Consider the following 144,179-nt stretch of genomic DNA (forward strand, 5'->3'; position numbering starts at 1 on the left):
CATGTACGTTGTTTATTTTGTTGTTACAATACCAAAAAATACCTCAATAAAATGTTTATTTTTAAAAAACAACGGGAAGGAGCTGTTTTTGAGTCTCTCCGTGCGTGTTCTCAGCCTTCTGTATCTCCTGCCCGATGGAAGAAGTTGGAAGAGTGAGTAAGCCGGGTGGGAGGGGTCTCTGATTATACTGCCCGCTTTCCTCAGGCCATGAGAGGTGTAGATGGAGTCAATGGATGGGAGGCAGGTTTGTGTGATGGACTGAGCTATGTTCACGACTCTCTGAAGTTTCTTGCGGTCCTGGGCCGAGCAGTTGCCATACCAGGCTGTGATGCAGCCCGATAGGATGCTTTCTATGGTGCAACTGCAAAGGTTGTCAAGAGTTAATGTGGACATGCTGAATTTCCTTAGTTTCCTGAGGAAGTTTAGGCGCTGTTGTGCTTTCTTGATGGTAGCGTCAACATGGGTGGACCAGGACAGATTTTTTGAGATGTGCACCCATAGGAATTTGAAACTGCTAACCATCTCCACCTCGGCCCCGTTGATGCTGACAGGGGTGTGTGTACAGTACTTTGCTTCCTGCAGCCAATGACCAGCTCTTTAGTTTTGCTGGCATTGAGGGATAGACTGTTGGTTTTGGAGCTTTGATATGAGCTTGGCTGGGATTATGGTGTTGAAGGCGGAAATGTAGTCAATAAATAGGAGTCTGATGTCGGAGTCCTTGCTGTCGAGATACTCCAGGGATGAGTGTAGGGCCAGAGAAATGGCATCTGCTGTGGACCGGTTGTGGCGGTATGCGAATTGCAGTGGATCAAGGCGTTCTGGGAGTATGGAGGTGATGCGCTTCATGATCAACCTATCAAAGTACTTCATTATGACTGAAGTCAGGGCCACCGGACGGTAGTCATTGAGGCACGCTGCCTGGTTCTTCTTTGGCACCGGTGTATGATGGTGGTCTTCTTGAAGCCACTCTGGACAGTCACAAGGACACTGGCACCATGGAGAAACCATGGAAACGTAGGGATTGTGGGAAGAGATTCAGATCCCTGTCTGTGCTGGAAATTCATCAATGGAGTCACACCGGGGGAGGCCATTCATCTGCTCAGAATGTGGTCAAGGATTTACTCAGCTATCCAACTTACATAAACACCAGAGAACTCACACCGGCGAGAAACTGTTCATCTGCTCTATTTGTGAGAAGGGATTGTCAACTAACTTACCTCACTTCAAACCGACTTCTTCACTCTGACTTGAGGCCGTTTAAATGCTCCAGCTGGGAAAAGAGCTTTAAAAGTAACAAGCTTTTGCTGACTCACCAGCGAATTCAAAGTGGGGAGAGGCTATTCACCTGCTCCGTGTGCGGGAAATGACTCACTCATTCAGCCTACTGAAACACCACCAAATTCACACCGGGGAGAGACCATTCACCTGCTCCGTGTCTGGGAAGGGATTCACTCAATCATTCAGCCTGCTGAAACACCAGATTACACCGGGAAGAGACCATTCACTGCTCTGTGTGTGGGGAGAGATTCACTCAGTCATCCACCCTGCTGAATCACCAGTGGGTTCACACTGGGGAGAGACCATTCATTTGCTTCATGTGTGAGAAGCGATTCACTCAGTTATCCCAGTTTCAGAGGCAGTGTATAGGGGAGATGGTGGCGTAGTTGGCTTGTCGCTGGACTAATGATCCAGATACCCAGGATAATGACCTGTGGACCTGGGTTTGAAGATGATTGGGCCTAGGACACTACCCTGAGGAACTCCTGCAGTGATGTCCTGGAGCTGAGATGATTGACCTCCAAACACCACGACCATTTTCCCCTGATTCCCATTGACTCCAGTTTACCTAGGGCTCCTTGATGCCATACTCTATCAAATGCTGCTTTGATGTCAAGGGCAGTCATTCTCACCTCTCACATTCAGCTCTTGTGTCCATGTTTGAACCAAGGTTGTAATGAGGTTAGGAGCAGATTGACCCTGGCGGAACCCAAACCGAGCATCCAAGAGAAGGGTATTGCTGAGTAAGTGCCACTTGATCGCACTACTGATGACTCCTTCCATCACTTTGCTGATCATGGAGAGTAGATTGACAGTGTGATAATTGGCTGGATTGCATTTGTCATGTTGTGTACAGGACACGCCTGGGCAATTTGCGACAGTGTAGATGCCAGTGTTCTAGCTGTGCTGGGACAGCTTGGCTAGGGGTGCGGCAAGTTCAGGAGCACAAGTTATCAGTACTATTGTCCCTACATTGTCAGAACCCAAAGACTTTGAAGTATCCAGTGCCTTCAGCCGTTTCTTCATATCACGTGGAGTGAATTTCTCGACTGAAGACTGACATCTGTAATGCTGGGGACCTCCGAAAGAGACTGAGATGGATCATCCACTCGATACTTCTGGCTGATGATTGTTGCAAATACCTCAGCCTTGCCTTTTGCACATATGTGCTTCACTCCTCCATCATTGAGGATGGGGATATTTGTGGAGCCTCCTCCTCCAGTAAATTGTTTAATTGTCCACAACCATACGTGACTGGATGTGGCAGAACTGCAGAGCTTGGATCTGATGTGTTATATATGGAACCGTTTAGCTCTGTCTGTTACTTGCTGCTTATGCTGTTTGGCACACAAGAAGTCCTGTGTTGTAGCTTCACCAGATTGACACCTCATTTTTTGGTATGTCTAATGTTCCTGGCGTGCTCTCCTGCACTCTTCATAGAACCAGTGTTGATCCCCTGGCTTGGTGGTAATGGTAGAGTGGTGGCCATGAGGGTGGCAGGTTGTGGTTGAATACAATTCTGCTGCTGCTGATGGCCCACATAGCCTCATAGATGCCCAGTTTTGAGTTTCAAGATCTGTTTGAAGTCTATACCATTTAGCACAGTGGTAATGCCACACAACACGATGGAGATAATATCCTCAATGTGAAGACGGGACTTTGTCACCACAAGGACTGTGCGGTGGTCACTTCTACTGATACTGTCATGGACAGATGCATCTTCAGCAGGCGGATTGGTGAGGATGAGGTCAAATATGTTCTTCCCTCTGGTTGGTCCCCTCACCGCCTGCTGCAGTCCCAGTCTAGCGGCTATGTCCTTTAGGGCCCGGCCAGCTCGGTCTGTGGTGGTACTACCAAGACACTCTTAGTGATGGACATTGAAGTACCCCTCCCAGAGCATAATCTGCTCCCTTGCCACCCTCAGTGCTTCCTCAAAGTGGTGTTCAACATGGAGGCGTACATCATTCATCAGCGGATGGTGGCCGGTACATTGTAATCAGCGGATGGTGGCCGGTACATTGCCCATATTTAACCTGAAGCTGTGGGACCTCATGTTGTCTTCATGTTCTCAACAGAGTCCATGTTGAGGACCCCCAGGGCATCTCCTTCCTGAATGTATACCACTGTGCCGCTGCCTCTGCTGGATCTGTCCTACTGGTGAGACAGGACATACCCAGGAATGGTAACAGTGCTGTCTGGAACATTGTCTGTAAGGTATGATTCTGTGAGTATGACTATGTCAGGTTGTTGCTTAACTAGTCTGTGAGGCAGCTCTGCCAAGTTAAATATAGTCTTAAACTCAAAGTCAAAACGTATCTTGGCAAATATATTCCCAGAGGTGTGGGAACGTTTTCAGAAAAAAAACAGTAGATGAGCAAAAACAGGGAGGACATATACCATGAGGATAAACTAGGAAGTAATATAGAAATGGACAGCAAGAGTTTCCTTAAATTCTTAAAAATGAAGAGAGGCACTGAAGTGGACGTCGGTTCCTGAGAGAACGAGACTGCGGAAATAATGATGGGGAGTCAGGAAATGGCTGAGGAGTTAAATAAATACTGCGAGTCAGTCTTCATGGTAGGAGACAGTAATAGCATTCCACAAATACTAAATAATCAAAGGCAAAAGGGGAAGGGAATAATCACAATAACTACACCAGAGAAAAAGTATTCGGAAACGAATGGAGCAAAAGTCTGCTATGTTCCTGGCCTGATGGGTTGCATCCCAGGATAGTAAAGGAAGTAGCTGCAGAGATAGTGGATGCCCTGGTCAAATTCTTGAACAGTCCCGAAGGATTGGAAAACTGCTCATGCAACATCTTTATTTAATAAAGGAGGGAGAAAAGAAACCAGTAACGATAGGCCAATAAACTTAACATCTGTCATTGGGAAAATGTTAAGAGTCCATTTTAAAGGATGTAATAGCAGAACATTTTGAAAAGCATAATATAATCAAACAGAGTCAGCATCGCTTCATGAAGGGAAAATCATGTTTGAAACATTTGGTAGAGATTTTTGAGGTGGTAACAAGCAGGATAGATGATGGGGAGCCAGTAGATCTAATATACTTGGATTTCCAAAAAGTGTTTGATAAGGTACCACACAACCGGCTACATAATAAGATAAGAGCTCATGGTGTTGGGGAACTGACCATGATAATGCACGTTCTCTCCGTGTCTCCGTGGGTTTCCTCCAGGTGCTCCGGTTTCCTCCCACAAGTCCCGAAGACATGGTTGTTAGTTGAATTGGACATTCTGAATTCTCCCTCAGTGTACCCGAACACGCGTTGGTGTGTGGCGACTAGGGGTTTTCACAGTAACTTCATTGTAATGTTAATGGAATCCTACTTGTGACAATAATTATTACTATTATAAAAGACAGAAAATTGGGATAAGGGGGCATTTTCAGAATGGCAACATAACTAGCGGAGTGCCGCTGGGATCCATATTGGGGCCACAGTTATTTACCATATATATTAATGACTTGGACAAGGGAAGCGAATGCACTTTTGCAAACTTTGTGGATGACACAAAAATAGGTGGGAAGTCTACACACGGCTATAAACAGGTTAGTTGAGTGGGCAAAAACTTGAGAAATGGAATATAATGTAGGAAAACGAAAATGTATGCACTTTGATGGGAAGAATAAAGGAGCTGAATACTATTCAAAGTGAGAAAGACTACAGAAAACTGCAGCACAGAGGGACCTGGGGGTCCTCGGGCATTAATCACAAAAGCTAGCGTGCAGGTTCAGCAGGTCATTGGGAAGGTAAATGGAAGGTTGGCCTTTATTTCAAAGGGAATGCAGCATAAAAATAGAGAAGTCCAGCTGAAATTGTACAAGGCAATAGTTAGACCACACTTGGAATACTGTGAACAACATTGGTCCCCTTTCCTGAGGAAAGATATGCGGGCATTGGAGACAGTCCAGAGAAGGTTCACTAGGTTAGAACATAGAACATAGAAAAATACAGCACAGAACAGGCCCTTCGGCCCACGATATTGTGCCGAACCTTTGTCCTAGATTAATCATAGATTATCATAGAATTTACAGTGCAGATGGAGGCCATTCGGGCCATCGAGTCTGCACCGGCTCTTGGAAAGAGCACCCTACCCAAGGTCAACACCTCCACCCTATCGCCATAGCCCAGTAACCCCACCCAACACTAAGGGCAATTTTGGTCACTAAGGGCAATTTATCATGGCCAATCCACCTAACCTGCACATCTTTGGACTGTAGGAGGAAACCGGAGCACCCGGAGGAAACCCACACACACACGGGGAGGATGTGCAGACTCCGCACAGACAGTGACCCAAGCCGTAATCGAACCTGCGACCCTGGAGCTGTGAAGCAATTGTGCTATCCACAATGCTACCGTGCTGCCCTTAAGAACAAATTAATCTACACTATATCATTCTACCGTGATCCATGTACCTATCCAATAGCCGCTTGAAGGTTCCTAATGTTTCTGACTCAACTATTTCCACAGGCAGTGCATTCCATGCCCCCACTACTCTCTGGGTAAAGAATCTACCTCTGACATCCCCCCTATTTTTCCACCATTCACCTTAAATTTATGTCCCCTTGTAATGGTTTGTTCCACCCGGGGAAAACGTCTCTGACTAACTACTCCATCTATTCCCCTGATCATCTTATAAACCTCTATCAAGTCGCCCCTCATCCTTCTCCATTCTAATGAGAAAAGGCCTAGCACCCTCAACCTTTCCTCATAAGACATACTTTCCATTCCAGGCAACATCCTGGTAAATCTCCTTTGCACCTTATCCAAAGCTTCCACATCCTTCCTAAAATGAGGTGACCAGAACTGTACTCTGTACTCCAAATGTGGCCTTACCAAGTTTTTGTCCAGCTGCATCATCACCTCACGGTTCTTAAATTCAATCCCTCTGTTAATGAATGCTAGCACACCATAGGCCTTCTTCACAGCTCTATCCACTTGAGTGGCAACTTTCAAAGATGTATGAACATAGACCCCAAGATCTCTCTGCTCCTCCACATTGCCAAGAACTCTACCGTTAACCCTGGATTCCGCATTCATATTTGTCCTTCCAAAATGGACAACCTCACACTTTTCAGGGTTAAACTACATCTGCCATTTCTCAGCCCAGCTCTGCACCCTATCTATGTCTCTTTGCAGCCGACAACAACCCTCCTCACTATCCACAACTCCACCAATCTTCGTATCGTCTGCAAATTTACTGACCCACCCTTCAACTCCCTCATCCAAGTCATTAATGAAAATCATAAACAGCAGAGGACCCGGAACTGATCCCTGCGGTACGCCACAGGTAACTGGGATCCAGGCTGAATATTTGCCATCCACCACCACTCTCAGACTTCTATCTGTTAGCCAGTTCGTTATCCAACTGGCCAAATTTCCCGCTATCCCATGCCTCCTTACTTTCTGCATAAGCCTACCATGGGGAACCTTATCAAATGCCTTACTAAAATCCATGTCCACCACATCCACTGCTTTACCTTCATCCACATGCTTGGTCACCTCCTCAAAGAATTCAATAAGACTTGTAAGGCAAGACCTACCCCTCACAAATCCGTGCTGACTATCCCTAATCAAGCAGTGTCTTTCCAGATGCTCAGAAATCCTATCCCTCAGTACCCTTTCCATTACTTTTCCTCCCACCGAAGTAAGACTAACTGGCCTGTAATTCCCAGGGTTATCCCTATTCCCTTTTTTGAACAGGGGCACGACATTCGCCACTCTCCAATCCCCTGGTACCACCCCTGTTGACAGTGAGGACGAAAAGATCATTGCCAACAGCTATGCAATCCTTGGATATATCCCGTCAGGCCCGGGGGACTTGTCTATCCTCAAGTTTTTCAAAATGCCCAACACATCTTCCTTCCTAACAAGTATTTCCTCGAGCTTACCAGTCTGTTTCATACTGTCCTCTCCAACAATATAGCCCCTCTCATTTGTAAATACTGAAGAAAAGTACTCGTTCAAGACCTCTCCTATCTCTTCAGACTCAATACACAATCTCCCGCTACTATCCTTGTTCGGACCTACCCTCACTCTAGTCATTCTCATATTTCTCACATATGTGTAAAAGGCCTTGGGCTTTTCCTTGATCCTACCCGCCAAAGATTGTTCATGCCCTCTCTTAGCTCTCCTAATCCCTTTCTTCAGTTCCCTCCTGGCTATCTTGTATCCCTCCAGCGCCCTGTCTGGACCTTGTTTCCACAGCCTTACATAAGTCTCATTCTTCCTCTTAACAAGACATTCAACCTCTCGTCAACCATGGTTCCCTCACTCGACCATCTCTTCCCTGCCTGACAGGCACATACATATCAAGGACACGTAGTACCTGTTCCTTGAACAAGTTCCACATTTCACTTGTGTCCTTCCCTGACAGCCTATGTTCCAAACTTATGCACTTCAATTCTTGTCTGACAACATCGTATTTACCCTTCCCCCAATTGTAAACCTTGCCCTGTTGCACGCACCTATCCCTCTCCATTACTACAGTGAAAGTCGCAGAATTGTGGTCACTATCTCCAAAATGCTCCCCCACTAACAAATCTATCACTTGCCCTGGTTCATTACCAAGTACCAAATCCAATATGCCCTCCCCTCTGGTCGGACAATCTACATACTGTGTTAGAAAAGCTTCCTGGACACACTGCACAAACACCACCCCATCCAAACTATTTGATCTAAAGAGTTTCCACTCAATGTTTGGGAAGTTGAAAGCCTACCCTGTGACTTCTGCACCTTTCCAAAATCTATTTCCCAATCTGTTCCTCCACATCTCTGCTACTATTGGGGGGCCTATAGAAAACTCCCAACAAGGTGACTGCTCCTTTCCTATTTCTGACTTCAACCCATACTGCCTCAGTAGGCAGATACTCCTCGAACTGCCTTTCTGCAGCTGTTATACTATCTCTAATTAACAATGCCACCCCCCCCCCCCCTCACCTCTTTTACCACCCTCCCGAATCTTATTGAAACATCTATAACCAGGGACCTCCAACAACCATTTCTGCCCCTCTTCTATCCAAGTTTCCGTGATGGCCACCAAATTGTAGTCTCAAGTACCGATCCATGCCTGAAGTTCACCCACCTCATTCCTGATGCTTCTTGCGTTGAAGTATACACACTTCAATCCATCTCCATGCCTGCAAGTACTCTCCTTTGTCAGTGTTCCCTTCCCCACTGCCTCACTACATGCTTTGGCATCCTGAATATCGGCTAATTTAGTTGCTGGACTACAAATCCGGTTCCCACTCCCCTGCCAAATTAGTTTAAACCCTCCCGAAGAGTACTAGAAAACCTCCCTCCCAGGATATTGGTGCCCCTCTGGTTCAGATGCAACCAGTCCTGCTTGTACAGGTCCCACCTTCCCCAGAATGCGCTCCAATTATCCAAATACCCGAAGCCCTCCCTCTTACACCATTCCTGCAGCCACGTGTTCAACTGCACTCTCTCCCTATTCCTAGCCTTGCTTTCACGTGGCACCGGCAACAAACCAGAGATGACAACTCTGTCTGTCCTGGCTTTTAACTTCCAGCCTCACTCCCTAAACTTGTTTATTACCTCCACACCCCTTTTCCTACCTACGTTGTTGGTACCAATGTGCACCATGACTTCTGGCTGCTCCCCCTCCCCCTTAAGGATCCTGAAGACACGATCCGAGACATCCCTGGCCCTGGCACCCGGGAGGCAACATACCTTCCGGGAGTCTCGTTCGCGACCACAGAATCTCCTATCTATTCCCTTAACCATTGAATCTCCTGTTACTATTGCTTTTCCATTCTCCCCCCTTCCCTTCTGAGCCCCAGAGTCAGACTCAGTGCCAGAGACCTGGCCGCTAGGGCCTTCCCCCGGTAGGTCATCCCCCCCAACAGCATCCAAAACGGTATACTTGTTTTGAAGGGGAACGGCCACGAGGGATCCCTGCACTGTCTGCCTGTTTGTTTTCTTTCCCCTGACTGTAACCCAGCTACTCTTGTCCTATACCTTGGGCGTGGTTACCTCTCTGTAACTCTTCTCTATAACCCCCACTGCCTCCCGGATGATCCGAAGTTCATCCAGCTCTAGTTCCCTAACACGGTCTCTAAGGAGCTGGAGTTGGGTGCACTTCCCACAGGTATAGTCAGCGGGGACACTGGTGGTATCCCTCACCACCCACATCCTACAGGAGGAGCATGCAACTGGCCTAGCCTCCATCCCCTCTTACCTTACAGAATATAGCTGCCCTGTGGACCAACTGGACCTCCGCCCTCCGACTCTGCTCCCAGTCAGTTGCACTCTCTGTAAACGCCTGGCTCTTTTCTCGCTCTTTGCGGAAATGTAGGAAACAAAATGAAAGGAGCACCTTACTCCCTCCTCACCCAGCTCCCTCAGTCACCAAACTCTCACTATAGCACTCAAATGCACCAAATTCAGCACTCAGTGAAAACAAAGTCTGCACTGTCGGTGGATCACTTTTATACTGTGAATCTAGCCTCTGAAAACTGGCCTAATCCAATTAACTAAAGGTTAGTCCCGGATATGGAGAGAGTTTCTTATTAGAAGAGGTTGAGTTGTTTGGGCCTGTACTCATTGGAGTTGAGACGAATGAGAGGTGACCTTTTTGAGACATAAGCATTCTCAGGGGGGTTGACAGGGTAGATGCTGAGAGGATGTTTCCTCTTGTGGGAGAGTCCAGGACCAGAGGGCATAATCTCAAAGTAAGGGGTCTCAAATTTAAGACAGACATGAGGCGACATTTCTTCTCTCAGAGCGCAGTGAATCTGTGGAATTCTTTAGCTGTGCAATCATTCTGTCTCTGGAGTTTAACCATAAAAAGGCAAAGGTGAAGGTGTGTTTACCCGGATGGGCCGCTTGGTGGCGCAGTGGCTCTTTCACTGAGGGGCCTTGAGTTCAGACACATCCCAGACAGGACTGGTGAGAAATATCTGTCTGGGAAAAGGGAGAAAACTGTGTAATCGGGGAAATGGAGCGGTGCCGATGGGCCTGAGAGAAAGGAGTTCAGACAAGTCTTATTTTCTTCATTTTTCATTCAATATTTATTAAAATTTCAGAGAAAATATTCCACAAAAGTTTATTTTGAAGTTGACGAAAGGAAACACAACGATTGAGGGTCACGGTGAGAACAGAACACATGCCCTCTGAGCTGCCAAATGTATGTACAACTGTAACAGGCACCAGAAAGAGAGAACAGGAGCTCAATATAAAGGGAAGGCCAAAGTTATGAGTAAGGAACGAGATAAATTACTTTACTTAGATATTGAGGGAAATTATTAGCTACAATTACATTACAGCCAAAATTATCTCGGACATTTCAAACTGGGAAACAGAAAAACTGTCCAAGATTGTCTCAGTTACAGATGCAGAATAATAAACTGAGAAGATTTTACTGTTCGAGTCACCAAGAGGAGATATTGCATTTGTGTCACACACAGATCATAATAAACAGCTGAGGAAAATCTACAGCGTCCGAACGTCAACCGATCACTTGATCTGTAAAAGAGAGAGAAAATGATGAAGCAGATGTTTATAATCTGGGACATTGATGTTAGAGTTTTCAGTCAATCAAACATTTAGAGATTTTTGAAACGGCTTCTGTCAGTTTGAAGTGTGAGTGGATTGAATCTTCTCACCTTCACCAGAGTGACTGCAGCGCTGTAGGAAATGCTCAGGAAGAACAGGGTGATGAATGTGGAAGCGGTTGTCCAGATGTTCCCGTTATCATCCTCATCGTCTTCAGTCCAGGTGTGGTCTGTGGTATCTATGAGGATAGAGCCAAATAAATATAATTAGATTGTTTATTAATCCACGATTTATTTTTATATTCTCGTTTCATTTTCTCCCGCTGCTAATTTATTCTTTAATATATTTGTCATTGCATATCTACTGTTGCGTTCATGACTCTCAGAAATTGATGTCTTTAACTTTTTTTTCTAATTAAGGGGCAATTTAGCATGGCCAATCCACCTACCCTGCACATCTTTGGGTTGTCGGGGTGAGACCCACAGGTCATGGGGAGAATGTGAAAACTCCACCGGGACAGAGACCCAGGATCGGGATGAACCCCAGGTCCATGGTGGCGTGAGGCAGCAGCGCTAACCACTATGCCACCGTGCCGCCATTGCCTGACGTTTGTGTTTGTTCCTTAGCTTTTGTGTCTGTGTCGATGCGAAGTTCCGTGTTTTGATTTACTCCTCTGTTGTGTGTCCAGATGTCTGTGTAGGTTCACTGTGTGTTCATCGTGTCATTGAGTATTGGTCTGTGTATTTGTGTGTCAGCGCTTGTGTGTGATTTTTTTTTTCATAGAATTTACAGTGCAGAAGGAGGCCATTCGGCCCATCGAGTCTGCACTGGCTCATGGAAAGAGCACCCTACCCAAGGTCAACACCTCCACCCTATCCCCATAACCCAGTAACCCCACCCAACACTAAGGGCAATTTTGGACACTAAGGGCAATTTATCATGGCCAATCCACCTAACCTGCACATCTTTGGACTGTGGGAGGAAACTGGAGCACCCGGAGGAAACCCACGCACACACGGGGAGGATGTGCAGACTCCGCACAGACAGTGGCCCAAACCGGAACTTTGTTTGTCTTCTGTCAATGTGTATATATGAGTGATATATTGTATGTATATGTGTTGAAATCTATGTTTATATATTATTGCCTGTGTTAATATGTGTTTATACTTTCCTGTCTAGCAATATATGTGTTAATGTGTCTTTTTGCGTTCAACATGCATGCCAGTGTCTTAATGTTTGTGCCTGGATAAATGCGTGTGTGTGTCTGTGTGTGTCAATGCGTGTATTTCATCACAGAATCATCATCATATAATCCCTACAGTGGAGAACGAGGCCATTCGGCCTATTGAGTCTGCACCGACCCTTCGAAAGAACACCCTACCGAGGTGCACGGTGCACGCCCTGCCCTATCCCCAGAACCTCGTAACACCACCTAACGTTTTGGGCGCGAAGGGGTGATAGAGCATGGCTAATCCCCCTAACCTGCACATCTTTGGACTGTGGGAGGAAACTGGAGCACGCGGAGGAAACACGGACACGGGAGAGTGTGGAAACTCAACACGGACAATAACCCGAGGCTGGGATTGAACCCGGGTTTGTGGCGCTGTGAGGCAGCAGTGCTATTTGTGCGTTGATGTTTGTTTATAACTATCTATTGCTGTGTATTGACACCTCCATGTGTATTCATGTGTGTTTGTATGAGCGTGTGTACGAATCTGTTAATATGTGACTACGTGTGCCCATTAGTGTGTTAATGTGGATTATTGTCTCTGTTTTAATGGAAATATTTCTGTCATTGTGAAATTGTGCGATTGTGGGCGGCACGGTAGCACAGTGGTTAGCACTGTTGCTACACAGCGCCAGAGTCCCAGGTTCGATTCCTGGCTTGGGTTACTGTCTGTGCGGAGTCTGCATGTTCTCCCTGTGTCCGTGTGGGTTTCGTCCGGGTGCTCCGGTTTCTTCCCACAGGTCCCGAAAGATGTGCTTGTGAGGTAATTTGGACATTCTGAATTCTCCCTCTGTGTACCCGAACAGGCGCCAAGAGTGTGGCGACTAGGGTTTTTTCACAGTAACTTCTTGCAGTGTTAACATAAGCCTACTTGTGACAATAAACATTATTTTTACTATTATGTATATGTAGTTGCTTACAGTTGTGTTTCATATTCTTGTGTCAGTCTGCTTGTCTGGTTTTATATGTTTGTGTTTGCATATTTGTGTATCTGTGTGGACATGTGGATGTATGTGCATGTTTGTGCATGCCGGCTTGTGTGTGTGAATTTGTGTGTGTGTGTACACGAGTGTCTCTGTGTTTGTTTATGTGTATATGTATGCATGTGTTTCTATGTGTACATCTATGTATGTGTTTGTGTCTATGTGTGCTCATGTATATGGTTGTGGGTGTGTGTACGTGTGCCTGTATGTTTAGTGTTTGTGTCTTTATCTGTCTGTGTATTTGTATCAGCTGCCTGTAGCTTTGCCAGTTGTGGGTATTATTGGTACCGATGTAGAATATGTTGAACTTTCTGCTTATAAATGTGTTTTGTGTGAGTTGCAAGCTGACATCATTGACCGAATGCAAAAATACAAGGAGGTGCCTCAGGAGAGAACACTGAAAACCCAGGGAGAATTCAATCACCATCTGGATTTGGATTTTGGGAAATCAGTTGTTGCATATGGATAAGAGGAACAAGGGTGCTAAAAAAAATATGTTGCGTGAATAGATAGTTTAAGAACATCTTTAGCATGATGGGTTTTTAAAATCTTCAACCAGTAAGCTACAAGCCGTCTTGTAATGTCAGTAACTGAGTCCTTAGTGTAGAGACACATCCACTCCCAAATTCCCTGCTTGGGGAGTAGGTGGATAGTGATTTAATAGTCTCTCCCTCTCTGGCCAGCTGAACAAATTCTCTTTGGGTTCCCCCTGCTGAGGAGGTGGAGATACAGTGAGTTCACTCATCACCTTCCTCCTCTTTTGGTCGGGAAAGTGGAGGTAAAATGGGTTTATATTGCCCATCCCTCTCTGTTGGGGAAGTGGGCGGACAGTGCATTTATTTAGGCCCTCCCCCTTTCTTTGTTGGAAGCGGCTGTACAGTGAATCTACTAATGCCCCAGCTCCTTGGTGGGAAAGTGGGGGTACAGGGTTAATTAATGCTCCTCCCCCACTATTTGTTGGGGCGTGGTGATACACTGGATTAACTACTGCCCCCCATGCTTTGGTGTGGAAGTGAGGGGTATAGTGGGTTCACTAAGTCCCTTCCTCTTTGTTAGGGAGTTGGGGTGCAGGGCATTAGCTAACGTCCATTCCCCACTCTCTGTTGGAGAAGTGGGGATGCAGTGGATTAACTATAACCCCCCCCCCCCCCCCGTCTTTGTTTTGGGAAGTGTGGTTGCAGTGGATTAATTTATGCCCCTTCCTCTCTCTTTTGAGGAAGTGGCAGTAGAGTGCATTAACTAATGCCCCTCCTCCTGTCTCTGTGGGGGAGGTGGGGGGACAGTGGATTACCTAGGGGCTCCTACTGATTTTGTAGGAGAGGTGGAGATATAATGGATTAAACATTTCCATTTCCCCTCTCCTTGATGGGTGATTGTTGGTCCTTGTTTCTGTTTGATTCTCAATTTAGTTCCCAGTGGGTGTGATGCAGCTATTTTAAGCTGACATCACTTTTAAAGGGATGGGCAATGGGAGAAGCAGGAACACCGAGATCTAAATGTGATGTGTTTGTCTGTCTGAAATGGGAAAGTGTCCGATTTCTCCTCAGCGAGAAGAAAGTCAATGAATATATTTTGTGAATCCTGCAATGAATGAATTTTACTCTGTCTCCAACCCAGGGTGTATCTGAGCTGGGAGCTCTGGTTGTATCAGACCTGGGGCTGAGACCTGTAGAAATCCGGGTCTCATTGAACAGATCTAATATCAGCAAAGTGGAAGCTCCATTAATTAAGCGGCTGTACATTTAAATCACAATTGGAGGAAAAAAACCTTTTTAATTTTTTTATTTAGTTCGAAATGCAATTGATAGATTCTCATTGACATGAATTAACGGTGTCCATCAGAGCGAGGGAAATGTTCACAAAACTGGGTTTACCGCTGGATTTATCAACCGTTCTGTTGATGATCTTCAAGGGGATGGCTTCATGTCCCACCACACAGGAGTAAGAAGCGCCGCTGGCCCACTCCTCCGCTGCAATGGATAACAGGCTGTACATGAAGAAGGAGCTATTGCCGTTCTCCGCCATCACCTCGGTGTTCTTGTAGTTCCCGGGATTCACCGGCTTGTCATTGACGGTCCACTTGACGAAGATCTCTCGGGGGGAGAAACCTCTCACTAAGCAGCTGAGGGAGACGAATCTCTGAGCGGAGACGTCTTCAGCCGAGGGCAGGAGGACAGAGACGGACGGTTCCCGCGGGTTGGGATCTGCAGAAAATGTACAATAAATGTAAATAAAATGGGGAATTCTGGAGACAATGGAACCGCGGGTTAGATGTGAGAGAAATGTGTTTTGTGTTGGATTTTAAAGGTTTCCATTTTCCACTTTGGGATCTGTCCGGTTTCCGAGCTCGGAGCAGAGGTGGACACAAGCCTTTTCCCTGAGAATTTACATATTGGATTCGAAAGTTTCAGAATGTGGATAGCAGGGAAACAGGCCATTCGGCCCAGCTGTTCTGTGCTGGTGTATAAGCTCCACACCAGGCTCCTCCCACCTTACCCCAAGAGGATTGGGAAACTGCCAATGTAACACCCTTATTCAAAAGGGGAGGGAGACAAAAACAGGTAACTATCGGCCAGTGACCTTAACATCTGTCAGTGGGAAACGGTTCGAGTCCATTATAACGGATCCAATCGCTCAGCATTTAGAAATACTCAATATAATCAACAGAGTCAGCGCGGCCTCGTGAAGGGTAAATCATGCCTGACAAATTTATTGCCCTTATTTGAGGTGATAATGAGAAGGCGAGAGAGAGGGGGGGCAGTAGATGTAATATACATGAATTTCAAAACTGTGTTTAATAAATGAATGTTCTATTCCCACGTTTGCAGATGACAAAAAATAGGTAGAAAGGCAAGTGGTGAGGATTACAGAAAATACACAGAGGGACCGAGAATGTGAGGTTAGACACTTTGGTAGGAGGAAGTACATAACTGAATATTATTCAGATGGAGAAAGACTGGAGAAAGCTGAAGTAACGGGGGAATTGGGGGTCCTCGTGCAAAAACCACACAAAGCAAGTTCTGCCGGTAATATGGAGACAAATTGAATGTTGACATTCATTTCAAAGGGAATATTATATAAGCATGGGGAAGTCTGGCTAAAACTATACAAGGCATTGGTTAGACTGCACCTGGTATACTTTGAACAGTCTCGGCGCCCTTATCTAAGGAAGACAATTGGTTTTGAAGGCAGTCCAGAGAAGGTTCACGAGGTTGATCCCGAGTATGGAGGGATTTTCTTTTGAGCTGAGGTTAAGTAGGCTGGGCTGTACTTATTGGAGCTTAGAGGAATGAAGGCCACCTAATTGAGACATGAAAGATTCTCAGGGAGCTCCTTAGGATAGATGCTGAGGGGTTGTTTTCCCGTGTGGGAGCGTCTAGGACCAGCGTGCATGATCACAAAGTGAGGGTTCGCCCATTTCAGACAGAGATGAGGTGGAATTTCCTCTCTCAGAGAGTAGGGAAGCTGTGGAATTATTTAACCCGGGGGGCTGTAGATTCTGGGTTGTTCAGTATGTTCAAGGTTGAGGGAGACATACTTTAAATCTGTGAATGCGTCAAGAGATATGGGGATAAGTCGGGAAAGACGAGTTTAAGATTATCACATCAGATCAGTCATGACCTCACTGCAGGCTGGACCGGTGTTGATGGGCCCAATGGCCAACGTCTGTTCCTCAGTCTTGTGGTCTATGGTCTCGCTCCATCTAAACCCAATATCACTGTTGGGTTTCATTGTTCATTCATCTGCATATCAATTTCCCCCTTAAACTCTAAACGCCCAGAGTATTTAGTTAGTGGAATTACCAATCAGAATGGGCCAGAAATACACTGAATGCTAAATACTGACCGCTGCACTGACACTAGAAATAGACAAAATGACTCACTTATTGCTTCAGTCTCACCGCTCACCTATTTTTTTGTGGATTGAAATCCTTAAAGGAGTTGGCAGGTCCTGATGGCTCGCCACACAGTCAAACACAGCCCCACTCAGCCAGGCTTGTGTCGAGATGTTTAATTTGCTGACCACGCTCTCAGTATCTGCCCCAGGCTGCTCGGCAATCTCTGATTTCAGCGGCTTCTTCGCTTCACTCCAGGACACGTTGACTCCATAAGGAGCATTCGAAATGACGCAGGTTAAGGTTACAGTCGCCTCCAGTAAGACCTGTTCTATTGGTGGTGGCAGTATTGTTACTGAGGCATCAGTGCAAAGGGAAGGATCTGCGAATGAAAAAAGTGGAAATCAACCCAAGTTTGATCTTCAGAATCAGGACAACAGGATTCAGCCTGAACTCTAAATGGGAATAAATCAACTTCGAAACATCAACCTCTAAAGACCGCCTTTAATCTTCTATACGCAATGGAAAATCAGTTTGGTTTGTGAAAACTATTCTCATTGTGAAATACAGTCAGCCCCGATATCATTCTAACGAATCAGCATTTCAGCATTCCCAATACAAATATTCCATTCCTGATCTCAGGAACGAAGTACTGGCGGCTGATCCATAAATAGGTTGGATGAACTTTCCAACACTTTCCCCCGGAGCTGTTATCAGTTAAGTGTTTGAGACACCCACTGACTCAAATATAATCAGCTGTCTCAGGATAAAGCTGGCATCAAGTCCAACAGGGGCTGGTTTAGCACGGGGCTAAATCGCTGGCTTTTAAAGCAGACCAAGGCAGGCCACCAGCGCGGGTCCAATTCCCATACCAGCCTCCCCGAACAGGCGCCGGAATGTGGCAACCAAGGGCTTTTCACAGTAACTTCATTTGAAGCCTACTTGTGACAATAAGCGATTTTCAATTCATTCATCCACCTCACTTACTAAATTACTTCAAATTATAGGGATAAATTTATTTCTATATTCATAAAATCGTGAATGATAAGCAACCCTCATGCAGCTCTTACGTCAGAATGAAACACAAACTACATGGCAGTAAATTAGAAGTTGTTCTGTGCTTTACACTAACTTCAGTAAATTCCTGATTTGGATTAACTTCAGAGTGCAGGATGATTTATTGTTTCCTCTGTTTGAGTCTCTTACCAGACGCAGTGATATTTTGACTTTGTGTGACCTCTTGATGAGTGACCTGGCAGGTATAGACCGCTTTGCTGAACCATTCCCCAGCGGAGACTGTCAGCCGACTGCTCGCCGAGAAGTTCCCGTTCACTTCACAGGGGGGCGAGGTGACAAATCCTGAACCCATGGGTTGTCCATTCTTCAGCCACTTCACCGTCATTGACTTTGGATGGAAATCGTTGATTGAACAGACCATGGTTGCAAATTTCTGTCTTGAGATTTCTTCATTGGAACTCACGGTGAGGAGAACATTTGGAGTGTTGACTCCACCTTCAAGAAACACAAGTTAGACATTTCTTGAAGAAGATGTAATCAATAAAATTACTAATTGTATTTTAACAGTTTCTCTGTGGTCACTATTTCTCGCAGGAATCAGAACTATGCAGAGAACCATAAATGTGTTATGACCAAAGATGTAAATAAAGTAATCAAAGCGTCTGTTTCTCACAGATTCCACAACACTTACATTCCATTCCAATGCTCTTGTCTGAGCCGCTGTGTCGAACCTCACAGCTGATTTCGCTGCATCCCCCCTCTGACTCGGTGATGGTTAACTGACTGCTCAGGGTGTAGGTTCCCTTCTTGTTTCTCACTGACGGGTATTTCTTAACTCCAGTGGTGATCAGCTGCCCATCTTTCTTCCAGGTAAGGCTGGTGATTTCTGGGGAGTAGTCCATCGCCAAACAGCCGAAGGTCACGGAGCCGTCACTGTTGTGTTGCTGACAGGAGACCAGGCTGTAGAGAGTGGGCGGAGACGGTGTCGCTGGGGGAGAATGGTCCATTCAACAAGTTAGACTCTGTTATTTGTGATTTATAAGTTAACAAGCACTTCAAAATGTGACCATGCGTTGATCCGAATATTTTCTCATTAAACGTTACATCCACATTTCAGCGTCTATCATTTGGGGATCACCATCTCTATGGCCCCTCAATAGAAACTCACATCTCTCTCTCCATCTCTATCACATGACAAAAAATAGCATTTTGATGCCACCTGAATGATGTAACTTTCATTGAATTGAATGAGAGGAGCAGAGGGTTTTCCCCATTATTTCAGCCATCATGTAAAATAAAATGTAAATGGCGCCATAATCACAGAGACTGCTCTCCTTTTCAGAGCTGACTTGTGGTGATTTGACCTGAGGGTCAGCACATCTCAGATGAGGGGCAAGTTTGAGAATGGTGGTCTTCATGAGAACCTCAGCCGATACAGCAATTGAACTCGCGCTGTTGGGGTCGCTTTCCATCACGAACCAGCCGCCCAGCTTACTGAGCTGTGTACGTCACAATCCAGCTCACTGAGCTGTGTACGTCACAATCCAGCTAACTGAGCTGTGTACGTCACAATCCAGCTAACTGAGCTATGTACATCACAATCCAGCTCACTGAGCTGTGTACGTCACAATCCAGCTAACTGAGCTGTGTACGTCACAATCCAGCTAACTGAGCTGTGTACGTCACAATCCAGCTAACTGAGCTGTGTACGTCACAATCCAGCTAACTGAGCTGTGTACGTCACAATCCAGCTAACTGAGCTGTGTACGTCACAATCCAGCTCACTGAGCTGTGTACGTCACAATCCAGCTAACTGAGCTGTGTACCTCACAATTCAGCTAACTGAGCTGTGTACGTCACAATCCAGCTCACTGAGCTGTGTATGTCACAATCCAGCTAACTGAGCGCGTACGTCACAATCCAGCTAACTGAGCTGTGTACGTCACAATCCAGCTAACTGAGCTGTGTATGTCACAATCCAGCTAACTGAGCTGTGTACGTCACAATCCAGCTAACTGAGCTGTGTACGTCACAATCCAGCTAACAGATCTGTGTACGTCACAATCCAGCTAACTGAGCTGTGTACGTCACACTACAGCTAACTGAGCTGTGTACGTCACAATCCAGCTAACTGAGCTGTGTACGTCACAATCCAGCTAACTGAGCTGTGTACGTCACAATCCAGCGAACTGAGCTATGTACGTCACAATCCAGCTAACTGAGCTGTGTACGTCACAATCCAGCTAACTGAGCTGTGTACGTCACAATCCAGCGAACTGAGCTATGTACGTCACAATCCAGCTAACTGAGCTGTGTATGTCACAATCCAGCTAACTGAGCTGTGTACGTCACAATCCAGCTAACTGAGCTGTGTACGTCACAATTCAGCGAACTGAGCTGTGTACGTCACAATCCAGCTAACTGATCTGCGTACCTCACAATCCAGCTAACTGAGCTGCGTACGTCACAATCCAGCTATCTGAGCTGTGTACGTCACAATCCAGCTAACTGAGCTGTGTACGTCACAATCCAGCTAACTGATCTGCGTACCTCACAATCCAGCTAACTGAGCTGTGTACGTCACAATCCAGCTAACTGAGCTGTGTACGTCACAATTCAGCGAACTGAGCTGTGTACGTCACAATCCAGCTAACTGATCTGCGTACCTCACAATCCAGCTAACTGAGCTGCGTACGTCACAATCCAGCTAACTGAGCTGTGTACGTCACAATCCAGCGAACTGAGCTGTGTACGTCACAATCCAGCGAACTGAGCTGTGTACGTCAAAATCCAGCTCACTGAGCTGTGTACGTCACAATCCAGCTAACTGAGCTGTGTACGTCACAATCCAGCTAGCTGAGCTGTGTCCGTCACAATCTAGCTCACTGAGCTGTGTACGTCACAATGCAGCTATCTGAGCTGTGTACGTCACAATCCAGCTAACTGAGCTGGGTACGTCACAATCCAGCTAACTGAGGTGTACGTCACAATCCAGCTAACTGAGCTGTGTACCTCACAATCCAGCTAACTGAGCTGTGTACGTCACAATCCAGCTAGCTGAACTGTGTACGTCACAATCCAGCTAACTGAGCTGTGTACGCCACAGTCCAGCTAACTGAGCTGTGTATGTCACAATCCAGCTCACTGAGCTGTATACGTCACAATCCAGCTAACTGAGCTGTGTACGTCACAATCCAGCTAACTGAGCTGTGTACGTCACAATCCAGCTAACTGAGCTGTGTACGTCACAATCCAGCTAACTGAGCTGTGTACGTCACAATCCAGCTAACTGAGCTGTGTACGTCACAATCCAGCTAACTGAGCTGTGTACGTCACAATCCAGCGAACTGAGCTGTGTACATCACAATCCAGCGAACTGAGCTGTGTACATCACAATCCAGCGAACTGAGCTGTGTACGTCACAATCCAGCTAACTGAGCTGTGTACGTCACAATCCAGCTAGCTGAGCTGTGTACGTCACAATCCAGCTAACTGAGATGTGTACGTCACAATCCAGCTAACTGAGCTGTGTACATCACAATCCAGCTATCTGAGCTGGGTACGCCACAGTCCAGCTAACTGAGCTGTGTACGTCACAATCCAGCTCACTGAGCTGTGTACCTCACAATCCAGCTAACTGAGCTGTGTACGTCACAATCCAGCTAACTGAGCTGTGTACGTCACAATCCAGCTAACTGAGATGTGTACCTCACAATCCAGCTAACTGAGCGGTGTACGTCACAATCCAGCTAATTGAGCTGTGTACATCACAATCCAGCTAACTGATCTGTGGACGTCACAATCCAGCGAACTGTGCTGTGGACATCACAATCCAGCTAACTGATCTGTGTACGTCACAATCCAGCTAACTGAGCTGTGTACGTCACAATCCAGCTCACTGAGCTGTGTACGTCACAATCCAGCGAACTGAGCTGTGGACATCACAATCCAGCTAACTGATCTGTGGACGTCACAATCCAGCGAACTGAGCTGTGGACATCACAATCCAGCGAACTGAGCTGTGTACGTCACAATCCAGCTCACTGAGCTGTGTACGTCACAATCCAGCTAACTGAGCTGTGTACATCACAATCCAGCTAACTGAGCTGTGAACGTCACAATCCAGCTAACTGAGCTGTGTACGTCACAATCCAGCTAACTGAGCTGTGTACGTCACAATCCAGCTCACTGAGCTGTGTACGTCACAATCCAGCTAACTGAGCTGTGTACGTCACAATCCAGCTAACTGAGCTGTGTATGTCACAATCCAGCTAACTGAGCTGTGTACGTCACAATCCAGCTAACTGAGCTGTGTACATCACAATCCAGCTCACTGAGCTGTGTACATCACAATCCAGCTAACTGAGCTGTGTACGCCACAATCCAGCTAGCAGAGCTGTGTACGTCACAATCCAGCTAGCTGAGCTGTGTACGTCACTATCCAGCTCACTGAGCTGTGTACATCACAATCCAGCTAACTGAGCGGTGCACCTCACAATGCAGCTAACTGAGCTGTGTACGTCACAATCCAGCTAACTGAGCTGTGTACGTCACAATCCAGCTAACTGAGCTGTGTACGTCACAATCCAGCTCACTGAGTTGTGTACGTCACATTCCAGCTAACTGAGCTGTGTACGTCACAATCCAGCTAACTGAGCTGTGTACGTCACAATCCAGCTAACTGAGCTGTGTACATCACAATCCAGCTCACTGAGCTGTGTACATCACAATCCAGCGAACTGAGCTGTGTACGTCACAATCCAGCTAACTGAGCTGTGTACATCACAATCCAGCTCACTGAGCTGTGTACGTCACAATCCAGCTAACTGAGCTGTGTACATCACAATGCAGCTAACTGAGCTGTGTACATGACAATCCAGCTAACTGAGCTGTGTACGTCACAATCCAGCTAACTGCGCTGTGTACGTCACATTCCAGCTAACTGAGCTGTGTACGTCACAATCCAGCTCACTGAGCTGTGTACGTCACAATCCAGCTCACTGAGCTGTGTACATCACAATCCAGCTAACTGAGCTGTGTACGTCACAATCCAGCTCACTGAGCTGTGTACGTCACAATCCAGCTAACTGAGCTGTGTACGTCACAATCCAGCTAACTGAGCTGTGTCCGTCACAATCCAGATAACTGAGCTGTGTACGTCACAATCCAGCTCACTGAGCTGTGTACATCACAATCCAGCTAACTGAGCTGTGTACGTCACAATCCAGCTAACTGAGCTGTGTACGTCACAATCCAGCTCACTGAGCTGTGTACGTCACAATCCAGCTCACTGAGCTGTGTACATCACAATCCAGCTAACTGAGCTGTGTACGTCACAATCCAGCTAACTGAGCTGTGTACGTCACAATCAGCGAACTGAGCTGTGTACGTCACAGTCCAGCTAACTGAGCTGTGTACGTCACAATCCGGCTAACTGAGCTGTGTACGTCACAATCCAGCTAACTGAGCTGTGTACGTCACAATCCAGCTAACTGAGCAGTGTACCTCACAATTCAGCTAGCAGAGCTGTGTACGTCACAATCCAGCTAACTGAGCTGTGTACGTCACAATCCAGCTCACTGAGCTGTGTACGTCACAATCCAGCTCACTGAGCTGTGTACATCACAATCCAGCTAACTGAGCTGTGTACGTCACAATCCAGCTAACTGAGCTGTGTACGTCACAATCCAGCTCACTGAGCTGTGTACGTCACAATCCAGCTAACTGAGCTGTGTACATCACAATCCAGCTAACTGAGCTGTGTACATCACAATCCAGCTAACTGAGCTGTGTACGTCACAATCCAGCTAACTGAGCTGTGTACATCACAATCCAGCTCACTGAGCTGTGTACATCACAATCCAGCTAACTGAGCTGTGTACATCACAATCCAGCTAACTGAGCTGTGTACATCACAATCCAGCTAACTGAGCTGTGTACGTCACAATCCAGCTAACTGAGCCGTGTACGTCACAATCCAGCTAACTGAGCTGTGTACGTCACAATCCAGCTAACTGAGCTGTGTACGCCACAATCCAGCTAACTGAGCTGTGTACGTCAGAATCCAGCTCACTGAGCTGTGTACGTCCCAATCCAGCTAACTGAGCTGTGTACGTCACAATCCAGCTAACTGAGCTGTGTATGTCACAATCCAGCTAACTGAGCTGTGTACGTCACAATCCAGCTAACTGAGCTGTGTACATCACAATGCAGCTAACTGAGCTGTGTACGTCACAATCCAGCTAACTGAGCTGTGTATGTCACAATCCAGCTAACTGAGCTGTGTACGTCACAATCCAGCTAACTGAGCTGTGTACGTCACAATCCAGCTAACTGAGCTGTGTACGTCACAATCCAGCTAATTGAGCTGTGTACGTCACAATCCAGCTAACTGAGCTGTGTACGTCACAATCCAGCTCACTGAGCTGTGTACGTCACAATCCAGCTAACTGAGCTGTGTACGTCACAATCCAGCTAACTGTGCTGTGTACGTCACAATCCAGCTAACTGAGCAGTGTACGTCACAATCCAGCTAACTGAGCAGTGTACGTCACAATCCAGCTAACTGAGCTGTGTACGTCACAATCCAGCTAACTGAGCAGTGTACGTCACAATCCAGCTAACTGAGCTGTGTACGTCACAATTCAGCTAACTGAGCTGTGTACGTCACAATCCAGCTCACTGAGCTGTGTATGTCACAATCCAGCTAACTGAGCGCGTACGTCACAATCCAGCTAACTGAGCTGTGTACGTCACAATCCAGCTAACTGAGCTGTGTATGTCACAATCCAGCTAACTGAGCTGTGTACGTCACAATCCAGCTAACTGAGCTGTGTACGTCACAATCCAGCTAACAGATCTGTGTACGTCACAATCCAGCTAACTGAGCTGTGTACGTCACACTCCAGCTAACTGAGCTGTGTACGTCACAATCCAGCTAACTGAGCTGTGTACGTCACAATCCAGCTAACTGAGCTGTGTACGTCACAATCCAGCGAACTGAGCTATGTACGTCACAATCCAGCTAACTGAGCTGTGTACGTCACAATCCAGCTAACTGAGCTGTGTACGTCACAATCCAGCGAACTGAGCTATGTACGTCACAATCCAGCTAACTGAGCTGTGTATGTCACAATCCAGCTAACTGAGCTGTGTACGTCACAATCCAGCTAACTGAGCTGTGTACGTCACAATTCAGCGAACTGAGCTGTGTACGTCACAATCCAGCTAACTGATCTGCGTACCTCACAATCCAGCTAACTGAGCTGCGTACGTCACAATCCAGCTATCTGAGCTGTGTACGTCACAATCCAGCTAACTGAGCTGTGTACGTCACAATCCAGCTAACTGATCTGCGTACCTCACAATCCAGCTAACTGAGCTGTGTACATCACAATCCAGCTAACTGAGCTATGTACGTCACAATCCAGCTAACTGAGCTGTGTACGTCACAATTCAGCGAACTGAGCTGTGTACGTCACAATCCAGCTAACTGATCTGCGTACCTCACAATCCAGCTAACTGAGCTGCGTACGTCACAATCCAGCTAACTGAGCTGTGTACGTCACAATCCAGCGAACTGAGCTGTGTACGTCACAATCCAGCGAACTGAGCTGTGTACGTCAAAATCCAGCTCACTGAGCTGTGTACGTCACAATCCAGCTAACTGAGCTGTGTACGTCACAATCCAGCTAGCTGAGCTGTGTCCGTCACAATCTAGCTCACTGAGCTGTGTACGTCACAATGCAGCTATCTGAGCTGTGTACGTCACAATCCAGCTAACTGAGCTGGGTACGTCACAATCCAGCTAACTGAGGTGTACGTCACAATCCAGCTAACTGAGCTGTGTACCTCACAATCCAGCTAACTGAGCTGTGTACGTCACAATCCAGCTAGCTGAACTGTGTACGTCACAATCCAGCTAACTGAGCTGTGTACGCCACAGTCCAGCTAACTGAGCTGTGTATGTCACAATCCAGCTCACTGAGCTGTATACGTCACAATCCAGCTAACTGAGCTGTGTACGTCACAATCCAGCTAACTGAGCTGTGTACGTCACAATCCAGCTAACTGAGCTGTGTACGTCACAATCCAGCTAACTGAGCTGTGTACGTCACAATCCAGCTAACTGAGCTGTGTACGTCACAATCCAGCTAACTGAGCTGTGTACGTCACAATCCAGCGAACTGAGCTGTGTACATCACAATCCAGCGAACTGAGCTGTGTACATCACAATCCAGCGAACTGAGCTGTGTACGTCACAATCCAGCTAACTGAGCTGTGTACGTCACAATCCAGCTAGCTGAGCTGTGTACGTCACAATCCAGCTAACTGAGATGTGTACGTCACAATCCAGCTAACTGAGCTGTGTACATCACAATCCAGCTATCTGAGCTGGGTACGCCACAGTCCAGCTAACTGAGCTGTGTACGTCACAATCCAGCTCACTGAGCTGTGTACCTCACAATCCAGCTAACTGAGCTGTGTACGTCACAATCCAGCTAACTGAGCTGTGTACGTCACAATCCAGCTAACTGAGCTGTGTACCTCACAATCCAGCTAACTGAGCGGTGTACGTCACAATCCAGCTAATTGAGCTGTGTACATCACAATCCAGCTAACTGATCTGTGGACGTCACAATCCAGCGAACTGTGCTGTGGACATCACAATCCAGCTAACTGATCTGTGTACGTCACAATCCAGCTAACTGAGCTGTGTACGTCACAATCCAGCTCACTGAGCTGTGTACGTCACAATCCAGCGAACTGAGCTGTGGACATCACAATCCAGCTAACTGATCTGTGGACGTCACAATCCAGCGAACTGAGCTGTGGACATCACAATCCAGCGAACTGAGCTGTGTACGTCACAATCCAGCTCACTGAGCTGTGTACGTCACAATCCAGCTAACTGAGCTGTGTACATCACAATCCAGCTAACTGAGCTGTGAACGTCACAATCCAGCTAACTGAGCTGTGTACGTCACATTCCAGCTAACTGAGCTGTGTACGCCACAATCCAGCTCACTGAGCTGCGTACATCACAATCCAGCTAACTGAGCTGTGTACGTCACAATCCAGCTCACTGAGCTGTGTACGTCACAATCCAGCTAACTGAGCTGTGTACGTCACAATCCAGCTAACTGAGCTGTGTATGTCACAATCCAGCTAACTGAGCTGTGTACGTCACAATCCAGCTAACTGAGCTGTGTACATCACAATCCAGCTCACTGAGCTGTGTACATCACAATCCAGCTAACTGAGCTGTGTACGCCACAATCCAGCTAGCAGAGCTGTGTACGTCACAATCCAGCTAGCTGAGCTGTGTACGTCACTATCCAGCTCACTGAGCTGTGTACATCACAATCCAGCTAACTGAGCGGTGCACCTCACAATGCAGCTAACTGAGCTGTGTACGTCACAATCCAGCTAACTGAGCTGTGTACGTCACAATCCAGCTAACTGAGCTGGGTACGTCACAATCCAGCTAACTGAGCTGTGTACGTCACAATCCAGCTAACTGAGCTGTGTACGTCACAATCCAGCTCACTGAGTTGTGTACGTCACATTCCAGCTAACTGAGCTGTGTACGTCACAATCCAGCTAACTGAGCTGTGTACATCACAATCCAGCTCACTGAGCTGTGTACATCACAATCCAGCGAACTGAGCTGTGTACGTCACAATCCAGCTAACTGAGCTGTGTACATCACAATCCAGCTCACTGAGCTGTGTACGTCACAATCCAGCTCACTGAGCTGTGTACGTCACAATCCAGCTAACTGCGCTGTGTACGTCACATTCCAGCTAACTGAGCTGTGTACGTCACAATCCAGCTCACTGAGCTGTGTACGTCACAATCCAGCTCACTGAGCTGTGTACATCACAATCCAGCTAACTGAGCTGTGTACGTCACAATCCAGCTCACTGAGCTGTGTACGTCACAATCCAGCTAACTGAGCTGTGTACGTCACAATCCAGCTAACTGAGCTGTGTCCGTCACAATCCAGATAACTGAGCTGTGTACGTCACAATCCAGCTCACTGAGCTGTGTACATCACAATCCAGCTAACTGAGCTGTGTACGTCACAATCCAGCTAACTGAGCTGTGTACGTCACAATCCAGCTAACTGAGCTGTGTACGTCACAATCCAGCTCACTGAGCTGTGTACGTCACAATCCAGCTCACTGAGCTGTGTACATCACAATCCAGCTAACTGAGCTGTGTACATGACAATCCAGCTAACTGAGCTGTGTACGTCAGAATCCAGCTCACTGAGCTGTGTACGTCACAATCCAGCTAACTGAGCTGTGTACGTCACAATCAGCGAACTGAGCTGTGTACGTCACAGTCCAGCTAACTGAGCTGTGTACGTCACAATCCGGCTAACTGAGCTGTGTACGTCACAATCCAGCTAACTGAGCTGTGTACGTCACAATCCAGCTAACTGAGCAGTGTACCTCACAATTCAGCTAGCAGAGCTGTGTACGTCACAATCCAGCTAACTGAGCTGTGTACGTCACAATCCAGCTCACTGAGCTGTGTACGTCACAATCCAGCTCACTGAGCTGTGTACATCACAATCCAGCTAACTGAGCTGTGTACGTCACAATCCAGCTCACTGAGCTGTGTACGTCACAATCCAGCTAACTGAGCTGTGTACGCCACAATCCAGCTCACTGAGCTGTGTACGTCACAATCCAGCTAACTGAGCTGTGTACATCACAATCCAGCTAACTGAGCTGTGTACATCACAATCCAGCTAACTGAGCTGTGTACGTCACAATCCAGCTAACTGAGCTGTGTACATCACAATCCAGCTCACTGAGCTGTGTACATCACAATCCAGCTAACTGAGCTGTGTACATCACAATCCAGCTAACTGAGCTGTGTACATCACAATCCAGCTAACTGAGCTGTGTACGTCACAATCCAGCTAACTGAGCCGTGTACGTCACAATCCAGCTAACTGAGCTGTGTACGTCACAATCCAGCTAACTGAGCTGTGTACGCCACAATCCAGCTAACTGAGCTGTGTACGTCAGAATCCAGCTCACTGAGCTGTGTACGTCCCAATCCAGCTAACTGAGCTGTGTACGTCACAATCCAGCTAACTGAGCTGTGTATGTCACAATCCAGCTAACTGAGCTGTGTACGTCACAATCCAGCTAACTGAGCTGTGTACATCACAATGCAGCTAACTGAGCTGTGTACGTCACAATCCAGCTAACTGAGCTGTGTATGTCACAATCCAGCTAACTGAGCTGTGTACGTCACAATCCAGCTAACTGAGCTGTGTACGTCACAATCCAGCTAACTGAGCTGTGTACGTCACAATCCAGCTAGCTGAGCTGTGTACGTCACAATCCAGCTAACTGAGCTGTGTACGTCACAATCCAGCTAACTGAGCTGTGTACGTCACAATCCAGCTAACTGAGCTGTGTACGCCACAATCCAGCTAACTGAGCTGTGTACGTCAGAATCCAGCTCACTGAGCTGTGTACGTCCCAATCCAGCTAACTGAGCTGTGTACGTCACAATCCAGCTAACTGAGCTGTGTACGTCACAATCCAACTAACTGAGCTGTGTATGTCACAATCCAGCTAACTGAGCTGTGTACGTCACAATCCAGCTAACTGAGCTGTGTACATCACAATGCAGCTAACTGAGCTGTGTACGTCACAATCCAGCTAACTGAGCTGTGTACGTCACAATCCAGCTAGCTGAGCTGTGTACGTCACAATCCAGCTCACTGAGCTGTGTACGTCACAATCCAGCTAACTGAGCTGTGTACGTCACAATCCAGCTCACTGAGCTGTGTACGTCACAATCCAGCTAACTGAGCTGTGTACATCACAATCCAGCTAACTGAGCTGTGTACGTCACAATCCAGCTAACTGAGCTGTGTACGTCACAATCCAACTAACTGAGCTGTGTATGTCACAATCCAGCTAACTGAGCTGTGTACGTCACAATCCAGCTAACTGAGCTGTGTACATCACAATGCAGCTAACTGAGCTGTGTACGTCACAATCCAGCTAACTGAGCTGTGTACGTCACAATCCAGCTAGCTGAGCTGTGTACGTCACAATCCAGCTCACTGAGCTGTGTACGTCACAATCCAGCTAACTGAGCTGTGTACGTCACAATCCAGCTCACTGAGCTGTGTACGTCACAATCCAGCTAACTGAGCTGTGTACATCACAATCCAGCTAACTGAGCTGTGTACGTCACAATCCAGCTCACTGAGCTGTGTACGTCACAATCCAGCTCACTGAGCTGTGTACATCACAATCCAGCTAACTGAGCTGTGTACGTCACAATCCAGCTCACTGAGCTGTGTACGTCACAATCCAGCTAACTGAGCTGCGTACATCACAATCCAGCTAGCAGAGCTGTGTACGTCACAATCCAGCTAACTGAGCTGTGTACATCACAATCCAGCTAACTGAGCTGTGTACGTCACAATCCAGCTAACTGAGCTGTGTACGTCACAATCCAGCTAACTGAGCTGTGTACGTTACAGTCCAGTTAGGGTGTGTGAGTGAGGGTGTGTGAGTGAGGGTGTGTGAGTGAGGGTGTGTGTGAGGGTGTGTGTGAGGGTGTGTGAGTGAGGGTGTGTGAGTGAGGGTGTGTGAGTGAGGGTGTGTGAGTGAGGGTGTGTGAGTGAGGGTGTCTGTGTGGGTGTGTGAGTGAGGGTGTGTGAGTGAGGGTGTGTGAGTGTGGGTGTGTGAGTGAGGGTGGGTGAGTGAGGGTGAGTGAGTGAGGGTGAGTGAGGGTGAGTGAGTGAGGGTATGTGAGTGAGGGTGTGTGAGTGAGGGTATGTGAGTGAAGGTGTGTGAGTGAGGGTGTGTGTGTGAGGGTGTGTGAGTGAGGGTGTGTGAGTGAGGGTGTGTGAGTGAGGGTGAGTGAGTGAGGGTGAGTGAGGGTGAGTGAGTGAGGGTATGTGAGTGAGGGTGTGTGAGTGAGGGTATGTGAGTGAAGGTGTGTGAGTGAGGGTGTGTGTGTGAGGGTGTGAGAGTGAGGGTGTGTGAGTGAGGGTGTGTGTGTGTGAGGGTGTGTGAGTGAGAGTGTGTGAGTGAGGGTGTGTGAGTGTGAGTGTGTGAGTGAGGGTGTGAGAGTGAGGGTGTGTGAGTGAGGGTGTGTGAGTGTGTGAGTGAGGGTGTGTGAGTGAGGGTGTGTGAGTGAGGGTATGTGAGTGAGGGTGTGTGAATGAGGGTGGGTGAGTGAGAGTGGGTGAGTGAGGGTGTGTGAGTGAGGGTGTGTGAGTGAGGGTGTGTGAGTGAGGGTGAGTGAGTGAGGGTGAGTGAGGGTGAGTGAGTGAGGGTATGTGAGTGAGGGTGTGTGAGTGAGGGTATGTGAGTGAAGGTGTGTGAGTGAGGGTGTGTGTGTGAGGGTGTGAGAGTGAGGGTGTGTGAGTGAGGGTGTGTGTGTGTGAGGGTGTGTGAGTGAGAGTGTGTGAGTGAGGGTGTGTGAGTGTGAGTGTGTGAGTGAGGGTGTGAGAGTGAGGGTGTGTGAGTGAGGGTGTGTGAGTGTGTGAGTGAGGGTGTGTGAGTGAGGGTGTGTGAGTGAGGGTATGTGAGTGAGGGTGTGTGAGTGAGGATGTGTGAGTGAGGGTGTGTGAGTGAGGGTGTGTGAGTGAGGGTGTGTGAGTGAGGGTGTGTGTTTGAGGGTGTGTGAGTCAGGGTGTGTGAGGGTGTGTGAGTGAGGGTGTGTGTTTGAGGGTGTGTGAGTGAGGGTGGGTGAGTGAGGGTGTGTGAGTGAGGGTGTGTGAGTGAGGGTGTGTGAGTGAGGCTGTGTGTGTGAGGGAGTGTGAGTGAGGGTGTGGTTGTGAGGGTGTGTGAGTGAGGGTGTGTGAGTGAGAGTGTGTGAGTGAGGCTGTGTGTGTGAGGGTGTGTGAGTGAGGGTGTGTGAGTGAGGGTGTGTGAGTGAGGGTGTGTGAGTGAGGGTGTGTGAGTGAGGGTGTGTGAGTGAGGGTGTCTGTGTGGGTGTGTGAGTGAGGGTGTGTGAGTGAGGGTGTGTGAGTGAGGGTGTGTGAGTGAGGGTGTGTGAGTGAGGGTGGGTGAGTGAGGGTGGGTGAGTGAGGGTGTGTGAGTGAGGGTGTGTGAGTGAGGGTGAGTGTGTGAGGGTGTGTGAGTGAGGGTGTGTGAGTGAGGGTGTATGAGTGAGGGTGAGTGAGTGAGGGTGAGTGAGTGAGGGTGTGTGAGTGAGGGTGTGTGAGTGAGGGTGTGTGAGTGAGGGTGTGTGTGAGTGTCTGTGTGTGAGGGTGTGTGAGTGAGGGTGTGTGAGTGAGGGTGTGTGAGTGATGGTGTGTGAGTGAGGGTGTGTGAGTGAGGGGGTGTGAGTGTGAGTGTATGAGTGAGGGTGTGTGAGTGAAGGTGTGTGAGTGAGGTTGTGTGAGTGAGGGTGTGTGTGTGAGGGTGTGTGAGTGAGGGTGTGTGAGTGAGGGTGAGTGAGTGAGGGTGTGTGAGTCAGGGTGTGTGAGTGAGGGTGTGTTTGTGAGGGTGTGTGTGTGAGGGTGTGTGAGTGAGGGTGTGTGTGTGAGGGTGTGTGAGTGAGGGTGTGTGAGTGAGGGAGTGTGAGTGAGAGTGTGTGAGTGAGGGTGTGTGAGTGTGAGTGTGTGAGTGAGGGTTGGTGAGTGAGGGTATGTGAGTGAGGATGTGTGAGTGAGGGTGTGTGAGTGAGGGTGTGTGAGTGAGGATATGTGAGTGAGGGTGTGTGAGTGAGGGAGTGTGAGTGAGAGTGTGTGAGTGAGGGTGTGTGAGTGTGAGTGTGTGAGTGAGGGTGTGTGAGTGAGGGTGTGAGTGAGGATGTGTGAGTGAGGGTGTGTGAGTGAGGGTGTGTGAGTGAGGGTGTGTGAGTGAGGGTGTGTGAGTGAGAGTGTGTGAGTGAGGGTGTGTGAGTGTGTGAGTGAGGGTGTGTGAGTGAGGGTGTGTGAGTGAGAGTGTTTGAGTGATGGTGTGTGAGTGAGGGTGTGTGAGTGAGGGTGTGTGAGTGAGGGTGTGTGAGTGAGGGTGTGTGAGTGAGGGTATGTGAATGAGCTGTGTGAGTGAGGGTGTGTGAGTGAGGGTGTGTGAGTGAGGGTGTGTGACTGAGGGTGTGTGAGTGAGGGTGTGTGAGTGAGGGTGTGTGAGTCATGGTGTGTGAGTGAGTGTGTGTGAGTGAGGGTGTGTGAGTGAGGGAGTTTGAGTGAGGGTGTGTTTGTGAGGGTGTGTGAGTGAGGGTGTGTGAATGAGGGTGTGTGAGTGAGGCTGTGTGAGTGAGGGTGTGTGAGTGAGGGTGTGTCAGTGAGGGTGTGTGAGTGAGAGTGTGTGAGTGAGGGTGTGTGAGTGTGTGAGTGAGAGTGTGAGAGTGAGGGTGTGTGAGTGAGAGTGTGTGAGTGAGGGTGTGTGAGTGAGAGTGTGTGAGTGAGGGTGTGTGAGTGTGAGTGTGTGAGTGAGGGTGTGAGAGTGAGGGTGTGTGAGTGAGGGTGTGTGTGTGTGAGGGTGTGTGAGTGAGAGTGTGTGAGTGAGGGTGTGTGAGTGTGAGTGTGTGAGTGAGGGTGTGAGAGTGAGGGTGTGTGAGTGAGGGTGTGTGAGTGTGTGAGTGAGGGTATGTGAGTGAGGGTGTGTGAGTGAGGGTATGTGAGTGAGGGTGTGTGAGTGAGGGTGTGTGAGTGAGGGTGTGTGAGTGAGGGTGTGTGAGTGAGGGAATGAGTGAGGGTGTGTGAGTCAGGGTGTGTGAGGGTGTGTGAGTGAGGGTGTGTGTTTGAGGGTGTGTGAGTGAGGGTGTGTGAGTCAGGGTGTGTGTTTGAGGGTGTGTGAGTGAGGGTGGGTGAGTGAGGGTGTGTGAGTGAGGGTGTGTGAGTGAGGGTGTGTGAGTGAGGGTGTGTGAGTCAGGGTGTGTGAGTGAGGGTGTGTGATGACGGTGTGTGATGAGGGTGTGTGAGTCAGGGAGTGTGAGTGAGGGTGTGTTTGTGAGGGTGTGTGAGTGAGGGTGTGTGAGTGAGAGTGTGGGAGTGAGGCTGTGTGTGTGAGGGTGTGTGAGTGAGGGTGTGTGAGTGAGGGTGTGTGAGTGAGGGTGTGTGAGTGAGAGTGTGTGAGTGAGGGTGTGTGAGTGTGAGTGTGTGAGTGAGTGTGTGAGAGTGAGGGTGTGTGAGTGAGAGTGTGTGAGTGAGGGTGTGAGAGTGTGTGAGTGAGGGTGTGAGAGTGAGGGTGTGTGAGTGAGGGGGTGTGTGTGTGAGTTTGTGAGTGAGGGTGTGAGAGTGAGTGTGTGTGAGTGAGGGTGTGTGAGTGAGGGTGTGTGAGTGAGAGTGTGTGAGTGAGGGTGTGTGAGTGTGAGTGTGTGAGTGAGGGTGTGAGAGTGAGGGTGTGTGAGTGAGGGTGTGTGTGTGCGAGGGTGTGTGAGTGAGGGTGTGTGAGTGAGGGTGTGTGTGTGAGGGTGTGAGTGTGAGGGTGTGTGAGTGAGGGTGTGTGTGAGTGAGGTTGTGTGAGTGAGGGTCTGTGAGTGAGAGTGTGTGAGTGAGAGTGTGTGAGTGAGGGTGTGTGAGTGAGGGTGTGTGAGTGAGGGTGTGTGAGTGAGGGTGTGTGAGTTCGTGTGTGTGAGTGACGGTGTGTGTGAGTGAGGGTGTGTGAGTGAGGGTGTGTGAGTGAGGGTATGTGAGTGAGGGTGTGTGAGTGAGGGTGTGTGAGTGAGGGTGTGTGAGTGAGGGTGTGTGAGTGAGGGTGTGTGAGTCACGGTGTGTGAGTCAGGGTGTGTGAGTCACGGTGTGTGAGTCAGGGTGTGTGAGGGTGTGTGAGTGAGGGTGTGTGTTTGAGGGTGTGTGAGTAAGGGTGTGTGAGGGTGTGTGAGTGAGGGTGTGTGTTTGAGGGTGTGTGAGTGAGGGTGGGTGAGTGAGGGTGTGTGAGTGAGGGTGTGTGAGTGAGGGTGTGTGAGTGAGGGTGTGTGAGTGAGGGTGTGTGAGTCAGGGTGTGTGAGTCAGGGCGTGTGAGGGTGTGTGAGTGAGGGTGTGTGATGAGGGTGTGTGATGAGGGTGTGTGAGTGAAGGTGTGTGAGTGTGGGTGTGTGAGTGAGGGTGTGTGAGTGAGGGTGTGTGAGTGAGGGTGTGTGAGTGAGTGTGTGTGAGTGAGGGTGTGTGAGTGAGGGTGTGTGAGTGAGGGTGTGTGAGTGAGGGTGTGTGAGTGAGTGTGTATGAGTGAGGGTGTGTGAGGGTGTGTGAGTGAGGGTGTGTGTTTGAGGGTGTGTGAGTGAGGGTGGGTGAGAGAGTGTATGTGAGTGAGGGTGTGTGAATAAGGTTGTGTGTGAGTGAGGGTGTGTGACTGAGTGAGGGTGTGTGAGTGAGTGAGGGTGTGTGAGTGAGTGAGGGTGTGTGAGTGAGGGCATGTGAGTGTGGGTGTATGAGGGTGTGTGAGTGAGGGTGTGTGAGTGAGGGTGTGTGTGTGAGGGTGTGTGTGTGAGGGTGTGTGAGAGAGGGTGTGTGAGTGAGGGTGAGTGAGTGAAGGTGTGTGAGTGAGGGTGTGTGAGTGAGGGTGTGTGAGTGAGGGTGTGTGAATGAGGGTGTGTTTGAGGGTGTATGAGTGAGGTTGTGTGAGTGACGGTGAGTGAGTGACGGTGTGTGAGTGAGGGTGTGTGAGTGAGGGTGTATGAGTGAGGGCGAATGAATGTGGGTGAGTGAGTGAGGGCGAATGAATGTGGGTGCGTGAGTGAGAGCTCTGAGTGTATGTGTGTGAGAGGGTGTGTGAGTGAGGGTGTGTGAGTGAGGGTGTGTGAGTGAGGGTGTGTGAGTGAGGGTGTGTGAGTGAGGGTGTGTGAGTGAGGGTGTGTGAGTGAGTTTGTGTGTGTGAGTTTGTGTGTGTGAGTGAGGTGTGTGAGTGAGGGTGTGTGAGTGAGGGTGTGTGAGTGAGGGTGTGTGAGTGAGTTTGTGTGTGTGAGTTTGTGCGTGTGAGTGAGGGTGTGTGAGTGAGGGTGTGTGAGTGAGGGCGTGTGAGTGAGGGTATGTGTGTGAGTCAGGTTGTGTGAGTGAGGTTGTGTGAGTGAGGGTGTGTGAGTGAGGGTGTGTGAGTGAGGGTGTGTGAATGAGGGTGTGTGTGTGAGGGTGTGTGAGGGTGTGTGAGTGAGGGTGTGTGAGTGAGGGTGTGTGAGTGAGGGTGTGTGAGTGAGGGTGTGTGTGTGAGGGTGTGTGTGTGAGGGTGTGTGAGTGAGGGTGTGTGAGAGTGAGGGTGTGTGAGTGAGGGTGTGTGAGAGTGAGGTTGTGTGAGAGGGTGTGTGAGTGTAGTGTGAGACGGTGTGTGTGTGAATGTGTGGGTGAGAGGCTGGGTTAGTGAGGGTGTATGAGGGTGTGTGACTGAGGGTGTGTGTGACTGAGGGTGTATGAGTGAGGGTGTGTGTGTGAGGGTGTGTGAGTGAGGGTGTGTGAGTGAGGGTGTATGTGTGAGGGTGAGTGAGTGAGGGTGAGTGAGTGAGGGTGTGTGAGTGAGGGTGTGTGAGTGAGTGTGTGTGAGTGAGGGTGTGTGAGTGAGGGTGTGTGTGTGAGGGTGTGTGTGTGAGGGTGTGTGAGTGAGTGTGTGTGAGTGAGGGTGTGTGAGTGAGGGTGTGTGTGTGAGGGTGTGTGTGTGAGAGTGTGTGTGAGGGTGTGTGTGTGAGGGTGTGTGAGTGATGGTGTGTGAGTGAGGGTGTGTGAGTGAGGGTGTGCGAGTGAGGGTGTGTCAGTGAGAGTGTGTGAGTGAGAGTGTGTGAGTGAGGGTGTGTGAGTGAGGGTGTGTGTGAGGGTGTGTGAGTGAGGGTGTGTGAGTTAGGGTACGTGAGTGAGCTGTGTGAGTGAGGGTGTGTGAGTGAGGGTGTGCGAGTGAGGGTGTGTGAGTGAGGGTGTGTGATTCAGGGTGTGTGAGTGAGGGTGTGTGAGTGAGGGTGTGTGTGTGAGGGTGTGTGAGTGAGGGTGTGTGAGTGAGGGTGAGTGAGTGAGGGTGTGTGAATCAGGGTGTGTGAGTGAGGGTGTGTTTGTGAGGGTGTGTGTGTGAGGGTGTGTGAGTGAGGGTGTGAGAGTGAGGTTGTGTGAGTGTGAGTGTGTGAGTGAGGGTGTGTGAGTGAGGGTATGTGAGTGAGGATGTGTGAGTGAGGGTGTGTGAGTGAGGGTGTGTGAGTGAGGAGATGTGAGTGAGGGTGTGTGAGTGAGGGAGTGTGAGTGAGAGTGTGTGAGTGAGGGTGTGTGAGTATGTGAGTGAGGGTGTGTGAGTGAGGGTATGTGAGTGAGGATGTGTGAGTGAGGGTGTGTGAGTGAGCGTGTGTGAGTGAGGGTGTGTGAGTGAGGGTGTGTGAGTGAGAGTGAGTGAGTGAGAGTGTGTGAGTGAGGGTGTGTGAGTGAGTGTGTGTGAGTGATGGTGTGTGAGTGTGAGTGAGGGTGTGTGAGTGAGGGTGTGTGAGTGAGGGTGTGTGCGTGAGGGTATGTGAGTGAGAGTGTTTGAGTGATGGTGTGTGAGTGTGAGTGAGGGTGTGTGAGTGAGGGTGTGTGAGTGAGGGTGTGTGAGTGAGGGTATGTGAGTGAGCTGTGTGAGTGAGGGTGTGTGAGTGGGGGTGTGTGAGTGAGGGTGTGTGAGTGAGGGTGTGTGAGTGAGGGTGTGTGAGTCAGGGTGTGTGAGTGAGGGTGTGTGAGTGAGGGTGTGTGAGTGAGGGAGTGTGAGTGAGGGTGTGTTTGTGAGGGTGTGTTTGTGAGGGTGTGTGAGTGAGGGTGTGTGAGTGAGGGTGTGTGAGTGAGGCTGTGTGTGTGAGGGTGTGTGAGTGAGGGTGTGTGAGTGAGAGTGTGTGAGTGAGGGTGTGTGAGTGTGAGTGTGTGAGTGAGGGTGTGAGAGTGAGGGTGTGTGAGTGAGAGTGTGTGAGTGAGGGTGTGTGAGTGAGAGTGTGTGAGTGAGGGTGTGTGAGTGTGAGTGTGTGAGTGAGGGTGTGAGAGTGAGGGTGTGTGAGTGTGAGAGTGTGTGTGTGTGAGGGTGTGTGAGTGAGAGTGTGTGAGTGAGGGTGTGTGAGTGTGAGTGTGTGAGTGAGGGTGTGAGAGTGAGGGTGTGTGAGTGAGGGTGTGTGAGTGTGAGTGTGTGAGTGAGGGTGTGTGAGTGAGGGTGTGTGAGTGAGAGTATGTGAGTGAGGGTGTGTGAGTGAGGGTGTGTGAGTGAGGGTGTGTGAGTGAGGGTGTGTGAGTGAGGGTGTGTGAGTGAGGGTGTGTGAGGGTGTGTGAGTGAGGGTGTGTGTTTGAGGGTGTGTGAGTGAGGGTGTGAGTCAGGGTGTGTGAGGGTGTGTGTTTGAGGGTGTGTGAGTGAGGGTGGGTGAGTGAGGGTGTGTGAGTGAGGGTGTGTGAGTGAGGGTGTGTGAGTCAGGGTGTGTGAGGGTGTGTGAGTGAAGGTGTGTGATGAGGGTGTCTGATGAGGGTGTGTGAGTGAGGGAGTGCGAGTGAGGGTGTGTTTGTGAGGGTGTGTGAGTGAGGGTGTGTGAGTGAGAGTGTGTGAGTGAGGCTGTGTGTGTGAGGGTGTGTGAGTGAGGGTGTGTGAGTGAGGGTGTGTGAGTGAGGGTGTGTGAGTGAGGGTGTGTGAGTGAGAGTGTGTGAGTGAGGGTGTGTGAGTGTGAGTGTGTGAGTGAGGGTGTGAGAGTGAGGGTGTGTGAGTGAGAGTGTGTGAGTGAGGGTGTGTGAGTGAGAGTGTGTGAGTGAGGGTGTGTGAGTGTGAGTGTGTGAGTGAGGGTGTGAGAGTGAGGGTGTGTGAGTGAGGGTGTGTGTGTGTGTGAGGGTGTGTGAGTGAGAGTGTGTGAGTGAGGGTGTGTGAGTGTGAGTGTGTGAGTGAGGGTGTGAGAGTGAGGGTGTGAGAGTGAGGGTGTGTGTGTGTGAGGGTGTGAGTGAGGGTGTGAGAGTGAGGGTGTGTGAGTGACGGTGTGTGAGTGAGGTTGTGTGAGTGAGAGTGTGTGAGTGAGGGTGTGTGAGTGTGAGTGTGTGAGTGAGTGTGTGAGAGTGAGTGTGTGAGAGTGAGGGTGTGTGTGTGAGTGAGGGTGTGTGAGTGAGGGTGTGTGTGAGTGAGGGTGTGTGAGTGAGGGTGTGTGAGTGAGAGTGTGTGAGTGAGGGTGTGTGAGTGAGGGTGTGTGTTTGAGGGTGTGTGAGTGAGGGTGTGTGTTTGAGGGTGTGTGTTTGAGGGTGTGTGAGTGAGGGTGTGTGATTGAGGGTGTGTGAGTGAGGGTGTGTGAGTGAGGGTGTGTGAGTGAGGGTGTGTGAGTGAGGGTGTGTGAGGGTGTGTTAGTGAGGGTGTGTTAGTGAGGGTGTGTGAGTGAAGGTGTGTGAGTGTGGGTGTGTGAGTGAGGGTGTGTGAGTGAGGGTGTGTGAGTGAGGGTGTGTGAGTGAGGGTGTGTGAGTGAGGGTATGTGAGTGAGGGTGTGTGAGTGAGGGTGTGTGAGTGAGGGAGTGTGAGTGAGGGTGTGTGATTGAGGGTGTGTCAGTGAGGGTGTGTGAGTGAGGGTGTGTGAGGGTGTGTGAGTGAGGGTGTGTGTTTGAGGGTGTGTGAGTGAGGGTGGGTGAGTGAGTGTATGTGAGTGAGGGTGTGTGAATAAGGTTGTGTGTGAGTGAGGGTGTGTGAGTGAGTGAGGGTGTGTGAGTGAGTGAGGGTGTGTGAGTGAGTGAGTGTGTGTGAGTGAGTGAGGGTGTGTGAGTGAGGGTGTGTGAGTGAGGGTTTGTGTGTGAGGGTGTGTGAGTGAGGGCATGTGAGTGTGGGTGTATGAGGGTGTGTGAGTGAGGGTGTGTGAGTGTGGGTGTGTGTGTGAGGGTGTGTGTGTGAGGGTGTGTGAGTGAGGGTGTGTGAGTGAGGGTGAGTGAGTGAAGGTGTGTGAGTGAGGGTGTGTGAATGAGGGTGTGTGTGTGAGGGTGTGTGAGTGAGGTTGTGTGAGTGAGGGTGAGTGAGTGAAGGTGTGTGAGTGAGGGTGTGTGAGTGAGGGTGTATGAGTGAGGGCGAATGAATGTGGGTGAGTGAGTGAGGGCGAATGAATGTGGGTGCGTGAGTGAGAGCTGTGAGTGTGTGTGTGTGTGAGAGGGTGTGTGAGTGAGGGTGTGTGAGTGAGGGTGCGTGAGTGAGGGTGTGTGAGTGAGGGTGTGTGAGTGCGGGTGTGTGAATGAGTTTGTGTGTGTGAGTTTGTGTGTGTGAGTGAGGGTGTGTGAGTAAGGGTGTGTGAGTGAGGGTGTGTGAGTGAGGGCGTGTGTGTGAGGGTATGTGTGTGAGTCAGGTTTTGTGAGTGAGGTTGTGTGAGTGAGGGTGTGTGAGTGAGGGTGTGTGAATGAGGATATGTGTGTGAGGGTGTGTGAGGGTGTGTGAGTGAGGATGTGTGAGTGAGGGTGTGTGAGTGAGGGTGTGTGAGTGAGGGTGTGTGAGTGAGGGTGTGTGAGTGAGGGTGTGTGTGTGAGGGTGTGTGTGTGAGGGTGTGTAAGTAAGGGTGTGTGTGCGAGGGTGTGTGAGTGAGGGTGTGTGAGAGTGAGGGTGTGTGAGAGTGAGGGTGTGTGAGTGAAGGTGTGTGAGAGTGAGGTTGTGTGAGAGGGTGTGTGAGTGTAGTGTGAGACGGTGTGTGTGTTAATGTGTGTGTGAGAGGGTGGGATGGTGAGGGTGTATGAGGGTGTGTGACTGAGGGTGTGTGTGACTGAGGGTGTATGAGTGAGGGTGTGTGTGTGAGGGTGTGTGAGTGAGGGTGTGTGAGTGAGGGTGTGAGTGTGAGGGTGTGTGAGTGAGGGTGTGTGAGTGAGGGTGTGTGAGTGAGGGCGTGTGAGTGAGGGCGTGTGAGTGAGGGCGTGTTGGTGAGGGCGTATGAGTGAGGGTGTATGAGGGTGTGTGTGAGAGGGTGTATGAGTGAGGGTGTGAGTGAGGGCGTATGCGAGAGGTTGTGTGAGTCTGTGTGTGAGAGCGTGTGTGAGTGAGGTTGTGTGAGAGGGTATGTGAGCGAGGGTGTGTGAGTGGGGGAGTGAGACGGTGTGTGTGAATGTGTGTGTGAAAGTGCGGGTTAGTGAGGGTGTATGAGGACGTGTGTGACTTCAGGTGTATGAGTGAGGGTGTGTGTGAGGGTGTGTGTGTGAGGGTGTGTGAATGAGGGTGTGTGAGTGAGGGTGAGTGAGGGTGTGTGAGTGAGGGTGTGTGAGTGAGGGTGTGTGAGTGAGGGTGTGTTAGTGACGGTGTGTGAATGAGGGTGTATGAGTGAGGTTGTGTGAGTGAGGGTGTGTGAGTAAGGGTGTGTGTGTGAGGGTGTGTGAGTGACGGTGTATAATTGAGGGTGTGTGAGTGAGGGTGTGTGAGTGAGGGTGTGTGTGAGGGTGTGTGAGTCAGGTTGTGTGAGTGAGGGTGTGAGTGAGGGTGTGTGAGTGAGGGTGTGGGAGTGAGGGTGTGTGATTGAGAGTGTGTGAGTGAGGGTGTGAGTGAGGGTGTGAGTGAGGGTGTATATGTAAGGGTGTGTGAGTGAGGGCGTGTGAGTGATGGTGTGTGAATGAGGGTGTAAGTGAGGGCGTATGAGTGAGGTTGTGTGAGTGAGTGTATGAGAGTGATGGTGTGTGAGTGACTGTGTGTGTGAGAGGGTGTGTGAGTGAGGGTTTGTGAGTGAGGGTGTGTGAGTGAGACTTTGAGTGAGGGTGAATGAATGTGGGTGGTTGAGTGAGTGAGATCTATGAGAGTGTGTGTGTGAGGGTGTGTGAGTGAGGGTGTGTGAGTGAGGGTGTGTGAGTGAGGGTATGAGAGTGAGGGTGTGTGAGTGACGGTGTGTGTGAGAGGGTGTGAGAGTGAGGGTGTGTGAGTGAGGGTGTGTGAGTGAGTGTATGTCAGTGTGGGTGTATGAGGGTGTGTGAGTGAGGGTGTCTGTGTGAGGGTGTGTGAGTGAATGTGTGTGAATGAGGGTGTGTGAGTGAGGTTGTGTGAGTGAGGGTGTGTGAGTGAGGGCGTGTGTTTGAGGGCGTGTGTTTGAGGGTGTGTGAGTGAGGGTGGGTGAGTGAGGGTATGTGAGTGAGGGTATGTGAGTGAGGGTGTGTGTGAGTGAGGGTGTGTGAATGAGGGTGTGTGTGTGAGGGTGTGTGAGTGAGGTTGTTTGAGTGAGGGTGTGTGAGTGAAGGTGTGTGAGTGAAGGTGTGTGAGTGAGGGTGTGTGCGCGAGGGTGTGTGAGTGAGGGCGTGTGAATGAAGGTGTAAGTTTGGCGTGTGAGTGAGGATGAGAGAGTGAGGGTTGTGTGAGTGAGGGTATGAGAGTGACGGTGTGTGAGTGACGGTGTGTGTGAGAGGGTGTGTGAGTGAGTGTGTGTGAGTGAGGGTGTGTGAGTGAGGGTGTGTGAGTGAGGGTATGTGAGTGTGGGTGTATGAGGGTGTGTGAGTGAGGGTGTGTGAGTGAGGGTGTATGAGTGAGGGCGAATGAATGTGGGTGGGTGAGTGAGGGTGTGTGTGGGTGGGAGAGTGGGAGCTGTGAGTGTGTGTGTGTGTGAGAGGGTGTGTAAGAGGGTGTGTGAGGTGGTGTGTGAGAGGGTGTGTGAGTTTGTGTGTGTGTGAGGGTGTGTGAGTGAGGGTGTGTGAGTGAGAGTGTGTGAGTGAGGGTGTGTGAGAGGATGTGTAAGTGAGGGTGTGTGAGAGGGTGTGTGAGTGAGGGTATGAGAGTGAGGGTGTGTGAGTGATGGTGTGTGTGAGTGAGGGTGTGTGAGTGAGGGTGTGTGAGTGAGGGTGTGCGAGTGAGGGTGTGTGAGTGAGGGTATGTGAGTGTGGGTGTATGAGGGTGTGTGAGTGAGGGTGTGTGAGCGAGGGTTTGTGAGTGAGGGTGTGTGTGTGAGGGTGTGTGTGTGAGTGAGGTTGTGTGAGTGAGGTTGTGTGAGTGAGGTTGTGTGAGTGAGGTTGTGTGAGTGAGGGTGTGTGAGTGAGGGTGTGTGAGTGAGGGTGTGTGAGTGAGGGCGTGTGAATGAGGGTGTAAGTGAGGGCGTGCGAGTGAGGTTGTGTGAGTCTGTGTGTGAGAGGGTGTGTGAGTGAGGTTGTGTGAGAGGGTGTGTGAGTGAGGGTGTGAGACGGTGTGTGTGTGAGAGGGTGGGTTAGTGAGGGTGTATGAGGGTGTGTGTGACTGCGGGTGTATGAGTGAGGGTGTGTGAGTGAGGGTGTGTGAGTGAGGGTGTGTGAGTGAGGGTGTGTGAGAGTGAGGGTATGAGAGTGAGTGACGGTGTGTGTGAGAGAGGGTGTGTGAGATGGTGTGTGAATGAGGGTGTGTGAATGAGTGTGTGTGAGTGAGGGTGTGTGAGTGAGGGTGTGTGAGTGAGGGTGTGTGAGGGTGTGTGAGTGAGGGTGTGTGAGTGAGGTTGTGTGAGTGAGGGTGTGTGAGTGAGGGTGTGTGAGTGAGGGTGTGTGAGTGAGGGTGTGAGAGTGAGGGTGTGTTTGTGAGGGTGTGTTTGTGAGGGTGTGTGAGTGAGGGAGTGTGAGTGAGGGCGTGTGAGTGAGGGCGTGTGAGTGAGGGTGTGTGAATGAGGGTGTGTGTGTGAGGGTGTGTGAGTGAGTGTGTGTGAGTGAGGTTGTGTGAGTGAGGCTGTGTGTGTGAGGGTGTGTGAGTAAGGGTGTGTGAGTGAGGGTGTGTGAGTGAGGGTGTGTGAGATGGTGTGTGAATGAGGGTGTGTGAATGAGGGTGTGTGAGTGAGGGTGTGTGAGTGAGGGTGTGTGAGTGAGGGTGTGTGAGGGTGTGTGAGTGAGGGTGTGTGAGTGAGGTTGTGTGAGTGAGGGTGTGTGAGTGAGGGTGTGTGAGTGAGGGTGTGAGAGTGAGGGTGTGTTTGTGAGGGTGTGTTTGTGAGGGTGTGTGAGTGAGGGAGTGTGAGTGAGGGTGTGTGAGTGAGGGCGTGTGAGTGAGGGCGTGTGAGTGAGGGTGTGTGAATGAGGGTGTGTGTGTGAGGGTGTGTGAGTGAGGGTGTGTGAGTGAGGTTGTGTGAGTGAGGCTGTGTGTGTGAGGGTGTGTGAGTGAGGGTGTGTGAGTGAGGGTGTGTGAGTGAGGGCGTGTGAGGGTGTGTGAGTGAGGGTGTGTGAGTGAGGGTGTGTGAGTGAGGGTGTGTGAGTGAGGGTGTGTGAGTGAGGGTGTGAGAGTGAGGGTGTGTTTGTGAGGGTGTGTTTGTGAGGGTGTGTGAGTGAGGGAGTGTGAGTGAGGGTGTGTTTGTGAGGGTGTGTGAGTGAGGGTGTGTGAGTGAGGGTGTGTGAATGAGGGTGTGTGTGTGAGGGTGTGTGAGTGAGGGTATGAGAGTGACGGTGTGTGAGTGAGGGTGTGTGTGAGGGTGTGTGAGTGAGGGCGTGTGAGTGAGGGTGTGTGAATGAGGGTGTGTGTGTGAAAGGGTGAGTGAGCGTGTGTGAGTGAGGTTGATGTGTTAGAGTGGGCGAATGCACTTTGCTGAAAGAGGGTGAGTGAGTGGGGATGTGTGATTTAGGGTTGATGAGTTAGAGTGGGTGAGTGCGTGGTGCTGAAAAAAGTTGAGTGAGAAAACAATTTAGAACTGGGACAATGAACATTCCTGCGACTTAACGGATTTTCATTTTGCAAATGGGATTTTTGTGCCCGTAAAAGTCTTGTCATATTGTGTCAGAGAGAGTGTGTTGTGTTTATTCATTCTTGTGATGTAGGCTCGGCCTGCATTTATCTTCCATCCCTCATTGACTTTGAGAAGATGCTGAGCTTCCTTCTTTAACCGTTGCAGTCCATGTGGTGTTTTCCCGAGTCCGATACATGATGTTGAACCAGCGGCAGTGCAGGAACGGAGATATATTACATAGTCATGATGGTGAATGGTGAGGAGGGGACCTTCCAGTTGGTGATGTTCCCATGTGTCTATTGTCCTTGTCCAAATGGCCGCTGTCATCGGTTTGGAAAATGCTGCCTACGGAGACACGATGAGCTTCAGCAGCGGATGTTTAGATAGTGGACAGGCTTTGGGGAGTCAGAAGATGGGTTTTCACCTTTGATCTGTTCTTCTGGCCTCAAAATTTCTATGACTCGCCCAGATCACTTTCTGGTCCATGTTGATCACCAGGAGGTTGTTAGTGGTTTTCAATGATGGTAATGCCAGTCAATGTCAAGGGGCGGTGGTTAGATCTGTTCTTACTGGAGGTGGGCATTGCCTTCAATTGGGTGACTTGACTGTTACTTACCACTTGTCAGCCAGAACCGCATAGAGCCTCCATGTTGCTTTATTTACAGGTTTATTTAGTGACTGCACAGTTGCAAATTGTGCTGAGCATGATGCAATCATCTGCCAACAACCCCTGTTCAGACCTGATGATGGAAAGAAGGTCATTGATGAACAAGCTGAAGATGGTTGGACCTCGGACACTGCCCTGAAGAAGTCTCGCAGTGATGTCCTAGAACTGAGCTGATTGGCCTCCAGCAATGGAATCCATCCACCTTGGTGCTGGTTGTGACTCCAACCAGCGGAGATTCTTCCCCTGATTCCCATCCATTCATTCTTTGTTTGGGCTGCTTGAGGTCTCACGTTTCAATGCTGCCTTGATTTGGCGGCACGGCAGCACAGTGGTTAACCCTGTTGCTTCACAGCACCAGGGACCCGGGTTCGATTCCCACTTGGGTCATTGCCTGTGCGGAGTCTGCACGTTCTCCCCGGAGTCTGGGTGGGTTTTCTCCGAGTGATCCGGTTTCCTCTCACAAGTCCCGAAAATCGACCTGTTCGGTGGTTTGGATATTCCGAATTCTCCCTCTGTGTATCCGAACAGGCGCCAGAGTGTGGTGACTGGGGGCTTTTCACAGTAACTTCATTGCAGTGTTAATGTAAGCCTACTTGTGACAATAATAATGATTATTATTATTGATGTTTGTTCAGTCGCTCTCACCTGTGTATCTGAAAGTGTGTGCGTGTCTGAGTGTGTGTGTGTGTGTGTGTGAGGGAGAATTTGGGTATGTGAGAGCCCGTGACTGTGTGTATGCATGTGTCTGCATGCATGCGTGTGATTGTTTCTGCGAGAGGTGGATCAAGAGAGTGGGAGAGAGAGAGTACACGTGTGAGTGTGTGTGTGCAAGAGAGTATCTGTGTGTGAGAGAATATCTGTGTTTGAGAGCGCGATTGTGTGTATTTCTGCGAGCGACAGGATATCTGTGTGTGTGAGGGAGCAAAATAGTGTGCACAGGAGAGAGACTGCATGTGCAAAATTGTGTGTGTGAGACAGCATGTGAGTGAAAGAGTGCTTTCACAAGAGAGCATGTGTGTGAGAGAGCATGTATGCACCAAAGCATGTGAGTGAGACAGCATGTATGTGAGAGCATGTGTGCGAGAGATCATGTGTGTGAGAACACATGTGTGTGAGTGTGTAACAGACCATATGTGTGAGAGAGCATGTGTGCAAGAGAGCATATGTGTGAGAGAGCATGTGTGTGAGAGAACGTGTGCATGAGACAGCATGTGTGCAAAAGAACATGTGTGTGAGAGAGCATGACTGTGAGACAGCATGTGTGAGAGAGCATGTGTGCGAGAAATCATGAGTACGAGAGAGACCATGAGGTGTGTCAGAGTGCGTGTGTGCAAGAGAGAATGAGAGAGAGTGTGTGGGTGTGAGCGTGTGTGTCAGAGTGTGTGTGTGTGAGAGCATGAGTGTCGAGAGTGAGTGTATGAGAGAGTGTGTATGTGAGAGAGCAAGTGTATGAGAGAGCATGTGAGTGAGAGGGCATGTGTGTCAGGGAGCGTGTGTGCAAGAGAGCGTGAGTGTGAGAGATATGTGATTGAGAGAGTGTGTGTGAGAAAGCATGTGTGGGAGAGTACATGGGTGTGAGAGCATGTGTGCAACAGAGCAAGTGTGTGAGAAAGCATGTGTGTGAGAGAGCATGTGTGTAAACGAGCATGAGTGTGAGTGAGCAAGTGAGTGAATGTGCGAGAGAGTGTGAGTATCAGAGCGCATGTGTATGAGAGAGCATGTATGCAAGAGAGGATATATGTGTGAGAGAGCAGGAGTACAAGAGAGCATGTGTGAGCGAGAGGCTGTGTGTGTGTGAGAGAGCGTGTGTGTGAGAGCATGTGTGTGAGAGAGCATGCCTGCAAGAGACCATGCATGTCAGAGAGAGTGTATGTGTGAGAGAGTGTATGTGTGAGAGAACGGATGTGTCAGAGAGCCTGTATGTGAGAGAGCGTTTTTGTGTTGGAGAGATGTGTGTGACAGGGCATGTGTGTGAACGAGCGTGTGTGCAAGAGATAATGTGTGCGAGAGTGCATGTGTGCGAGAGTGTGTGTCTGTGAATGATTGTGTATGTGAGTGAGATTGGTAAAACGTGTAAGAGAGAGTGTGTGTGAGAGTGTGAGAGAGGGAGATTGTCTGAAAGAGAGAGAGGGATAATGTGCCTGTGTCTGTGAGAGAGCGAGTGACAGTCTGTTGGTGTGTGAGGGAGAGTTGGCGAGAGAGAAAGTTGGAGACAGAGAGTATGTAAGAGAATGAGTGTGTGAGGCAATGCGTGTGTGACCGAGTATGTGTGTGAGAGAGACTGTGTGTTTTTGAAGAGCTATCGTGTATGTGAGAGTGTCTGTGAGAGAGAGTGTCTGTGTGTTTGAGGAATAGTCCGGGTTTCTGGGAGAGAGGGAGTGTGTGAGGGAGAAACAGTGTGCGGATGAGAGTGTACCTAGTGTGTCAAATTTCACTCTGAAACACAGGGGATCGAATCATTCAAACTGCTTGATTCTAATTGATAAATGGTCAACTTACGACAAATGAAATTAATAACCACTGAAATTAAACTGATATAAATTTCAAACTCCCTTCGCCTTTCAGCTATTTCTCCTGTCTGAACTGGGCAGAATGTATTTTCACTGAGAATGAACACATTAAATAGAACAGATTGAGGGGAGTTTAATGTCTGTGACAGAGATCCAGTGTTTGATAAGAAATAAACAAACCAGGAAACATTCACATTGGAAACTGATTACCCGATTTGATCCAATGTCTTAATTAAATACAATCAACAAAACAATGGAGGCGGGCCACCTCATCAACCGGAGCAAATAAATGTATTGTTTTCTAAATTATTTTCAGGGCAATTAAACATTCTCCAATAGCTTTGATATAACACGCCAGTATGCTACTCAATTGTAGCAGTTAATTTATGTTGAATTAGTTAGTACTAAAGTCGCATTGCAAGTTATTGCCAATTGTCAATTAGTTGACCTGTCAGCTGATTTGTACTCTATAATATAAATAATAAAACATAGTTCTCTGCAATTCAAAACCTGCTCCTGCCTGAAATTTGATAAATATTTGGATTTAATTAAATATTAAACTTCAAATTATCGGATGGAATAATTCAGACATGTGTAATATCTAGAAAATGATGGAGAAATGTTTTTGTTCAATTTACGAGTTAAGAAGAAATAAGCTTGAGGCTCAGATATAATCTATTCTTCGATTGTATAATTTGTTTTATTTCAATAATGTTATATTGTGTACAGCACAGCTCTGCGAGACAGGATGTTATTATTTTTTGCAAAGCTAATATTCTCTTTTTGTAATTAAATTAATCTCTTTGAATTTCAAGCTTTTACTTGTCAAGCTCCAGCACTGTGCAGTCTGGACATTCCTACAATTCAGATAAAATCATAAGAACAATTCCTGCACTGTCAGCGACTTCCACCTCTGAGAAAACTCTTTATGATTAGGTTAGAGACAACTACAAATGACGTTGAAGAGATAATTAATATTCTTGCTGCTGCACATAAATAATACTATAACCGGATACATAAATTGCCAAACTGCGATATAAAACTCCTATTTAAGTAACTGCAAACGTAATCAGAGAAATAAAAATTAATTCAAATATATCTTGTGTAATTGAACAGTGCTGTAGAATCAGTATGTTATTATTAAAACACTTTCATAAATAATCACAAAATATTCCCAGCCTACAAACTTTTCCGGTCATGCTGATGGTGTGCAAAGCACAGCAGAATTGTGGAAGGAGATTGATGATTAATGATATTAATATGGAAACATATTTGGATAATATGGTGATAATACCGCATTATAATTGTTTAAGTTATATTAATTTTACTCACGAATTTGAAAACGTTTTAATTAAATAGTTTCAGACTGCAGTAACGAATTGCGTTCTTAATGACGCCATGGTTTAGTTTAATCAGTAATCATTAGGTAAAATTTAAAAATGTCAATCAAATCTTTAATTCCTTTCTTTATTTTCGAAACCGGCCACGTTTACTCCCCACAATTGTGTTTCAAGGAGATTCAAACGCGCAAACCTTTTTACATTTAACCAGAAAACGTGTAACTGCTCAATGTCACCCAGTTTGAACAATGCAGAAACAACGTAGAAACAGAAAACCGCTTCACAAATTGTACTTATTCAAAGTCACCCAGACACACCATCTCCTCAGCAGCAAAACACCAAAACTCATCGTGAGGACTGAACCCGTTTCATTGAGAAGCAGCTCAATTCTACATTCAACAGAATCAAACGTAAGATTTCAAAAACATCTGAATATCGAATCCAGCAAATCAGTTCGGCACCAAATGTATGAATTATCAAACTAAATAGAAATACAGAACAACAGTAATATCACTGTGAGCAGGTGGGGTATGTCCAAAATATTTTTGAAACTTTACCATATTTTATTCATGTTGGACCATATTTCAAACGCATTTCAACAGTTGACAGGAGAGATAAAAGCTGCATCCATCAATCCCACCAAGATGGAACATTGAAGAAAAGCCAGGCTGTGATTGCAGGAACAAATTATGTTCGGAAAGAGCATTTAAAACTGTGGCTTAGTTTAATCTGCAATCATCACTTTTAAAAAACTCTAAAATCCTGACCGTTGTCCACCCACAATCGTGTGCCAAGCAGTTTCAAACACGTGTCTTATTTTCATTCAATTACAAAACATGGAAACGCTCAATATCACCGAGTATAAAGAACATAGAAACGCCAGAACCGTTTCACAAACTTTACTCATTCAAAATCACCCAGACACAATCTCCTCAGCAGAAAAACACCAAATCACATCACCGAGGGGCTGAAACTCGTCTCATGGAGAACCAGCTCAATTCTTCAAACACTTTCAATAGAATCAAACAGCATTTCAAGAAAATTTATATCTAGAACCCACCAAATCCGCCTTTCAGCAAGTGAATGAACAATTAAAACAAACAGAAATATGGAAGAATATCATCAGCATTGTCAATATGCGGGAAGTGTTCAATAAATTGACACAGATACTTCAGCATATTTTGTGAATATTGGGTAGATTTCTAACACTTGTGCAGGAGGCGGTAAAATCTGCAGCCACCAGGTGTCACCGAGATTAAACATTGCAGAAATACCAAACTGTTTAACAGGCGTTAGGTATTTAAAGTAACCCGGCCACAGTATCCTCAGCAAATAAACATCAAATCACAACAACCAGGGACTGAATCCCTCAGCAGAACCTTTTGTCAAGAGGCAGAATAATTCCTTTTCCAGCAGAATCACATAAAACATGACAACAAAATCTCAATACAGAATCCAGCAAACCCGCAATTCAGTGAACGAATGCATAGTTAAAATAGAAAAATAAATAAAACATAGACTCAAGTAAAACAGTTTATAAATAATTGAATGATTCTTACCTGCAGTCACCGTCACCATGGTGCCTTGTCCCCAGTAGTCCATAGCGTCACAGTGTCACATTCCCTGAGCAGCTCCGTACAATAACCGGACCTGCACAAAATAGACAGAAATCCACCATTATTTTAAATATTCACAAACCAGAGACAAGGTAAAATCGCGGTACATTTTCATTAAACTAGAATTGTACTTGTGGAGATCGCTTGCTGTTCAGAAACGACCCTAATGTTTTATATTTCAGAGTAACACGTGATCATGTTCTTGAAATCACCAACTAACGAGTGAATAATTGTCACAGATTTCCATATTAATTATTGTCATTTTGTCAGTGCTGGACATGAACAATACTTCACTGTAAATAAAGTTGGATTGTAAAAGCGAGCACTGAGCCAGCCTCAGTTAATTGGTGCTGAGGGGCTTTTTGTATTGACAGTAACTGCTGTGCCAGGTATCACAGTGAGACACAGCGTGTCAAATACTGCGGCAGACTGTTAACTGTAAAATACAGAGATTTAATTTCACTGCGCGTTCAAAAAACTAACTCTGTCTCTTCCAAGAGCGAATCTGAGTTATTTCAGCTTGTCCTGGTCAATACATTTATAAAGAGGATCGGAACACTTTTAAACCCACGGGGCACATTTAGCGTGTCGTTCCACAGAGATAAAGTGGAAGATTGTTCTACCTTTTCACAAACTAATATTGTGTTTTATTTAAGCCTCATTTACGTTGACAATCCTGCTGTGGCAATGATCACCAACTTGAGCAAACTCTTTCACTGAGGTTTTTGTGTGAGGATGTCGCTGTGCACAGCACCGTGACCCCCTGCTGTAGTCACAGTGACAGACACCCGCACAAAAACTGCACTCACTCCCTGTTCAGCCCTGCCGCTCAATATTCACTTCAAATAGACGATTACTTCTGATCTAATTTACAATTTAGACAACAGTTCATGAAACGCAATGTACAAATACTTTCTCCAAGTATCAGAAATAATACAACGATGAGTATATCCAGGCCTGGATTTACTGAAACTGTTAACAGTAAACATCAACAGACAAAAGCTAATACTTGCAGATCGATTGGTTTGTTCGGTTTTACTGTTTAATTTTCCCTGTGTCAGTTATGTAAGAAGCAGCTTGTGTTTTGACTCTGATCACTGCCATAAATAATTACATTTGGATCAAGTACTGACCTTCAGGTTAAGGTGCAAGTTGCTGAATTCCCTCTCGAGCTGTTCTTGTGCGGGTCCAGCCCTGGTTCCTCTCGCTGTGGTCTCTTGCACAGTAATAGATGGCGGTGTCTTCGGTCTTCAGGTTCGTCATGGCCAAAGAGAAGATGTTGTTCGAAGTGTCTTTGGACGCAGTAAATCGATCTTTAATTGCTGGAGCGTAGTTGTTGCTGGATGAAGTATAGTACTGAAGCAGCCACTCCAGCCCCTGCCTGGGAACCTGGCGGACCCAGTGCATGTAGTAGCTGCCAAGATCGAAGCCGCTGGTTTTACAGGTCAGTCTCAGGGAGCCTCCGGGACGCCCGGTCTCTGCCCCCGGCTGAGTCAACACAACCTCTGACTGGACACCTGTAAAAATATATCAAAAAGCCCGAGGATTAATGCTGGTGAAATGATTGGTGGTCTGGAACATTCCAGAGAGAGACTAACACTGAGACAGTAACAGTGAGAGACTTGGACAATAAAAACTACTCACGGGATAAGAAGGTTAGCAACAAACTGAGAGAAATGGCCCACCTCATCCTTCTGGTCATTTGGGGGAAATGGTTGTGTCAGGAACTCAGTGAACAAACCAGCTCCCGGACTGTTGGATTCGGGTCCCAGTGAGCGGCATTTAAATACCCGGCAGGGGGCGGGTTTCCAGGCGCCGCCTGTTGAGTCCCTGGTGGAGGCGGCGACTGGATCCACGTCCCACCTTCCACCGCCCCCCCCACGCCCCCCCCCCCCCCCCCCCCCCCACAGAATGGGCCCAGAGATTTACTATGGGTTATTATTGAATAGACATTTATCTGTAGCGGGATATTTGTTTCTCTGAATCGATTCTTTATAATGTCCCCATTGCGAAATTACGTTTGCTCATCTGTTAAGAAAATAACGATTCCATTGCAAATTCAGTCCCTTTATTTCTACTCCAATATATTGAGATGATCTTAAAAAGACTAATTATTTTGTCAGGGAATAGGTTGTATGTCAGTCTGATTTGCAACACTCCGGGTCCCCATTCCATTTGTAAACATGTATCATTTATCAGAGGAATTGTTGACGATTTCTGTCGGAATGCGGGAATGAACAAGGTGATTCCATTTGCAGTGCGGATGGCTATCACTGAGCATTGCGGGTCTGCAGACAAGGCTCCTAACATTACACAATGACTCTCCTTACATTTCTGGAACTGCCCCTGAGCCTCAGACAGTCCTGTGAACATTAGCGGTAAAAGAAACCCGCTTGCAAACATAAAATTGACATTAACATTTGACAGAATGAATCAGAACGGACAGGGCGATCAGCAAAGTTATCCTTCAGCATCCAAATCAATACCGCTAATTTCACTGACCACCGGCTGTCTAACATTCGCTATGTTGGGAACACAGGATATCAGGATTTTGCGGAATATTACACAATATCACAAGAATAAATGTTTTATCTTCCACTGAAGCAGGTCATGAACTGGTCATTTCTCCACTCATTGGCAGAAATGAGAGGGACTGTTAAATAATAATGGAAATCAGCACAAATTAAACTGCACAGAACACGGTGCGAATCAGGTATAAGAGACGCCTCCGTTTAAATGAAGTCAACAACTCGGAGAATATTCCAGGAATTCAGGCGGGTTCAAGGCAGTTTTATGATTTTATTTAAGTACCTCGTCTTATTGGGCTTGTGGATTGGGTCCATCAACACCACTCACTCTCACTTCATTAGGTTCTTAACAAACGGACTTCAATAACTACAGTGACCTTTACTCAGAACTAATATAAATTAAATAGCATCTGGTCAGTTTACAATGTTCCGATCGCGTCTAACCTCAGCGTGATCACAGCATTCACTGAATATATTTATTTAGATGGAACACCATTTAAAACGTTTACTTCATGTGCGACTGAAACATTTATTGTTTGAATGGATAAATCCCATTTTGTCCATTCATATTCAGGCTAATCTGCCCCACACAGTATTTGGCAGCAATCCAGCCGCTTGCAGCAGGCAGGCTCGAATGTTCAAAGTTGTTTACAGGAAACATCTGGATTTTTTTTCAAAGATCTGTTTCCTCAGTACTGACCGTTTGGCTGCAAGCCAACTACAAACTCTTAACATTGTCAATGAGGACTATTTATGAACAAATCTACCCAGCAACAGTACTGGAGATCATTTTACGTTTTAAATTGCGAACCTATCTGAACTGTTCCCATCTCAGGAAAGGAGAGTTATCCAGCTTTTCTTGTCCCTCTGAGCAACAACAGCCGGCTGGAGATCTCTCCCACATCTCATAACATTGTGATGATGGATAGAAATACAATTAGTCTATCAGACAGGGGTCCATTTGTAACAGATCAACATGGATATTCTGTCTTTTTTCCTACATGCTTCCATGGAATGTGGGACTCACTGGTCAGACCACCATGTGTTCCCTGTCCCTAATTGCTGTTGAACTGAGTGGTTTGCTGGGGCAGCTCAGAAGGAACTGAAGAGTCAGACATGTTGCTGTCTGACTGGAGCCACATGTAGGTGAGACCAGGGAGGGATGTCACATTTCCTTCATTGATGAAGCAGAGGGGATTCCATGGACACAGTTAGTCTATATTCCAGATTTATTAATTGAACTCAAGTTCCCCCACCGGCCATGGTAGGATTTGTTCGCGAGTTCCCACAGAATTAGCCTGAGCCTTTGCATTATTGGTTCAATGGCATTAATACTCCCCCACCACCCAACCAAAAGATAAAGGGATGACTGCTTTGATGTAGGGATGGATGTTGGTTGGATGCCTAAATATGTTGATTGAGGAATCAGTGAATGGGGTTGATGGATGGATGGATAGATGGTCCTGAAAGATGCTGTTCTACATTCTCAGTTTTGCGCTTGATGACTTCACAAATTAAAGCTGGTCCTTTATAAATTGTGTCAGAATGATACAATCGGTGGCTGAAGATTTCCTGTGTGAATTCCATCCCCAGACTATTGGGAGCAGACCAGCTGGGCGTTACTAGGAGGAAACTGGAGATACTCCTGTGGTGCTGGTGTTCTTCTCTGCTGATGGTGAATCTTCATCTCAATGACAGAAAGCGGGAACATGATTACGTTGAGGAGGGACGGTAATATTTGGAACATGTGGTCATTTCATGTACAATAAGTCACTCAAGATGTCCTCCCCCAAATTAATGAAGACACCAGACTAAAAACATATTAATGTGAAAACAGAAATACTGCGAAACTCAGTGGACAGCTGCAGACTTTGAATTACTTTCCAAAACAGTGTAATAACAAATCGGGATTGAAAGGTGCATTAACGTCACATTAGGTACAGACATTTTCATTTCTACCATCACCACCTGGAAATTCCGCTCCAAATCACTGACTACCCTGACTTGGAAATATATCGCCGAATCTTCGCTGTCGCTGGTTCAAATGACTAGAACTCCCTCCCTAACAGCATCGTCGGTGTGCCTGCACCAGAGTGACGGCAGAGGTTCAAACACGCAGTTCACGCCCTTTGTGAAGGGTAATTAGCGATGGCAATAAATCATGGCGAGCCTGCGACGGCCACACCGTATAACTTAATTTAAAACTGTTGTAATCTTTGTGAAACGATGGGAGTTGGTGAATCTAATTATTTATGTTCATAAATAAATGAAAAACTGTGAATATAATTACTATGTTTCTGAACATTTATGGCCTTCTCCTTCTCTGCTGGAAGATATAACCCATCCCACAGGAGATTCATGATGCAAAATCATAACCAATATGTGAAAGCAAAGTGGACAGAGGAAACTGCAGCAACTATTGGCATATCTCACTCATAGCAGCACTGGGAAGGCCTCTGCTAGTTTCACACTTTAAACACTTCATCTGCTTGCAGGCCGAATGTAGCTGGAAGCAAGGTGCGGTATTCATGTCGCAAGATTTACTCTGGACATGATCTGCTCCCTCTGCCACACGTCTACCTCTTCACCTTACTTTCATCAATCTCAATAAACTTTCGGCACCGTCAGCGGAGCAGGGACTATACGATTTGGAGACATTTGGCTGTCTGCTAAAGCTCCACTGTTTCATTCACTCTTTCCCTGGCAAAACACTGTACAGATTGATGATTCCACTTCCGACAGATTCTAAGTGAATAACTGAATGAAAGAGGACCGTGTCCCACACCCAACTTTATTGGACAGCATCCTGCTGATCTTCGCCTTCCCTGAAGATATGGATGAAGTCCACTTGCACACTAGGCCAGGCTGCAACCTCTACAATCTTCCAGTCATCAAAACGGAGACATAATCACAATACATCCTCAACAGAGAATTCCTCTACGCGGAATCATCCAAACAAAACTTCATCTACAGAAACTATGTCTCCGGAGCCTGTAACTTGTTCTTCCTTACCAATGAGTAGTATGAGGAAAACCGTGGTCGTGGGACAAGGTGTTGCACTTTCGCCAATGGTCACGCAAAATAAGAGCAGGCGATAATTTCTGCTGCCGAGTTTCCGCGCTGAGAGGCTTCCTTGAAGTAGAATGTGATGCTGACATGGGGAACGCAGATCCGACCTTTGTTTTACTCATTGAATGTCCATGGAATAACATCAAGCTGACCCTTTGGAGCAAGCTGATGGTTTATAAGGCCCGAGCTCTCAGAACCTTGTTGTATGGATGTGAAACAAAGACTTACAGCTGTCAAGAAAAATAGCTCAGCCAATTTCATCTTTGTTGTCCGCAATGCATTATGGATATTTACTGGCCGGACAAAATCAGAAATGCGGCAGTTCTCTCAAAGACAGAGCTTCCAAGTCTCTCCAAAACAATTAAAAATAGGTAGATTGCACATTTGCAGTATGGTCCCTAAATGGGACATGGTCACACAACCAAGGAATTTCCACTTTGCGAAGTAGCCGGAGCCACGCACCCAGTGGGAAGCCCGATATTTCGCTTCAATGATTCTTCCAAGTGTGACATAATGTCCCTAAACCTAAACATTGATCATCACACTTGGGAGTCACCGACTTCCGGGTGCGGCGATGACCAGCTAAGTCGCACGTTTCGGCAGCTCCCGGTGGAACGGACTTTTGGGCTCTTAATAAGAGCCCCAACGGCAATTTTAACGGCTAAAAGTACTGTGCAGTAAACCAGAAGGGAATCCCCCCTGGATACGGATGGAAAAAGGAGAGGAAAGTGGCCGGATTGCGGTGGATCCTCTAGAGCAGCGGCAAGGAAGGCAAGCAAAAACCAAGATGGCGTCGGAAGGTGGCAGTTTAATATGGGGCCCTGAACAATACGAGTTTTTGAAACGCTGCGTGGAAGAGCTTAAAAAGGAGATGAAGAAGGAGCTGTTGGCCCCGATATTACAGGCGATTGAAGGGCTAAAAGATGAGCAAAAGACCCAGGAGCGGGAGCTTCGGGTCGTGAAGGCAAAGGCTGCCGAGAACGAGGACGATATACAGGGCCTGGTGGTGAAGACGGAGATGCATGAGGCACACCATAAACGATGTGTGGAAAGGCTGGAGGTGCTGGAGAATAATGCGAGGAGGAAGAATTTAAGGATTTTTGGTCTTCCTGAAGGTGCAGAAGGGGCGGATGCCGGGGCATATGTGAGCACGATGCTGCACTCGTTAATGGGAGCGGAGGCCCCGACGGGTCCGTTGGAGGTGGAGGGAGCATACCGAGTGATGGCGCGAGGACCGAGAGCAGGAGAAATTCCCAGAGCCATAGTGGTGAGATTCCTCCGTTTTAAGGACAGAGAGATGGTCCTTAGATGGGCAAAGAAAACTCGGAGCAGTAGGTGGGAGAACGCAGTGATCCGCGTATATCAAGACTGGACTGCGGAGGTGGCGAGAAGGAGGGCGAGCTTTAATCGGGCCAAGGCGGTGCTTCATAAAAAGAAGATTAAATTTGGAATGCTGCAGCCGGCAAGACTGTGGGTCACATATCAAGGGAAGCACCACTACTTTGAAACGGCGGATGAGGCGTGGACATTTATTGTTGAAGAGAAATTGGAATAAGCGGGTTATTAAAAAAGAAAGTTTGAGACAAAGTGGTGGGGCGAGTATGGGGGGCGAAGAGGGGGGAAAAAAGGGGGATAGATGATTTTTATGTTGTTAATCCTGTGACCCGGTAACTTTTCTCTCTTCCACAGGTTGTGGGGGAGGGAGGAAGGGAGGTGGAGGAGCTGGGGGCGTTGGCCATTGGGGGCGGGGCCAAAAGGGAAGCGCGGGTTTTGTTCCCGCGCTATGATAATTATGGCGGGAATAGGGATGCAGGAAGGAGGGGGCGTCGCACGGTGCGAGCCGAGGTCACGGGGGGTAGCCGAGGTCGGCCAGAGTTTGCTGACTTCTGGGAGCAACATGGGGGGTGTAACTACGCTAGTGGGGGATCTAGCAGAGGGGGTGGGAGGGGGGATTTACTGGGTTGCTGCTGCTGGGGAGAAGGGGGAGCTGGTATGGGGTGGGGTGGGCGGGGCGGGAGGGCACCGCCTGGGGGGGACACAGCTGCGTGGGAACCGGGTGAGGAGCTGGATAAAAGGGGATGGCTAATCGACAAGGGGGGGGGGGGTAAAGAGCCCCTCAACCCGGCTGATCACGTGGAATGTGAGAGGGCTGAACGGGCCGATAAAGAGGGCACGGGTACTCGCACACCTTAAGAAACTTAAGGCAGATGTGGTTATGTTACAGGAGACGCATTTGAAACTGATAGACCAGGTTAGACTACGCAAAGGATGGGTGGGGCAGGTGTTTCATTCGGGGCTACATGCGAAAAACAGGGGGGTGGCTATACTAGTGGGGAAGCGGGTAATGTTTGAGGCAAAGACCATGGTGGCGGATAGTGGGGGCAGATACGTGATGGTGAGTGGCAAATTACAGGGGGAGGCGGTGGTCTTGGTGAACGTATATGCCCCGAACTGGGATGATGCCAACTTTATGAGGCGCATGTTAGGACGTATCCCGGACCTAGAGGTGGGGAAGTTGGTACTGGGTGGAGATTTTAACACGGTGCTGGAACCAGGGCTGGACAGATCGAGGTCCAGGACTGGAAGGAGGCCGGCAGCAGCCAAGGTGCTTAAAGACTTTATGGAGCAGATGGGAGGAGTAGACCCATGGAGATTTAGCAGACCTAGGAGCAAGGAGTTTTCGTTTTTCTCCTATGTCCACAAACTTTATTCGTGAATAGACTTTTTTGTTTTGGGAAGGGCGTTGATCCTGAAGGTGAGGGTGGACTTGGAGATAGGGGAGGAAAAAGAACGGCGTCCACCCTGGAAAATGGACATGGGACTAATGGCGGATGAGGGGGTGTGTCTAAGGGTGAGGGGGTGTATTGAAAAGTACTTGGAACTCAATGATAATGGGGAGGTCCAGGTGGGAGTGGTCTGGGAGGCGCTGAAGGCAGTGGTTAGAGGGGAGCTGATATCAATCAGGACACATAAAGGAAAGCAGGAGAGTAGGGAACGGGAGCGGTTGCTGCAAGAACTTCTGAGGGTGGACAGGCAATATGCGGAGGCACCGGAGGAGGGACTGTACAGGGAAAGGCAAAGGCTACATGTAGAATTTGATTTGCTGACAACGGGTACTGCAGAGGCACAGTGGAGGAAGGCACAGGGTGTACAGTACGAATATGGGGAGAAGGCGAGCTGGCCCACCAATTGAGGAAAAGGGGAGCAGCGAGGGAAATAGGGGGAGTGAGGGATGAGGAGGGAGAGATGGAGCGGGGAGCGGAGAGAGTGAATGGAGTGTTCAAGGCATTCTATGAAAGATTATATGAAGCTCAGCCCCCGGATGGGAAGGAGAGAATGATGTGTTTTCTGGACCAGCTGGAATTTCCTAAGGTGGAGGAGCAGGAGAGGGTGGGACTGGGAGCACAGATCGAAATGGAGGAAGTAGTGAAAGGAATTAGGAGCATGCAGGCGGGGAAGGCCCCGGGACCGGATGGATTCCCAGTTGAATTTTACAGGAAAAAAAGAAGGAAAAAGACCCGCTGCAATGCGGGTCCTATAGGCCTATTTCCCTCCTGAACGTAGACGCTAAGATTCTGGCCAAGGTAATGGCAATGAGGATAGAAGATTGTGTCCCGGGGGTGGTCCATGAGGACCAAACTGGGTTTGTGAAGGGGAGACAGCTGAATACGAATATACGGGGGCTGCTAGGGGTAATGATGATGCCCCCACCAGAGGGGGAAGCGGAGATAGTGGTGGCGATGGATGCCGAGAAAGCATTTGATAGAGTGGAGTGGGATTATTTGTGGGAGGTGTTGAGGAGATTTGGCTTTGGAGATGAGTATATTAGATGGATACAGCTGCTGTATAGGGCCCCGATGGCGAGCGTGGTCACGAATGGACGGTGGTCTGCGTATTTTCGGCTCCATAGAGGGACGAGGCAGGGATGTCCTCTGTCCCCATTATTGTTTGCACTGGCGATAGAGCCCCTGGCAATAGCATTGAGGGGTTCCAGGAAGTGGAGGGGAGTACTCAGGGGAGGAGAAGAACACCGGGTATCTCTGTATGCGGACGATTTGTTGTTGTATGTGGCGGACCCGGCGGAGGGCATGCCAGAGATAATGCGGATACTTGGGGAGTTTGGAGAATTTTCAGGATATAAACTGAACATGGGGAAAAGTGAGTTGTTTGTGGTGCACCCAGGGGAGCAGAGCAGAGAAATAGAGGACTTACCGCTGAGGAAGGTAACAAGGGACTTTCGCTACTTGGGGATCCAGATAGCCAAGAATTGGGGTACATTGCATAGGTTAAATTTAACGCGGTTGGTGGAACAGATGGAGGAGGACTTCAAGAGATGGGACATGGTATCCCTGTCACTGGCAGGGAGGGTGCAGGCGGTTAAAATGGTGGTCCTCCCGAGATTCCTCTTCGTGTTTCAGTGCCCCCCGGTGGTGATCACGAAGGCTTTTTTCAAAAGGATTGAGAAGAGTATCATGAGTTTTGTGTGGGCCGGGAAGACCCCGAGAGTGAGGAAGGGATTTTTGCAGCGTAGTAGGGATAGGGGGGGGGGGGGGGGGGGCTGGCACTACCGAGCCTAAGTGAGTACTACTGGGCCGCCAATATCTCAATGGTATGTAAGTGGATGGGAGAAGAGGAGGGAGCGGCATGGAAGAGATTGGAGAGGGCATCCTGCAGGGGGACTAGCCTACAAGCTATGGTGACGGCGCCATTGCTGTTCTCACCGAAGAAATACACCACAAGCCCGGTGGTGGTGGTGGCTACATTGAAAATTTGGGGGCAGTGGAGACGGCATAGGGGAAAGACGGGAGCCTCGGTGTGGTCCCCAATAAGAAATAACCATAGGTTTGCTCCAGGGAGAATGGATGGGGGATTTGGAACATGGCAAAGAGCAGGAGTAACACAATTGAGAGATCTGTTTGTAGATGGGACGTTTGCAATTCTGGGAGCGCTGACCGAAAAATATGGGTTGCCCCAGGGGAATACATTCCAGTATATGCAACTGAGGGCTTTTCCGAGGCAACAGGTGAGGGAATTCCCGCAGCTCCCAACGCAGGAGGTGCAGGACAGAGTGATCTCAAAGACATGGGTGGGGGACGGTAAGGTATCAGACATATATAGGGAAATGAGGGACGAGGGGGAGATTATGGTAGATGAGCTGAAAGGGAAATGGGAAGAAGAGCTGGGGGAGGAGATTGAGGAGGGGCTGTGGGCTGATGCCCTAAGTAGGGTAAACTCATCGTCCTCGTGTGCCAGGCTAAGCCTGATACAATTTAAGGTGTTACACAGGGCGCATATGACTGGAGCACGGCTCAGTAAATTTTTTGGAGTAGAGGATAGGTGTGCGAGATGCTCGAGAAGCCCAGCGAATCACACCCACATGTTCTGGTCATGTCCGGCACTACAGGGGTTTTGGGTGGGGGTGACAAAGGTGCTTTCGAAGGTGGTGGGGGTCCAGGTCGAACCAAGCTGGGGGTTGGCTATATTCGGGGTTGCAGAAGAGCCGGGAGTGCAGGAGGCGAAAGAGGCTGATGTTTTGGCCTTTGCATCCCTAGTAGCCCGGTGCAGGATACTGTTGATGTGGAAGGAAGCCAAGCCCCCGGGTGTGGAGACCTGGATAAATGACATGGCAGGGTTTATAAAGCTGGAACGGATTAAGTTCGTCCTAAGGGGATCGGCTCAAGGGTTCACCAGGTGGTGGCAACCGTTCGTCGAATACCTCACAGAAAGATAGAGGGAATGGAAAAGAAGAAGACAGTAGCAGCAACCCAGGAGGGGGAGGGGGTGGGAGGGGGGGGGGAGGAACCAGAAGGACTCTCAGGGATGTTAGTGTATAAGTATAATATGTATAGGTTGTTGTTATAGGTAATTGTATACTGGACGGCTGAATTGTATTTTTTGGAGGGTATTTATTTGGGACAAGGTTTTGTTTTTTTAAATTTTGATGTTGTTTATATATTATTTATTTCTTGTTTAAAAAACTGGCCATTGTTATTTATATTGTTATATTACTGTGTGAAAGATACACAATGTACTGTTGTTGGTTGGCCAAAAATTTTGAATAAAATATATTTAAAAAAAAACAATTGGGAGTCACCAGCTGCAAACTGAAAAAAATGGCGACACCTCCGGCGGGCTGGTGTGAACTACCAGGACCAGTGGATTTAGCAGCTTTGAAATAGACACAAACCGAGAAAATGACAACCCAGAACGACAAGTGGGAGCTTCAGGTGCAACATTTGTGGAAACATTTGCTGTGTATCTATTGGAAAAAGAAGGATGCCGCGGCCTTTGTGAAATTTAGTTGTACGCAACATGTGTTTCACACACACACACACACACACACAGTCTCTCACACACGCATTCTCTCTGTCTTACACGCACACCCACATTTCACCTTTAAAATTAAAATCCCATGTTAACTTCCTGGGAAGCTTCGGAGACAATGGCCCCAACCATTTCCCAGGTGGTATAATGAATCAATAAACTCTCCCCAACACTATGTTTGTCAGATGAATGTTACATTTCCCATAGACTCCATCCAGCGCCCAGGTAAACATTTCTCTATTTAACAAAGATGAACAAAAATGCCTGACCAGGAATTGAGCCGCTTTGCTCTGGTGCTGATCTCAATGTGGGAGAATCAGTCAGCGACACCTGCAATTAGTTACACTTTAAATGTTGGCACCTCCCGCAGAAGGCGATGCGATATTTCATTTGTGGAAATGGATTATGGATACATCAACATCATGGATTATACCTGACAGCGACATTTTCACAGTAACTGCAATTGCAACTTTTGGCCAGCAGATGGAATTTAAATCGAGATGCCTTGCATTACATGAAGCAGACATTGTCTCAATAATTACTGCTGTCTCTGCTCATTTTAAATTGGACTTCATCTGTATTTTTGTCAGACTAGACTCTGTCTTTGTTTATAATGCACAACAGTCTGTTTAAATTAATACTGCACCAGTACTTGTCAATGTTTATATCACACAATCAATGTGATCCTATTTTCAATATACAGGATCTATCTCTGCAGTTTTGCCACATCCAGTCCTGAATATTAATGAATAAATAAACAAAAAGCCGGCAGAGGAGCCTCAATAAAATCCCCCTCTTCAATAATGGGGGACCCCAGCACGTCAGAGCAAAAAACAAGACTGAAAGTTTCTGCCAGAGGTGCCGAGAGGGTGATCCATCTCGGCCTCCTCCGGTGGTCTGCATCATCATGGGTGTCAGTCTTCAGGAAATTTGATTCACTCCACACGATATCAAGAAATGGCAGACGGCGCTGCAAATGCATTATCCCTGGCAACATCCCAGCAGCAATATTGAAGGTTTGTACTCCAGAACTGGCTGCACCCCAGACAAGTTCCTCCAGTACAGGTACAGCACTGGCATGTACCCAACAATGTGTAACATTGCCAAACATGACCCGTCCACAAAAGGCATGAAAAATCCAACCCGGCTAATTATTTCCCTGTCAGCCCGCATTCGATCATCAGCAACTTCATGAGAAGTGTCAAGGATCACCCTGTCACATATAGTCTCCATAGCATAATGTCCCCGGCCCTAGCTTCTCAATTCATCATAAGGTCAGAAGTGGGATGTTCGCTGATGATTACTAAATGTTCTGCACCATATTGGACTCCTCTAATACTGAAGCAGTCTGTCTTCATATACAACAAGACTTGGACAACATTCAGGCTTGGACTGACAAGTGTCAGGCAATGACCATCCCAAAAAGGGAGATTCTAACCATCTCCCCTGGATTTTAAATGACACTACCGTGATTGAATCCCCCACTATCAACATCCTCTGGATTTTCATTGATTAATAACTGAATTGGAAGACTCTTTTAAATAATATGGCTACAAGAGCAGCTCAGTGGCTGGAAATTCTGCGGTGAGTATCTCACCTCCTGACATCCTAACCCAGATCCATCATCGTAAGGCAGAAGTCGGGAGTTTAACTGAATGTTCTCCATTTGTCTCACATGTGCCCCTCAAGCAACACGAGAGAATCGCGACGCCATCCAGGACAAAGCAGCCGTCTCGACAACACCCCATCGACCAGCTTAAACATTCACTCCTTGAATCACGGGTGTACAATTCTAGCAGCGTGAACGATATTCAAGAATCTACTGCAGTAACTGCCTTCCTCTACAGCACCTTCCAAACCCACAAACTCAGCCATCTAAAAGGACCAGGCCCGACCGATGCATTGCAACAGTAGGCCTTGCAAGTTCCCCGCCAAGCCACACACCATCTTGATGGGAACTATGTTTCTGTTCCTTCACTGTCACTGGTCAAAATCCTGGAATCCCTTCCGATCAGCACTTGCTCAGGATGGGATGCAATGGTTCAATAAGAGGGCTCAACACCACATTCTCAAGGGCAATTAGGAATTGGCATCAAATGTTGACGTTACTGGTGACGCCAAGATCCTATTAAATCATTTTAAACATATCCCTCAGCTTACATTCACCCAGCCCCCGCCTCAGTTTAAAGTACACTCGGCCGTGTCTCTATCACATTGCAACAGGCTCTCTCTCAGTTTTCCTGCACTCGGCTGAATATCAGTTGTTAATATACCAGCCCACACCCTGTTTATGTTACAAATCATTAATTATGACGCACTGACCCATGTCTGGGTTAATCTGGCAAGAAATGCGTCACAATCGTTACTGCATCAGAACGTTTATCTGTGCATCGTAAACTGGAACAACATTCTGTTTGCATCACATGTGGTTCTGTCTCAATTATTACTCTCCTAGATAGTTAGATTCTAATAAAGTCAATCCTGCCTTAGTTAATGCTACACCTGCCCATGTCCCTGTTTATATAACACTAGGCCCTGCATGTTATTCTTGTATTGTACAATATCCTTCTTATTGCTGCATTGTTTGTGTCTGAATTTGTATCAGTCGACACTCCGCTAGAGCAGAACTCAGTTTAGATTGCACTGGACGCAGTCTCTGCTTATGGTGCCGGCAGCACGGTGGCACAGAGGTTAGCACTGCTGCCTCATAGCTCCAGGGTTCAATTCTTGACTATCGTGCCGAGTTTGTACTTTCTCCCTGTGTCTGAGTGGCTTTCCTCCGGGTTCTCCGGTTTCCTCCCATAGTCCAAAGATGCGTCGGTTAAGTTTATTGGCCATTCTAAATTGCGCAGGTCATGGTGCAAGGGCAGGGGATGGGGAGGGTGATCTTTCATAGGTAGGTGCAGATGCTATGGACCGAGTGACCTTCTGCCCTATAGGGATTTTATATTTGATCCTGAATCTGCCTATTTTTTCCGAGACCTGCTCACTTTTATTAATGCACCAGATGATACCTCTGTTTTTAACTGTGGGCGCATTATTCCACATGTCTTTGAGATGGAAATATAATATATTAAATACATATTTTGGACAAGAAATCAGTATATGGCAACAGCCTGAAACGGGATGTATAGTGTCTACAGTGTGTGCGATGCAACATTTGATATTCATTTTCAGTGCAGTTAGCGGAATTAGATTTCAGTTGGCATTTCTTCTTTGCCAATGCCCAAGACCAATTTCTGCCCCAGAGAGCTGTATGTGTAGGAGGATGCAGAGCATTGTGTTCCCATGTGCTTGCTGCCCTTGTGATTCTCGGAGGTCTCGGGTATGGAAGGTGCTGTTGAAGAATTCTTGGCGAGTTGTTGCAGTGCATCCCGTCGATGTTACACACTGCAGCTACTGTGTGGCCGTTGTGAAGAGAATTAATGTTGCTGTAACATGAAGTACTCAGTTATTTATCTCATGGTCCTTTGCTTATGTTGCACAATTACAACTGGTCCATTCCCTTAGTTTATTGCACTAGGCCCAGGCAATAGAAGTTAAGTTGCACAATTTGAAATGGCTGCAAGGAGATCAGGGAGATCTGCGGTTGTATGTACACACAACTAGGGTGCTGACAAGACAGATGGCGACGTTTATCTGGGCATAGATCAGCATTGTTCACTGAAGAATTTTACATTATTACTGTTACCTCAGTTTTTCTTTATCTTCACAATTTCCACCCCAGCCACTTTCGACATTATTGTGCATGGTTTACCGCAGCAAATACTGAGGCCGGGCCCAATGTAATATGAACAGAGATATGGCCCAATGCAGAACTGAGGCTGTGTCTAATTTAATATAGAGACAAGTTTAAATTAATAGAAACAGAGTCAGGTTCTAGGTTAATGTAAACAGAGACAAACAGGTTCCATGTGTCCATAAGATATAGGAGCAGAATTAGGCCTTTCGACCCATCAAGACTGCTCCGCCATTAAATCCTGGCCGATATGTTCCAAATCCCCATTCTCCTGCCTTCTTCCAATAACCCCTGAACTCCTTATTGATCAAGGCATGTCCTCTAATTGGTGGCCTTGTTTAATATGAACAATCAGAAACAGATCCTTATTGAATATCAACTGACACGGGTACGAGGTAGTATAATATAAACAGAGGTGGGTTCACGGCCTGGTACAATACAGAGGCAGGGCCTACTGACCCTTCAAACACTCGCAGGACAGTTGCATCATTGGTTGGAGGCAAGATGTCGCCAGGACTTCTTCAATCATACTGTCCCCATCAAACATTCCCAGAGCAGTTGCAGATTGCATGAGGGGCTGGTTTAGCACAGCGGGCTAAATAGCTGGTTTGCAATGCAGACCAATGCCAGCAGTGCGGGTTCGATTACCATACTGGCCTCTCTCAACAGGCGGTGGAATGTGGCGACTTGAGGCTTTTCACAGTAACTTTATTGAAGCCTACTTGTGACAATAAGCGATTATTATTATGTGGAATGAAATTCCCTCTACATAACTCGCTTAGACACATTAAAGGCCTGGAAATCAAGGGTTCTATACCAGGTAAAAGCTCTTCTGCACTCTTCCTTCCGAGATCCCCAAGCCAGGTTGACAGTGGGGTTAGTTACGGGGTAAAGAAACCTCTGCATTCTTCCATCAAACTCACCCAGGTCAGGTCCAGCAGAGTTCAGATACGGAGTAAATCTCCCTGTGCACATTCATAACAAACACTCACAGGGCAGGTTTAGTGCAGGTTACATGCAAGTAAAGCTGGCTCCACCCTGGGCAAACAAATGCTCCAAGGTCACGGCAGCTTGGTGAAGTACAAGGAAAGATTCTCCGGCCCTGCCACATCAAATCCTCGCCACCAGGCCCAGCCCAGATAGGGTAAAATTGTCCTACAGTTCTCATTAAACATTCCAAGATCATTGAATGCTCCAACCACATTTTAGAGTTAAACTCCCTCTACGTACTCCAATTCATTGGATACAATCCATTTAGTTGGAAACCAATGGGATGCGATTGGGCTGAGAGAATGTATTGGCCACATGTTGACTTCATGTTGTCGATTAAGCACAATGACCCATCGTGGAGAGTTATCAGAAAGGCAGAGAAAGAGATAGGATACAGAAAAACTCTACGAACACATTTTGCAGGTCCTTATATTTAGAGATTAGAGGGAATCTTTCCTAATTCTGAACATGGATATCATCATGAAATTTTTCTCATATAACTGATGAATACAAAATGTGGAAAAACAAGCATTACTGGAATCCGTTGATCTATTTGCATCCTTGCCTCTATTTCAGTGTTGTGTTGGTGGGGAAATATTTGTTTTGTTTATCTCAGTCCACAATCTAAACTGGGATATCTATTTCTGTGTTTATTTACCTAAACACCTCACTGGTCACAATTAAGTGTGCATTTCAGCAAAACGAGATAAACACATTCACGTATTGATTAGTTTCAACTCCAAATAGTGGTTTATTTTAAGAATATTGACAGTTGGTTAAAGTGAATAGAAACTTCCATTAGAACAGATGTTACTTAATTGAAAGAAAAATAGATTTAAATTAAGTATTCATTCTGAAAGTTATGAAGCCTCAATTAATAAAGCACCTTTAACCAGCTACTTTTCCACTGAATGTTACTTTGATTGAAATATTAACCAGTTTAAAGTATTTAAATTAAAACGTAAGGCAGAGGAGTGATCTATTGTCACATTAATCTCAGATCATTCGACATGTTACAACTTGCAGTTTAAAATGTAAACATTTGGAAAGAGCTTGCTTTTGTAAAACGCTTTACTCGACCTCAGGTCATCCCAACGCCCTTAAAACTCACTGATATATTTTTGCTGAATTTAGTCACTGCTGTAATGTTGGAAACAGAGCAGGGAATTTGTGCACAGCAAGCTCCCACAAACTGAGATGTGATAAGTGACCAGCTAATCTGTGATTTTAGTTGAAGAACGGACATTGGTCTAGCATACTGGGAAAAGCAGCTCTGCTCTTTAGAATTATGTCAATGAGGTAATCCACCTGAAATGTGAATCTGTTTCTCTCTCTGCTGATGCTCACTGACCTGCTGAGCAGCCTTTTTTGTTGTTTTAGTTTTAGATTTCCAGAATCTGCAGCACTTTGAACAGTTTTGGATTCATTTCCGCCATATGGCCATCAGTGACACAGTCAGCATTAACTGTCCATCCTGAGGAGCCGGATGTGAACCACCTTTTTGATAAGGTGCACTTCGGGCGGTTTAATTCACATTTGACTTTCTGTAGCATCTTCCCATCAACCGACTTGCTTGCTCGGCAATATCAGAGATAGTTAATAGTCAACCCACCATTGTTGAACTAGAGTTACATATAGGGCAGACAGATTAAGGAGGGAAGCTTTCTTCTCCTGAAGGACATTGGTGAATCTGCTGGACTTGGCGAAATTTCGATAGCTTCATGAGTATTATGAATGACACGATGATTTTTATTTCTGATTTATTAATTCATTCAATTGCTATTTCCCCCAGCTACCATAAAACTATAAGAGGGAGGAGCAGATGTTGGCCATTCAGCTGATGGAATATGATCTGCCATTCAATGAGATCGTGGCTGATCTGATAAAATCCACAACTGCTTCCGGTTGCAGCTATGCGGAGCTAAGCCGCACGATTCGGCAGCTCCCGCTACCACGGACTTTCGGGCTCGCTAGAGGAGCCCCAATGGAACTTTTTTTGACATCAACCCGTGGGGAAGGGAAGAGAGAGGTCCGCCTCTAACTTCCATGAAAGGGACCAGAAGTGTAAAGGCCAAAAAATCGGCACTGGACCAGCGGGAGAAGCGAGGGAAAGAAAACAAAATGGCGGCGGCCAGAGACAAAGGGGAGCTGCAGGAGTTCATCAAGCGCTGCTTCGAGGAGCAAGGAGATGCTGGCGCCTATGCTTTTGGCAATTGAAGGACTCGGGATCACCCAGAAGGCCCACGATTTTAAGATCCAGGAGGTAGAGAAAAGAGTCAGTCAGAACGAGGACGAGCTCTTGGGCCTGGCGGTGAGAGTGGAGCAGCATGAGGCGCGACACAAGAGGTGGGCGGGAAGACTCGAAGACCTGGAGAACAGGTCGAGGAGAAAGAATCTGCGGATCCTGGGTCTCCCTGAAGGATTGGAGGGGGCCGATGCCGGGGCATATGCGAGCACGATGCTCGGGGTGATGATGGGCAAGGAGGCCCCTTCGAGGCTGCTGGAGTTGGACGGGGCACACCGGGTGCTGGCGAGGAAGCTCCAGGCAAATGAGCCACCAAGGGCGATGGTGGTGAGGTTTCACCGGTTCACGGACAGAGAGTGGGTCCTGAAATGGGCCAAGAAGGAGCGAAGCAGTAAGTGGGACAATGCAGAGATCCGAATATACCCGGACTGGATCACGGAGGTTGCAAAGCGGAGAGCGGGTTTCAACCGGGCCAAAGCGGTGCTGCACCAAAAAGGAGTGAAGTTCGGAATGCTGCAGCCAGCGCGACTGTGGGTCACATACAAGGACCAACACTATTACTTCAAAACGCCTGAACAGGCGTGGACCTTTATTCAAACCGTAAAGTTGGACTCTAACTGAGGGTTTGTGAGGGTGGGGGGAATGTTTGAGGTTTGATGTGTGATGGTTGGTGTATATAGGGGGTCAACCACACGCAGGATTGTTACATGGCCTGGGGGAGAGAGACAAGGCCGCGACAGGATCTGCGCCAGAGGGGGCGGAGTGGGCTGTGGAAAGCGCGGGGTTTTTCCCACGCGCAGGAAGAAAGGCGGGAAGGGGAATGAAGGAACGCAGATAGATTGGGGGAGTCCCACACGGGGAGGTCAATGGGATGGCGGGGGAAGCCGGGGTCAGCAGGTGTCAGCTGACTTACGGGAGTGACATGGGGGGGAGCAAAAAAGCTAGACAGGGGTCTAGCGGGAGCGAGGGGAAGGGGGGAAGGGGGGGGGGGAAGGGTTGCTGCTGCACTGGCCGAAAGGGAATGGGATACAGAAGAGGTGGTCGGGGCGGGAATTCCCCGTCTGGGGGACTGGAGGGCGAGGGAGGCGTCACACGGGACTGGCCCAGAAAAGGAGATGGCTAGTCGGCGGGGGGGGGGGGGGGGGGGGGGGGGGGTGAGGGGGGGGGGTGGGGGGGGGGGGGAATGTGAGAGCCACTCCAATCCGGCTGATAACGTGGAATGTGAGGGGCCTGAATGGGCCGGTGAAGAGGGCTCGAGTGTTTGCGCATTTAAAGGGACTGAAGGCAGACGTGGCAATGCTCCAAGAGACACACCTGAAGGTGGCGGACCAGTTCAGGCCAAGAAAGGGATGGGTAGGACAGGTATTTCACTCGGGACTGGGCTCGAAGAATAGAGGGGTGGCAATATTGGTGGGAAAGCGGGTGTCATTTGAGGCCAAGACTATTGTAGCCGACAATGGAGGGCGATATGTAATGGTGAGCAAGGGACGTGGGTGGTGTTGGTAAATGTATACGCCCCGAACTGGGATGATGCAGGATTCATGAAGCGCATGTTGGGGCGCATTCCAGACCTGGAGATAGGAGGCCTGATAATGGGAGGGGACTTCAATACAGTGTTGGATCCAGCACTGGACCGCTCCAAATCAAGGACTGGAAAGAGGCCGGCGGCGGCCAAGGTACTTAGGGGGTTTATGGATCAGATGGGGGGAGTGGACCCATGGCGGTTTGCAAGGCCGCAGGCCAGGGAATTTTCTTTCTTCTCCCATGTACACAAAGCCTACTCCCGGATAGATTTTTTTGTTCTGGGCAGGGCACTCATCCTGAGGGTGGAGGGGACGGAGTATTCGGCCGTAGCCATTTCGGACCATGCCCCGCACTGGGTGGAACTGGAGCTGGGAGAGGAGAGGGACCAACGCCCGCTGTGGCGGCTGGACGTGGGACTGCTGGCGGACGAGGTGGTGTGTGGGAAGGTGAGGGGGTGTATCGAAAGGTACTTGGAGGCCAACGACAACGGGGAGGTGCGGGTGGGGGTGGTATGGGAGGCGTTGAAGGCGGTGATCAGGGGAGAGCTAATCTCCATTAGGGCCCATAGGGAGAAGACAGAGGGCATGGAAAGGGAGAGGTTAGTGGGGGAGATTTTGAGAGTGGACAAGAGATACGCAGAGGCCCCGGAGGAAAGATTACTTGGGGAAAGACGACGGCTCCAGACGGAGTTTGACCTGTTGACCACAGGGAAGGCGGAGGCACAGTGGAGGAAACACAGGGGGCGACCTACGAGTATGGGGAAAAGGCTAGTCTGATGCTGGCAAACCAGCTCTGTAAGAGGATGGCAGCGAGGGAAATAGGGCGAGTCAGAGATGGAAGGGGTGCCACGGTTCGGAGTGCGACGAAAATAAACGAGGTATTTAAGGCCTTCTATGAAGAGCTGTACAGATCCCAGCCCCCAGCGGGGGAAGAGGGGACGAGACGAATCCTAGACTGGCTGAGATTCCCGAGTGTGGAGGAGCAAGAGGTGGCTGGTTTGGGGGCACCAATTGGGTTGGAGGAGCCGAGCAAGGGTTTGGGGAGGCTGATTTGGGTTGGAGGAGCTGAGCAGGCGGGGAAGGCCCCGGGACCAGACGGGTTCCCGGTGGAGTTCTTCAGGAAGTACGTAGACCTGTTGGCCCCGCTATTAGTGAGGACCTTTAATGAGGCAAGAGAGGAGGGGACACTGCCTCCGACAATGTCGGAAGCGACAATTTCTTTGATCCTAAAGCGGGACAAGGACCCACAGCAATGTGGATCATACAGGCCAATCTCGCTCCTTAATGTGGATGCAAAGTTGCTGGCAAAAGTGCTGGCCACGAAGATCGAAGACTGTGTCCCGGGGGTGATCCATGAAGACCAGACGGGATTCGTAAAGGGCAAGCAATTAAACAGTAACGTGCGGTGGCTCTTAAACGTGATGATGATGCCATCGGTGGAGGGAGAGGCGGAGATAGTGGTAGTTATGGACGCAGAGAAGGCCTTTGACCGAGTAGAGTGGGAGTACCTCTGGGAGGTGCTGCATAGCTTTGGGTTCGGGGGAGGGTTTATCTGTTGGGTTAAGCTCCTTTACAGAGCCTCGGTGGCGAGTGTCGTGACGAACCGGCGGAGGTCGGAGTACTTTCAACTGTACCGAGGGACGAGGCAGGGGTGCCCCCTGTCCCCTCTGTTGTTCGCATTGGCGATCAAACCATTGGCCATGTTATTGAGGGAGTCTAATAAATGGAGGGGGGTGGTCCGAGGTGGAGATGAGCATCGGGTCTTGCTATATGCGGATGACCTGTCGCTGTACGTGGCGGATCCAATGGAGGGGATGTTGGAGGTCAGGCAGACTCTAAGGGAGTTTGGGGACTTTTTGGGCTGTAAGCTCAATGAAGGGAAGAGTGAGCTCTTTGTATTACAGGCGGGGGACCAAGAAAGAGGGATAGGGGACCTACCGCTGAGGAGAGCAGAGGGGAGTTTTCGGTATCTGGGGATCCAGATAGCCAGGAGTTGGGGGGCCCTACCTAAACTGAATCTGACGAGGCTGGTGGAGCAAATGGAGGAAGACTTCAAAAGATGGGACATGTTACCGCTCTCGCTGGCGGGTAGGGTGCAGTCGGTCAAAATGGTGGTCCTTCCGAGGTTTCTGTTTGTGTTTCAGTGCCTTCCCATCGTGATCACTGAGGCCTTTTTTAAGAGAGTAGGTAGGAGTATTATGGGGTTTGTGTGGGCGAACAAGACCCCAAGGGTAAGGAGAGGGTTCCTGGAATGCAGTAGGGACTGAGGAGGGTTGGCGCTGCCAAACCTGGGGAGCTACTACTGGGCAGCAAATGTGGCGATGATCCGCAAGTGGGTTATGGAGGGAGAGGGGACGGCATGGAAGAGGATGGAGATGGCGTCCTGTAAAGGAACGAGCCTGGGGGCGTTGGTGACGGCACCGCTGCCACTCTCACCGTCAAAGTATACCACGAGCCCGATGGTGGCGGCAACACTAAGGATCTGGGGCCAGTGGAGACGGCACAGGGGTGCATTGGGAGCATCGGTGTGGTCCCCGATCAGGTGTAACCACCGGTTTGTCCCGGGGAAGATGGACGGGGGGTTCCAGAGCTGGCATCGGGCGGGGATCAGAAGAATGGGGGACATGGTCATTGACGGGACGTTTGCGAGTCTAGGGGCACTGGAGGAGAAGTTTGAGTTACCCCCGGGAAACGCCTTTAGATATATGCAGGTGAGGGCTTTTGTGAGGCGACAGTTGAGGGAGTTCCCATTGCTCCCGGCACAAGAAATTCAAGACAGCGTGATCTCGGGTGTATGGGTCGGGGAGGGCAAGGTGTCGGCAATACACCAGGAGATGAAAGAAAAGGGGGAAGCGCTGGTAGAAGAGTTGAAGGGTAAATGGGAGGAGGAGTTGGGGGAAGAGATCTAGGAAGGTTTGTGGGCTGATGCCCTAGGTAGGGTTAATTCCTCCTCCTTGTGTGCCAGGCTCAGCCTGATACAATTTAAGGTGGTTCACAGAGCTCACATGACAGGGGCGAGGTTGAGCAGGTTCTTTGGGGTAGAGGACAGATGTGGAAGGTGCTCGGGGAGCCTGGCGAACCATGTCCATATGTTTTGGTCATGTCCGGCACTGGATTGGTTCTGGAGAGGAGTGGCGGGAGCAATATCTCAGGTGGCGAAAGTCCGGGTCAAGCCAAGCTGGGGGCTAGCAATATTTGGAGTAGTGGACGAACCGGGAGTGCAGGAGGTGAAAGAGGCCGGCATTCTGGCCTTTGCATCCCCATTAGCCCGGCGAAGGATCTTGCTAATGTGGAAGGAGGCGAAGCCCCCCAGCGTGGAGGCCTGGATAAATGATATGGCTGGGTTCATAAAGTTGGATAGAATTAAGTTCGCCTTGAGAGAGTCTGCGCAGCGGTTCTACAGGCGGTGGCAACCGTTCCTAGACTATCTCGCGGAGCGTTAGAGGAAGGTCGGTCAGCAGCAGCAGCAACCTGGGGAGGGGGAGGGGGGGGAGCTGCCTGGGGGGGGGGAGGGGGGGAAGGGGGGACTGCCTGGGAGGGTGGACGAGCAAGAGTTAACATGAAGGATTGGGGAAACTGGCACGTACGCGAGAGAGCCAGTGTACAAAGCTATGTAAATATATCATCTTGTCCTGTATATCTTGCTCCGCGTGATTTCTTGCTCTTTTGTTACCGGGTTAAGGTGCCGGTCATTTCAGACGAGGATGAGGAGGAATTTCTTCTCTCAGTGGGTAGTGATTCTATGGAATGCTTATTGTTATTGTTTGTAAGGGAGAAAAAGTGTGTTAAAAAACTTTAATAAAGAGATATTTTTTTTTAAATCCACAACTCCACTTTGCCGCCTCATCCCCATAACCCTTGATTGCCTTACTGATGAAAAATCTGCCTGTCTCAGCCTTAAACATATTTAGTGATCAGGCCAACTCTCTACGGCAAAGCATTCCATAGAATCGCTACCCTCTGAGAGAAGAAATTCCTCTTCATCCTCGTCTGAAATGAGCGGCACCTTACTCTGAGATTGTGGCCTATGGCCCTAGACTCTCCCACAAGCCGAAACAACCCCTATAGTCTCCACTGTCAAACCCCTTAAGAACACTATATATCTCAGAAAGTTCACCACTCATTCTTCTAAACTCCAATGCGTGTCGGCCTAACCGACTTAAACTCTGCCCATGTCAGTCTCTGAGGTGCAATTGGTCAGCGTGTTTGGCTGTTTACCGAAAGGCCTGTGATTCAAAGCCAGATTCTTCTTTTTCTGCTGACAGGTAGAGTAATGATGGGCCGAAAGGTCTCTTTCTGTGCTGTGAAATGCTACCTAGCTTTGAAAATCCCTCCATACTCGGGCTTAACCTAATGAACCTTCTCTGGACTGCCTCCAAAATATCTATCCTTATATAAGGAGACCAAAACTGTTCACAACATTACAATATGCCCTGGTGGAATTTGTACTCCTGTGTCTGGAGTATTAGTTCAGACCTCCAGATTACCAGTTTTGTAATAATATTGCGAGACTATCCCAAAGACTGTAATATCATCACATCTAAAAGGTGGAACAATTGAACATTAAACACTCCTGCATTGGATCACAGGTCTGGATCATGTGCTCAGGTATCTGTTGTGGGAGGTGATATTGAGTCTACTGAGACAAGACTGTTAACCTATCATGGTTTGCTTTTTGACATTCTGAAATATTGCTCGGGGAATCTAAAGTTCAAACTCAGGGTCCAGTCTCACATGGGTCAATTTAATTTTCAGAGGCTGGTCTTTTATTAGTCTTGGGTCTTATGCTGACACGATGCGAATGGTGAATCGGATTCCATTGGCTCCATACAAAATATCAGTTATTCCAAAAATAGAGCAAGGCAGAAACATAAGTACAATTTGATCTTCCCACTGCATGAGCTGCACGATCAGAGCGGTTGGAAGCTGGGATTGTTTTCCTTTAACCGAGCAGGTTATGGCAAGGCCTGGTAAAAATGTTCAAACTTAAGAATTGTTTTGTTTGATTAATTAGGAAGAAACTTGATTCACTGGCAGGAGGGTCAGAAAAAGAGGACACTGGTTAATTAGATATTAATTAATTCCCCCCCCCCTCTAATTATAAACCGATCAAATTGCAACAGGGCCAGACAGAGCGGATACAGAAAGGATGGTCCCGATGGTGGGGGAAGCTAGAACGAGGGGTCACCATCTAATAATACGAGGTAAATCATTTAGGATTGTGATGAGGAACAGTATCTTCACCCTGGGAGCCGTGAATCTGTGGAATTCTCTACCATAGAACGAATTTGAGTTGAAAGTATTGCATGTTTTAAAGAAACAGTTAGACATAGCTCTTGGGGATCAAAGCTCTAAAGGGACCAAATGAAACAGGGAAAAGCGGAGCAGGATCGAAGGGCAGAATGGTCTACTCCTGCTCTATTTTTTATGTCACTGTATTACATCAAATCCGTTCTCAAGCCGAATGAGACCCTGTCTTTATTTAAATTAAAGTAAACCCTGTCCCTGTCTATACTGCACTGTTCTGTTTCTGTTACACGCAGTAAATACTACATTAGACCATGCATAGGATTATATTACATTAAGTTCCGCCTCTTTTATGTTCCACAGGAATTTGTCTCTTTACATCACACTAGGGCCTAACTCTATTGATATTTTACCGGACCATGTTCCTGTTGCCTGTCTTGATATAACAAATGATTGTATATATTTGCTTGTTTGTACGAGTACAATCATTGTTGATTTGGAGATTATATTCATTTTTGATAATACCTATAAGTAGTTCTATGAAATTTGTATTTGCTCTGCTATCATGTGGGTAATATTGAGTTTAATATTTTACCAACGTCCCTGTAATGAACTGGGCTTGAGGGACAGGTCTACATGCAAACACCGGTGCACAGCACTTTCCAAACGTTAATGGAAATCTCTGTTTTGTTCAAAATGATGAATTTACTCTTGTGTTACACTCTATCCATTGGAAAGCTGCTTTCATCGTGAGGATTATTTTCCTGCCTCGTTTTATATTCAACAATCATCTGATACACTGGCAAAGTGCTCTCACAGAATCCCCAGATTGGCACCCACAATATAAATGTCCACCCAACCATAAAACTCTCACCTGGCTAAGAAGAGCAAGTAAATTCTCTGCAAAAAGGTATTGACCGTTCGTATAGGTGTTTATATAAAATATTGTTCTTAAGTTTTGCAACTGTAATCGATCACGGCGTAATGTTATATTCAGAATTAATTATTTCACTTTGCGATGTCTTCATGCATCTCGGCCCTAATCTCTGGTATGCATCCCGTACTCCTCTTTACCTCAATTCCCTTAATAAAATCATCCCATACAACCTGCCTCGTCAACCATGTTTTTAATCATCTGACCTAATAAGTCTTTACACATATATTAATCCAGACCCTACAGCAGGAATGACTGCAATAGACCCTACCTCAGTTTATAATATTCCATGATGTGGAGATGCCGGCGTTGGACTGGGGTGAGCACAGTACGAAGTCTTACAATACCAGGTTAAAGTCCAACAGGTTTGTTTCGATGTCACTAGCTTTCGGAGCGCTGCTCCTTCCTCAGGTGAATGAAGAGGTCTGTTCCAGAAACATATATATAGACAAATTCAAAGATGCCAAACAATGCTTGGAATGCGAGCATTAGCAGGTGATTAAATCTTTACAGATCCAGAGATGGGGTAACCCCAGGTTAAAGAGGTGTGAATTGTACACCTGGCTTGGTACAATTCACACCTCTTTAACCTGGGGTTACCCCATCTCTGGATCTGTAAAGATTTAATCACCTGCTAATGCTCGCATTCCAAGCATTGTTTGGCATCTTTGAATTTGTCTATATATATGTTTCTGGAACATACCTCTTCATTCACCTGAGGAAGGAGCAGCGCTCCGAAAGCTAGTGACATCGAAACAAACCTGTTGGACTTTAACCTGGTGTTGTAAGACTTCGTACTATAATATTCCAGACACTGAATCAATAATCACTGCTCTATATCCTATATCATTTAAGGGTAATCAACCTTTGTATCAGTGATTTCTGCACCAGAACCCTTCTCGGTTTATGCTAGTCTAGACCTTGCATCAGTAATCACTGCACTAGATCCAATCGCAGTCACACTGTTGCTTCACAGCGCCAGAGTCTCAACTGTGCACGTTCTCCTCGTGTCTGCGTGGGATTCCATCGGGTGCCCCGGTTTCCCCCCACAAGTCCCGAAAGATGTGCTGTTCGGTAATTTGGACATTCTGAATTCTCCGTCTGTGTACCCAAACAGGTGCTGGAATGTGGGGACTAGGATTTATTCACAGTAACTTCATTGCAGTGCTAATGTCACCTTACTTGTGACAAAAATATTATTGGATTAGTTTAGGTTAATCTCCACCCTGTATGAGTGATAATCGTTTTAGACCTTGTCATAGAGTCATGGAGAGTTAGAGCTTTACAATACACAAAGATGCCCTTCACCCACCATATCTGCGATGGCAATCAGGTGCCCATCTATTGTAAGATTGTCCAGAGATGGTCTTCCTGCCATAAAACCATAAGACACAGGAGCAGAATTCGACCATTCGGCCAATCGAGTGTGCCCTGGATTCAATCATGACTGTTATGTTTCTGATCGCCTATCTCCTGCCTTCTCGCCATAACCCCTGATCCCATTATTAATAAAGAAACTATCTATCTCTGTCAGACTGGTTAGATAAAGGGAAAGATCCTTCGGCACTGCCACATCAAATGCTCACCACTCTGTGCAGCTCAGGTTAGATACAGGGTATAGAGAGAATATATTGGGCGCATGTTGACTTCATGATGTCGATTAAAGGCAATGGCCCATTGTGGAGAGACATGCGACAGAACCAGTTAGGAGAAAGGCACAGATATCAGATGCAGGAAAACTCTACGAACACATTTCGCATGTCAATATATTTCGAGATTGGAGGGAATCTTTACTAATTCTGAACATGGAGTTCATCATGGTATTTTTCTCATATAACTGATGAAGAAACAAATATCCAAAAACAATCACGACTGGAATCCGTTGATCTATTTACATCTTTGTCTCTATTTCTGTGCTGTGTCAGTGGGGAAATAGTTGTTATGTTTTTGTCAGTCCACAATCTAATCTGAGACTTCTATTTCTGTGTTTATTTACATAAACACCTCACTGGTCACAATGAAATGTTCATGACAGCAAAACGAGATAAACACAGTCACATTGATTAGTTTCAACTCCAAATAGTGGTTTATTTTAAGAATATTGACAGTTGGTTAAAATGTATAGAAACATCCATTAGAACAGATGTTACTTAATTGAAATAAAAAATACATTTAAATTAAGCATTCATTCTGGAAAGTTCTGATGCCTCAATTAATGAAGCATCTTTAACCAGGCTGTTATTCCACTGAATGTTAATTTGGTTGAAATAGTCACCGATTTAAACTAGATAAATTAAAACATCAGGCAGAGGAGTGACCGATAGTCACAGTAATCACAGATCTTTCAACATATTACAACTTGCGTTTTAAAATGTTAACATTTGGAAAGAGCTTGCTTTTGCAAAACCCTTTACCCGACCTCAGGACATCCCAAAGCCCTTAAACCCCACTGATATATTTTGCTGAATTTAGTCACTGCTGTAATGTTGTAAACGGAGCAGGGAATGTGTGAACAGCAAGCTCCCACATACTGAGATGTGATAAGTGACCAGCTAATCTGTGATTTATGTTCAAGAACGGACATTGGTCGAGGATACCGGGAAAATCAGCTCTACTCTTTAGAATTATGTCAATGAGGTAATCCACCTGAAATGTGAATCTGTTTCTCTCTCTGCTGATGCTCACTGACCTGCTGAGCAGCCTTTTTTGTTGTTTTTGTTTTAGATTTCCGGAATCTGCAGCACTTTGCACAGTTTTTAACATTCATTCTCGGCCTATGACCTTCACTGGCAAAGTCAGCATTAACTGTCCATCCTGAGAAGCCGGATGTGAACCACCTTTTAGATAAGGGGCACATTGGACGGTTGAATTCACATTTGACTTTATGTAGCAGCTTCTCTTCGGCTGACTTGCTTGTTCGGCAATACCAGAGGTAGATAAGCGTCAACCACATCACTGCTGAACTAGTCAGATATAGGCCAGACAGGGTAAGGAGGGAAGATTTCTTCTCCTGGAGGATGTTGGTGAACCAGCTGAGCTTTGGGAAATTTCGATAACTTCATGCGCATTATGAATGACATGACAATTTTTATTTCTGATTTATTAATTCATTTAATTGAAAGCTCCCCCAGGTGCCATAAAACCATAAGAGAGAGGAGCAGCAGTAGGGATCTCATGGTAGAACACGTGGATAGCATTGTGGCTTCACAGCGCCAGGGTCCCAGGTCTGATTCCCCTCTGGGTCACTGTCTGTGCGGAGTTTGCACATTCTCCCCGTGTCTGCGTGGGTTTACTCCGGGTGCTCCGGTTTCCTCCTACAGTCCAAAGACGTGCAGGTTAGGTGGATTGGCCATGCTAAATTGTCCGTAGTGTCCAAAAAAGGTTAGGAGGGGTTATTGGGTTACGGAGATAGGGTGGAAGTGAGGTCTTACTATGGGTCGGTGCAGACTCGATGGGCCGAATGGTCTCCTTCTGCACTGTATGTTATATGTTCAGTTGGCCTTTCAGCCCATGGAATCTGATCTGGCATTCAATGAGATCGTGGCTGATCTGATAAAATCCTCAACTCCACGTTTCCGCCTTATCCGCATAACCCTTGATTATCTTACTGATGAAAAATCTGACTGTATCAGCCTTGAACATATTTATTGACCCGGCCTCTCCAATTCCCTGTGGAAAGAATTCCATAGAATCACTCCCCTCTGAGAGAAGAAATTCCTCTTCATCCTCGTCTGAAATGAGTGACACCTTCCTCTGAGATTGTGCCCTATGGCCCTAGACTCTCCCACAAGCAGAAACAGCCTCTAGCATCCACACTGTCAAGCGCCCAGAGAATACCAAATATCTCAGTAAGTTCGCCTCTCATTCTTCTAAACTCCAATGCGTGTCGGCCTTACTACTTAACCTCTCCTCCTGTCAGTCTCTGTGGTGCAATTGGTCAACGTGTTTGGCTGTAAACCGAAAGGTCTGTGGTTCAAGACCATCTAGGGCCGGATTCTTCTCTATTTGATGACAGGCGCAGCAACGATGGGCCGAAGGACCCCTTTCTGTGCTGTGAAATTCTAGCTACCCATGAAAATCCATCCGTATTCGAGATTAACCAAATGAACCTTCTCTGGACTGCCTCTAAAATATCTATCCTTAGGTAAGGATTCCAAAACTGCTCAAATCATTGCAGTATACCCTGGTGGAATTTGTACTCCTGCCTCTGGAGTAATAGCTCAGGTCTCCAGATTACCAGTCTAGTAATAATATTGCGAAGCACCCCTAAGATTGTAATATCATCACATCCAAAAGATGGAGCAACTGAACATAAAACGCTCCTTCTGCTTTGGATCACAGGTCTGGATCATGGGCTCAAGAACCTGTTGTGAGAGGTGATATTGATTCTACTAAAAGAACACTGTTAACCTATCATGGTTTGCATTTTGACATTACATTCTGAAATATTGCTTAGTGTATTTAAAGTTCAAACTCTTTAATTTAATTTTCAGAGGCTGGTCTTTTATTAGCCTTGTTCTGACACGATGGTAATGGTGAATGGGAATTCCACTGGCTCCATATAAAATGTCAGTAATTCCAAAAATAGCATCTGAACACAAGCAAGGCAGAAACATATATACAACTTGATCTTCCCACTGCATCAGCTGCACGGTCAGAGCGGTTGGAAGCTGGGATTGTTTTCTTAAGGACCTAGCAGTTTCTGGGCAGGCGTGGTAAAGACGTACAAAATTCTGAAGGATTTTGTTTGATTAATTAGGAAGAAGCGTTGTTCACTGGCAGGAGGGTCAGAAATCAGCAGGTACTATTTTCTAAAATATTAATTTCCCCCTCTGATTATAAAGCTATCAAATTGTAACAGGATTAGACAGGGCGGATGCAGAAAGGATCTTCCCGATTGGGGGGGGGGGGGAAGCTAGAACCAGGGGTCATAGTCTCAGGATACGGGGTAAACCATTTAGGACTGAGATGAGGAGCAATATCTTCACCCTGGGAGTCGTGAATCTGTGGTATCCTTTACCAGAGAACAAAGTTATGTCCAAAGTATTGTATGTTTTCAAGAGGAAGTTCGATAAAGCTCTTGGCGATCAAAATTCTGTCAGGACCAAATGATATGGGGGAAAGTGGGAACAGGTTACTGAGGTGGATGATCAGCCCTGATCAGAATGAATAGCAGAGCAGGCTCGAAGGGCAGAATGGTCCACTCCTGCTCTATTTTCTATGCACTGTATTACATCAAATCTGTTTCTTCTCATGTTGAATGAGACCCTGTCTTTATTTATATTTAAGTAAACCCTGCCCTTGTCTATGCTACACTGTTCTGTTTGTGCTACACTCAATTAACACAACGCTAAAACCATATATTGGATTATATTACATTAAGTTCGGCCTCTTTTATATTCCACAGGAATTTGTCTCTTTACATCACACCAGGACCTGTCTCTGTTCATATTACACCAGACCATGTTCCTGTTGTTTGTCTCGATATTAAAATTATTGTATATATTTGCTTGTTTGTACAATAGAATCATTGTTGATTTGGAGGTTATGTTAATTCTTGTTAATCAGTTGTATGACATTTGTATTTGCTCTGCTATCATGTGGGCATTATTGAGTTGAATATCTTATCAACGTCCCAGTAATGAACTGGGCTTGAGGGACATGTCTACATGGGAACACCGGTGCACTGCAATTTCCAAACGTTAACCGTGGGCAGCACGGTAGCATTGTGGATAGTACAATTGCTTCACAGCTCCAGGGTCCCAGGTTCGATTCCGGCCTGGGTCACTGTCCGCGCGGAGTCTGCACATCCTCCCCGTGTCTGCGTGGGTTTCCTCCGGGTGCTCCGGTTTCCTCCCACAGTCCAAAGATGTGCAGGTTAGGTGGATTTGCCATGATAAATTGCCCTTAGTGCCCAAAATTGCCCTTAGTGTTGGGTGGGGTTACAGGGTTATGGAGATAGGGTGGAGGTGTTGACCTTGGGTAGGGTGCTCTTTCCAAGAGTCGGTGCAGACTCGATGGGCCGGATGGCCTCCTTCTGCACTGTAAATTCTATGATATTAATGGAAATCTCTGTTTTGGTCAGAATTACGAATTTACCCTTGTGTTCAGGTGAGGAAGGAGCAGCGCTCCGAAAGCTAGTGACATCGAAACAAACCTGTTGGACTTTAACCTGGTGTTGCAAAACTTCTTAGTATCCTTCCTTAGATACGGGGACCAAAACTGCTCACAATATTCCAAATGGGATGTGTCCCGAGCCTTACACATCAGAAGTGCATCCCTGCCCTTGTTTTCTAGCCCACTCAACATGAATGCTAACATGCATTTTCCTTTAAAACTGCCAATTGAAGCTCCATGTTAACCGTAAGAATTTAAAAGTAAATTACTGCAGAGACTGGAATCTGAAACGAAAGAGAAAATGCTGGAAAATCTCAGCAGGTCTGGCAGCATCTGTAGGGAGAGAAAAGAGCTAACGTTTCGAGTCCAATGACTCTTTGGCAAACCATAGAGAATCCTGACCTAGAACTCCTAAGTCCCTTTGTGCTTCTGATTTGCTGAGCCTTTTCCCAATTGAAAAATAGTCTATGCCCCTATTTTTCCAACCAAAGTGCACAACCTCAATCCCATACTTTTCTACGTTGCACTCCATCTGCCAGTTCTTTGCCCACTTTCTTAGTGCGTCCAGGTCCTTCTGCAGCCTCCCTGCTTCCTCAACACAACCTGTCCCTCTACATACCTTTGTATCATCTGAAAACGTAGCAACAGTGCCCTCAGTTCAATAAAAATAAAAATCTTTATTAATGTCACAAGTAGGCTTACATTAACACATGAAGTTATGGTGAAAATCTTCTAGTCGCCATAGTACAGCGCCTGTTCGGGTACACTGAGGGATAATTCAGAATGTCCAATTCACCTAACAGGACATCTTTCGGAACTTGCGGGAGGAAACCGGAGCACCCGGAGGAAACCCACGCAGACATGCGGGGAACGTGCAGACTCCGCACAGACAGTGACCCACGCCGGGAATTGAAACAGGTTCCCTGGCGCTGTGAAGCAACAGTGCTAACCACTGTGCTACCATGTCACCCTGTCCATTTATCCAGATCATTAATGCATACTATGAATAGCTGTGGTTCTAACACTGACCCTCCTTGAAAAAGACCCCTGTATCCACACTCTCTACCTTCTGTCATCATCCAACCCTCTCTCCATGCCAGTATCTTTCCCATAACACCATGGGTTCGTATCTTATTTAACAGCCTCCTGTATCATATTGTCAAAGGCCCTTTGGAAATCCCAATTGATCACGTCCACTGGTCCTCCTTTGTCGAATTTCCTTGTTACCTATCAAAGAATTCTAATTGATTTGTGAGGCATGATCTCCCATTGGAGAATCCATGCTGACTCAATCCTATTTTATCATGCATTTCTCAATACACCGAAATCTCATCCCTAATTTTTAAAAATAATAAATTTAGAGTATCAATTCTTTCTTTCCAATTGAGCGGCAATTTAGCTTGGCCAATTCACCTACCCTGCACATCTCTTTGGTTTATAGGGATGAGACCCATACAGAAATGGGGACAATGTGCAAACTCCACACGGACAGTAACCCGGGCCAGGATCGAACACGGGTCCTTGGTGCCGTGATACAGCAGTGCTAACCACTGTGCCACAGTGGTTCCCTCACTCTCATCCTTAATAATAGACTCTAAAATCTTACCAACAACCGAACTCAAGCTAACCAGCCTATAATATCCTGTCTCCTGCCTCCCTCCCTTCTTAAACAGGGGTGTTACATTAACCATTTTCCAATCCTCTGGGACCGTCCCTACCGCCAGTTAATCCTGAAAGTTTACCACCAATGCCTCCACGATGTCCTCAGCGATCTATTTTAGAACCCTGGGCAGTAGTCCATCCGGTGAGTGTGAATTATCCACTTTCAGACCTTTCAGTTTCCCCAGCACCTTTTCTTTAGTGATGGCCCCTTCATTCACCCCTGTCCCCTGACTGCTGAAGATCTGGTATCCCACTGGTGTCTTCTACTGTAAAGAAAAATGCAAAGTACCTATTCAGTTCCCCTGACATTTCTTTGTTCCCTATTACTACATCTGCAGCCTCAGTCGTCCATTCTTGCCTCGCTTCTAGCTTTTATGTATCGGAAAAAATCTCTCAGCAATATTATTAGCCATCTTACACTCATATTTAATCTCCGCACCCCCCTTATTGATTTTTAGTTGTCCTCTGCTTGCTTTGAAAAGCTTCCCAATCCTCTGGCTTCCCAATAATCTTCGCCACATTGCATGCTTTTTCGTTTGCTTTCATGCTGTCATTGACTTCCCTCGTCAGCCATGTTTCCTCCGCTTTAGGATTAATTTATGTTGTCCTTGCTAATAATCCCCCCAAACTCCTCTCATTACTGTTCAACTGTCTTCCCTGCTTGGCTCATTTTCCAATCAACTCTGGTCAGCTCCTCCCTCATAACTTCGTAGTTACCTTCAATCATCTGATTCCAACTTTTCCCTCTCAAACCGGACGGTAGATTCTATCATATTGTGGGCACTGTCCCGAAAGGTTCCTTCACCTTAAGTTCCCTAATAAAATCCGCCTCATTACATAATGCCAAATCCAGAATTCCTTGTTCCCTAGTAGGCTCTGTCTCAAGCTACTCCAAAAAACCATCTATTTCGCATTCCAAAAATTCCTTTCCTTGGGATCCGCTACCAACCTGATTTTCCCCAATCCAACTGCATATTGAAGTCCCCCATGATTATTGTAATATTGCCTTTCTTACATGCATTTTCTGTCTCCTGATTTATTTTCTGCCCCACATTCTGATTACTGCTCGGGGACCTGTACATAACACCCATCAGGGTATTTTTTCCTTTGCGATTCCTCAACTCCACCCACAGAGATTCTATACCTTCTGACCCTATATTGCTTCTTGCTATTGAGTTAATTTCATTCCACACTAACAATGCAACCTGCTCCTTCTGCCCGTCTCCCTATCCTTTCGTTTGGTCACCTATCCTTGTATATTTAGATCCCAGCCCTGATCCCCTCGCAGCCACGTCTCTGTGATGTCCACAACACTGTACCAGCTAATTTCAATGTGCGCAATGAGTTCATTTACCTTGTTCCATATGATGCACACATTTAGGTACAACACCCTCTGTCCTGCGTTGACCCTTCTCACCTTGTCCTCTTTTCTGCTGTGCCCAAAGTTGGATACGTGCCACTTTTGTACATATTCTTCCACTGCCCATTTAATCGCATGAACATCAATTTTGCTCACTTTTCAAATATGACACGGACATGAAGACAATGGTCCCAGACTTCTCAATTTCCTGCGCCCATCAAAATTCCAAGGGCAGATTTAGTAACGCTCTGCTTGTCTAAAATATCGTGTCAAATTCTCGCACGTCAGGTGCAGCACGCGGTTGTATACAGAGCAAATCTTCCTGCACACTGAACCAGCAAACACTCTCAGGCCAAATACATCACAGGATTCGATCAAAAATAACGCTTCCTGAAACCTGTCCCATTAGACACTCCCAGGGCACCAACAGTAAAGATTTCGTTACCGAGCAAACTGTCCTTGACAGTCTCCCCTCAAGCACGCGGACAGGTACAGTACAGAGGAAAGCACTCTTCGCAACATCCGCTATCTAACATGTGAAGGACAGGTAAAGCACATGTAAGGAACATAGTAAAGCTTCCTCTTTGCCGCACCATCAGATACGTGCAGGGCAGGAAAAACGCGGGGTTATGTAGAGAGTTAAGTTCCCCATACTCCGTCCCTTTAATTGTTGTATAAAACACAGGAATTATTTGTGTGTTTGTACAGGAGTTTGGTGTGAAAATGTCCACACACACACAAACACACAGAAAAAGACAACATATGTCTTCATATATATAATCTCAACCCTGTAAGGCTGAGCATAACACTCAGCCCTATATTGATCAACGTTAATCTTGGGCCGACCCTTCAATCGACCATGTCTCGTATTGTGCGAATCTATACCGGGAATCAGTAATCACTGCATTAGACCTTATCTCGGGTTTCGGTAATCTAGACCCTGTCGCATTAATTACCACATAGAATATGACTCACTTTGTATCAATCTCGACCCTGCATTAGCAATTAGTGCATTAGACCCCTGTCTAAATTTACATTAATCTAGAACCCCGCGCCCCCCCCCTCCCTCCCCCGCCATCAGTAATCACTGAACCCGGTTCTGACTCAGTTTACATTAATCTAGACCCTGTATCAGCAATTAGTGCATTATACACATGTCTAAATCTACCTTAATGTAGACCCCCTTCCCCCATCAGTAATCACTGACCTTGGCCCTGTCTCAGTTCAAATTAATGTCGACTCTGTATGAGGAATTACTGCACTAGTCCCTGTTTCAGTTTAGATACATTTTAGGATTTGTGGCATTACATAGAAACATAGAAGCATAATCAATAGATGCGAGAGTAGGCCATTCGGCCTCCTCTTCTATTCATTATGATCTCATGGCTGATCATCCAACTCAACATACTGTTCTCGCTTTCCCTCCATATCCTATGATCCATATAGCTACAAGAGCTATATATAATTCCTTCTTGTAACCATACACTGTTTTGGCCTCAACTGCTTCCTGTGATCGAGAATTTCTCCCCATCTCAGTCCTAAATGGTATGCCCGATATCCTTAGACTGTGCCCCTTATTCTGGACTTCCCTCCATTAATCATTGCTGCACACCCTGTCTCAGTTTTTATGAATATACACCCTGCAATCGTAACCATGCATTAGAACACTTTCCCAGTTGTAATGAATCCCGGTTTGTCGGCATACACTGCACTACACTGTCTCCACTTGTATGAATCAACCCCCAGTTTTAGTAATTCCTGTACACCTTCGGCTCTGTTTATTTAATGCCAGTTCTGTGCCTGTAAATGTTGCGCTACAGATTGTTTTCGTTATTACTGTGCGAGACAATGCCATTATTAAGAGTGCAATGGGTTGCATTTCATTTATTAACCCGCTCCCCCATATCTCGGTTTGAAATAAAATAGGTCCCTTCTCACTTCTCTCTAAATTATACCCTCTCAGAGTTTATATCTTTTGATATTATAACAGTTATTAAGGCACTAGATCATGTGCCCCCTGTAATTTACTCTACTTGAGTTTTTACTGTAGTTAAACTACGTCTTTAGTTATATTTTATGACACAGTGTGTTCCACAGTATTACACTGAGCCCTGCTTCAATTATCATTGTACTTAACCGTGTAACATCATTTGTTACCCTAGGTCTTGTCTTTGTAATGATTGTACTGGCCATGTTTCGTTTTACCTTTGTATCTGTGTGTGTAATGCTATCTGCAGTTAAACCTTTGAATAAGAAGGACCATGTTTCTATACAAACTACAATTCATCCTTTCTCAGTTATGACTGCAAGAGATTGTGTTTACTACTTTTTAAAATAAATTTAGAGTATCCAATTATTATTATTTTTTCAATTAAGGGGCAAGTTAGTGTGGCCAATCCACATACCCTGCACATCTTTGGATTGTGGGGATGAAACCCACTCAGACATGGGGAGAATGTGCAAATTCCACATGGACAGTGACTCAGGGCCAGGATTCGAACCCGAGTCCTCAGTGCCGTAGGCAGCAGTGCTAACCACAGTGCCACGTGCTGCCTGTGTTTTCTACTTTAACCAATAGGTGCAGTCACGTTCAGAAATGCACTGAGCGACTTCCTATTGCGGCTATGCCGAGGTAGGTCGCACGTTTGGCAGCTCCTGCCAGGAACGGACTTTCGGGCTCTTTAGAGGGGCCCCAACGGCAATTGTTCGACGGCTCCCAGTGTGGGAAGGTGACAGTAAGGTTCCCCCGGCACTGTGTGGATTGGACCAGGAGTGGAGCGGTTAAGAAAGTGATTCTCGTGCAGCGGAAAGTACGAGGGAGGAGAAACAAGATGGCGGCGGGTGGTGTCCAAGCAGCGTGGGCGCAGTGGTCGCAGGAGCAGCAGGAGTTCCTCAAATGCTGCTTTGTGGAGCTGAAGGCAGAAATGCTGGCGCCAATGAAGGCGTCGATTGAGAAGCTGGTGGAGACCCAGAAGGCCCAAGGGGCGGCGATCCAGGAGGTGCGGCAAAAAGCCTTGGAGGATGAGGACGAGATCTTGGGCCTGGTGGTGACGGTGGAGGTGCACGAGGCGCTGCACAAGAGGTGGCAGGAAAAAATTGAGGAACTGGAGAATAGGTCGAGGAGGAAGAATCTTCGGATTCTGGGTCTCCCTGAAGGAGCGGAAGGGTGGGATGCCGGGGCATATCTGGTCATGATGATCAATTCACTTATGGGCGTGGGAGTTTTCCCGAGGCCCCTGGAGCTGGATGGGGTTCATCGGGTCCTGGCAAGGAGACCCAAAGCCAATGAGTCACAAAGGGCTGTAGTGGTGAGTTTCCACCGCTTTATGGACAGCGAGTGCATCCTGAGATGTGCCAAAAAAGAACGGAGCAGCAGGTGGGAGAACACGGAGATCCGAATCTACCAGGACTGGAGTGCGGAGGTGGTTAAGAAGTGGGCTGGTTTCAACCGGGCTAAGGCAGTTCTCCATTGGAAGGGGGTGAAGTTCGGGATGCTGCAGCCAGCGCGATTGTGGGTCAGGTTCCAAGATCGGCACCACTATTTTGAGACGCCTGATGAGGCGTGGAACTTTATCCAGTCTGAAAAGTTGTACTCGAACTGAGGGTTTGTCGCGGGGGAGGGGGGTGGGGCGGTGTTTATGGTGCTTACTGCATTTTGGGAATGTTCTTTTTGTTTTGGTGCTGGGTGGGGATGGGTGAATGGATTTGATGTGGGGGCTGTGGGAGAGTGTGGGCGTCGATGTTGGAGGGGCAGGGCCCCGCAGAGGAAGAGGGGAGGTGGAGGCCCGGGGTTGGGGAGATGGGGTAAGGCCGCAAAAAGGAGCTGCGCCAGAGTGGGCGGGGCCGGCTCAGATGGAAAGCACGGGCTTTTTCCGCACTAGGGAAGGAAGGGGGCGGGGCCGGGGGAAGGGCGGTGCTGGAGAGGAGCACACACTGATTGCCAAGAGGAGGTGGGGGGGATTCTCACCCTGGGGGGTCGATGGATTGGCGGGAGAGGCCGGGGTCAGCAGGAGTCAGCTGACTTACGGGAGAGTCATGTGGGGAGCAAAATGGCTATATGAGGATCTAGCGGGGGTGGGGGGGAGAGTTGGGGGGGTGAACTGGGTTGCTGCTACATTGGCCAAAGGGGAGCTGGAGGGAGGAGAGGTAGTTGGGGCGGGGGTCCGCCGCCTGGGGGACTGGAGGGTGCGAGAGGCGTGGGCACCTGGCTGGCCTAAAAAAGGAGATGGCTAGTCGGCGGAGGGGGGGGTGGGGGCAAGTAGCCCCCTGATCCGGCTGATAACTTGGAATGTGAGGGGCCTGAGTGGGCCGGTCAAGAGGTCCCGGGTGTTCACGCACTTAAAGGGACTGAAGGCAGACGTGGTTCTGGTCCAGGCGACACATCTGAAGGTTGCAGATCAGGTTACGCTGAGAAAGGGATGGGTACGGCAGGTCTTTCATTCAGGGCGGGATGCGAAGAACAGAGGGGTCGCAATACTGGTGGGGAAACGGGTGTCGTTCGAGGCACTGAATTTTGTGGTGGATAATGAAGGTCGATATGTGATGGTGAGTGGTACGTTGCAGGTGATGCAGGTGGTACTGGTGAACGTATATGCCCCGAATTGGGATGATGCCGGATTTATGAAACGCATGCTGGGTCGGATTCCGGATCTGGAAGTAGGAAGCTTGTTAATGGGGGGGGGGGGGGTGGGGGGGGAACTTCAACACAGTGCTGGACCCAGCACTGGACTGTTCTAGGTCCAGGACTTGTAAGAGGCCGGATGCGGCCAAGGTGCTCAGGGGGTTTATGGACCAGATGGGGGAGTGGATCCATGGTGGTTTGCAAGGCCGCTGGCCAGGGAATTTTCCTTTTTTTCCCACGTCCATAAAGCCTACTCCCGGATAGATTTCTTCATCTTCAGTAGGGTGCTAATCCCGAAAGTGGAGGGAACAGAATATTCGGCAATAGCCATCTTGGATCATGCCCCGCATTGGGTGGAACTGGAGTTGGGAGAGGAGAGGGATCAGCGTCCGTTGTGGCGCCTCGATGTGGGAATGTTGGCGGATGAGGGAGGGGGTGCGGGCGGGTTCGGGGGTGTATTGAAAGACTCTTGGAGGCCAACGACAATGGGGAGGTGCAGCTGAGGGTAGTCTGGGAGGCGTTGAAGGTGGTGGTCAGGGGAGAGCTAATCTCCATTAGGACCCACAGGGAGAAGAGAGAGAGGAGGGAGAGGGAGAGGTTGGTGGGGGAGATTTTAAGGGGGGACAGGAGCTATGCAGAGGCCCCCGAGGAGGGGCTACTTAGGGAGTGACAGAACCTCCAGGCGGAATTCGACCTGATGACTACGGGGAAAGCAGAGACACAGTGGAGGAAAGTGCAAGGGGCGGCGTATGAGTATGGGGAGAAGGCGAGTCGGATGCTGGCACATCAGCTTCGTAAGATGGAGGCAGCGAGGGAGATTAGTGGAGTTCGGGATAGAGGGGGGAATATGGTGCGGAGTGCGGTGAGAATAAACAAGGTATTTAGGGACTTCTATGGGGATCTGTACAGATCTGAGCCCCCGGCGGGGGAGGAGGGGATTTGATGGTTACTAGATCAGCTGAGGTTCCCGAGAGTGGAGGAGGAGCAGGTGGTCAGGCTGGGGGCGCCGATTGGGCTGGAGGAGCTGGTTAAGTAATTGGGGAGCATGCAGGCGGGGAAGGCCCCGGGGCCGGAGGGTTTCCCGGTTGCATTCTACAGGAAATACGTGGACCTGCTGGACCCGTTGCTAGTGAGAACTTTTAATGAGGCGAGGGAGATGGGGACCCTGCCACCGACAATGTCCAGGGTGCTGATTTCTTTGATTTTGAAGCGGGACAAGGATCCATTGCAATGTGGGTCATATAGACCGATCTCGCTCCTCAATGTTGATGCTAAGTTGCTGGCGAAGGTTCTGGCTACGAGAATTGAGGACTGTGTCCTGGGGGTGATTCATGAGGACCAGACGGGATTTGTGAAGGGTAGGTAGCTGAATACTAATATGCGGAGGCTCCTCAATGTGATTATGATGCCCTCGGTGGAGGGGGAAGCAGAGGTAGTGGCAGCTATGGACGCGGAGAAAGCCTTTGATTGGGTGGAGTGGGAGCATCTTTGGGAAGTGTTGCAGAGGTTTGGTTTCGGGGAGGGGTTCATAAGTTGGGTCAGGCTACTATATCGAGCCTCTGTGGCGAGTGTGGCTACGAACCGGCGGAGGTCGGATGACTTTCGGCTGTACCGGGGGACGCGGCAGGGGTGTCCCATATCCCCCTTGTTGTTTGCACTGGCAATTGAGCCGCTGGCCATGGCACTGAGGGAGTCCAGGAAATGGAGGGGATTAGTTCGCGGGGAGAGGAACACCGGGTGTTGTTGTGTGCTGATGACCTGTTGTTGTATGTTGCGGACCCAGTGGAGGGGATGGCGGAGGTCACGCGGATCCTTAGGGAGTTTGGGGACTTTTCGGGGTATAAACTCAATGTAGGGAAGAGTGAGCTCTTTGTGGTGCATCCAGGGGACCAGGAAGGGGGATAGACGAGCTACCACTGAAGAGGGAGGAAAGGAGCTTTCGGTACCTGGGGATCCAGGTAGCTAGGAGTTGGGGGGCCCTGCACAAGCTCAATTTGACGCGGTTCGTGGAGCAGATGGAGGAGGATTTTAAAAGATGGGATATGTTGCCACTGTCACTAGTGGGTAGGGTGCAGTCGATCAAAATGACGGTCCTCCCGAGGTTTCACTTTGTGTTCCAGTGCCTTCCCATTTTGATCCCCAAGGCCTTTTTCAAACGGGTGAGCAGGAGCTTCATGGGATTCATGCGGGCAAATAAGACCCCGAGGGTGAAGGCCAGATGGTGGGGGATGAATGTAATGCGACATGAATCCCAGGTCCCGGTTCTAGATAGATAATCATCCCCACCATCTGGCCTGCGAAATCCGACCAACTGTCCTGGCTTGACACAATTCACACCCCTTTAACCTGGGGTTATCCAATGTCTGGATCTGTAAAGATTTAATCACTTGCTAATGCTCGTATTCCAAGCATTGTCTGGCATCTTTGAATCTGTCTATATATATGTTTCTGGAACATACCTCTTCATTCACCTGAGGAAGGAGCAGCGCTCTGAAAGCTAGTGACATCGAAACAAACCTGTTGGACTTTAACCTGGTGTTGTAAGACTGTGCTCACCCCAGTCCAACGCCGGCATCTCCACACCATGATATTATTGTGTCAGGTTCTGTTTCATTCACGTCTGAAGTCTTCTGTGTCTCATTTTATATTACAAACGGTCCGACCCCACAGCATAATGTACCTGATGTTTTTTCATTGGTTACCGCACAATCAAAATCCTGGGAGTCATCATTTTTTTTTTTTTTAATTTAGAGTACCCAATTCATTTTTTCCAATTAAGGGGCAATTTATTGAGGCTAATCCACCTAGCCTGGACATCTTTGGGTTGTGGGGGTGAACCCCATGCAGACACGGGGAGAATGTGCAAACTCCACACCGACAGTGACCCAGAGCCAGGATCAAACCTGAGAGCCCGGCGCCATGAGGCAGCAGGGCTAACCCACTGCGCCACCGTGCTGCCCTCTGGGAGTTATCATTGACCGGAAACTGGACGAGCCAGACGAATGACATGGTTGCCAGAGCAGTCCAATGTCTAGGAATCCTGGAGCGAGTAACTGACTTCCTGATTGCCCAAAGCCTGTCAATCGTCTGCAAAGCAAAATTCAGGAGTGTAATGGAATATTCTCCACTTGTCTAGAGTGCAGCTTCAACAAACCTCAAGAAGCTTTACACCATCCAGGACAAAGCAGTCCGCTTGACTGGTGCCATCCACACAATTTACTGTAGGAACAAATCAAGGTTCCATAGTCAGCACCTACCATACCCCACGGTAACAAGCATCAACAAGGACAAGAGCAGCAGATACCTTGGAACACCTGGAGGTTCATGTCCAAGTCATTCACCATCTTGACTCGGAAATATATCGTTATTCCTTCACTGTGGCTGGGTAAAAATACTGAAATTCTCTCGCTGATAGCAGTACGGGTGTAACTGCATGTCAGGGATTGCAGCGAGTCAAGAAGGCAGCTCACCACCACCTTCTGAATGGCAACTAGGAATGGGCCATAATTCCTGACCCAACCAGCGATGCCATATCGCGCAAATGGATGAAAGAAATAACGGTTGTCTGATAGATAGATAGATAGATGGATGGATAGATAGATAGATAGATAGTTGGTAGGTAGGTAGATAGTTAGATAGATAGGTAGGTATCTAGATAGATAGATAGGTGGATAGATAGATGGATAGATTTGATGGATAGTTAGTAGGTAGGTAGATAGATAGATAGATAGGTAGGTAGGTAGATAGATAGATAGATAGATAGATAGATAGATAGATAGATAGATAGATAGATAGATAGATAGATAGATAGATAGATAGATAGATAGATAGATAGATAGATAGATAGATAGATAGATAGAAAGATAGATTTTATTTTTAAAAAAAATTATTAAACGTTTTCATAAAATATCAATAACAAAATGAGAAAAAAAAGAACCCAACAGGGTTAAGTACAAAACACAGTCCAGAGAAGCAACCCTCCACCCCCCCCTCCCCCTGTACATAAATAATAAATTAACATTAACACCCCGACTTACACAACTGGTATATACAACCCCTCAGACCCTTCGGTGTAAATAACAAAAACAGTAATCAAGTAAACCGCCCCCCCCCCCCCCTCTCCGAGCTGCTGCTGCCATTGACCAATGTCTATCGTTCTGCCAGAAAGTCTACGAACGGTTGCCACCGCCTAAAGAACCCTTGTAGCGACCCTCTGAAGGCGAATTTCACCCTCTCCAATTTAGTGAACGCCGCCATATCGCTGATCCAGGATTCCACGCTTGGGGGCCTCACATCCTTCCACTGAAGAAGAATCTTTTGCCGGGCTACCAGGGATGCAAAGGCCTGAATACCGGCCTCTTTCGCCTCCTGCACTCCCGGCTCCTCTGCCACCCCAAATATTGCGAGCCCCCAGCCCGGTTTGACCCTGGATCCTACTACCCTCGACACCGTCCTCGCTACGCCCTTCCAAAATTCCTCCAGCGCTGGGCATGCCCAGAACATATGGGTGTGATTTGCTGGGCTCCCTGAGCACCTAACATACCTATCCTCACCCCGCAAAAACCGGCTCATCCTTGTCCCGGTCATGTGTGCCCTGTGCAGCGCCTTAAACTGTATGAGGCTGAGCCTCGCGCATGATGAGGAAGAGTTCACCCTCCCCAGGGCATCTGCCCACGTCCCTTCCTCAATCTCCTCTCCCAACTCCTCCTCCCACTTACCTATTGCCTCCACCACCGAGGCCTCCTCCTCCTGCATCACCTGATAAGTTTCCGAGATCTTCCCCACTCCCCCCCCCCCCCCGCTCCCCGAGAGCACCCTGTTCTGTACTGTGTGTGGCAGTAGCCGCGGGAATTCCACCACCTGCTGCTTGGCAAACGCCCTTACCTGTAAGTACCTGAAGGTGTTCCCAGGGGCGAGCCCGTACTTCTCCTCCAGCTCACCCAGACTTGCAAACTTCCCGTCCACAAACAGGTCCCCCAACGTACGTGTCCCTGTCCTGTGCCACCCCAAAAACTCTCCATCTGTTCTTCCTGGGGCGAACCGGTGGTTCCCCCGTATCGGGGTCCATGCCGAGGCCCCAACATCCCCCCTTGTGCCGTCTCCACTGACCCAAATTTTGAGGGCAGCCGCCACCACCGGGCTCGTGGTATACCTCCTTGGAGGGAGCGGCAGCAGCGCCGTTGCCAGCGCCCCCAGACTCGTACCCACACAAGACGCCGACTCCAGCCCCTCCCATGCAGCCCCATCCCCTTCCATCACCCACTTGTGCACCATCATCGCATTGGCGGCCCAGTAGTACCCACAGCGATTGGGCAGCGCCAGTCCCCCCCCCTATCTCTACTCCGCTCCAGGAGCATCCTTCTCACCCTCAGAGTCCCTCGCGCCCACACAAACCCCATTATACTCCTATTAACCCTTCGGGATAAACACGGGGAACAAAAACCTTGGGAGCACCGTCATTTTGATTGACTGAACCCTACCCGCCAAGGACAGCGGCAACGCGTCCCACCTCTTGAACTCCTCCTCCATTTGCTCCACCGGTCTTGTAAAATTAAGTCTATGCAGGGCCCCCCAGCTCCTAGCCACCTGGACCCCCAAATACCTGAAACTCCTCTCCACCCTTTTTAGTGGGAGCTCGCCAATTCCCCTCTCCTGTCCCTTGGATGAGCTACAAACAGCTCGCTCTTCCCCATGTTGAACTTGTACCCCGAAAAGTCCAAGAACTCCCTAAGAATCCTCATTACCTCCGGCATTCCTCCCACCGGGTCCGCCACATACAGCAGCAGGTCGTCCGCATAAAGTGACTCCCTATGCTCCTCCCCACCCCGCACCAACCCCTTCCAGTTCCTTGACTCCCTCAGTGTCATACCCAGGGGTTCAATCGCCAGTGCAAAGAGCAGGGGGGATAGGGGACACCCCTGTCTCGTCCCTCGGTGCAACAGAAAGTACTCGGACCTCCTCCTGTTTGTGGCCACACTCGCCATCGGGACCTCATACAACAGCCTAACCCACCTGACAAACCCCTCCCCAAACCCGAATCTCTTCAGCACCTCCCACAGGTACTCCCACCCTATCGAAGGCTTTCTCAGCATCCATCGCCACCACCATCTCCACCTCCCCCTCCCTCGCCGGCATCATGATCACGTTCAAAAGCCTCCGCACATTCGCGTTCAACTGCCTCCCCTTCACAAACCCCGTCTGGTCTTCATGGATGACCTATGGCACAGAATCCTCAATCCTCGTGGCTAAGACCTTCGCCAGCACCTTGGCACCTACATTTAGCAAGGAAATCGATCTGTAAGACCCACATTGCAGGGGATCCTTGTCCCGCTTCAGGATCAAGGAGATCAGTGCCCGGCACATCGTCGGGGGCAAAGCCCCCACTCTCTTGCCTCATTGAAGGTCCTGACTAACAGCGGGTCCAACAGAGCCATATATTTTTTATAGAATTCGACCGGGAAACCGTCGGGCCCCGGTGCCTTCCCCGCCTGCATGCTTCCTATCCCTTTGATCAGCTCCTCCAGCCCAATCGGGGGCCCCCAATCCCACCACCAGTCCCTCTTCCACCTTTGGAAACTCAATTGGTCCAGGAAGCGGCCCATTCCTCCCTCCTCTCGTGGGGGCTCGGATCGGTACAATTCCTCGTAAAAGTCCCTGAAGACCCCATTGATGCCAAACCCCACTCTGCACCACACTCCCTCCCTTGTCCTTAACTCCCCTGAGCTCCCTAGCTGCATCCCGCTTCCGAAGCTGATGCGCCAGCAACCGGCTTGCATTTTCTCCATACTCCATGCCTTCCTCCACTGCACCTCCGCCTTCCTGGTGGTCACCAGGTCTAATTCGGCCTGGAGGCTACGCCTCTTCCTCAACAATCCTTCCTCGGGCTCCTCCGCATACCTCCTGTCTACCCTCACCATCTCCCCCACCAGCCTTTCCCTCTCTCCCCTCTCCCTCCGCTCCTTGTGGGCCCTAATGGAGATCAGCTCTCCCCTCACCACCGCCTTCAGCCCCTTCGATATCATCCCCACTCAGACATCCCCGTTGTCGTTGGTCTCCAAGTACCTCTCTATACTTTCTCGGACCCGCTCGCTCACCTCCTCGTCCGCCAACAGCCCCACCTCCAAGCGCCACAGCGGGCGCTGGTCCCTCTCCTCCCCCATCTCCAAGTCCACTCAATGCGGGCGTGGTCCGAAACGGCTATTGCCGAATACTCAGTATCCTCTACTCTCGCTATCAGCGCCCTACTCAAAATGAAAAAGTCGATTCGGGAACAAGCCTTATGTACATGTGAGAAGAATGAAAATTCCCTCGCCCCCGGCCTTGCAAATCTCCAAGGGTCCACCCCTCCATCTGGTCCATAAACCCCCGCAGCACTCTGGCCGCCGCCGGCTTCCTACCCATCCTAGACCTGGAGCGATCCACTGCCGGATCCAGCACCATGTTAAAGTCTCCCCCCATTATCAGGCCCCCCCACTTCCAAGTCTGGGATCCGACCCAACATACGCCGCATAAAACCCGCATCGTCCCAGTTCGGGGCTTACACATTGACCAGTACCACCCTCTCTCCCTGCAACTTACCACTTACCATTACGTAGCTACCGCCATTATCTGCCACAATGCTCGACGCCTCGAATGACACCTTTCCCACCAAGATCGCCACCCCTCGATTTTTGGCACTCAGCCCCGAGTGAAACACCTGACCTACCCAGCCTTTCCTCAATCTTACCTGGTCTGCCACCTTCAAGTGAGCCTCCTGGTGCATAACCACATCCGCCTTGAGCCCCTTCAGGTCCGCGAACACGCGGGCCCGCTTAATCGGCCCATTCAGACCCCTTACATTCCAGGTTATCAGCCGGATCAGGGGCCCCCCTCCCCCGTCAACTAGCCATGACCCCCTCCTCGGCCAACCAAGCGCCCGCACCCCACACCTGGCCCGTTCCGCACAGCGGCATACCCCCGTCTCAACCCCCCCCCCCCCCCCACTCGCTCCAGCTCCTCCTTGACCATAGCAGCAGCAACTCGATTCCCCCGCCCCCCCGGCTAGGACCCATCCCAGCTGATTTACTCCCCCATTGCACTTCCGCAAGTCAGCTGACTCCTGCTGACCCCGGCCACTCCCGCCTCTCCTTTGACTCCTCCCATTGTGTGACACACCCTCTTCTCCCGTTCCCCATCCATAGGCTCTCCCCCTGCCCCTTCCATTCTAAGCGAGGGTAACAACCTTCGCTTCCCCGCCCCGGCCCCGCCCCCTCCAGTCTTCAGCGTGGGTAAAAGCCCGCGCTTTCCACCTACCAGGCCCCGCCACCTCTGACGCAGCTCCTTTTACAGGCCCGGTCCCCTCACCCCCGACTCGGGCCTCCCCCTCCCCCGCGGGGCCCCATCTCAGCGCCATCCACCACCTCTGTTCCGTTTACCTACCCCCCTCCAAGAGCCCCCTCCCCGACCAACACGATCAAAACAGTTCCCAACCCGCCCCAACCACCCTCACCGACCCGAAAGAGAAAAACTGAGAAAAAGAAGAAACCCAGAGCAATGCAAAGGCCCCCCCCCCTCGAAAAAAGAATCAACATAACATATCAACCACAGTCCCCAATCGCCCATCCCGACCCTCAATCTGTGTCCAACTTCTCGGCCTGAACAAAGGCCCACGCCTCCTCCGGAGACTCAAAATAATGGTGCCGGTCACTACACTGCTGGTGTAGGTCACGCACAGTCGCGCCGGCTGCAACATGCCAAACTTCACCCCCTTCCTGTGCACCGCCTTCGCTCGATTGTACCCGACCCTCTTCTTCACCACCTCCGCATTCCACTCCTGGTATATTCAAACCTCCACATTCTCCCACCTGCTGCTCCTCTCCTTCTTGGCCCACCTGAGCACACACTCCCGATCGACGAACCGATAGAACCTCACCAGCACCGCCCGCGGAGGCTCATTAGCCTTGGGCCTCCTCGCCAGCACTCTATGGGCCCCTTCCAGCTCCAGGGGCCCCTGGAAGGACCCCGCTCCCATCAGCGAGTTTAACATGGTGACCACATAGGCTCCCACGTCCGGCCCCTCCAGCCCCTCCAGGAGGCCCAGAATCCGCAGATTCTTCTGCCTCGACCGATTCTCCATCTCCTCGAACCGCTCCTGCCATTTCTTGTGGAGCACCTCGTGCGCCTCCACCTTTACCGCCAAGCCCATGATCTCGTCCTCATTGTCAGAGATGTTTTGTCGAGCCTCGCAGATCGCCACCCCCTGGGCCGTCTGTGTCTCCAGCAGCTTATCAATAGAAGCCTTAATCGGCTCTAGCAGGTCCGCTTTAATCTCTCTGAGCAGCGCTGGATACACTCCTGCTGCTCCTCCGCCCACTGCATCCACGCTGACTGGTCTCCGCCCGCCGCCATTTTGTCCTTCTTCCCTCCCTTCTTCGGGTCCACCACCACCTTTTTTGTCGCCCCGCTCCTCGTAGGAGCCATATACTGACGGGGAGCTGTTATTAACTCCTTCCCACGCCGGGAAAAGTAAAAAAAGTTCCGTTGGGGGCCCTGAAAAGAGCCCAAAAGTCTGTTTTTGCGGGAGCCGCCGAATGTGCGACTTAGCTCCGCATAGCCACAACCAGAAGTCCTCTAGATAGATAGATAGATAGATGGATAAAAAGAAAGCAAACAAGAAAGAAAGGTAGATGGACAGAAAGAAGGAAGGATGAAACGAAAGCAAGAAAGAAAGAAAGAAAGAAAGAAAGAAGGAAAGAAAGAAAGAAAAAAATGGGTGGATTTTCATTTTCCAAACTCTAAATATGTTTTATTCGTTCATGCGATGTGTGAGTCGGTGGTTGGGCGGCAGCAACTGCCCATCCCGGGGGGCATTTAAGCGTCAACCACATTGCTGTGGATGTGGAGTCATATGAAGGACAGTCTAGTTAAGGGCAACAGGTTTCCTTCCCTAAAGGACATCAGTGAACCAGGTGGGTGTTTACCACAATCGACAATGGTTTGATTGTCAGCATTAGATTTTAAATTCCTGAATTTTCTGGATTCAAGTTTCACCACCTGCCAATTTGACTCTGGGTCTCGGAATTACTCGTCCAGCGACAACATAGTTGAAGCCATATAGCGAGAGCCAGAATCGTTAAACGTGACAGATGTCCTTCCTTAAAGGATATCAATAAACTAGATGGGTTTTTACTCCCATCGATAATGGTTTCGTGGTCATCTTTTAATTCCAGATTTTTCTTGATTTAACTGTCACCACCTGTCGTGGTGGGAGCCCGGGTCCCCAGAGTTTGGCTCTGTGTCTCTGGGTTATTAGTCCGGCGACACTACCACTGCGCCACTGCCTTGGGGGCGTGAAAAGGGGCACTCACTTCTGTTTTTAAGAATACATTTCGTCGTGTCAATAACTATTAGGGGTTGTGGACGTACCTTGCAAAAGCAAATACAACTTTCAAATTACTGCCGATCTGTTCTCATCTCTTTGTTTCAGACTGCACGTAGATTAATTAAGCTCCCTTTTCTCTTTCAGATTTAATTCACTGACAAAAGCATAATGAATAACTATTTACATAAAACATACAGTGCAGAAGGAGGCTATTCGGCCCATCGAATCTGCACTGACCCACTTAAGCCCTCACTTTCACTCTATCTCCATAACCCAATAACGTCTCCTAACCTTTTTTTCGGACACGAAGGGCAATTTAGCATGGCCAATCCACCTAACCCGCACGTCTTTGGACTGTGGGAGGAAACCGGAGCATCCAGAGGGAACCCACGCAGACACGGCATAGACAGTGACCCAGCGGGGAATCGAACCTTGGGCCCTGGCGGTGTGAAGCCACAGTGCTAGCCACGTGTGCTACCGTGCTGCCCTATGGTGTTGGTGTGATTGCTCCGGTGATATGTGTGTGTAATATTTTGCTGAAAGTTTGGAGTGAGTCATGTGACATTCACTTCATCAACAGAGAGAAGAGGAATAAAGGAGCCATATTGAATTTCACATCACACAGCACAGTCACAAGCTCCATTGTGGTAGATATCACTAATTCATACTTGTGTTTATCTGTGACAATTACTCACTGTTTTTTTTAATGGTGCCAATTGTCGTTCACCCTTTTTGCTGAAGGGATTCCATTTGCTTTTGCTGTGGCCAATGATTGAGAGAGACAGAGTCTGAAAGTGTGTGTGTGCAAGTGTGTGTGTGTCTGTATGTCTATGGCGGTCCGTTGGTCTGGAACACATCATTTTTCATTTTTTACAAAATGGTGGTACAAATAATTGAAATTATTTTTCAGCACATGACGACATTGTGTTGAGATTACCTTCCAGATCCTATGCTGCAGTCAATATTTACTGTTCTTGAGTTATTGTGACAGTAATACCAAGCTGTTCATTCCCTTGCAAAGACAAATATATGTTTCAAATTACTTACATATCAGCACACCTCGCTTTCTCAGTTGATCCCGCTTCTCTCTCTCAGACTTAACTCCCATACACAGGTACACAGCAGTCGGGTCTGGCACCTAACGTTTAAATCTTTTTTTGTTGAAGGCACTTTATGTCTTCAAAGATTAATCTCTCTCTCCCTCTCTATCGCTCTTTATCTCTCTCTTTGTCTGTCTCTCTCTCTCTCAGTCTCTCACTCACAGAGACATCAACGTACTTCAAACTTTCTACTTTAGTATAACCTCTGGTAGCGAAATTGTTGTTTTAATTCCCCTTCTTCTCCCCAAGTGACAACCCTCTATCCATCTCCCCTTCGGTTAATGTGTTTTTGCACAAGTACTTTAACCTTTTAAAGGGAATGGGAATGGAGGTGAATGTAATGCTGAGAGCGGCAGCAATCTGTGTGGTTGTTCTTGAGGCTGTCAGAGTGAGTTCACCCTCACAGGCAGGAAGACTGTTCACGGTGATAACATGAAACTGACGCCTGCTGTTTCATTCTCAGGTAACACAACTTCCTGTTTCTCTGCTGCCGGTTCCAAACCGCACATCTCACTTCTGAGCAGAATATAAATCCAGGGACCACAATCTGGTGAGAACATCTGTCAGTGCGGCCTCTATCTGCCCACAGAGTCAGGGCAGAGCCACACAGATCACATTGTGGTGACAGTTACAAATGAGCCTGGTGTGATCTGTTTAGACCTTCCACTCCAGGGCATAATTGGATAGTCAGTGGATCAGTCACTCGGTTCTCTGAATCCAGGAAATGATATCTTGCTCCCTTTCAATATTTTATCATTCTCCCTCTCTCTGTGTAATTCGTTTTTACTGTTTCTCAGCTTTTTTCTTTCAACCCACCGTCTCTCTTTCTCCTCTTCATATTTGTTTGCTCACTTTTACTCTGCCTCTCTCACCCTGTATCTCTCTCCATCTCTCTGTGTTGTCTATTTAACCAAACTGCTAAATCCATGAAGATTTGAACAGAGTAATTAAAGAGAGACTATTACAACTGGCAGGAGGCTCTGTAACCAGAGGACACAGATTATTGTATTGAACAGGAGGATTATTTTTACACAGCGAGTTGTTATGAACTGGAAAACACAGCTGGAAAGAATGATAGAATCAGATTTAATAGTATCGTTGTAAAATGAACGATAAATATTTTCAGGCGTTAAGATATGCAGAATTATAGGCAATGGGGCCAGTCGGATGGCTCATTTCTAATCATTGTCCCAGTACCTCTTCTGTTTCGACCTCTGTCCTTCATTGACATCGAATTAAATGCAATCATTATATAGCTTTGCTCTTGTGCTAATCCGGTCATTTGGCAGAACCTGGGCGTGGGTAGATAATTGCCAGGAAACTTTCAGCGGCACGGTGTTTGGCACTGCTGCCTCACAGCGCCAGGGAACAGACGATTCTGACCTCACGTGACTGTGTGTGTCGAGGTTGCACTTTCTCCCCGTGTGTGCGTGGGTTTCCTCCGGGTGCTCCGGTTTCCACCCACAGTCCAAAGATGTGCAGGTTAGGTGGATTGGCCATGCTAAATTGCCCTTAGTGTCCAAAGGTTGGGCAGGGATACAGGACAAGGTCGGTGATTGGACCCAGGTAGGCTGCTCTTTCGAAGGGTCTGCGCAGACTCGATGGCCATCTTCTGCACTATAGCCATTCTATGAGAAATTAGTTACTTTGAACAAAGGAACACTGGATAGAACTTGCTCAGAAAAAGTACAATTATCTTTAGCATTTGTGGCACGAATTCTTCATGCGACGGGGCTTTGATGATTTAGTTTCCATAACCTGGCGGATGCGGCTTCTCTGTGTCTGTGTAAATGGAGAAGTGTTGGTCAGAATGAGGAGAAACAGATGTTTTCGGTTCCCCTGAAAGATACATCATTATCACCTCAGATATCAGAAGTCTCTCGAGTCCGCCATGAGTGTCCTCCCATTGGGTATAAAAGATTCCAGGTGGAGTCAGTCACACGCTCCTCACTCAGAGATGGTTGCAATCCCTTTTTAATGCAAGGCAGACTGGGCCAAGGCCCGAGGCATCATAGCTGTCTCACAGTTTCACTTGCGAATAAAACTAAGCTCCCTGCCTCCCTTCATATATGTTATAAGCTGACGGCTGTTGATCCACTGGAGCCGGTCCCTGTGATTATTATTATACCTGACCCCAGTCTGACCCCGGGCCCGGCAGTCTCTGTTATTGATACACTGGAGCCGGTCACTGTGATTATTATTATACCAGACCCCAGTCTGACCCCGGGCCCGGCAGTCTCTGTTATTGACACACTGGAGCCGGTCTCTGTGATTATTATTATACCTGACCCCAGTCTGACCCCGGGCCCGGCAGTCTCTGTTATTGATACACTGGAGCCGGTCTCTGTGATTATTATTATACCAGACCCCAGTCTGACCCCGGGCCCGGCAGTCTCTGTTATTGATACACTGGAGCCGGTCTCTGTGATTATTATTATACCTGACCCCAGTCTGACCCCGGGCCCGGCAGTCTCTGTTATTGATACACTGGAGCCGGTCTCTGTGATTATTATTATACCTGACCCCAGTCTGACCCCGGGCCCGGCAGTCTCTGTTATTGATACACTGGAGCCGGTCTCTGTGATTATTATTATACCAGACCCCAGTCTGACCCCGGGCCCGGCAGTCTCTGTTATTGATACACTGGAGCCGGTCTCTGTGATCATTATTATACCTGACCCCAGTCTGACCCCGGGCCCGGCAGTCTCTGTTATTGATACACTGGAGCCGGTCTCTGTGATTATTATTATACCTGACCCCAGTCTGACCCCGGGCCCGGCAGTCTCTGTTATTGATACACTGGAGCCGGTCTCTGTGATTATTATTATACCAGACCCCAGTCTGACCCCGGGCCCGGCAGTCTCTGTTATTGATACACTGGAGCCGGTCTCTGTGATTATTATTATACCAGACCCCAGTCTGACCCCGGGCCCGGCAGTCTCTGTTATTGATACACTGGAGCCGGTCTCTGTGATTATTATTATACCAGACCCCAGTCTGTCCCCGGGCCCGGCAGTCTCTGTTATTGATACACTGGAGCCGGTCTCTGTGATTATTATTATACCTGACCCCAGTCTGACCCCGGGCCCGGCAGTCTCTGTTATTGATACTCTGGAGCCGGTCTCTGTGATTATTATTATACCTGACCCCAGTCTGACCCCGGGCCCGGCAGTCTCTGTTATTGATACACTGAAGCCGGTCTCTGTGATTATTATTATACCTGACCCCAGTCTGACCCCGAGCCCGGCAGTCTCTGTTATTGATACACTGGAGCCGGTCTCTGTGATTATTATTAAACCAGACCCCAGTCTGACCCCGGGCCCGGCAGCCTCTGTTATTGATACACTGGAGCCGGTCTCTGTGATTATTATACCAGACCCCAGTCTGACCCCGAGCCCGGCAGTCTCTGTTATTGATACACTGGAGCCGGTCTCTGTGATTATTATTATACCTGACCCCAGTCTGACCCCGGGCCCGGCAGTCTCTGTTATTGATACACTGGAGCCGGTCTCTGTGATTATTACACCTGACCCCAGTCTGACCCCGGGCCCGGCAGTCTCTGTTATTGATACACTGGAGCCGGTCTCTGTGATTATTATTATACCTGACCCCAGTCTGACCCCGGGCCCGGCAGTCTCTGTTATTGATACACTGGAGCCGGTCTCTGTGATTATTATTATACCAGACCCCAGTCTGACCCCGGGCCCGGCAGTCTCTGTTATTGATACACTGGAGCCGGTCTCTGTGATTATTATTATCCCAGACCCCAGTCTGACCCCGGGCCCGGCAGTCTCTGTTATTGATACACTGGAGCCGGTCTCTGTGATTATTATTATCCCAGACCCCAGTCTGACCCCGGGCCCGGCAGTCTCTGTTATTGATACACTGGAGCCGGTCTCTGTAATTATTATTATACCTGACCCCAGTCTGACCCCGGGCCCGGCAGTCTCTGTTATTGATACACTGGAGCCGGTCTCTGTGATTATTATTATACCTGACCCCAGTCTGACCCCGGGCCCGACAGTCTCTGTTATTGATACACTGGAGCCGGTCTCTGTGATTATTATTATACCTGACCCCAGTCTGACCCCGGGCCCGACAGTCTCTGTTATTGATACACTGGAGCCGGTCTCTGTGATTATTATTATACCTGACCCCAGTCTGACCCCGGGCCCGGCAGTCTCTGTTATTGATACACTGGAGCCGGTCTCTGTGATTATTATTATACCTGACCCCAGTCTGACCCCGGGCGCGGCAGTCTCTGTTATTGATACACTGGAGCCGGTCTCTGTGATTATTATACCTGACCCCAGTCTGACCCCGGGCCAGGCAGTCTCTGTTATTGATACACTGGAGCCGGTCTCTGTGATTATTATTATACCTGACCCCAGTCTGACCCCGGGTCAGGCAGTCTCTGTTATTGATACACTGGAGCCGGTCTCTGTGATTATTATTATACCAGACACCAGTCTGACCCCGGGCCCGGCAGTCTCTGTTATTGATACACTGGAGCCGGTCTCAGTGATTATTATTATTATACCTGACCCCAGTCTGACCCCGGGCCCGGCACTCTCAGTTATTGATACACTGGAGCCGGTCTCTGTGATTATTATTATACCTGACCCCAGTCTGACCCCGGGCCCGGCAGTTTCTGTTATTGATACACTGGAGCCGGTCTCTGTGATTATTATTATACCAGACCCCAGTCTGACCCCGGGCGCGGCAGTCTCTGTTATTGATACACTGGAGCCGGTCTCTGTGATTATTATACCTGACCCCAGTCTGACCCCGGGCCAGGCAGTCTCTGTTATTGATACACTGGAGCCGGTCTCTGTGATTATTATTATACCTGACCCCAGTCTGACCCCGGGCCAGGCAGTCTCTGTTATTGATACACTGGAGCCGGTCTCTGTGATTATTATTATACCTGACCCCAGTCTGACCCCGGGCCAGGCAGTCTCTGTTATTGATACACTGGAGCCGGTCTCTGTGATTATTATTATACCTGACCCCAGTCTGACCCCGGGCCAGGCAGTCTCTGTTATTGATACACTGGAGCCGGTCTCTGTGATTATTATTATACCTGACCCCAGTCTGACCCCGGGCCAGGCAGTCTCTGTTATTGATACACTGGAGCCGGTCTCTGTGATTATTATTATACCAGACACCAGTCTGACCCCGGGCCCGGCAGTCTCTGTTATTGATACACTGGAGCCGGTCTCAGTGATTATTATTATTATACCTGACCCCAGTCTGACCCCGGGCCCGGCACTCTCAGTTATTGATACACTGGAGCCGGTCTCTGTGATTATTATTATACCTGACCCCAGTCTGACCCCGGGCCCGGCAGTCTCTGTTATTGATACACTGGAGCCGGTCTCTGTGATTATTATTATACCTGACCCCAGTCTGACCCCGGGCCCGGCAGTCTCTGTTATTGAAACACTGGAGCCGGTCACTGTGATTATTATTATACCTGACCCCAGTCTGACTCCGGGCCCGGCAGTCTCTGTTATTGAAACACTGGAGCCGGTCTCTGTGATTATTATTATACCAGACCCCAGTCTGACCCCGGGCCCGGCAGTCTCTGTTATTGATACACTGGAGCCGGTCTCTGTGATTATTATTATACCAGACCCCAGTGTGACCCCCCACCCCGCATCCTTCTTGCATCTACCCTGCCTCCTCTTGTTCGTATTTTATGTTTTTTTATGAGTACCCCCACCCCCTCCCCCCCGTACACACACAAACACACAAACACACCTGAACTCCAGCGAATACAATCCAAACCAATTTAATCTCTAGTCATCCTGCCATCTCAGGAAGCAGCCTGATAAACCCTCCACAGTATGGACATCCTCCCTCAGATAACTGGACCAAACTGTACACAATATTCCAGCTGTGGCCTCAGCAAAGCCCTGTACAATTGCAGAAAGATATCCCTGCTCCTGAATTCGAATCCTCTCGCTATGAAGGCCGCCATACCATTTGTCTTCTTTACCGCCTGCTGTACTGCATGCTTACCTTCAGTGACTGGTGCACAAGGACACCCAGGTCTCGTTGCACATTCCCCTCTCCTGATTTATACCCATTCAGATAATAATCTGGTTTTGCTACCAAACTGGATACCTCGCATTTCCCTGGCGTATTCATAACTGACGTTGTGTTTTGTGATACAAAGAGAGACATGCGATATGCAGTGGGAACAAAGGCAAGATGTATTGCAATATTAACGGATATAATGTTCACCGCAATCCAAATTCAGGCAGGGTATAGTCTAATATAAAGTAAGACAGGGGCAAGTGTAATGTAAACTAAGATAGGCGCTCCAAGAATATAAGCAGCGACATGATAAGTGAAATATAAACGGAGACACGATCCAGTGGAATAAACATTGGGCTGTGCGTGTACAGTAATAACTGCGACAAGGTCCTGTATTATATACAACTAATGAACCGGAACAGCAGACCGAGAGATCTGTGGTGTGGCTACCAAAGAGAAAAGGCCGGAAGGCCGCTGCCCTGGACTCGACATGTATGCTCAAGCCGTCAGGAGTCATGTCAATGCCAGATTCATCAGTCGCATTCACAAGGCAGCCCCGAACGTGACCCAAGCACAACGCAACGCCATCGGCACTCTCAAGACCAACCGCAACATCGTCATCAAACCATCAGACAAAGGAGGGGCCACCGTAATACTGAGCAGAACGGACTATTGCAAAGACGTGTACCGACAACTCAACAACCAGGAACACTGCAACCAGTTACCCGCAGATCCGACCAAGGAACACACCTGCCAACTCAACAGACTGATCAAGACCTTGGATCCAGACCTTCAGAACAACCTACGTGCTCTCATCCCACGTACTCCCCACGTTGAAGATCTCTACTGCCTCCCAAAAATATACAAGGCCAAAACACCAGGCCGTCCTATCGTATCAGGCAATGGGACCCTGTGTGAGAACCTCTCTGGCTACATCGAGGGCGTCCTGAAACCCATTCTACAAGAACGCCCACCTTCTGTCGCGATATGACGGACTTCTTACAGAAACTCAGCACCCATGGACCAGTTGAACCAGGAACATTCCTCATCACAATGGACGTCTCGGCACTTTACATCCCCCATCTTTGCATCCCCCATGACGAGGGCATTGCTGCAGCAGCCTCAGTACTCAACACCGACAACTGCCAATCTCCAGACGCAATTCTGCAACTCATCCGCTTCATTCTGGATCTCAACGTCTTCACCTCCGACAACGAGTTCTTCATCCAGACACACAGAACAGCCGTGGGGACCAGATTCGCACCTCAATATGCCAACATCTTCATGCACAAGTTTGAACAAGACCTCTTCACTGCACAGAATCTTCAACCGACGTTATACACCAGATACATCAATGATTTTTTTTTCCTTTGATCCCAAGGCGAAGAATCACTGAAACGACTGCATAGTGGCATCAATAAGTTCCATCCCACCATCAGACTCACCATGGACATCTCACGAGAATCGGTTGCATTCTTGGACAGACTCGTCTCCATCAAGGACGGTCACCTCAGCACTTCGCTTTACCGCAAGCCCACGGATAACCTCACAATGCTCCACTTCTCCAGCTTCCACCCTAAACACATTAAAGAAGCCATCCCTAATGGACATGCCCTCCGTATACACAGGATCTGCTCAGACGTGGAGGAGCATAACAGACATCTACAGACGCTGAAAGATGCCCTCGTATGAACGAGATATAGTGCTCGACTCATCGATCGACAGTTCCAATGCGCCACAGCAAAAAACTGCACCAACCTCCTCAGGTGACAAACACGGGACACAACCGACAGAGTACACTTCGTCGTCCAGTACTTTCCCGGAGTGGAGAAACTACAACATCTTCTTTGCAGCCTTCAAAATGTCATCGATGAAGACGAACATCTTGCGAAGCTCATCTCGACACCCCCACTACTTGCCTTCAAACAACCGCGCAACATCAAACAAACCATTGTTTGCAGCAAACTACCCAGCAATGAGAACAGCGACCACGACACCACACAACCCTGCCATGGCAATCGCTGCAAGACCTGCCAGGTCATCGACATCGGTTCCACCATTACACGTGAGAACACCACCCACCAGGTACGTGGTATATACTCGTGCGACTCGGCCAACGTTGTCTACCTCATACGCTACGGGAAAGGATGTCCCAAAGAATGGTACATTGGCGAGACCATGCAGACGCTGCGACCACGGATGAACGGACATTGCGCGACAATCACCAGGCAGGAATGTTCCCTTCTAGTCAGAGACCATTTAAGCAGTTATGGGCAGTCCGCCTGTGATGTTCAGGTAAGCGTTCTCCAAAGCAGCCTTCAGGACGCGTGACAACGCAGAATTGCCGAGCAGAAACGTAAAGCCAAGTTCCGCACACATGAGTACGGCCTCAACCAGGACCTTGGATTCATGTCGCATTACATTCATCCCCCATCATCTGGCCTGGGTTTGTGAAATCCTACCAACTGTCCTGGCTTGAGACAATTCTCACCTCTTTAACCTGGGATTACCACTCTCTCTGGATCTGTAAAGACTTAATTACCTGCAAATGCTTGCATTCAAATTATCATCTTGCATTTTTGACTTCGTCTATATATATGTTTCTCGAACCTGCCTCTTCATTCACAGGAACAGTGCTCCGAAAGCTAGTGATTTGAAAAAAACCTGTTGGATTTTAGCCTGATGTTGTAAGATTTCTTACTGTACTCATCCCAGTCCAACGCCGGCATCTCCACATCTGTATTATATGAACAGAGGCATGGTCTAGTGCACTAATAACGAAGACACCATTTGGGATAAGAATACTGGCACAGTGTCTGGTGTAGCGTTATCTAATTCCAGACTTTGTGTGTTTAAACTGAGACAGAGTCTGGTTCAGTAATTTGCAGACCAAGACTAGAATAATATAAGTTATGACATGGACAAGGCCAGCAACAAGAGAAACAGAACATAGCGCAACAGCAGAGACAGAGAATTGCATGATATAAACAGAGGCAGGACTGGCGCAGCATTGATTGAGATAATGTCTAGTTTAGTGCATATGTGGCACGTTCACGCAAAGAAATAAGAGAGAGAGACAGAGTCTCGTATGATGGAAACAGTAACATGTTGTGGTTTGGTATCTGTAGCGACTGGGTCTAGTGAAGTAAGAATTGAGACATGGAGTTTTATCATATTAGCTAGGACTGGCAGCATGGTTCCTTCAGTCTTGGAGGGCAGAAGTTCCTGTGCTTTAGTATTCTTTGTTCATTGTAAAATTCAGTGTAGTTGTAACTGCCGGTGTGAGTGTAAATGGGCCTTAGTTCATTACAATAACTGGGGTTTTGTCGAGTATAGAAGCAACTGAGACCCGCTGTCAAATAATCAGAAACATGCCTGTCAGTAATGTAAACAGAGACAGGATCTATGAGTAAAAGCAAAGTCTTTTCCGTAACCAGAACGGAAGGATTCTTACCTTCTTAATCAGTCTCCTCTGTGGGACCTTGTCAAAAGCCTTAATAAAGTGCATGTAGTCTACATCAACTGCACTGTCCTAATCGACACACCTAGTCACCTCCCGAAAAATTCTATTAAATTGGTTAGACATGATCTCCCCTTGACAAAGCCTTACCGAGGATAAATATTTGTCTTGGAAACTGGGTGGTGTTATAATATATCCGTAACATACCAGGTGCAAATAATCTTCATCAGCAACCCTGTATTATGCAAAATGTCCTCAAGCTAAATGAAGAACTTTTGAAAATACATCCTTCACCTTTGAGCCGGGAAACGTTTGCATGCTGACTGAGCATGAATGCCACTACACAGAAACATATGGCTGTAGTCTTCCCCGTTGCGCCTCCCTGGAATGTTAAATTGTAATGTCATGCAGCAGAAAGATATGCCTTTGTTTTGGAGAACTGGAATTCAGCTGGTACCATTAGGAATGCTGCAGACAATCTGATATAACAATACATTTCATAGAGGGCAGTGATCGTTACACCACAACAGCTCCCTGCTAAGATCACAGGAACCATACACAACCCATCTGGTGTGATCGACCCAGCGCTGGAGCAATCATTTCTTTATTTTCAATAATAGCTCCTGTAAGGGGAATTACATACTTGCGCTGCTGCCTTATTCTGCATTAAAAGCCAAGTTCAATTCCCGTACCAGCCTTCCCGAACAGGCGCCGGAATGTGGTCACTAGGGGCTTTTCACAGTGACTTCATTGAAGCCTACTTGTGACAATAAGCGATTATTATTATTATAATATATTACATCGTGTAATCTGACTGAGGAAAATGAGGACATGCTTGAGTTGAATAAACTTCGGCATGGTATCAACTACATAAATGCATTACGGTCGGGTCAGTGAAGCTTTGTCATACATTGTGCACGGATACTGAAGAAACCCTTGTAAGTATTCAAACTTGTTTATACTTAGCTCATGAGTTTTTAAAAGGGTATTCGACTCTGTTTTGAAAGGTAGAAAAAACAGGGTTATGGCGAGAGAAAGGGGAATTACGTTTAATTGCAAAGCTCTTTATAAAAAGTTGACATATTCACGATGTGCCGTGTCATTTTGTGATGACATTGTTCGATCAGTCTGTATCCAACATTCCGAATGATACCAGTTGAATTTAATTTCTTCAAAATGCAAGGTTCTGCTGCAGGGCCGCAAAGCTTTACACTGTGGACAGGCCTATTGGGCTTTTTCAGATTCTATTGAAGTGTAATAGTTATGACATTCACCTCACAACAGAAAGAACCACGGTTAAAATCTTGCCAGAGACTGTGTCGTCATCCAGTTACACCTTTGGCCTTTGTTTTGAAGAATTCAGCTGTTATCATTAAGAATGTTGTAATCAGGCTGATCTGACAATGACTGAAAATGTTCGCAAACAGGCTAGCACAATAAGAGGCTTTTCAACCATCGTGCCCATGCTCACTATTTTATAAAGAACAAACAAATTAATCTAAATGTCCTCCTCTCACTCCATAAACATGAATTTCTTCCCTTTGATTCATTGTCCAACCCCCCAGGAGGTATTTCTGCAGAATTCGTGCAATTTGTCTTAATTAACAAAGTGTCCCTGACCAAATGACATAAAAAGTTGGATTCAGCTTCCCAATGTAGTTTTCAATATAAACATTATTTATTAATGCAATAGATTTCCTATCAAATTTACAAAACAAGAGGTGTTTGCTGAAAAATCTCCTCATTATTTCTGTATTGGTGTAGATAATGTAATTACATTAAGTCCACAACCTTTCCACTGAGGGTGTTAAACAACAGAGGCGCATGATTGTTACAGCTTAACAATGGTGCGGTTTGATCAGATGTTTAAATCATCCATTTCGTTTATTTGATCTGAGACAATTTAGTTTTGGGAACAGAATTTTACACCGGATAAATGTTTGTCTTGGAGAGGGGGCAGGGCTGATCTGCTAAAATTATTGGAGTGTTCTAATGGATAGACCTAGAGGCCACGTTACTTCGTACAGGAATATGGCTATTTAAACCTGATGCCTTCGCTTGTTTTGAATTTCAAACTGAAGAAAGGCCCCTCCAATAAATAAATGTCTAAGGGAACCATTATTTTAGCTCAGTCATAAGTAACAACAATCTCATCTTTAGGGGTGGTTTAGCACAATGGACTAAATAGTTGGCTTGTAAAACAGACCAAGGCCAGCAGTGCAGGTTCCACTCCCGTACCAGCCTCCCCGAACAGGCGCCGGAATGTGGCGGACCAGGGTTTTTTCACAGTAACTTCATTTGACGCCTACTTGTGATAATAAGAATTTTCATTTTCATTTCTGAATGAACTGCTCCTCCTTTGGAATTCTTTCAACCAACTTTACTGAGTACATGTTCTGGGATTAAATAGTTAACATTAATATTTGTATTTAATATTTATGTTCTTATTTTCAATTGAAGCACTCCTAAATACCAACACGTTGGAATTGTAGACATGACGGGAAAGCAAAAAGGTGTGTCACTGAATTATACAAATCTAATTGAGTCAGCTTTCCAACAAAATAATCAAATCAATTTACTGAGAAGAAAATTGAGAATGATGTGTTGATTATATTTGAACGCTCTGTATTTTGGGTGGGAACATTTCTGGTGTCTAAATCCCGTGTATGTTGAAGAAAGAGGGGCTGTGACCATATCTGCTCTGAGCCTCGCGTTCCTCGTCTCTCTCAGTGATTGTTCCTGTCCCTCTTTGATGAAAGTACATTTTTCAAAAAGAGATTCTGTAATATCTTTGCAATTCCCTGTGGCTCAATCACAGTATCCCTTGTGTCTGTCTACCTGAGCACACATTACCGACAGACATCTTTGTGATGGCGAGTAACTTTTAATTTGCATCAATAAACCAATCTCTTATGTTGTTGACTGAAAGAACAGCTAATATGTGTGTCCTGGCAAAATATAAACATTTATTTATACCCATTGTGTTACGACAATTCATCAATGATGATTTTGCTGAATTGAAGCCGAGATAAGAGCAAATACGAAATGGCTGACCCAATGACGTGACGACTTGGACTGGGGCTCCTCGTATCATTTTCGAAGTAAATATTCTTTCATTCTGCAATTGAGGTTATGGATTTATCGGTATAGCATCAACTTCCATGTCTGGGCTGTACCATTGGCTGACTGGTTAAGGTGATAGATTCGAAAACGGATTCGAACCTCCAGGAAAGTTCCAATCCTGTCGGTTGAATTTAAGCTGAATGTCTGGAAAATGAATTGTCGGATAAATGAAATAAAAACAAAAATCCAGATCTGACTCTTAATCTCGACCTCACACGAGATGCCGATTGAATACCTCGCTGAATTTGCATAATCCCGTGAGGTTAAAACAGGGGAAGAAGTAAATATTTGCGGAATGACCGGCAGAATGACTGTGAAGACATCAACAGCAGTGAGGATAAGTGTGGAACTATTAGGGAAAGGTACAGCACAGAAAGGGGCCATTCGATAGACAGATGCTTTGGAAGAGCATCGCAGTTGACCAGAAATGACATCTGTGCCAGTTTGAACAGCAGGAATTAATATCGGCCCCGTTCCCACGCAAATGTATCCCTTTATCATCACCTCTTCAGTCATTATCTTTGATGTCTTGTAATCTATCCCAGACCTTCTCTTTTATCATTTATTCCGTCCGACTCCACGCTTGTTTTTCACCTGTCACATCTCCGATTTACCAAACTCTGACGAAAAATCACCCAGCTGGAATATTAACTGCTTCTCGGTCCACGGACGAAGCCTTGCTTTCATTTTGTCGGAAGTTCCTGTGAATTGTGACAGTTCAGACAGCAGCAATAAGAACAATTCCCTGACCGGGGAACGAACCCGGGCCACGGCGGTGAAAGCGCCGAATCCTAACCACTAGACCACCAGGGAAGCCGGCGAGTTGAGCTCCAGAATCACTGACCATGATCAATTTACTCATTTGCTCTATTCACTGGCAACTCGCTTGTCCAACAGGGTATGTTTGGTTAAACCTTTCTCAGGTTCACGAAAAGCCAAATAGAGGAGAAATATCAAATCAGCGTGGAAGGCAGACTGAAGACACAAGGGAATATGACAAGGCTGGATTGCATTTGTTTTAATACAAGGAGTCTTAACGATGAGGCAAATGAACGGAGGGCGCAGATTTACACAATAGAGAAAATACCCTGGGACCTCTCTGTGGAAACCTCCCCTGAGAGATGTGTGACCGTAATCGCAAATTTACTCTTGTAAAATTCGTATATTGTTTTATTCACCATCGCAACCGAAGGAAATCACCCGCTCAGAGTGAATAGTTCCGTGTTAACAGGCCACCCACATGGCAATGATATTAATGTTCTTGGTGAGCCGTCACACACCGTCTTAAAGTTAAACAACATTCACAATGAGCGAGTGGAGTGGATCAGGTCAAACCGCAGATTCTCCCTCATTGATTCTCCCTCACACCACAGACTGTGCTCACTTACTGACTGTCTGCACCCTCAGAGATTTCATACCGTTGGTCAAAGAGATTCGGGTTATCACTGAAACTCATTCAAATATTATCTCAGGAAATGACGGGCAGATTTGAGGTTGTTTCATTGGACCGGGAGACTGGGATCAGAAAATGACGTTGAAACAGATTCTGTTCAGGTGGTGTTTAGATTGTTAAAGGGAGCCACGGGGTCGGGCGCTGCCGCGGCCATGCAGTTACTCAGCGTCGGGATTGTGTTCGGGGTGTTTCTTGTCGGTAAGGGTGACTCCGGTCTGATGAAGTGTTATTTCGATCTGAAACGTTAACTCTGCTTCTCTCCAGGGACATTGCTGAGTATTTCTGCATTTATGTGTTGTTATTTCATGTCTCCAATCCTGTCGCGTTGAATGTCAAGTGTTAATGTTATTTCAGTAGCACATCCAATTCTTAGTTTTATCTTCTTCTTGGTCACACGTTACAGATCCGAGTGATGGAGATTCTGTATCTCAGCCGCAGTCTTTAGCGAGCGGGCGAGAAGGTGAAACGGTGACTATACCATGTACCTACAGCACTACCGCAAGAGACTATGTTTTATATTGGTACAGACAACAAGCACAGAAGGAATTGCAGTTCATTATATGGAAACGGTCCTGGGATTCACAGGAAGGTAGAGGGCAAGGTTTTGGTAACCGTTTCTCTGCTAATCTCCAGACCTCGGCTAATTCAATCAGTTTAACTATCTCGAGGTTGGAGCTGACTGACACTGGCAGTTATTACTGCGCTTTCACACGCACAGTGATTAAAAACAGCTCCCACCCGGACAAAAACTGTTTCTGAGAGAGAATTCACTGCTCCAGTCGGTTGAGGTTTTCATGGGGAATCACAAGACGTCACAGCCGCGCTGAGAGCCGCTCAAACCCACATTACCCTCGAGTCAAACTGTCAGCAAACTGTGTCCAGGATAGTCTGAGAAAACTAACTGCAAAATCTAATCAGACCGAAAGCTTGATCAGAGAGAGAGAGAGTCAAGTTACCGGCTAAATTGTTCCTATTTCTGTTCGAATCATTATTCCTTCTAATCAGGCTTGGGTGGGAAGATCAGCTCGGCGCATTAAAGATTGCTCAGAGCTTTAAAAATCATTCAAAGCTGGCCAACAACTCTTCATAAAATACAGACTGCGAGCTGTAACCACGGGATGTGGCAATGGGTTCGGGTGGGTGGGGGAGGGTGTGTGTGTAAGGGGTGGGGGGGGGGGGGGTCTCCAGCTGGCAACGGGAATTACAGAAATCGGATGGCGGAACGAAGAAAAGATGGAACAGATGGGAAAGAATATGAAAACAAAATCCCTTATTGTCACAAGTACATTCCGGCGCCTGTTCGGGAGGCTGGTACGGGAATTGAACCGTGCTGCTGGCCTACCTTAGTCTGCTTTTAAAAACAGCGACTTAGCCCTGTGCTAAAACAGCCCCTATATGTGTTAATATGTTAGAATATATGTTTAAAAAGTCCAAGCTGGGAGCAGATACAACAAACAGCGATTAAAACCATTCAGCAATACAAACTGAATGTGACTGAATGAAAGGTAGATCTGGGAAATTTACCGGTGTGAATCGGCGATAACTGAAATTTATGTTTTCCTCTCCCTCTGCACACTCACTGTTGAAAGCCTGAGCGATGTACCTGTGCCGGTGAGTGTGGCCGATTCTGTGCATCCAGTGACTGGCTGGACTCAACGTTTTGACATCCAAGATTTTTAGGGATTGAGATGACTTAGGCATCGTTCAGTGCTCTTCCACTGCCTGGGCTCTCTGCTAAACACCTGAGCAACGTCCCTGGCCGAATGAGGCCTCGCCAGCTCACTGCCTGCTGTGTCACCATGCTTAACAATGCGATTGGCTGCGCTATGCAGGTAAGTAACCCTCACTTCCCAACCCACACGAATCGTATATAACCCCTTGTCCTGTGCATTTTGTGGGAGCTATAAAAGTCATTAACCACTGCTGTCTCACGGCGCAGAATCCGGTATTGACCCCGGCCCCGGGTCTCTGTCCGTGTGGAGTTTGCACATTCTCCCCGTGTCTGCATGGGTCTCACCCCCAGAACCCAAAAGGATGTGCAGGGTCGGTGAATTGGCCACGCTAAAGTGCCCCTTTATTGGGAAAAACCAATTGGGTTCTCTAAATGTATTTTATAGAGTCATTAACAAAGATAAGGCTCAGCAGAATACTACAGGGAGGGTCCAACTGAGGGAGGGAGTATGACACGGAGAAACAGCAAGGACGGACATTGGTAGAGAGGCATGTTCATAAATACACAGATACATTAGGGGAGATGGTGGTTTATTGCAATGTCACTGGAATAGTAATCGAGGCACCAAGGGTAATGTGGAAGATGATGACATTTCAATTCGGCAAAAGTATGGAACTAAATATCGAAGCTTAATCTGGTTCACTAATGTCTGGAGGGAAGAAAATCAGCCGTTCTCACCTGCTCTGGTTCACATGCGATGCCAGAACAAGTTGGCTCTTGAAGGCAAGATACACATTGTGGCGGACAATAAATGTTGGCCCACATCTAATGAAGTAAATGGTCATAATATAATAATAATCTTTATTAGTGTCACAAGTAGGCTTACATTAACACAAATTTCCCCAGACAACAACATATTATAAATTTGCCTTCAGTTTGAAAGAGGTGTGCTTAAGTCCCAGACAATGGTCTGATGTTTAATTTTTGCCAATCGTGCAGGTATGAAGGACCGATTTTCCAACTTAAATTAGGAAATTAAATTAAGAAGCATGACTGTACATAAGAAATAAGAAATAATGGGGGGGGGGGGGAGAATCACAATTCTGAACGATTACACGGTAACTTGACAAATAATACAGCGTTAGCACTGCTACCTTACAACACCAGGTGTAATATATGATGAACAACTCAGAAGGCTCTGCCAGTTGAACAGGGATAGAGCTTTAAAAAAAACTGAACTCGGCGTACGTCTCTCTCCGTGTTCTGCATCACCGTGTGTGTAATCCTCAACATGTTCAGGTTTCTGTACAGCTCCCTCCGTGCTCTGTATCACTGTGCGTGTAATCCTCACCATGTTCAGGTTTCTGTACAGCTCTCTCCGTGCTCTGTATCACTGTGTGTGTAATCCACACCATGTTCAGGTTTCTGTACAGCTCTCTCTGTGCTCTGTATCACTGTGTGTAATGCTCGCCATGTTCAGGTTTCTGTACGGCTCTCTCCGTGCTCTGTGTCACTGTGTGTAATCCTCACCATGTTCAGGTTTTTGTACAGCTCTCTCCGTGCTCTGTATCACTGTGTGTGTAATCCACACCATGTTCAGGTTTCTGTACAGCTCTCTCTGTGCTCTGTATCACTGTGTGTAATGCTCGCCATGTTCAGGTTTCTGTACAGCTCTCTCCGTGCTCTGTATCACTGTGTCTGTAATCCTCACCATGTTCAGGTTTCTGTACAGCTCTCTCCGTGCTCTGTATCACTGTGTGTGTAATCCTCACCATGTTCAGGTTTCTGTACAGCTCTCTCCGTGCTCTGTATCACTGTGTGTAATCCTCACCATGTTCTGGTTTCTGTACAGCTCTCTCTGTGCTCTGTATCACTGTGTGTAATCCTCACCATGTTCAGGTTTTTGTCCAGCTCTCTCCGTGCTCTGTATCACTGTGTCTGTAATCCTCACCATGTTCAGGTTTCTGTACAGCTCTCTCCGTGCTCTGTATCACTGTGTGTAATCCTCACCATGTTCAGGTTTCTGTACAGCTCTCTCTGTGCTCTGTATCACTGTGTGTGTAATCCTCACCATGTTCAGGTTTCTGTACAGCTCTCTCCGTGCTCTGTATCACTGTGTGTAATCCTCACCATATTCAGGTTTCTGTACAGCTCTCTCTGTGCTCTGTATCACTGTGTGTAATCCTCACCATGTTCAGGTTTTTGTCCAGCTCTCTCCGTGCTCTGTATCACTGTGTCTGTAATCCTCACCATGTTCAGGTTTCTGTACAGCTCTCTCTGTGCTCTGTATCACTGTGTGTGTAATCCTCGCCATGTTCAGGTTTCTGTACAGCTCTCTCCGTGCTCTGTATCACTGTGTTGTATGTTGGCTCAGTTCACAGTAATACACAGCGGAGTCACTCAGTTGCAGTTTATAGATCGTTAACCGGCTGATTTTCTCCATAGTATCAATAGAAGCAGAAATTCTCCCACCAACTGCGTTTTCTTTAATCTCCTCTCCTGAGGTGTGTTTCTGAAGCAGGAATTTCGGAGCCTGTCCTGGGGACAGACAGTACCAGTGTACTGTGGACTGACAGAAGCCTGAATATTCACAGCTTAAAGTAACCGTGTCACCGGCAGCAGACGTTTGGACTGGCGGATTCTTAGACACCAAGGAGCTCGAATCTGGAGGGTAAAAAAATCAACATTATTTATTTTTTAAGTCGTTGTTTACCCGGAGGAGTTTTTTAATCGCCTGAACAATTTTAGTTCTGGACTTGAAATCTGCTCGAATGGTATTCACGTAATTCAAAGATGCTCACGGTGGGATTGCAGTGAATCTTTTTTTCCCGCTGGCAATCCTTCCAAGAAGGAGTGCACTGTAAGAATATGTAATAAATCTGTACTGGAACCAAGCAAATGCAAGGCCATAGGGAAAATGCATGGGTACTTTGAATCATTGGTTTGCATTTTTAATCGACAGCACCTATATCGTTGGCCGATTCCATCCTTTCGTGTTCTATGATGCTATGATGTGTATTGCATTTCTGTTTGTATTTTTTTCCTGGGGAACATACAAGCCGACGGAAACGTTTGTTATCAGTGAGGAAATCAGTTTACAAAAATGATAACTAAACTGCGTCGCACCCCGCATAACAGACTCCAACAGAAAACAGAGAGACAAGGATGGTGATCAAAGGTCAATCCTCCCTGCTGTTTAACAGCACGGCAGCACAATAGTTGGCACTGTTGCTTCACAGTTCCAGGGTCCCGGGTTCAATTTCCCGCTTGGGTCACTATCTGTGCGGAGTCTGCATTCCGAATTCTCCATCTGTGTACCTGAACAGCGCCGGAGTGTGGCGTATCGGGGCTTTTCACAGTAAATTCATTTCAGTGTTAATGTAAGCCTACTTGTGACACCAATAATTATTATTATTATAAAGGTTATTACAATAAGTGTCTCTTTGGCTTTTGATCCATCAATTTATTTTTTCTCTTTAAATTGAAATATATGCATTCATTACATTTTATTTCTACATTTACTTTTTGCTGTTGGTACTTGTTGCGAAGGTGAGGACTTGTTGTTGGTTGGGTTCAGTCTGTTGAGTTTCCACAGTTGTTTTACTGTTACTGACTGGGAAGTGCCTCTTCTGGCTCTCTGACAGGTCAATTCTTTCCACCTATTAATCGATTTGCTCCCTGGTTCCCTGAGCGGAGTTTCAAATTGCACAACCTGCAAACACGTTTTTTAAATAGATTTAGAGTACCCAATTATTTTGTTTCTCCAATTAAGGGAAACATTAGGTGAGGGTGAAACCCATGCAGACCCTGGGAGAATGTGCAAACTCAACACAGACAGTGACCCAGGATCGAACCCGGGTTCTCAGCCCTATAGGCAGGTGTGCTAATCACTGCAGCACCGTGTCGCCCAAGGATTGATTGATGTTTTAAGTATACTCCAGACCAGCCTGCACCAAACGGAAATCAAACTGGCTGTTTATATCCAGGGTCCTGTGCCGGACAATTCCGTTTTGATCTGGACTCAACCAATAATAAATATAAACTGGAGAATCGCTCATAATTCAAAATGTTTATCTCAATTCTCCTGATTCTCTGTTTTTCAGAGAAAATTGACACAGCCAGTTCAAACCTTGCAGAGAGATGTGAATAGAATAGACTCCATACAGTGCACAATGCGGCCACTCGGCCCATCGAGCCTGGACCGACGCTCTGAAAGATCACCCCACTTAGGTCCAGTTCCCCGCAAGCACATCTATTCTTTATATAAAAAATATTTTATTCTCCTTTTTCACATTTTTGCCCAAATTTGCACCACCAACAATAAACAATAAGCAATAACGAATATAATGTCAGTCCCCATATCACCAACAACAATCCCATCCTCCCACCAAACCCCAAACAACCACCCACATGTTAACATAAACAAATAACAAAAGGGAATCAGGAATCACCCATCGTCACCATTAACACATACAGTCCCCCTCCCGCGAACCCTCCCAACAGCCCGCCTCCTCCGTCCCCCACTAACTTTCGATGTTATCCAATTCTTGAAAGTGCATAATGAATAACGCCCATGAATTGTAGAACCCCTCCATCCTTCCCCTCAGTTCAAACTTAACCTTTTCAAGAGTCAAGAATTCAGACAGGTCCCCCCCGTCACGCCAGGGCACAGGGTGGAGAGGTTGATCTCCATCCCATCAGGATCTGCCGTCGGACGATCAACGAGGCCAAGGCTTCAACATCTGCCTCCGCACCATTGCCAACCCCGCTGATCCGACACCCCAAATATGGCCTCCCGAGGGCCTGGGAAGCACATCTCATCTTTGAACACGAAGTGACATTTTAACAAAGCCAATCTAACTAAACTACACATTTGTGGACTGAGGGAGGAAACTGGAGCACCCGGAGGAAATCCACGCAGCCATGGGGAGAACGTGCAAACTTCACACAGTCATCCAAAGCCGGAATACTGGCGCTCTGAGGCATCAGTGTTAATCACTATGCCGCCATATTGTTGTAGATGTCTTTTCTCTGAAATTTATGAAGTCAAAGCAGATAATCGAACAAATAGAAACAACAGCGGTCAGATCACCTTTTGAAGCTGTCTATTTGAAACTGCCAATTAACAATATAATAGCTCATCTCCTACCTCAACATCATATTCTCTCACTTTCCCATACACCTTTTTGTAAAAAAATCTATCGAACACTACCTTGATTGCAGGTCTCTGAGGTAAAGGATACCACAAATTCACAACACGGTAGCACAGTGGTTAGTACTGTTGCTTCACAGTTCACGGTTCCCAGGTTTGACTCCAGTTTGGGTCACTGTCTGTGTGGAGTCTGCACGTTCTCCCCGTGTCTGAGTGGGTTTCCTCCGGGTGTTCCGGATTCCTCCTACGAGTCCCGAAAGACGTGCTGTTAGGTGAATTGGACATTCTGAATTCTCCGTCAGTGTACCCGAACAGGCGCCGGAGTGTGGCGACTGTAGGCTTCTGATAGTAACTTAATTGCAGTGTCAATGTAAGCGTACTTGTGACAATAATAAAAGATTATTATGACAATGATTTGACGAAAACAATCCCATGTTCTTCTGTTAAATATATGGGTTTAAGTTTAATTCATGTTTGTGTTTACGAACATACGAATTAAGAGCAGGAGTAGGCCACTCGGCCAATTGATTGTTCAATAATATCATTGCTGACCTGATTGGAAGCTGAACCCTACATTGTGCCTACCCCCGAAAACCCTTCACCGCCCCCCCCCCCCCCCCCCCCCCCCCCCCGTTAATTAAGAATATATCGAGCTCTCCCTTATAAATATCTAAATACACTCCTTCCACTGCCATTTGAGGAAAAGAGATCCGGAGACTCACAACCTGCTGAGAGATGATAATTCACCTCACCTCCATCTGAGATGGGCGACCCCTTATAATAATAATATTCGTTTATTGTCACAAGTCGACTTCAACGAAGTTACTGTGAAAAGCCCGAGTCGTCATATCCCAGCGCCTATTCGGGGAGGCCAGTACGGGAATTGAACCCCCGCTGCTGGCCTTTTTCTGTATTACAAGTATTAACCAGTGACGTGAGTTTCCTATACTTCAATGAGAACAAGCATCATCTCCACATCCACCCTTTCAAAACTCCTCAGAATCTTGAAGGGTTCAATAAAGTCACGTCTTACTCTTCTAAATTCTAGTGAATACAAACTTTACCCTCATGTTAACCCACCTATTGTTGGTATTAGTCTAGTCAACCTTTCCTGAATTGTGTGTGACACATTTACATCTTTGCATAATTACGTAGACCAATACTGCACACAATTCTCCAGATGTGATCTCACCAATGCCCTCTACAACTAAATCATAACCCCAATCCGTTTTGAATCAATTGTCCACACAATAAGTACTGAAATTGTATTAGCTTCACTAATTCATTACTGAACGTAAAGACTGGCATTTTGTGATTCATGCACGAGGACACCCAGATTCATTTGAATCACAGATCTCTTCAATATCTCACGAGTTCTAAAATAAGCAGATTTTTGTTATTCCTGCCGAAATAGACAATTTAAATTTGCCCAAATTATACTCCATTTGCCAAATCGCTGCCATATCATCTAATCTATCTTTGTCCTTTTCAGTTCTCCTCCCACAGTCGAAAGATGTACAGGTTAGGTGGATTGGCCATGCTAAATTGCCCCTCAGTGTCCAAAGTGGGGTTGCTCGGTTACGGTGGTAGGGTGGAGGCATGGTCTTAAGTCGGGTGCTCGTTCCAAGGGACGGTGTGGACTCGATAGGCCGAATTTCCTCCTTCTGCACTGTTAATTCCATGATTCTACGAACCCTATGAAATATCATCATTGTTCACAAACTGTCTCTTGTCCAACAACACTGTTGAAATAAAGATTGTTTACAGGGCGCTGATAAATGCTCCAGGAAACTGACCGAGAAGATGGACATCGAACTGTTTAAAGGTCCAGGCAGGCATAGAAAGAGCAGAAACACAAAGATGTGCAGGGTAGGTGGATTGGTCACTTTAAATTGCCCCTTAATTGGAAAAAAAATTAATTGGGTACTCTAAATTTATATTAAAAAATATAATTGTTACTCTTGTGATTTTTGAGGAGTTTTTCTGTTGCTTGTGTAAAATGGAAATCATATAGTCAGTGCCTGCAAAAGTGAGGGTATTTCCGGTTCAAATGGGTATTATCTGTAGTAAATGTTAAATATCTAATATTGGTTCTGATAGCTATTGATGACAATGCTTGTGCATTGGAATTAATAATTTGCAGGTACATTCTAGTAAAGTTGGTGGGTATTGCGTTGAACTATTAGATAATGGGCTAGATTTTCTGACATAGAAACAGTAATATTGGAAATACTCAGGTATATCATAACTAGATTTTCTGTTCATTAACTATCGAATCCACCCCAACATTTTTAGATTGATGAGAGTAACTCCTTTGAAAACCGGTCAACTGATCTTAAGGAATGAATTTTAGATAGATGATAGCTACACACTTTCAGTTGAGATTTTTTAACAGAAAATAACAATCTTTTGTTTCACAAAACTACAGTGCCTCCTAAATGCATTTACAAGCTTAAAAAGTCATCTCCCATCATGTTTTACTTAACCTGATAGTTGTATTTTAAGAGCTTTATTGACATTAAAGAATACTTTTGACAGTCATCAGATGATACTTAACTCTGAAACTGCTTACTAATTGCTTGGATATTGCACATGCTATGTCATGACAAATTAATTCAAGATTCCTTGAGGCTTTTAACAATGTTTTTTCATGGCCTAACCAACAAATCACAACTTTTCTAATATAATGGCACACACTGCTTTCATCTCCAATACAGTCACCCTTCAGTCAAAGATTGTGTAGGTTGATTCGACTTCCTCACTGGTTGCATATATCAGCAGAGGGTGATTTATTGGGGTGTGACTATAGAAGATTCAAGCTTCCGTGAATTTCTGTCTGGTCAGAAATGAGCAATCGGTATTCCACTGAAGATGCAATTGGTCAGAACCAATTTATCAGGTTGTCGAGTGACACTCTTATGATTTGTAGTTCATATCAAACCAATTCTAATTTATTTGCTGAATGTACGCCACACTTAAAGTATTATAATACTGTCCTGGCAGTGTAAAAGCTCATCATATCTTTGAACCAGACTTTGGCTGCCAAATATTTTCTCTGTTGCAAGCAAAAGATCAGCAAGTTAAAATTGGGCCATCTTCTGGATGATTTGTTTAAATATTGCTGGGGTTGGTGGAAGAGGGAGAAAAATGCTTTGCACAATTTCTGATGGAATCATAAACCTGTTTATACACTTTTGATTTTGCCACAGCTAAAAAAACAAAAGGAATCCTCCCCTCAAAATTAATTTAGTCAAATCCATTCAGAGCTTTCTTTAAAAAACAGTTGATTTCTTTAATTTCCATTTGAAAGGACAATATATCTAAACTTTATATGCCCTTAGTGTTGGGTGGGGTTGCTGGATTATGGGGATAGGGTGGAGGTGTCGACCTTGGATAGGGTGCTCTTTCCAGGAGCCGGTGCAGAATCGATGGGCTGAATGGCCTCCTTTTGCACTGCAAATTCTATGATTCTATGATTCTATGAAACACGGGGGGAGCGGGAGGGGGGGGGGGAGTATTCGATTGTTTAACCGACGTCAGACCACCCCCAGATGGGCTGCCGTTGATTTCCAGTGTCCAACAAAATATATAAGTTTTACATGCTTCATCGAAAGAAATAAAGAATAAAAAAACCTTTGCTTCACACAAAAGATTTGTACATTAATAATTTATCCAAACTACTTCTCATTTTGAAATCTACTCTTCAGTATGCGTTCACTGGCCCGTCATTCAATATCTTGCAGGTGTAGCCACCTGAGTTGGCCAAGTCCCGATTTAAAATGGCGAACGGCAAAGGCTGAAGGGAAATTCAGCCAACACAGGCAGAAACCAGCAGGTGCAAGTTTGCTGTGTATTTAACTCTGCAAAGGCCCAGACAGCATCGATACTAGCAGCCAATTGCATAATAATGTAGCAACCATCTACATACTAATAAGCAATCCCCGGGAACAATAGCAACATTTGGGACAAACAAAACTAAGCCAGACTCCCCGGCGCCAGCAGGAGCCAACACAAAAGAGGTTAACGGACACCTCAAGACCGCCCATCGATCAGGGAACCGCTCCAGTATTGGAGAAATCGAACCAAGCGATTGGAACGAAGTCCAATCACCTAGAACCAGGTACAGGGTCCGCCCCGAAAGGCGGGAAGCCCCTGGGGACTATAAAGTTAAGCCCCCAAGTTCAAATCGTTCTTCTTGACCGGGTCACCCAGCAACCCGAACCAACATTGACCGTGACCGGATCAACGGCCGCCGAGAGATCGTAAGTCTTAAGTCAACGCTCGCTACGAGATAAGCACTCCTAGCTAGCAATCCGTACCAACTTCGAATCCCACCGACTCAGAACCCGAACGAAAGGCCATTTGTTCCCCTGACCTGGCGGGCCAGTCCGAAGCTAAGTACAGGCCTGTTAGTCGTAGAACTAGCTTAGATGTAGAATTTGTGCATGAGTAGCGATTACTGTGTATAATAAATGTGCTTTGATTTAAATCTTACTAATCGGTGTATTGAGGTATTGGTCATTACTCGAACTTGAACCCCGTGGCGGTATCATAAAGATACCTGGTGACTCAAGAGCAAAGGTTATAAAACAGAGCCAAGTGAACCAACCAAAAGTTAGCAACACAGGGAGAACAACTTATTGCACAAACACATTTTCCCCTCATAGTTACCACAAATACAACTTGTATTTTCGAGCAGGGTTAATAAAGTGAAACGTCCCTATCACAGGTGGGGAGCTTAGAAACATATGAATCCTGCAGTGGCCAATGTGCTGATTACCGAAGTCAACGGATTCAATGTCAGGCCACTCAAGAAGTTGTTATACTGCTATCGATATTAATAATACTCAGATTTCACAGGTGACCAATTTTAGAAAATAATCTGGAAAAATGACGACTGAATATTTTTCAATCAGCATTTTTTTTAAAAACCATTAGTGGTGAAAGGTGAACCATTTACTCCAGCTTAACTCTGCTCAGGCGCGTGTGAAAACAAAACAATTCTGCTCGGGCGTTTCTATCTGTCCTTTGGTCTATTTGTCAGTTTTCATTTATCATTACATCTAATTTTCCCCGTTTCCCCGTAATTTCAAATATATATGTTTAGTTTCATTTTATTTCCACATTTGCTTTGGGCTGTCTGCATTTCTTACAATCGTGGGAACTTGTCCCAAACTCTCAGTTGTCGGCTGGGTTCAGTCTGTTCAGTTTCCGCAGTGGGTTTCACAGTTACTCGCTGGGAACCGCCTCTGCCTGTTCTCTGGCAATGTCAACTCTTTCCGTCCATTAACTGATTCTCTCCCGGATTTGCTAGGCAGATTTTCTTAGCTTTATCTATATGGAATGTGTGGAACAGGAACATACCAGTCGGCCAACATGATTTATGTAATCCACAAATAGCAATTAGACTCGCTTGGTCCACAATCTAATTGACCATTCACACCATCTGCCTGTGTTGCTCTATTCTGTTCTCCCTCCTGCATTTTCAATTCTTCCAATAAATCCATCAATGCTATCTGCTCCAACCACTCCATGTCGCAGAAAGCTTTACATTCTGACTTGCGTAAGTTTATATTTATCTTTCCTATTTTTAGTTTGATCTGTTACTGGTCACTTGCCCCGTAATCAGCGACAAATCAACTGCTCCAAATCCAACCCACTGAACTCGTTCATACTTTACAGATTTCTCTAAATGCTCCTACTTGTACTTTATTTTCCAAAACAAAGAAAACAAGCCTGGTAAATCTTACCAGAGAGACGTGCAGGGTTGTAGATTGTTTTCTCATGGATATAAGGAATGAAAATTGATAACAGAATGAAGAGAAGCGGGAATGGTCATAACCAGTTGCGCACCTCTTCTGCTATTCAGTACCAACGTGATGAAAGTCCAACTTCAGCATTACATTGCTGCACTTTTCCCATACCCCTTTATCCTCATAGTATCCTACAATCTATCGAACACTGCCTTCAATACACTCAGCAACTGAGTATCCACAGCTCACTGAGGTACAGAATTCACAGATTCTCAACAATGTTTTGCATGAATATATTTCTTCCCTTCTCAATTCTAATTCCGATCCTCTTCATCTGAAATATTACCCCTAATTTATTGGCTTCCCAGCCTGTGGAAACACCCGCCCAGAATCTGCCCTGACGAGTATCTCGATAATATTGCATGTTCTGACGAGTTTTACATCCATTCCTCTAAATTCTACGAAATATAAACCCACGCTTATCTATGACTTACCGGGCAGCCCTTTTGTCTCAGCAATCAGACTGATGAACCTTTGTTACATCTCCTTCAAGGTATTTACATCCTTCCTTAAGTAAGAGTCCAAGACAATATATAGTGTTCCAGGCGGTTATTAATTGTAGCCCTTGCCACAGTAAATACATATTTCACTCGGTATACACAGGATTGTTTAATCAGCAGAGCCGGCGGGTCGGATGTTGGTGGCAATCAGCAGGAGGTTTCCTTGTCCATGCTTGGCCTAGTGCCATGGCACCGCATGGGGCCTGGAGTCAATGTTGACGACTCCCAGGAAATCTCCACCCTGACTGTATATCACCGTGCCGCCACCTCTGGTTATATCCTGCTGATGGAACAAACATACACAGAGATCGTGGTGATGATGCCAGGGACAATGTCTGTAATGTATCATTCTGTGGGTAAGAATATACCAGGATGCTGCCTGACAAAACTGTGGGAAAACTCTCCCACTTCTGACCCAAATCTCCAGATGTCAGGAAGGAAGACGTGAACAGCTGACTAGTCGGGGTTTGCTGTTCTATTTACAATCCCTAGGTCGAGTCAAATGGTATATGGAGTTATGTGTCAAAATGTTTAACTTTCTGTTAGCATTCGTAATGGCTTCATTCATTGACAGGCTTGCTAGGCCATTTTAGAAGGCATTTAATAATAATAATCTTTATTATTTTCACAAGTCGGCTACCATTAACACTGCAATGAGATTACTGTGAAAATCACCTGGTGGCTACATGCAGGCGCCTGTTCGAGTACACAGAAGGAGAATTCAGAATGTCCAAATTACCTAACAACACGTCATTAGGGACTTGTGAGAGGAAACGGAAGCGCCCGGAGGAATTCCACGCAGACACGGGGAGAACGTGCAGACTCCGCACAGACAGTGACCAAAGCCGGGTTCGAACCTGGGACTCTATTGCTGTGAAGCAACAGTGCTAACCGCTGTGCTTGAGAGTCAATCACATTTTTTTGTGACTGGGGTCATATTTATGTTAGACCAGGTAAGAAAGACAGACTTTCTTCTCTAAAGGGAGTTAGTGAATGTGATTGCTTGCAACAATCGAATCTGTTTTCATGACGCCCATACTGAGAGTAGCTTTCACTTGCAGATGTTTTTATTAAATTAATTTAAATTCTACCAGCTATCATTTTGCGATTTTAACCTGTGTTACAAAAGCATTACCACTAGACCAACACCTCACATGTGAACATTACAGCCTGTGATAAGTCACAATTTGGAGTTACTTACCGGCTGTAACAGTGATTATTGTCCCGGATCCGCTTGAATAACCATCTTTCGAAACATAGCACAGTGACACCGCTCTCGGTCTTTACCGTCTTACAACTATTGTCGCCTCCTCTGTCGGAAAATTCTCCTGAGACAGTCTGAGCTGCCTGATTATTCAGGAAATTTAGATAAATAAACAATATTCAACTTTTCAATTCTCTGTCGGTTTAAACTTTTCTTTGTGAGGCCCTGGGCTCTGAGAACATCGCCACAGGAACATTTGCTGGAGATGTGAATCGGAGGAAAACTGGAACTGGTGAAACGCTGATTTTGGCGGTACAATGTTCAATAAAGATAGCTGAATTATGCAAATTGCAATGAAATTACACTGGAATGCAGGGACAATAACATCAACCGAATAATTCATTACCCAGCCTCTGAAAAATTATATTTCAATTGCATAGGTATTTGCCACCGTCCCTTCCACTGTGCTTTCCTGTCCAGTATATCTGTTGTATCTGTATTGAGCTTCGCAATAATAAGTGGCGCTGTCTTCGACTCTTAAATCGCGAATTTCCAGCCAAAATAACTTTCTTGCTTTATGGATTCTCCCAACAAATCTCCCCCCACTCGAGATCCGCTCCCAACCTTTCCCGGTCCGAAATTGCTTAATGAAATATCCGGATTGGAAATAATCCCGATAACACCATTGAAAACACAAGTGATGGTGAGAGACTGACACTCCTTCATGGCCGCCGCCGCCGGGCTCTGTGTCACTGACCGACTGAACGATCCTGGAAGTTAAACACAGAGACAGTTTAATGGACCATCAGAGCGGAACCACACAACGGGGCGAAAACCCCAGACAGTGTCTGTAATTGGGATGGACTCGGGCAGCTTCATATTAAATCCGCACAATGTGGATGAGTTTGATCGGTACTCACGGGTTAAACAGACACACAGGGTGAAAACACGGATGATTTCCATCGTTCTGCCACCTGGAGCTGATGGTTAATATGACGAGGAGATGGAGGCTGCAGAACTGTGTAGCTCTAGGTGGCTGGGCTTCAGAGCTGCACTGAAATACACTCGGTGGTAGAACTAATTTGCAGCGGAACCATTGATGAGCCGTACTTTTCCTGACTCTGGTTGTGTGATGTGTGAATACGTGACCGATTGAAACACGGAACCTACGTTCTCAAGTTGTTTCATTGAGTCTGGAAGCCTGATGTGTGGACCCCTCCCACATTTGTCTGTGGTTCAGTGGCCTACGAGTTGGGGGAGGGAGCTGAGTTGTTTTTCCTGGTAAACCCTGTCCCCTCATTCACGCACAGTAACGACCTGTCAGGTTCTGCACAGGATCTGCCACAAGATACAGGCAAATGCGACCCAGCCAATTACCGCCCTATCAGTCTACTCTCCATCATCAGCAGAGTGATGGAAGGAGTCATTAATAGTGCTGTCAAGCGGCACTTACTTGGCAATAACCTGCTCACGGGCGCTCGGTTTGGGTTCCGCCAGGGTCACTCAGCTCCTTACGTCATCTCATTGCAGCCTTGGTTCAAACATGGAAAAAAGAGTTGAATGCCAGAGGTGAGGTGACAGTGACTGCCCTTCACATTAAAAGCACCATTTGACCGAGTATGGCACCAAGGAGCCCGAGCTAAACTGGAGTGAATGGGAATCAGGGGGAAACTCTCCGCTAGTTGGAGTCATACCTGGCACAAAGGGAAATGGTTGTAGTGATTGGTAGTCAATCATCTCAGCTCCAGGACATCACTGCAGGAGTTCCTCAGGGTAGTGTCCAAGGCCCAACCATCTTCAGCTGCTTCGTCAAAGACTTCCCTTCCATTATAAGGTCCGAAGTGGGGATGTTTGCGGATGACTGCACAATGTTCAGCACCATTCGCGACTCCTCAGATACTGAAGCAGTCCATGCCCAAATGCAGCAAGACCTGGACAATATCCAGGCTTGGGCTGATAAGTGGCAAGTTACATTCGCACACAACAAGTGCCAAGAAATTACTATATCCTACAAGAGAGGATCTAACCACCGCCCCATGACATTCAATGGCATTGCCATCGCTGGATCCCCCACAATCAACATCCTGAGGTAACCATTGATGAGAAACTGATCTGGACTAGCTACGTTAATACTGTGGCTACCAGGGCACCTTGAAGGAGAGGAATCCTACAGCGAGTAACTCACCTCCTGACCCCCCCCCCCCCACCCCGCCAAATCCTGTGCACCATCTGCAAGGCACAAGTCAGGAGTATAATGGAATACTCTCCACTTGCCTGGATGAGTGCAGCCTCAACTACAGTCAAGAAGCTCGACGCCATCCAGGACAGGACAGTCCGCCCAGATGCACTGTAGTAACGCATCAGGTTCAATAGATAGCACATTCCATACCCACGACCACCACCATCTAGAAGGTCAAGAGCAGCAGATAGCTGGGAATCCCACCAGCTGGAGGTTCCCCTCCAAGTCACTCACCACCCTGACTCGGAAATATATCGCCGCTCCTTCACTTTCGCTGGGGCAAATTCCTGGAACTCTCTCCCTAAAGACCAGTGGTACCTACACCTCAAGGACTGCAGCGCTTCAAGAAGGCAACGCACCACCACATTCTGAGAGGCAACTAGGCATGGGCAATTAATGCTGGCCTAACCAGCGACGCCGACATTCCATAAATGGATTAAAAAATATCTGGGGCTGTCTCTCCTATTCCCCAGTAACCTATATATCTGTTTGCACTACGCTCATGGTCAGCTCTTGTTCTTGTTATCACTACACAAGTAAATGTCTCTGTCGACATTACGCCAAGTACTGCCTCCATCATTGTTGCACTAAGTTTTAATTCATTGATCGTAGTCTCTGGCTAGGTCAGTATTGGTTGCCTTTGAGAAGATGGTGGTGAGCTGCCTTCTTGAACCTCTGCGGTCCATGTCCACTAGTCGGTTTCTCTGGTTATATTACACCAGGCCTCGTCTCTGTTTATGTTATACCAGGTCCTGATCTTAGATAAGATTACATAGATTGTTAAACCTGAAGTCAGACTAATCAGTCCCAACATGATTAGACTGCTTGTCGTGGAGTTATGAAACATAGACATGGACATCACTTTGTGAAGATAACAATGAACAACTAAGAACGCAATTAGTGAAAGTTCTCTCTGTGCAGTAGCAGTTGTTTCAATCCTTTCCATCAACAGGGACACTAAGTTGGAAAATTCAAGGTGCATTTATCTCATGCCATTAGCAGCTACAGTCGCATGTTGCCATCACTTGCACAAACCACACAATCGAGGTTTATATCAGGAGATGCTGTGAGATTATTCGGGGAACAATAATCTGCTGCTGATTTGCGATGTGATATAATTGAATTTTCCAACTGATCAGTGGAGACAGAGAAGCCCCTGTCCTGGAAACGATGGTGTCAGTCTGACATCCCTTCAGAAACAAGAACACACAACAGAACCGCTTTGAATAAATAGTTACAATATCAGATAAGTTTCAATTGAAACACATGAACTGTTTGAGTTTTCATGTATAGAAACATATAAAGTAGTAGGAGAAGACCAATCGGCTGTTCGAGCCTACTCCGCCATTCATTATGATCATTCTTGATCATCCAGCTCAATAGCCTAATCCCGCTTTTCCCCCATCTCCTTTGATACACTTCGTCCTGAGTGCTAAATCTATCTGTTTCTTAAAAACATGCAATGTTTTGGCCTCAACTACTTCCTGTGGTAACAAGCCGACCACTCTCTGGGTGAAGACATTTCTCCTCATCTCTGTCCAAAATGGTCTACCCCGTATCCGCAAACTGTGAGCCCTGGTTCTGTACACTCCCACAATGGGAACACACTTCCTGCATCTATCCTGTCCAGTCCTGTTAGAATTTTATAGGTTTCTATGAGATCCCCCCCTCAATCTTCTGAACTCCAGCGAATACAATCCTAACTGATTCAATCTTTCCTCATACATCATACCCGCCAGCCCAGGAATCAGAATCAGGAACCAGTCTGGGATTTTCACAGTAACTTCATTGCAGTGTTAATGTAAACCTACTTGTGACACTAATAATAATTATTATTATTATTAACCTGTGCTGCACTCCCCCGAGAGCAAGAACAACCTTCCTCAGATAAGGAAGGAGACCAAAACTTCACACAATATTGCAGGTATGGCCTCATGAAGACCCTGGATAATTGCAGGAAGACATCCCTGCTCTTGTACTCGAATCCTCTCACGTACGATTTGCCTTCTTACCGCCTGCTGTAGCTGCATGCTTACCTTCAGTGGCTGGTGTACGAGGGTACCCAGGTCTCGCTGTACGTTCCATTCTCCTAATTTATGGCCATTGAGATAACAATCTGATTTCTCGTGTTTGCAACCAAAATGGACAACCTCGCATTTCTCAAAATTATACTGTACCTGCCATTCATTTGCCCACTCATTCAACTTGTCCAAATCACTCTGAAGGATCTCTGCACCCTCCTCACAGCTCACCCCCAACACAGCGTGATGTCATCTGCAAATTTGGAGATATTGCATTTTGTTCCCTCATCTAAATCATTAATATATCATGTGAATATCTGGGGCCCTAGCACCGATCCCTGCAGTACCCCACAAGTCACTGCCTGACAATTTAAAAAAGACCATGAATTCCTACTCTGTGTTTCCTGTCTGCCAATCCGTTTTCTATTCATCTCAATACACTACTTCTAATCCCCATGTGCTTTAATTTTACACACTCTTATGTAGGACTTTGTCAAAAGCCTTTTGATAGTCCAAATATACCACATTCACTGCCTCCTCCTCGTCAACTCTACCAGTTACATCCTCGAAGAAATCCAGTAGATTCGTGGAAGGTGGAGAGGGACTAAAGGTTATTATTGGGAAAATGAAGATAAATTGTCTTAATATTGTTGGAAGATAACTTGTAAAAACACAGCGAAAACAGCGCGGGAGCAGAGAGAGCCGGGAGATTTAAAAAGCGCGGGAGCAGAGAGAGCCGGGACAGCGAAAACAGCGCCGGACGAGAGAACCGGGAGATTTAAAAAGCGCCGGAGGAGAGAGCCGGGACAGCGAAAACAGTGCGGGAGCAGAGAGAGCCGGGACAGCGAAAACATCGCCGGAGGAGAGAGCCGGGAGATTTAAAAAGCGCGGGAGGAGAGAGCCAGGACAGTGCTGGGAGAGGTGAGTGCACAAAAGGTGTGGCAGGAGTGCCTTTAGTCACGGAGTGCTGATTGGAACAGAGTGCATCTGAGTTTAGGTGAGTGACTGAGTGCTGATTGGAACAGAGTGCATCTGAGTTTAGGTGAGTGACTGAGTGCTGATTGGAACAGAGTGCATCTGAGTTTAGGTGAGTGACTGAGTGCTGATTGGAACAGAGTGCATCTGAGTTTAGGTGAGTGACTGAGTTCGGGTGAGTGGCTGTGTTTTTGTTGGTGTTCGGGTTTATCCTTGAGGTTCTATAAAGAAAATAAATTAAAAATTTTAAATTAATTAACTAGTTGAATATGGCTGCACAGGTGATGTGCTGTTGCTGTATGATGATGGAACTGGTGGATCTCATTGAGACCGTCAGTGACCACATCTGCAGCAAGTGTTGGCTGCTCGAGGAACTTCGGCTCAGAATTGATGAGCTGGAGACCGAGCTGCACACACTGCGGCACATCAGGGAGGGGGAACATTACCTGGACACTTTGGTTCAGGAGGCAGTCACACCCGGTAGAATAAGTTCTGTTAATTCAGACAGTGGTCAGGGACAGAGTGATGTGACTGCTAGGGAGGCAGGTAGGGGGATCTTGAGTTTAGGAGTTGAGGAGACTCAGCCCTTGACCTTGTCCAACATGTATGAGGTACTTGCTCCCTGTGTGGATGAGGAAGAGGGCTGTAGGGAGGATGCGTTGACTGACCACTGCACCGTGGTACAGGAAGCCATTCAAGAGGGGGGAACAAAATGACAAGTAGTAGTTGTAGGGGATTCTATAATTAGGCGGATTGATGGCATCCTTTGTAAACCAGATCGAGAGTCCCGCATGGTATGTTGCCTGCCCGGTGCCAGGGTGAGGGACATCTCTGATCGGCTTGAAAGGATTTTGGAGAGGGAGGGGGAGGATCCAGTTGTTGTGGTCCACATTGGGACTAACAACATAGGTAAGACTAGGAAAGAGGACCTGTTTGGGGATTATCAAACACTAGGGACTAAATTAAAGAACAGGTCCTCCAGGGTTATAATCTCTGGATTACTACCCGAGCCATGTGCCAATTGGCATAGGGTTGAGAAAATTAGAGAAGTTAACACGTGGCTAAAGGAGTGGTGCGGAAAAGAGGGATTCCATTTCATGGGGCATTGGCATCAGTACTGGGGCAGGCTGTACTGTTGGGACGGTCTTCACCTGAACCTTTCTGGGACCAGTGTTCTAGCGAATAGGATAAATAGGTTGGTCACAAGGACTTTAAACTAGCAAGTTGGGGGGAAGGGAAGTGTAAAGCTATGGACAGTATAATGGTTAATGAAGATCAAGGCAGCAGGTTACGTGACAGGTTATTATGTAGAGATATGGGTTCAAAGACAAGGAAAATTAGGAGAAAGGGTAAGAGGAACAATAAATTGCGAAAAGTTACTGATCAAGGTGTTAGGATTCATAACAAAGACATAAAAAACAGCATAAGTGTACTTTACCTGAATGCTCGTAGTATACGAAATAAGATAAATGAGTTGATGGCGCAAATCATCGTGAATGACTATGGTTTAGTGGCCATTACTGAAACATGGTTAAAAGATGGTCACGACTGGGAGTTAAATATCCAAGGGTATCAGACTATACGAAAGGATAGAATGGATGGTAAGGGCGGTGGTGTAGCTTTGTTGTTTAAGGATGGCATCCAGGCAATAGTAAGGGATGATATTGGTGCTATGGAGGACAAGGTTGAATCAATTTGGGTGGAAATCAGGAATAGTAAGGCGAAAAGGTCACTGATAGGAGTAGTCTATAGGCTACCAAATAGTAACAGGATGGTAGGGCAGGCAATAAGCAAAGAAATAACGGATGCATGTAGAAATGGTACAGCGGTTATCATGGGAGATTTTAATCTGCATATCGATTGGTTTAACCAGGTTGGTAAAGGCAGCCTTGAGGAGGAGTTTATAGAATGTGCCAGGATAATTTCCTGGAACAGTATGTAATGGAACCTACAAGGGAACAAGCGGTCCTAGATCTGGTCCTGTGTAATGAGGCAGGAATAATTAATGATCTCATAGTTCGGGATCCTCTTGGAAGGAGCGACCACAATAAGGTGGAATTTAAAATACATTTGGAGAATGACAAGGTAAAATCAAACACTAGTGTTTTGTGCTTAAACAAAGGCGATTACAATGGGACGAGAGAAGAACTAGCTAAGGTAGACTGGGAGCAAAGACTTCATGGTGAAGGAGTTGAGGAACAGTGGAGAACCTTCCAAGCGATCTTTCACAGTGTTCAGAAAAGGTTCATACCGACAAAAAGGAAAGACGGTAGAAAGGGGAAAAATCGACCGTGGATATCTAAGGAGGTGAGGGAGAGTATCAAATTGAAGGAAAAAACATACAAAGTGGCAAAAATTAGTGGGAGACTAGAGGACTGGTAAGTCTTTAGGGGACAACAGAAAGCTACTAAAAAAGCCATAAAGAAGAGTAAGGTAGACTATGAAAGTAAACTGGCTCAGAACATAAAAGCAGACAAAAAAGAGTGGCTAAGGTAAATATTGGTCCATTGGAAGGTGAGAAGGGAGATTTAATAATAGGAGACGGGGAAATGGCTGAGGAGCTGAACCAGTGATAATTTATCAAAATTCACTAGACTCTAGGGTGGTCCCAGAGGATTGGAAAGTAGCAAACGTGACACCACTGTTTAAAAAAGGAGGTTGGCAGAAAGCGGGTAATTATAGGCTGATAAGCTTAACTTCGGTTGTAGGGAAAATGCTGGAATCTATCATTAAGGAGGAAATAGCGGGACACCTGGAGGGAAATTGTCCCATTGGGCAGACGCAGCATGGGTTCACAAAGGGTAGGTTGTGTCTGACTAATTTGGTAGAATTTTTTGAGGCCGTTACCAGTGCAGTAGATAATGGCGAGCCAATGGATGTGGTATATGTGGATTTCCAGAAAGCTTTTGACAAGGTGCCACACAAAAGGTTGCTGCATAAACTAAAGATGCATGGCATTGAAGGTAAAGTGGTAGCATGGGTAGAGGATTGGTTAACTTACAGAAAGCAGAGAGTGGGGATAAATGGGTGTTTCTCTGGTTGGCAACCTGTAACTAGTGGGGTCCCTCAAGGATCAGTGTTGGGCCCGCAGTTGTTCACAATTTACATAGACGATTTGGATTTGGGGACCAAGTGCAATGTGTCAAAGTTTGCAGACGACACTAAGATGAGCGGCAAAGCAAAAAGGGCAGAGGATACCGGAAGTCTGCAGAAGGATTTGGATAGGTTAGGTGAATGGGCTAGGGTCTGGCAGATGGAATTCAATGTTGCCAAGTGTGAGGCTATCCATTTTGGGAGGAATAACAGCAGAATGGATTATTATTTAAAGGGTAAGATGTTAAAACATGCTGCTGTGCAGAGGGACCTGGGTGTGCTGGTGCACGAGTCGCAAAAAGTTGGTGTGCAGGTGCAACAGGTGATTAAGAAGGCTAATCGAGTTTTGTCTTTCATTGCTAGAGAGTTCAAGACTAGTGAGGTTATGCTGCAATTGTATAGGGTGTTGGTGAGGCCGCATCTGGAGTATTGTGTTCAGTTTTGGTCTCCTTACCTGAGAAAGGACATATTGGCACTGGAGGGAGTGCAGAGGAGTTTCACTAGGTTGATTCCAGAGTTGAGGGGATTAGATTATGACGAGAGGTTGAGTAGACTGGGACTGTACTCATTGGAGTTTAGAAGGATGCGGGGGGATCTTATTGAGACATATAAAATTATGAAGGGGGATAGATAGGATAGATGATGGCAGGTTGTTTCCACTGGTCGGGGAAAGCAGAACTAGGGGGCATAGCCTCAAAATAAGGGGAGGTAGATTTAGGACGGAGTGTAGGAGGAGCTTCTTCACCCAAAGGGTTGTGAACCTCTGGAATTCCTTGCCCAGTGAAGCAGTTGAGGCTCCTTCTTTAAACGTTTTTAAGAAAAAGATAGATGCCTTTCTAAAGAATAAAGGGATTCTGGGATATGGTGTACGGGCCGGAGAGTGGAGCTGAGTCCACAAAGATCAGCCATGATCTCATTAAATGGTAGAGCAGGCTCGAGGGGCCAGATGGCCTACTCCTGTTCCTAATTCTTATGTTCTTATGTAGTTGGCATCCGGTCCAGGCTGGCAGTGCATGTGCCTGCGGCCCCTTGTCCTCTGTAAAGATGGCGGCCGGTAACCCGGGCCTGTCACCGCTCAGCTCTCACTCTGTTCGGTGCTGTTTAAGACGGGACCATTAACATTTTCCTCGGGAGTTGAAGCCTCCACGGGGTATTTATGAAGCCTCCTGGCTCACTCCGCAGCTTCTATCACTCCCCGGTCACCCATCGGCTCCAATCCTGAAAGTCGCTCAATTGTTTATATCCCGCCCCTCACACTGTCAGCGACAACCTGAACCTCGCATGCGCCAGTCACAGCCGGACTCTGCGCATGTGCGAGGACCATCTGTAATGTGGATAGAGCACATTCTCAGCTGCTATGCATGATGAGTAATACCCCAGCCATTGAAATCGATATTGCAGATAGAAACTATGCTTTGCCAACCGATTACGATTGGCACCATTTGGCCAAGGTAAGAAATTTATTACATAAATTAATAAAGCAACTAAATAGTACAGGCCGTCCACCACAGGTCTGTCCTGGGTGTGATTGACAACAGACCAAACATGATCAGGGAGTTGTTAACGTGTTGGGGTCTGAGCAGGTTCAGGTGAACAGTGATTTTTGTCTCCCTGGACAGAATAGTTAAACTGCCCCTCGTCAATAACAATGTGCTGAAATCGGATCAAATGGTTTGGGACTTTTAAAGTTGGAGTGTTAGCCAGTGGGAAAACTGAGGAAATCCCTTTGCACACGTGAAATGTATGAGTGAAATCCGTCTGAACTGCTCTTGAACTGCACATTCGATTAACTAATGACTAACTCCTATTTATTCTTATCCAGTGGAAACATCTTCCACTTGTCCATCATATCAAACCTTTTTCATAATCTTACAGGATCAGGTCATCCTTCATTCCCTTTTCCAGTCCAAACATTTTTTTGTAATTTTCTTGAATTATTGGAAAATCACTTATTGTCACGAGTAGGCTTCAATGAAGTTACTGTGAAAAGCCCCTAGTCGCCACATTCCGGCGCCTGTTCGGGGAGGCTGGTATGGGAATTGAACCGTGCTGCTGGCCTGCCTTGGTCTGCTTTAAAAGCTAGTGATTTAGCCCAGTGAGCTAAACCAGCCCCTTTGAACATTTCTCTTCAGCGGATATAAAAATATTGAAAATGGGATAAAGGTTGTTTAGCTGACGGTCAATCACTGTCCTGCTAGCTCTCTGGAGCAATCCAGTCAGTGCCATTCTCCTGCTCTATCCCTGTATCCTCGTAGGTTTATTTCCCTCAGATGTCTATCCAATTTCCTTTTGAAATCAAATCGTTCATTGTACCTATTTTCAAACTCCCTCATAGGCAGCAAGTTTCAGGTCATTCCACACGCTTTGTAAAACCATACATCTCATATCACCTCATATCTCCTGTACCTTTTACATACAAACTAGGAACAGGCCACTCGGCCCCTCGAGCCTGCTCAGCATTCAATAAGATTGCGGCTGATCTAATTCTAACCTTAACTCCACATTCCTGCCTACCCCTGATAACCTTTCACCCCCTTGCCCATCAAGAATCTATCCCGCTCTGCTTAAAAATATTCAAGGACTCTGCTTCCACTGCCTTTTAAGGACGTGAGTTCCAAAGTCTTACAGCCCTCAAGAGAATAAAAAATCCTCATCTCCATCTGAAATAGGTGACCCCTCACTTTGCAACAGTGATGCCTCGTTCACGATTCTTCCACAAGAGAAACATCCTCTCCACATCCACCTGCCAAGACCCCTCAGGATCTTATATAGTTCAATCCAGGTTTTACCCAAAACTTTAAATCTGTGTCCCTAGTGCTTGTACGATCAGTGAACGGAAACAGAGTTTCTTTGTCCACCTGATGGAAATCTGGCATAATGTTGTGGCCCTCGATCAAATCTCCCCTCAACCTCCTTTGCTGGAACCATTCTGGTAAATCTCCTCTGCACCTTCTCCAAGAACCTTCACATTCTTCCTGAAGAGTGGTGACCAGAGCTTTATAAAGATTCATAGAATAGAATTAGAACCATAGAACTCCGACAGTGCAAAAGGAGGCCATTCGCCCCATCAAGTCTGCAACGATTCTCTGAAAGGGCACCTTGCCTAGGCCCACACCCCTACCCTATCCCTGTAGCCCCATAGCCCCACCTAACCTGCCCATCCCTGGACACTAAGGGGCAATCTATCAAGGCCAATCCACCTAACTTGCCCGTCTTTGGACTGTGGGAGGAAACCCACGCAGACACTGGGAGAAAGTGCAAACTCCACACAGCCAGTCACCAAGGCCGGAATTGAACCCAGGTCCCTGGAGCTGTGAGGCAGCAGTGCTAATCCATGTGCCACCAGAAGCATAGTTTCAGTATCAATATTACTCTTGATGATGCTCAGATCGAATTTGCTTTGCCAACTGCTCTCTTTATATGTCTTGTAGATATACAAAATCCCTCTTCACCTCTTTCTCTCTCCTCCCAAAGAGGTCAATTGGGTTTTATAACAATTCAACCATTTTCATGGTCACTTTTTCCAAGTGTCGGCCCCACAAGTGACCAGATTCATTCAGTTCAATTTCACAACCTGCCTTTATGTTTTTGTGGGTTCTCTCTCACTCCCTATTTTCTGTTTTTAAATCCGTTCACAGGGTGTTCGAAGCGGAGGCTTCAAAGTCTGGAAACTCAAACCAAGCACCAGACTCTTCAGTTTATCGTATCCTGAATATCAACGTACTTTGAACATGGAAGGAAAAAACATTGTTCACAGTGAGGAGAAACCGTACACGTGTTGTGTGTGTGGACGAGGATTTGCTCAATTGTCAGGCCTCACAAGCCACAAATGCAGTCACACTGAGGAGAAACCGTGGAAATGTGCGGACTGTGGGAAAGGATTCACTTCCCCATCCCAGCTGGAAGCTCATCGACGCAGTTACACTGGGGAGAGACCATTCATCTGCTCCAAGTGTGGGAAGGGATTCATTCATTTAACAGCCCTGCGGAGTCACCAGCGAGTTCACACTGGGGAGAGACCGTTCACCTGCTCCAAGTGTGGGAAGGGATTCATTCAGTCATCCGACCTGCAGAGACACCAACAAGTTCACACTGGGGAGAGACCGTTTCAATGTCCAGACTGCGGGAAGTGCTACAAAAGTTCTGGGAATCTGATGTGCCATCAACGTGTTCACACTGATGTGAAACCGTTTAGGTGCTCTGATTGCGGGACTGGGTTCAGACACTCATCTCACCTCACTGTACATCAGCGAGTTCACACTGGGGAGAGACCATTCACCTGCTCTAAGTGTGGGAAGAGATTCACTCAGTTATCCCACCTGCTGAATCACCAGCATGTTCACACTGATGAGAGACCGTTTCAATGTCCAGACTGCGGGAAGTGCTATAAAAGTTCTGGGGAACTGATGTACCATCAACGTGTTCACACTGATGAGAGACCGTTCAGGTGCTCTCAGTGTGGGACTGGGTTCAGACGATCATCTGACCTCACTGAACATCAGCGAACTCACACTGGGGAGAGGCCATTTGCCTGCTCTCAGTGTGGGAAGGGATTCACTCAGTCATCCTCCCTGCTGAGACACCAACGAGGCCACAAGTAACGACAGTGATTGGATTTTGCAGTTTCTCACATTCAGGACTGAACTATGTTCATTTGGGTCTCTTTCTGCTGATAACAAACTCCAGCCCATTTACAGGGGCTAATATTCTGGGTAAAAGTCAAATAAATTAGATTGGTGTTAAATATGCAGTGTGTTAATGGTAAAAGGTGCGATTTATGAGCATGGGGAGAAAGCCAGTAGAATGCTTGCGCAGCAACTGAGGAAGAGGGAAGCGGCCATGGAAGTAGGGAGGGTAGTGGATGGGGAAGGTAATCTAGTGGGTGACCCGGCAGGGCTGAACAAGGTCTTTAGGGACTTTTATAGGAAGCTGTACACTTCGGAACCACCCGGGGGACCGAGGGGGATGAGGCGATTCCTGGATGGACTGACCTTCCCAAGAGTGGGGAGGGGGTTGGTGGATGGACTGGGGGCCCTGGTCAGGATTGAAGAGGTATTGGGGGGCCTGAGGGTCATGCAGCCGGGTAAAGCCCCGGTGCTGGACGGGTAT

At 47.3% G+C, this 144,179-nt stretch overlaps 1 non-coding gene and 1 gene segment (V, D, J or C); both read right to left on the bottom strand.

The window, feature by feature from the left end:
* Positions 1–14,776: 14,776 nt before the first annotated feature.
* Positions 14,777–50,529, bottom strand: LOC140418413 (Ig heavy chain C region-like). The segment is given in 5 exon segments: positions 14,777–15,227; positions 16,932–17,240; positions 18,065–18,370; positions 18,567–18,863; positions 50,448–50,529. Coding segments are annotated over 5 exon segments (1,347 nt in total).
* A 65,160-nt stretch (positions 50,530–115,689) lies between these two features.
* trnae-uuc (transfer RNA glutamic acid (anticodon UUC)) lies at positions 115,690–115,761 on the bottom strand. Its single transcript has one exon. It is a non-coding gene; the product is annotated as a tRNA-Glu (tRNA).
* Positions 115,762–144,179: the final 28,418 nt, after the last annotated feature.

The sequence above is a fragment of the Scyliorhinus torazame genome, chromosome 5, assembly GCF_047496885.1.
Source record: "Scyliorhinus torazame isolate Kashiwa2021f chromosome 5, sScyTor2.1, whole genome shotgun sequence".
NCBI classification, from domain to species: Eukaryota; Metazoa; Chordata; class Chondrichthyes; order Carcharhiniformes; family Scyliorhinidae; genus Scyliorhinus; species Scyliorhinus torazame.